Source organism: Myotis daubentonii, chromosome 4 (genome assembly GCF_963259705.1).
Source record: "Myotis daubentonii chromosome 4, mMyoDau2.1, whole genome shotgun sequence".
In the NCBI taxonomy this organism is placed as follows: Eukaryota; Metazoa; Chordata; class Mammalia; order Chiroptera; family Vespertilionidae; genus Myotis; species Myotis daubentonii.
The window spans coordinates 106,227,328-106,371,506 of record NC_081843.1 but is presented as its reverse complement, the minus strand read 5'-3'; the positions used below and the strand labels follow the sequence as shown (position 1 = coordinate 106,371,506).

At 39.3% G+C, this 144,179-nt stretch overlaps 1 protein-coding gene across 1 annotated transcript; it reads right to left on the bottom strand.

The window, feature by feature from the left end:
• Nucleotides 1–42,576: 42,576 nt before the first annotated feature.
• FGF10 (fibroblast growth factor 10) lies at nt 42,577–121,473 on the bottom strand. Its single transcript, XM_059694811.1, has 3 exons — nt 119,941–121,473; nt 48,812–48,915; nt 42,577–44,589 (listed from the first exon to the last, which is right to left on the bottom strand). The coding sequence occupies exons 1-3, from the start codon at nt 120,314–120,316 to the stop codon at nt 44,392–44,394; spliced, it is 678 nt and encodes a 225-aa protein (XP_059550794.1). The 5' UTR covers nt 120,317–121,473; the 3' UTR covers nt 42,577–44,391.
• Nucleotides 121,474–144,179: the final 22,706 nt, after the last annotated feature.

Below are 144,179 nucleotides of genomic sequence, written 5' to 3'. Positions count from 1 at the left end.
GGCAACTACTCTCTGATTTTCATTTGAGAAATCATCGTTCTCTCAGCCTCATTCCATGACTGTAGGTGGAATTACTTTCTCCACGTGGAGCCATGGGTGGGTACATGACCCAGATGTGCCCATCAAAACATGCTATTCCTCTGACCACAGAATTGATTACCAAACCAGGTTAATGGTAATCAATACTGGGACTTCTGTTGGAAGCATTGATTTTTTTACTGGTGTTGCTAAGGTGTAGGAAGGTATTCTTGCAAGGGGAAAAACTACCTGACAGTGAGGGTAATACTATCCAGAGGAAAGTGTAGCTGTATGTAGAAGAACACTTGCTGATAATAGTGTTTGAGTACCTGCATCCAACTATGCCTGAAGATAACTATCCTGTTCTTTTTAGTCACAAATACTTTTATTTATTTATTACTTTACTTTGAATTGAATTTCTGTCATTAAGATAGAAATAATTCTTCTCTGCATTATATTAAAAAAGCACTAGTGTGTAATATCATATAAATAATATGCCAGTATAATATTCATGATGCTTATTTGTGAACTAGTGAAAAACTTTATGCAGTCTGTAATGTGTGGATGCTGTGACACTTTATAAAGTATGTGATTATCTAATTGCTATGCTGTGCACCTGAAACCAATCCTATCTAATAATAGACAAACATGGTAATTGACCGTATCTTTGCTATGCCTCCCATTGGCTAATCAGTGCGATATGCAAATTAACTGCCAACAAAGATGGCGGCTAATTTGCATAGTGCAGGCAGATCCTGCTGCACTGCCCCGCCTGGGGCTGGTGGCCGTGCAATCCCCAGATGCTGGCCACCCCAGCGCGAGATCCTGGCCTGCCATGTGCGGGGTGGGGCGGGCAGGGCGGGCAGCAGCGCGATCCCGAGCCGCCACCCACCCCAAGACAGGGAGAGGCTGGCAGCCCGCCCCCCCCCACATGGGGGTAGGAGCCCCCGCTGCAGGCGGCTCCTCAGAAGTGACACTGGATCTGTGAGCCCCAGGTGCATAGCCAGGAGACCCGAGCCTGCCTCCTCGAGCATCAGGCTTATGCTTATTGGAACTAGGCACAAATACATTAGAGAAGTTATTTTAAAACAAACAACAAAGAAGAAAATAGGTGTCGACCCCAGAACTATGTCCCCACAGGGAGTGGGTGACAGGGAAGAGGAGCGCAGGGCTGACACGCTGCAGGCGTGAGGACGAACACGGAGCTGAGGGAAGCGGCTGGTGCAAAGGCCCGGCTGTCTGACTCCATTTACCTGAAATGCCAAGAGCAGGAAGCGCAGGGGCACAGGAAGCGACCAGTGCTTTCCAGGGGGGTTTGAGGGGCTGGGGCCTAAGGGAAAAATGATTTTAGAGGAAGCGCAGCAGCTTGCGGGTGCAGGAGGCCTGGCTCCCAGGTCCAAAATCAGAAAAACAGCTCAGAAAGGAAACCTGAAGAAAGCCCCGGAAGTACCCAAAGGAAAGAAAGGTCGGGCTTCTCCACGGAAGAGCGAAAGGGCACAGGACACAGCAAGGTGGGCGGCTCCTTTCACTAAAAGGAGCGTCAGGAAAGCGGGGAGCACAGGGGAGGGCGGGAGACTCTGCTGTGAGGTGCCCCTGGCGGGGGGTGGGGGGGTGGGGGGTGGGGGGATGGGGGGGTCTGAGGAAGTGGAGGCCCAGGGCCAGGGCGGCTCCTCAGGAAGAAACACGCCCCCCCCCCCCCCCACATCGGCCAGAGGCGGACAGAGACCAGGAGTGACCGGCAAGTCCGGGACGAAAAGTGAAGGAGGACAGGGGGGCACCGGGCAGCAGCTGTGCGTGCCGTTTCCGGGAGGGAGACAGAACCGCGCCGGGGTCTCGTCTCCCGGGGGCACTCCAGCACCGCGAGCTTAGACTCGGACAACACAAGCAAGCACCCGAGGCTTTAAGGCCTCACTGGGTGCTTGAGCTATTCTTTTTAAAAAATATTTTTAACACATTTCAATTTCAAGAAGTAAAAACAAAACCAAGAAAGGAAAACTACGTTTTCGGGGCCTGAACATCCACAGGGTTCTCAGCGTGATGCCAAGCCGCTGCCCGCCCCAGCGAGGGATACGGGCCTGCCCTGTGCTGGGCAATGGGCGGGGCGGGTGGCAGCATGATCTGAGCAGCTGCCCGACCCAGCGTGGGATCCGGGCCTGACATCTGCGACAGGGGAGACAGGGCAGACACTGTGGGATTGGGCATGCCATCTGCCACCAGGGGAGCAGGCCTAAGCCAGCAGGTGGTTATGTCCAAGGGGTCCCAGACTGTGAGAGGGCACAGGTTGGGCGGAGAGACACCCCCCCCTCCATGCCAGTGCACACATTTTTGTGCACGGGGCTTCTAGTACCAAATAATATTGAATATTAACTATAATTGAAAAAAATAGGAGAAACTAAGATGGCGGCATAGATAAACACCGGGAAATTGCCGCCTCCCAGAACAATTGAAAAACACCTCAAAGGACAGAGCAGACATCATCCAGAACCACACGAATGCTGGCTGAGTGTAAATTCTACAACTAGAAGGAAAGAAAAGCACTCTGAGAGCCAGAGGAGCTGCGGAGGTGAAGTGCAGAGGTACGGCGGCTCGCGCGCGTGTGCGCGCGCGGATAGGGGGTGGCACCTGAGGACGCGGCTGTCTTTTTGAATCACAAGCTCCCGACTGCTCTGAACTCCGGTTCCGGGAAGTCTCTGGGGACCCAGGACTCATACGGGGAGAAGCTGCACTGTCAGGCAGCGGGTGAACTTGAGGGCGGCTTTCCCTCAGAGGTGCTTGCAGTAATTATCAGGTCACTGAGACGCGGGACTCCTTAGGGCTGGGCGGAGAATCAGCCATAGCGGCTTGCTCCGCCCTTTGATTCCCTGAGACCGTGCCCCACCCAGGCTGCAGCAGAGGCTTTTGCATGTGAATGTACCTAACTGCAGCGGAGCCAGGCAGACCCGGAACTTCCAAGAGAAGGCCCAAGGCCCCGCAGCGGCTTGCATTGCTTCACAGCTGAGCCTCTTCGTGGCTCCTGCTGTGTGGCCTCAGGCAGAGGCTGAATTAACACCTCCTTAGATCCAGGAGCCACTGAACCCAGTGGTCAGAGGGGGACCATCCAGATTGCAACCCCTCAGATCCATAAGGGACACACTCAGGGAGCAGACTCAGTGAGCACCAAAGCCCCACTGAAGCAAGTCTTGCCCCAGAAGGGTGTCTTCAGCACAGAAGTTCTCCCACTTCAGACACAGCTGATTCTCACAGCCAATTGGCCTGGAAGTCAATTCCTCCCAGTGATCCTACAACAACCAAGGCACCAAGAGTGCACCAAGAGTGTCCACCTCAGGTAACTGGGGAGGCTGAGCCACTGGGCCCTACAGGACACCTGGCGCGCAGGGCCACTCTATCAACACAGGGAAGCAGCCAAAATGCGGAGACAAAGAAACAGGTCACAAATGGCAGAAATGGAGGAAAGCAAACGACTGGATATAGAGTTCAAGGCCACGTTTATAAGGTTTTTCAAGAATTTTATGGAAACCGCCGATAAATTTAATGAATCCCTCAATAAGTATAGTGAGACCATGGAGGACATGAAAAAGGACCAACTAGAAATTAAGCATACACTGACTGAAATAAAGAATAATTTACAGAGATCCAACAGCAGACAAGAGGATCCCAAGAATCAAGTCAAAGATTTGAAATTCAAAGAAACAAAAAATACCCAACCGAAAAAGAAAAAAGAAAAGAGATTCCAAAAATATGAAGATAGTATAAGGAACCTCTGGGACAACTTCAAGCGTACCAACATCAGAATTATAGGGGTACCAGAAGGAGAGAGAGGGCAAGATATTGAAAACCTTTTTGAAGAAATAATGACAGAAAACTTCCCCTACCTGGTGAAAGAAATGGACTTACAAGTCCAGGAAGCGCAGAGAACCCCAAACAAAAGGTATCCAAGGAGGACCACACCAAGACACATCATAATTAAAATGCCAAGAGCAAAAGATAAAGAGAGAATCTTAAAAGCAGCAAGAGAAAGACAGTCAGTTACCTACAAGGGAGTACCCATACGACTGTCAGCTGATTTCTCAACAGAAACCATGCAGGCCAGAAGAAAGTGGCAAGAAATATTCAAAGTGATGAATAGCAAGAACCTGCAACCAAGATTACTTTATCCAGCAAAGCTATCATTCAGAATAGAAGGTCAGATAAAGAGCTTCACGGATAAGAAAAAGCTAAAGGAGTTCATTACCACCAAACCAGCATTATATGAAATGCTGAAAGGTATTCTTTAAGAAGAGGAAGAAGAAAAAGGAACTCTTACCATTTGCCACAGCATGGATGGAACTGGAGAGCGGATAAATACCACAGGATCTCACTCATTTGTGGAATATAATGAACAACATAAACTGATGAACAAGGACTGATCCAGAGACGGAGAGGCATTGATTGGACTGTCGGGCCTTGGAGGGAAGGTAGGGGAGGGGAGGGGTAAGGGAGAAAGATCAACCAAAGAACTTTTATGCAAGCATATAGGCCTAACCAATGGACACGGACAACGGGGGGGTGAGGGCATGAGCTGGGGGGGGGGGGGCGGGGGAGGGGGTAGAGGGTAACGTGGGGACAAGGACACATATGTAATATCTTAATCAATAAAAATATGTTAAAAAAAATAAAAAATATATTGTCAAAAATGTGGTGACACTGAGATTGTTTGGATGACAGGATATCATTTATGTGAAGAGTTAAGCCTAGTGGAAAGCAAGCTGTGTTCAGTAATTGGCGGTAAGCTGGCTTACTGACTGCCTGAGCCTTCCTGGAATAGTTTCTTGAGGATGGGGCCAGTGTCACATATACTGCTGGTACCCAGCTGCAAGAGGATCTGAACTGAGTCTTACCTTCATGTACTGGTATATAAGTTTCTTCTGGGACATCTTTTTCTTCTATGCAGCCTCCTCTTCTGGTTTAGGAACCATCTGATGAGTTTCAGTAGGATCCTCTCCATGTGGGAGGGAGAGCACATGTGTGAGCTAATCAGCCCATGAGCTCTGTAAGCTCTGCACTCACCTTGGGGGCTGTGTTCACCTGAATGTGCTCAGTGACCACAGACACCTCAGTGACCACAGCGTCACTCTCTGCATCTTTACACATGTGTAGCAAGTAATCAGCACTCTTTTTGGGCCACTTACCCTGCTGTCCAGCCCCGCTCTGTGGCCTGGGCATGCCTACCAGCTCCACCATGGTAATGACAGAATGGCACCCATTGCTTCTGTAATATGACATCCTTCAGATACTTGGTGGCTTTTCGAATATGCATACCCTTGATGGCCTGGGCAGTTTCTCCAGTGTTCTTAAAGTGAACACCAAGATTTGAGTCTCTTGATTTGCATGATTTTGTGGAGTTTTCTGGGTCACGTGAATAGCGAACCACTTTCAGAGGTCACCTCAGGCTGCTTACAGGAAGTGTTCATTACTGTTGCTGCCAGAAATCACACACCCTTTCATGGGGGAATTCTTCACACAAGATCTGTTGACTGTAGGAGCAACTGGGTCCTGGGAATTTGGCTCTTTACTTCTTACACATTAAGATGCAGAGACAAAGAAGCATCGGACAAACTGTCAAACTACAGTTGGAAGGCAGGGGAGAGTTGGGGTGGGGGTAAGAGATCAACCGAAGGACTTGTATGCATGCATATAAGCATAACCAATAGACACAGACACTGAGGGGGGCGGGGGTGGTGAGGGCATGTGCCAGGGAGTAGGGGAGACTGGGGGGAGGCCAATGGGGGAAAAAAGAGACATATGTACTACTATTTGTAATACTTTAAACAATAGAAAAAGATGCTATAGAATTCAGCTGAAAAAGCATGTTTCTCTCCTCCTGGAGACTTTGTTGAAAGGATTTCTGCTGCACTTGCATGGGAGATTGAAATTAAAGGAAATCTAACATACATCAAGGGGCCGTTTCCCCTGCAGGGTAATAAAGGTCACGTAAAGAACCATGTTAAACATATGCTTGTCTTTCTCATAAAATGCTTGGTCTTTTTGTGTGAGGGATATTCTAGAGCAGGTGGGCCTGGTCTTTATCCACTGTCCCAACAACTGTCTTATTTTAGAGAAAAGGCAGGAGTTTCGGGTAGAGACATAAAATGTCTGATATTAACATGGTCTTTATATTTGCTTTTTGAGCTTCGTTATGGTTGATGCTGTCTTATTTTTTCCATTATAAACCCCTTCTTCTCAAGGGGCTGTAACTCCCCCAATAAAAAGAATGGCTTCAGGCAAACACTTGCTCTCAGCTTAGGAGGACTTTTGTTTTTCCAGGTTTGAAAATGAAAATCTATTAAATTCTTTTTAAATTATAGGAGTGTTAAAGTGAAAAAAAAAAAAAGCCCCAGAAATGACTGCTTTCATATAAGTTGCTTACTGTTTCGGCTCAGAATTTTTTTTTTTTTAATGGCGATTTTGCAGGTTCCCTCTGATTAACAGCCTCCCTTTTATGACCTGAGATAATTCAGTAATGTCCATCTGTGCTGTATCCGTTGTCCTTCAGAGAGGCTTGCTAGAGGTGGTTTGGGGAGCAGTGTGGACTGGGTCATTTCTATCTCCTGGATAGTTTCTCCCAAAACAAAGCATTTCATGGTCAGCTTCCCTCAGTGAAACACTGCAGTGAGCTGCCATCCCATGGGCAATGGGCTGATGGACCATGTCACCTTGAAGGTGGTGGTATGCAGGAAACAACCATAAAATGTCCCTTCCTATCTTTCTGTCATGGACTCTTGGGTTGTGGGCCAAAGATAAGTTCAGACTGGAGATGAGACTCCCTAGAAGCCTGAGCTATACCATCGCATGAGTTGGAGACTCTGGTACATCCCAGCCACAGTGGTTCTAGGATTCAGTTGTGGCTGGGATGACATTTATAGCTGACTAACCCCTACACTAACTACGCAAAAGGCCACAATTATTTAGAAACATATACATTTCAACTTTTTTTCTTTGGAGCAGCAATTTCAAACCATAATTGTCTAATTCCATCTGCTGTCATGTATGCATCCTCCTTGCAACCGAAAGTAATTATCTCTGGGTGCGTGAACCTAGCATTTGGGTTAGGAGTGCCGTACCCGACTCTGGAAGTGCTGAAACCACAACACGAGAAGGAACTGCACAATAGCAGTGTGGGTTGTAGGCATAAACACCGAGATGGGAACGGAAACATGAGTTGGTGGTTGCAAGCAAGGTCTGTTAAAACTTTGCTACCTTTGATAGAAGTCCATTAATCCTCATTTAATTTTACCAACTGTCTCAAAGAACAGCTCAGAGTTTACTATCTTCAAAGTGAGGCCTAGGTTATAGAAGAAAGAGGAGGTAAATTTTTTGGTTCTTGGAAAATCAGCACCTTTGTTTTTTATTGTAGATCCTTCCTCCAAATACCCAAAGTCTTGGGATGCTAGCAAAAAGTCAGTCTGACATTAAGTCATCTGATCTCAACCTGCCTTTGCCACAAGCTCATTTGGGAAACTTAACTGTGGCAGCGAGGTTGCCATCTCTTTAATTGCCATTTTGATGTTTGTTTTTCCCTCTTTTTAAAACATCGTCCTTGAGACAGTTTTTATATCTTGAACACTTCCTTCTTATCTCTGTACAGACCTCTAAAACCTGCCTAATAATGAAGATCACACCTGACAATAAATTCTCCGAGAATAGATATCTTAAAAGATCAAAGAAAATAGGGATTGAGATTTGTAAGTGATGTTATTTTAAACAAAAATGAGTGAAACTGACATCCTGTGACATTATTGAGTGCCATGATATTTTGTAATTTAGGAACTAGAGAAATATTAAGATCTTCAGATCAAAAGATGAGGGATAGAAACCTTAGAGAAGTAAAGTTTACTATCTTATAAATGTATGAAATAATTCTCTCACTATGAGTTATGACCAGAGTCAATATAATTGCAATGAAAAGACTCTCACTTTAAATTTTTAACGTGTACATTATAGGTGCTATAACTTCTTTTTTAAAAATATTTTTATTGATTTTTAGAGAGAGAGGAAGGTAGAGAGAGAAGCATCGATGTGAGAGCAGAATACCCATCAGCTGCCTCCTGCTTGCCAACTAACAGGGATCGAGTCCACAACCTGGGCATGTGCCCTGACCAGGAATCAAATCAGCAAACTTTTGGTGCAGGAGATGATACCCAGCCAACTGAGCCACCTGGCCAGGGCACAGGTGCTATAACTTCTTATTGTGCAAAAATTTCCAGCCCTGGTTATGAATAAAAATCACTCATGGGACTTTAAAAACATGCAGTTCTCAGGGCCTCATTCTGGACTGACTGAACCCTCTGGATTAGGACTCTTGATTCCGTGTTTTAAAAAGAACAATTGATGCCAGTGGTGTCATCTGGGAGCTTGTTAGAAATGCGGAATCTCAGGCTCTACCCTCAACCTACTATGTCAGAATCCTTAGTTTAATAGGAGTCCCTGTTGTTTCTATTAATTTCCAGAAGCACAGCCTCTGGGAGGCAAACCCCAGCCTGGATTCAGGGTACTTGTATGCCACGGCTCTGTCACTTACTGGCCTCTACAAGTCATTTATCCTCTGTGAGTGTTTCTCTAGATAACGGAACAGATACAATTGCGTCTAGCCAACTTATTCCAGGACTGTTGTAAGGATATGAAAAGGAATATGGAAAATATGTGGAAATACTTCAAAAGAGTAAAACTGCACTGTTTATACAAACTGATACTCAAATGTGGTCAGTAGAACCGCAGATTTGTAGAACTACTTGGCTCTTCAATTTATTCCACCTCTATATTTTGAGCCACATCCTTATTTCTGCATGGTTACCCCCAATGATATTTGTTTAGCCTCCTACTAAACATGCCCAAAGGTAGCACTACTTTTTTTTCTCCTCATAATTTTGAAGGCACAGGAAATACAAATAAATGGATAGCTCAATTAGTCTCCATCGAGTGCCTGGAAATATGCTATATATACACACATAACTCTGAATCCAGAACTTTGCAAATTTGGAATTTTAGTAAGGCCACCTGGGCCTCGTGAGTCCCACGGTCTCTCTTGTCATGGATAATGAATGTTTGATTCGTGGTTTCTTGATTAATGGCTCACTCTCTTGTGGTAAGTTGCTCTGTGCCATTAGGTGAATTTGTATAGAGCTCTGTCATTTGTGTCTAGGGAAATAAAACAGAAGAGCAAATCTTTAGAACGTGCCTGGGCCCTGGTCTTCAAACCCCTTAGCTCAGTTTGTGACATCAGATGCTATTAGGAGCCTCCTGGGGATAGCGCCACACTCTATCCCCAGCCCCAACCCTACCTGCGAACCTCCTCCCATCTCTGCCCCAGACACCCATCTTGTACAATATCCTTTTGAATGAGGCTTCACACTCCCACAGTACAAGCCTGGATTTCTCTTTAACTTCACTCCCCACTTCTGACTCCTGAGACACCGATAGCCTCAGGACCATCCCTGACTCTTCTGTGCTGTTTCTGTGAGGATGAGAGCATCTATCCACATGTCCTTAGTGTTCTGCAATGTATTTTTGGTATGTGCTATGCTGGGTGCAAATGTGAATAGAGCTCTTTTTGCGTTTTTTTTCCGCTCTTGATGTTCATTTTTTTTTTTTTTTTTTGCATTTTTCCCCACCTGGAGCTGTGCCCTACATTCATTGCTCCATGTGACTATTCTCTCTGCTGCTGTTCTCCCAGTTTTCTGCTCATTCTCTTCGAAGTCTATTTCCATTCTACCGGGGTCAGTTCCCATCTTTTGCACTTATACTCACTGTGTTTCTCTGCAATCTAATGTCTGTCTTTAATATAAGGCGGTGCATTTCCTGGCCATCTGTCACTAAGGGCAGACCTTAGGCTGGTAAAGTATTCGACCTCACTGTTGTCATGTGTGGGACATTATTGAATTCTGTCAAGGACATTTTCATTCTGCAGGTATAAAGTGTCCTAGAAGGCAACCAGAAAGTCAGTCCAGAAGAAGCAAAACCAATCTAGCTCCATAATATTCCCTTTGAACATTTCTTGTCAAAAAGGAAGTGGAACCAATGAGTCAGTCACCCAGAAGGACTTTGAGAAACTGCAAAAAAAGCTTTTTGTTAATCCTCACCCGAGGATATTTTTCCATTGATTTTTAGAGGGAGAAGAAGGGAGGGGAGAAACAAAGAAAGAGAAACATCAATGTCAGAGAGGCACATTGGTTGCCTCCCGCATGTGCCCGGACCGGGGATCCAGCCTGCAACCCAGGTACATGCCCTTGACCGAAATTAAACCCGAGGCCCAATGCTCTATCCACTGAGCCAAACCAACTAGGACAAAAATGAGTTTTGTTTATACCTCCTTGTGGTCTCTATTACATGCAAGGTACATGTATGGTATTTCCAGCAGAGGTTTCATTTATACATGTACAAATTCAGATTATGGTTTACGTATCTTACTTTTTAGTTACGTAGCCACAGACTGATGGCAAAGAGTGGTATCAGTTTACAATTCCAATGGTAACAACTTATTATTTATATCATTTTGAATTAGTTTCTGTTTGCAAAATTGCATGAGGCCCTTTTTATACCTATTATTCTGTGTCTTCTCAGTGTCTAGAGGGAGTAGGGATTCCAAGCAATGATCATCAGTATCAATTATTAAAAGATGGGAGAGAAATAACATTAAATGGATAAAAGGTGGGTGGATGTCTTAGAATCCCACATAGTTTTAGTCCCTTGCCTTTGGCCTTCATTTCAAAGTGTTAATATTAAAAATCTGCCAGCTAGCCCTGCTATGAAACCCTTACTGGCTATGACCTTGCAGTCCATCTTTCGTGTGTACGAAGATTCTTTCTGCCATTGGATTTTTTCTTCTCGGCTGGACTGGATTGTTGCAGTTCCTCTGAATAATCTCTGCTCGCTGTATCCACAACATCCCACCCTGAATAGACATAACTTGTGCAACCATAGAATATTGTGGAAGGGATGACATGTGACTTCTGCAGGTAGGTGATAAAAGCTGCGGGGCTTCCTTTTGCTTTCTAATATTACTTACTCTGGGGAAGGCAGCTGCCATGTGATGGGACACCCCAGAGGCCCCATGGAAAAGCCTAAGGACCAGTGAGGACGGACTAGTCTTGCCAATACAGATGAGAGTGAGCAATCCTGAAAACCCAGCCAAATGCTCCAAGGGCTGCAGCCACCTGATGTCTTGCCTGCAACCTCACGAGAGGAGCTGAGCCAGAACTCTCAGCGAAGCCACCCCTGGATTCCTGACCCACAGAAACTGGGTGATACCAATGTATGTTGTTTCAAGCAGCCGCATTTTGGAGTCATTCATTATACAGCAACGCAAAATGAATGCATTGGCACTGTGCCATCCGTGGGAAGACCTCTGATCCAAATGATGTTAAACAAACACAAATCCCAAATCAAACTGCTGACAAATTAGGATTATTCGTGTCCAGTTTATTTATACTTTCATGTGTCTCAAAGAAAATCACTTTTCCTTCATTTTATATTTGAAGAGAATTTAAGTTAAAAATACAAAATGATAATGCCATAACATTGAATAGAGAAAACATTTGAAGTCATAGTGAGATTTATTTGAGGTCTTTAAATAATAACATAAATACTTATTTTATCTCTAAATAACTAGAAATTAGTAATCTCTGTTGAGGTTGGCAGTTTTTGAGGTCTGTTAAAGAAACTAGAGTAACATGATTAAGTATCACTTGCCAATATTTTCCAGTTCTGTGTAAAGTTAACTGAACATATAAAACATATTTTCTTATGCTGTTGAATTTTATTGTCTTGGGTCTGTAGTAAATCTAAGGCTGCTATGCTTAAGGGTATAATTTTGTGCAGGAAGCCACAATAAAGTCTGGGAATAATTGCCACAAAGACCAAGATTAAAAGATAAAGTTAGCAAAAATCTTCTGACATTTCTATCAAAGTCTGTTCTCTTGAAGAAAAATTCCAATTATTTCTTCAATGATGAAGTAGATATTAGAGAAAATGCTATCGTTTTTATTTTATCGTTTGTGTAGCCAAGCAACTTTTCTACCTCTATAGTTGTTTTTACTTTAGGTTAAAAAAAAGTGGTCATCTTATGAACCAAGCTACTTATTTTTAAAATTAAGTAGCCACATCTACAAAAGAGAAAAACTTTTAAACTTCAGTTTTCTTTAGCTTTAAACATCTCTATCATGTCCCCCCTTTCTCCCTGGCCCTCTCATGAAATCAATCACCCTGAATATCCTCACCCATTTTTCTTGATGGCATTATGGAAGGTAAAATAAATGAGCCAATCAGCGTGTTGCTATTATTATGGGAAGATTCTGGTAGTTCCCTGGGGTGCCCGACAGTGGCCCTGAGGCAGTTGGGGATGGTTTATATAATCTGAGACCTCCCTAAATTGAGGTCCACAGGGTCCAAAGACAGCATATAAAGCTCCTACAAGAGTTCCTAGATCTTTGTGCATTTTATTTTGGAATGCTAAAGTTAGAGTAACAAATTTTGTAATATACCTGAGAAGAGTCTGTAATTATCAACTATAACTCAGCTGTGCTGGAGAATTTTGAGGAAATATGCCAGGCTCTCTGCCCCACCTGTATCTTTAACCCCGTGTTACCACCCTCCACCCTACCCACCCCCAGTCACAACAGGGAATGTATTCTTCCCATACTCTTGCAGAGAGCTTTCTGCTCACACCCAGTGAGCCCTGTCCTAGCACAGTTCTTTAGAACACTATCGCTAGTTTTATCTGGGGGGTTTTTAGAGAGATCCCAGGGAAGTAAGACCCAAAGACAGGCTGATGTGGCTAATTCCTTGTCAAAAAAACCCTCCTCTGATTATGCAAAAGCATGTTCATGTGAGAGAAATAGAGGTGAAGAGAGTCTGATTTCACAATAAAAACAAACATCATTCTTTAACCCAATATTTATTGGGCATGTGCAGACATGCAGCTCATGTCACATGCAGAGAATTCATTCAAGACTCACTGTAAGGAAACATTTCAACTCCTTGAACTAATACAGACCGAAACGGTAAATAAAAGTGCAGAATATGAAAGCATTTTGGGGGGGGGGTTTATTTTTTCAAAGGTGCCCTCAGCCTTAATTATGAAATTATTACTAGAATAATATCATGCTGTTAATATGCAAAATCAGTGACAAAGCTCCAAATCATTGGGAGGCTTTGCTCCATGTCGTTTCTATTTCAACACATGAGTTCATAGTTATTTGAGTACAACTGCAACTAACTACAATTTGGTCAACATCTTGAAAATGCACGTTTCTTGTTCTGTCTTTGTGCAGAACAACATTGATGTTGAATAGAGAAAACAGCAAACAGTAACTTCAGCTGGTTGACATCCAAAGCTCTATTTTCCACAGACACATAAAATTAGTCGAGAGTAGCCAACCTTCTGGCCTGTGCTGCAGCCTGGGTGTGCTCTGTCTGCTTCTGTTTCTCCAGCCCGTCTGTAAACCAGGTGCACAAAACATCGCAAGGAAGTGAAGTCTGGTTGCTGGTAATTAATGGAGTTATTTGGTGAATGAAAGTCAAAGCACTAGTAATATATTCTGCTGGAAAGTGTTAGAAAAGTTTTCCTAAAGCTAGAGTGGGACCTTACAAAGGAAAGCCTCTAATCTCCGCGAACTTGTATATTCTTACACTCATTAAAATTCAATGTCTAATCATCAACCCTTGCTTAGAGAGGAGGGGAGGGAAATAAGATTTTTTATGGGGTGGATAAAATGTTCCCTATAAAGCCAATAAGGCAACACTACTCATTATGATGAACTGTGAAAATAACGGCTCACTAAACATCTTACTGTGCGCAAGGGCTACATTTAAAGCTGTGTCACATCTCTCCTCTCAAGATGTATGCCCCCTGAATAAACTTGGTCCATGATAGGTGCTAAATCTAGACTTTATGTTCTTCCATATTTGAAATTATTTTCTCTAGATATAATCATGATTTGAATCATATTTAATGATGGAGTGACTACTAGAGAAAATGGAAAGAACTATTGGAAGTAAGTAACAGATAATCTTAAGATTTATGCTTTAATAGCCAAACTGGTTTGGCTCAGTGGATAGAGCGTTGGCCTGCAGACTGAAAGGTCCCAGGTTCGATTCCAGTTAAGGGCATGTACCTTGGTTGTGGGCACATCCCCAGTAGGACGTGTGCAGGAGGCAGCTGGTTGATGTTTCTCTCTCATCAATGTTTCTAACTCTCTATCCCTCTCCCTTCCTCTCTGTAAAAAATCAATAAAATATATTTAAAAAAAGATTTATGCTTAATAACCATGAATAATTTTTCTTTCATGAAAAGGGGGCTATGCTACAAACTAATGAGAATTTTTGGAAGGTTTACATAGTATTTGTTCATGTAAAAACTCTAAGCCTCTTGTATAATAAATGTGTCAAGAAAAATTGAGGGATGATGATTTCATTAATGCAAGAAAGTTAACCTATTTGCATCCAAAGTCAAATTGCTAAATCCTGTACAGTAAAAGCCTAATATGCTAAGTATCCAGTCATCTGGTCATCTGTCTAACCAATCAAAGTGTAATATGCTAATGATATGCTAAGGTCGCTCAACCGCTCACTATGATGTTCACTGACTACCAGGGGGAAGGCAGTCGACTGGTTGACCAGTCGCTATGACATGCACTGACCACCAGGGGGCAGATGCTGCAATCAGTAGGTTAGCTTGCTGCTGGGGTACAGCCTATCGGGGCTGTTGGAGACTGGCCAGACATGCCCTGGAGCCCTCTCACAGTCCCTGCCTGGCTGGCCAACCTTCCGTATCCCTCCCAAGCCCCAATCGTGCACTGGTGGGGTCCCTTGGCCTGGCCTGTGCCCTCTCATAATCAGGGACCCCTTGGGGGATGTTGGAGAGCCGGTTTCAGCCCGATCCCGCAGGCCAGGCTGAGGGCCCCCACTGGTACATGAATTTGTGCATTGGGCCTCTAGTAGGTAATAAAAGCAGAAGCAAAGAAAAGCAAAACAATGAAAAACTTTTTTTTTTTTTTTTTTTTTTACCTATTAGAAAACTGGCATTCTTTTCTATGTGTTAAAAATGGAGTTAAAGTGACAGTGTTGAATAGAAATTATTTAATCAGTTAACAAGTACCTATCAATAACTACTAGAAGATCTAGTGTGATTTGTGACAGAATCATCTGGGCAGTTTGTAAACTCAGATGCTAGAGGCACCAGAGTTATCTTGCTAACCCAGCTCGAGGTTCATTGTTCTCGGGGAGTTATCTTAAAGAAGTGAAATACCTAAGTTGTTCTGGAGATGGGGAGGGGATTTCTATATAGTTTAGGAGACTAGACCTTTGCACAGAAAATAAAAACAACAAGTAATTGATCACAATTTATAATTCTCCAGCCATAAAAGATACCTCTTTTTTTTTTTTTTTTTTTTTTTTTGCATTGGTGAAGTAAGTAGCTGATTAAAATTCATTCAATAAGAGATGATATATCTCTTAAGTAGAACAGTGATGCTTAATTTTTTCTTGGTGGTCAGCCCCTTTAGAATTTGATGAATATTTGAAACTTTAGTAAAAAGAATATATTTTAATTTATCATGTTATGTAATTAAAAAATAAGACCCAAACCATGTACCTTCAAATTATGATACACTAGAGGCCTGGTCACGAAAATTTGTGCACTTGGGGAGGGAGGGTCCGTCAGCTGGCCTGCCCCCTCTCACAGTCCAGGAGCCCTCAGGGGATGTCCTACTGACGGCTTAGGCCCGCTCCCTCTGGCCTTCTCCCTCCAGAGGGAGGGAGCTGCAGTCTGGCCTCCCGCTGCAGGAGGAGACCAGGGCGATCAGGGGAAGGTATTGCCTCCATCACCCCACTGCTACTGCCACTGCCAGCCGATGCGGCTGCCGGTCTTCCTCAGCCCTCGCAGCCACTGCAGCTTTGTCTGGAAGGACGTCCGGAAGATGTACAGTCTATCTGGTCTAATTAGCATATTACCGTTTTATTAGTATAAATATGATATATATTTATATATATGTGATCAAAATATTTAAAATATCTACTTTTAAACATGTTTTCTCAGAGGAAGTTGAGGAACAGTTTTTTGGTTTCACTGGAATGATAATTGAAGCCAAAAAAAAAACATGGCTTAATTTTTGCTATTGTATTGGGTATAAAATGGTATTTTGTCCTGGCTGGGCAGCTCAGTTTGTTGGAGTGTTGTTCCCTACACCAAAATGTTGTGGGTTGGATTTCTGGTTAGGGCACCTACCTGGATTACAGGTTCAATCCCTGATTGGGGTACGTATGGGAGGCAACCAATTAATGTTTCTCTCTCACATTGGTGTTTTGCTCTTTCTCTCTTTCTCAAATTAAAAAGTAAAATGCTATTTCACTGTAATATTAATTTGAATTTAAGTGATTACAACTGAGCCTGTGCATTTTTTTCTTATATTTATTCATATTTAAATTCCCTCTTCTGTGGAATACCTTTATTTTTGCTGATTTTTCTATTGGCTATCTTTTATATTATCAATTTATAATTATTATATTGATCAATTTATACTTACCAATTTTATACTTACCAATTTTTATGTATTATGGCTATACTATTCCTTTGTTAGTTTTTTACTGCAAGTAACTTGTCTCAGTTTTAGTCTGTATTTTTACTTACTGTCTTTAGATTAACAGGAATTCTTAATTCAAATGTAACCTTATTAATCAAACTACTTTGTCAGCATTTTTTTCTTGTATCTAATTTATGCAATCTTCCCTACTCAATGTTGTGAGTAGTTTATGGTTTCTTAAAGTTTTCCTTTCACATTTGTCTTTAATCTATTGGAAATTAATTTTTATAAATAGTATAAGGCCGAAGTTAAATTTTAGTTTTTCCATATGGTCTTATCATCACTGGTCTCAGAATTATCTTTTTTAAGGGCTCAACCTTTTCTCAGGGAGTTATAATCTAGTCCGGTCATTAGTCTCATTTTTCATATGTATGGATTTGTTCCTGACCTTCCTCATTCGTCAGTGTGTCTATCTTATGCCAATAGCACATTGTCTTAAATATTACAACTTTACAGCAAACATTACTATTTGTGGTGGCATCGTGCCATCTTTTTATCCTTCATCAAGCTTTGACTATCCTTTGTTCTTCTACTTAAACTTAGAATCAACTTATAAAACACTATTTCAACTTAGATTTAAATGAAATAAACCCAAAAGTCAATTGAGTTAGTGACATTTTTGAAACATTAAGCATTTCTATTCAAAAAAGTGGTTGTCACATAACATTACTGGTGTCAGTTGTGCTGGTTTTTCATAAAATTGTTGACTTTAGATTATGTTTAGTGAAGTGGAATTGATTTCGATATTTAAAAAATTATGCCAAACATTCAAAAAAGAAATATCAGTTCTACACAAACTCTTCCACACAAAAGATACACTTCTTGATTCATTTTAGGAAGTCAGAGTTGCCCTTTTAACAAAATGAGACAAAGACATTATAAGAAAACATAACCATAGGCTAATATTTTTCATGAACATAGATACAAAAATCCCTAACAAAAATTAAAATCAACAATTAAAAAAATATGACACCAAGATTGAGTGGGATTTATCTAGATATGGTAAGGCTGGTTTAATATTCAAAGCCAATGCAATCAGTATCTCAGTCTAAAGAAAATCCACATGATCATGTTTATTCAGAAGAAGATTTGACAAAATTCAACATCAATTCATGATAAAACTCTTGATAAACTAGAAAAAATGGTTACTTTTTCTCAACCCAATAAGGAGATATAAAAAAATAATACTTAATTGTGAAAGACTGAATTCTTCTCCTTAAGATTGGGAAATAGGAATGTATATACACTCTAAACATCACTAGTAGTCCAACATCATCATAATGGTCCTAACGACTCAGTAAGACAAGTAAGTAAGTAAAAGTAAGTGATTAAAAGTGTGTAAAGTAAGTATAAAAAAGCCAAAAAAGTAAAAGTAAATAAGCAAGTAAATAAATACCATACAAAATGGAGAGAAAGAGAGAAAACCCTCTATTCAGAGAAGATATGATTGTCTATGAAAACTCTACAAAGTTTACAAAAAAAATATTACAACTAAAAAGTGAGTTTAGCAAGGTCACAGAATACAAGGTCAGCATACAAAAATCAGATGTATTGGTATGTAATGAACAATTTGATATTGAACTGAAACCTAGAAAAAAGTTTAATGATTGGTCCCTCATTAATTTAGTAAACTTAATTTATTTTTTTCCCATTTAGTATGTCATTAAAACATCTGGACAGGATTTGACTGGGATTTTTGAAGCCCTTCAAAGGAAATAATATTTTCATTGGGTTGGATTCACTCATGGCTCAACATCTTTCACATTTCTGATAATGGGATAAAAACTCAGCACTTACTGACAAGAACTGTTATTTGCAACAATAGATCTGCATCACGGTGTGTCATCACCCCAAAATATAAACTTAATAAATTATAAAGAAGAGATAGAAATTGAAAGATTGCCTGTGAAAGGTGTCAGTTGAAAAGACCTTTAGATCTTTTGGAACCCAACATGTCACTATGCATTTCATTAAAAATGTCTTTATGAATTGCTTACAGGATGAACCTATTACTAGAAAATAACTTGCAAGTAAGGCATGGATGTGGTCTGGATACGGTCAGTTTTGTTTACTTTTAATTTAAACGTTAGTTTTTTTTCAAACCACTGACTTTAAACGTGGTGGGTTCCTATCTCTTTAATTCAGATTTTTCAGCCTATGTTTTACAAGGTGCATTGTACAGTATGGCATTGCTATGTTCATAAGCTGCCAAGGTGTTTACCCCAAGGTGCCTTGATGATAGATACACCATTATATGTGTCTCCACTAGAGCTAGAAGGCATTCAAAATTTTTTCTTGACCACATGTCCTCAAGGGCCTCAAAAGAGGAAATAATTATTTTCAGGCCACCACAATGACCTAAGTAAAAACATCTGGTATTTCTACACCCTCTATTCTAGTAGAAAGTTAGCCACACTAAAAGCTACCCTCTTGCTGGTTAAATAATTATTTTAGGGGGCCTTTATATATTCCATAATGCTATGATTTTATTTCTTCAAATATGTCCCTCTATATTATTTTATTAATTTGTTCACTCATTCTTCAAATATATGAGAACTTAGTATGTGTCAGATACTGAACCAAGATACATAAGTAATTGTGCAGGGAGCAAAGTGAAACAAGATTCCATAGAATTAGTTCTAAGAACTGGTCAACCCCCCAAAAAATGAACTCTTCAAATCAGGGGCAATGAATATAGTTCCCTATATTTACAAATACGGTTACCTTTCTATTCTGCTGTCTGGGAGAGAATCTATCTAAAAGATAGTTGTCACATGGCCAAAGACTATAGCTGTTCTGTGACATTGAATTCCATGGCCAATTTCATTTCCTACTACTTTGTTTCAGAGAAGAATGACAAATTAAATATATAAAACATTTAAACTATGAAATGCTGCCCGAAAGATGAAAGGATATGTAACCTCCTGCTGCTCTGTCAAAATAACTTTGAAATGCACTGGAGCTGGAAGAAAGTGAGAATGACCTTGAAGCTTTGCTGTCAGATTATTTTCACACTATGGAAGGGTAGCAGCAGCTCAGGAACAGGGCCAGGATGAACTCAGTAAGTGAAGTCTGAGAGCTTTATGTCAGCAGTGGTTAGTATTCACGTCCTTGAATTCTGTGTACCCGAAGGAAAAACAAGGTCAAAAAGCCCAGAACCATTCTGTGGGAAGCTTGGATTGTTCAAAACCAGTTTATTGCTTTGGTGGCTAATTCTTTGTAAGCAAAATCTCATGTTTTTCCAGCCACAGTAGACACACCATTCTTCAGAGGAGTACCCTTTCTGTATTATAATATTAATAATGAGGAGTGAATAGTTACCACAAATGTGGAGAGGACAAAACTCAAAACAAACATATTCCTTTTATATGAAGGATGCTGTTGGAAAAAGAATCTTTATGAAATCGGAGACAAGACTTAGTGCACATAAGAGGCATCTATTACTTTTTACAAGGTTGTTTTTAACTCACAATTTGAGTTTGGGGGTCTAGTTAGCAGAGCGCATTATTAAAACCTACAATGGTACAATTGGTAGTCTCAATTCAGACAAAATCAATATAAAGATATGTAAGTCTTGATCGGATTTTGCAGATTAAGTATTTGAATGATCTAGCAGATTTAAGGGGAAAAGTATCACCTTGATATTATTTCTTTGGTGAAGGCTCTTCTGTGGCTGCCGGGGAAGTATTTAAACAACCAGAAGTCTTGTGATAGCTATGGGAATACATCCCTGTTGGGTTAATTGCATCTTCAGTAAAAAACCTATTTGAATCAGCTTGAGTTATGCCTTAGATCTCCCTTAACACAAGAGCAATTCTGAATTTCTTAAAACATAGAATATGAGGTCACTATATCAAATTGTAAGGTTTCATTGATCATGGGAAGAAACTTTAGAATGTAAACGGTATCTTACTAAAGAGTATCTAAGCCTGGCCGGTGTGGCTCAGTGGTTGAACGTGGACCTATGACCCAAGAGATCATGGTGTGATTCCCGATCAGGGCAGATGCCTGTGTTGTGGGCTTGATCCCCAGTAGGGGGTGTGCAGGAGGCAGCCTATCAATGATTCTCTCTCATCATTGATGTTTCTCTCTCTCCCTCCCTCTTCCTCTCTGAAATTAATGAAAAAAAATATTTTTAAAAAAGAGTATCTAAGCTCTAAGTAATTTTGGATTTCTTTTACCTCATGCCAGAGGGTATGCCAGGTGATAAGAAGAGGAGGGATAGTAAAGAGATTGATGTAAGAGGCAGCTCAACATGGGGTAATCAGTACAATGAAACTTGGATTTCAGAGGTACAAGTTGTAGTAGAGTGTAGTCAGCACAATGAAGTGTGGCCCCCAGAATACAAGTTCTTGCTGTGCTGCGTCCTGCTTGTACCTGCTTGTAGCATTTATTTTTCAATGTGGCAATTATATCTCAAGCATCCTGGATTGTGAGGTCCTTGAATGAACCATGTCTCATTCATATTTATATTCTCAGCACCTTATCACGTACCTGGTGATAATGGAATTCAAATATATTAAATAGAAGTAAGAAATAATTGTGCATAGGAAAACCAGGAATGAAAATATATCCAAAATAAGCATGTCAAAAGCTAAGCATTAGTGGTAGCATTACAGTAGCATTAGTGTTGGTAGGAAGAGAATCAGAAATAGTTTTCAAATGTGATAAAGGATTTAGAAGCCAGAGGAGTACAGCTGAGGAGAGTTGTTTATCAATCACTAAAAATGTGCACGAGTTCTCAGTTCACAGCTCTGTGACATTCTAGAATGTGTTTGGCTGTTTGGACTTTAGGTCAAATGAACTTTCTGTCACTCACATGCTGTCACATTCACAAGCAAGGTCATAGTCAGGACAGTCCACACCTCAGTTTATTGCTACTGTGTACCAGGCACTGTCCTAGGCCCTGAGGATTGAGCTCACTAAGACAGCGAAGGTCCCTATGGCCATGTCATGTTCTAGTTGCTAACGTTAGACTGAGACCTGATTCATGTTTAGTTTTGTTTCACCTGCATCAGTCTCATCGCCATTCCTTCTCTTTCCAGCCAGACCAATAATGCCACGAAAATAGAAGATTGTCATATACTCTTTCCACGGCATTAACCCTTGCTAGGAACAAATGTCTAAAGAGCAAAACAAAACAGTTCTCAATTTGCTGTTCCAAGTCTTGTGACTCCTCTTTTGTGTCACTTGGATAGATCATTTTCAGGAAATTGAAATGGATTACTTAGGCATATTCCTAAGTAGGAATGGTTAGAGAAACTCGTAAGAGAGGAGTGGTTAATAAGCAGACAAATGTACTTTGTGTCAAGTCTGCTGTAGGTGCTCAATTGACACCTGGCCCTAAATAGTGGGTCGTCTTTCTTATTGGTCATAGGTAGGCTGTACTGTATTAACCTCTTATCACTATTTTCACTAGTGAATAGAATCGATCCAGTGAAATTACAAAATCTTCCATCTAATTATTCTACAAGCTATTGAGATGCAGCTAAATTCTTTCTTTTCCTGGAGTTTATAGGTCCAAGTTTTGATGCAATATCTTGTAGTTGAGAGATTTTAAAATTCATTTGACAGGTTACTTGTCAATGGTAAGAGAATTATTCACTACAAACATAAGAACAAAAACACAAAATTATTTGATAACCACCAAAGTTATTTGGTAACTTGAAACAAAATAGTCATAAAATTCTTTCACAAGGTTGAAAAACACCAGCATAATAAAATAATGAAAAATCCAAGTAATTAAATTACTCCGATGGAAATTATAATAATATGTAACATGCAGAGAATTAGGTTTTACCCAGCCGATAGGATTTCTTTCTTATGGGAGTGTGTGTGTGTATAAGTTGTGTGTAAACTACTGTAATTTACAGACACACATACCAGTATAAAGGATGATCAAACCATGAAGTAACAAAATGCTTTTTCTAAAAAGATGTATTGACATAATTAATATAAAAAAGCACATAGAATATTGTTTCTTCTTCAACATTTATATCCATATTACCAAATAGTAAATAAAATAATTAACTAATTCTGTATCTAGCTTTAATTGGTAGTATTCAATAATTTGGGGTGAAATACAACACATTAAACACTTTAAAGACCTGAGTTCTGTTTCAGGATGCTGGAATAAGACTAAAAAGATTACTTCACTAGATTAAACATAAGGACGATATCAAGTGGACTAGTATTTCGAAAAGAGGGTATGAGGGTGGTCAATTTGAAGAAGTCATCAATGCCCCACATCAGCACCTCACATTAGGTACTCAGGGCAAAGGAGAGCTTTGACCCTCATCTCTGTTTCTTTTTGCCCCTTTACTCATGGGGTGATCCACTGTGTTTTCAAAATATCTATGTTATTCCCCCTGGAAGAAGCTCTTGGCAGTGAGGGTGAACCTTGGCGTTACTGGAACAGAATTAAAACCCTACTTACAACTCATTTCATGGAATGACTAGTGTCTTAGAGAGGGCAACACCAGTAATTACTCAAAGTAATAGAATGGCAATGAAATACCAAGAGGTTTTGCAGCCTCCCTTATACCCTAGGGGAAGCATTTGAATGTCAGGAATAGGAGGATGGAAATGAAACACATTTCTGCCTCTGGTGTGCAGCACTGATCTTTCTTTTATGCTCAGGAAAATGCTTAGAGAATAAAGTTGAAAAAAATATACACACAACACTTTCAAAATGGAATATTTTCTAATATTAAACTCTATGGATGAAGATGCATAATAATGTCTAAAATGTGGAAATGATATACTATTTCAAGGGGAAGCAAATGAAAACCAAATCAATATGTAAAGGGCTAAGAATCACTCACACTCCGCGTTTTATGGAGGGAAGGGCTAACCCAGAAAAAGCACTGTGGCCTCAGAGGGGGAAGTTTTGTTTGCATGTAAAGGGTGATATGATCATGCCTGAATAAATAAAACTATTAGACTTAGTGTCAGCATGATTCCATTGACTTGGTTCTTTTATTTATTTTTCTAGAAGTTGCTATTTTTTACTACTTTCATTAAAATGGTTAATTAAACACATTTCCTTCTTTATTTAAAGTGCATATATTAAGTACGGCAGAAAAACACAAATGGGATTAATTCAAATAGTAAACATATATTTATGAAAATAGTATTCCTAAAAATATATATAAAATTTGTAGTGGAAAGAGCATAACTGTTCCCAAATGTTAAAAGTGTAAAGAACAAACAGAAGATTCTAATGACTGAACCATTAAGTTTATTTTAAAATATGTCTTTAAAGTATGGGTTATTTTGACTCTGTGGATAGTGTTAAACATATGAAGATTATTTGAAAAGTGTAAATTCAAAATAATGGCTTTTTACATGCTTTTTATGTGTCCAGAGTAATGAGGAAAAGTGATGAGGTAGAATATGATTGTGTAAAAACAGGAAGGAGGAAGTAATTGCAAGGGTCTACCACAGTAGTTTAGTGTCAGTATTGGAAAAATAAGTTTTGATTTCTAGAATCTAAGGAAATCATGAACCCATACCTTGGTCAGTGGGCCAACGGTCTAACCACTGAGAAAACCGGCCAGGGCTAGTGCCGGGAGCCGGTCCATCCTTGCTGTTTCAAGGGACCTGGCATATATGGCATACAGTTCTTAATATGTTTGCTCACCTTCTTGGCGCTGTGTTTTAACCAAGGTCACCTCTCCGAGAAAGGTTGAATCCCCAGGTAGGGATTTTCCCCTGAAGTTAGGGAGGGAATAAAACCCCTCAACTAAGTGCCAGGCGGGTAATTAATCACTTTCACTATGAACAATCATGCTTAAGCTACATAATCTTTACTCCCTGGAATTAAGATAAGAAACACCCTAACCTTTGTAATAGAGATTGATAGGATTGAATCAACTGGTATAAATACAGATGTAACCAGACAGAGAGAGACAGAACTCATGAGACAGAATTCAGAAGACAGCAAGACTCAGAACTCAGGAGACAGAATTCAGAAGACAGAACCTACACGGAGCCTAGAGACAGAAGAACTTCGCTGGAGAGAGCATGCCGGAGGATCCTGGACAGGGACTGGCCTCGGAGCTTGGAGACAAAGCCTGGCGAGAGAGCATGGCAGGGGATCCAGGACTGAACCTGACTGCGGAGATTGGCAGGAGAGCCTGACTAGAATCTGGTGACTGAACCTGACTGGAGAACCTGGACAGAACCTCTCTGGAGATCCTAAGCAGAACCTCTCTGGAGATCCAGACCAGAACTTGGCTGGAGATCCAGGCTAGAGATCCTGGCTAGGCTGCTGATCAACTGAACGCTGTCTCCGTGTCATTCCTTCTTCGCCGACTCCGTCCACACCTTTGGGGAACCCCTGGACCCGCTGGGGCAGGACCCCGGCATCTGGCGCCCGAACAGGGTTCCCCTAGGTAAGCGCCCCGCACTCGGGACGGATAGGACTCCACCGTAGGAAGAGGGTGGATAGTCTTCGCCGACTCCGTCCACACCTTTGGGAACCCCTGGAACAGGATTCCCATAGGTAAGCCTCCCCCCCATTGAGAACCCCACACTCGGGACGGATAGGACTCCACCAGGGTACTGCAGACCCCCCTATAGAGGATAAGTAGGATAAGAAGGTGGATAGTACAGAACTTAGATTGAGAAGATGTGCCATACTGAGTCTAAAGAAATAAGACTCTGTATTGATCTTTTAAACACATATGCTTGCTAGCAGAGGAATTAATGTTACTCCCAGTCAGACAGAACGTTTTATACAAGAAGTGTGTCCATGCTTTTCTGAGGAAGGAAAGGTAAATGTAATGGCATGGGAGAAGGTAGGCCCAAGGAGCCTTATCCTTAACCCCACTGCAGCCTTTCTACCCTGGGAAAGTGCAGGATTGGCAAGCTCTCCCTGGGATGATAGATCAGGACTCAGGTAATAGCGGAAAGTGCCAATCCTACTCTTAAAATGGATATAAGAGAGCATTTGAGGTTTTTCTTTTTAATGCTTGCTTTTAAAAAATAAAAAAAGGGGGAATTTGCCGGGAGCCGGTCCATCCTTGCTGTTTCAAGGGACCTGGCATATATGGCATACAGTTCTTAATATGTTTGCTCACCTTCTTGGCGCTGTGTTTTAACCAAGGTCACCTCTCCGAGAAAGGTTGAATCCCCAGGTAGGGATTTTCCCCTGAAGTTAGGGAGGGAATAAAACCCCTCAACTAAGTGCCAGGCGGGTAATTAATCACTTTCACTATGAACAATCATGCTTAAGCTACATAATCTTTACTCCCTGGAATTAAGATAAGAAACACCCTAACCTTTGTAATAGAGATTGATAGGATTGAATCAACTGGTATAAATACAGATGTAACCAGACAGAGAGAGACAGAACTCATGAGACAGAATTCAGAAGACAGCAAGACTCAGAACTCAGGAGACAGAATTCAGAAGACAGAACCTACACGGAGCCTAGAGACAGAAGAACTTCGCTGGAGAGAGCATGCCGGAGGATCCTGGAGAGGGACTGGCCTCAGAGCCTAGAGACAGAGCCTAGCGGGAGAACATGGCAAGGGATCCTGGACTGAACCTGACTACAGAGATTGGCAGGAGAACCTGACTGGAACCTGGACACTGAACCTGACTGGAGAGCCTGGACAGAACCTGGCTGGAGAACCTAGCGAGGGAACATGGCTACAGAACCTCGCTGGAAATCAGAAGCAGAACCTCTCTGGAGATCCAGACCAGAACTTGGCTGGAGACCCTGACAAGCGAACCCGGCTATGATGATCACCTGAACGCTGCCTCTGCGTCATTCCTTCTTCGCCGACTCCGTCCACGCCTTTGGGGACCCCTGGACCCGCTGGGGCTGGACCCTGGCAGGCTAGTTTTCAAAATTCTTGGTACTCTAAGAAAAATAGTAGGCTTTTGCTGTAACACTGCAAGTTAATAGAATTCACATAATGCTGTTTGAGTATTCGTTTATTTATTAATTTAAGAAACAGTATTGAGGACAGACTTTGAGCCAAAAATAACCTATACACTTATGAAATGCTCATCTTTATTAATAATTAAGAAAGTGAAGATTAAAAATAACTACCACTTAATCCATCAAGCTGCTAAAAATATTTAAATTCTGAAAAGACAGAATATTGGTGAGGGTTGTAATGGGCTCACCATGGGAGGGGAATTATTACCATCACTGTGGAAACCATTTCACACCACCTTGTAAAGTAGTACATGCACACAATCTAGAAATCCTATTCCTAAGTGTGTGTGCATACCGGAAGATGTATTTATAGCAGCAGGGACCAGAAAGGAAAAATAAAGAAACAAGACCTCTAGATCCCTTAACACTAGGATAAATAAATAAGCAGTGATAGTTTTATAAAACTACTAGAGGCCCAGTGCACAAAATTTGTGCACTCGGCAGGGGATCCCTCAGCCTGGCCAGCCTGCACCCTCTCACAGTCCAGGAGTTCTCAGGGATGTCTAACTACTGGCTTAGGCCCACTCCCCACAACTTGCTGGCTGGCCTGAGCAGGAAGCAGGCCTAAGCCATCAGTTGGACATCCTTAGCGCTGCTGCCGAGATGGGAGAGGCTCGTACCACCGCTGTTGTGCTTACCAGCCATGAGCCCAGCTTTTGGCTGAGTGGCACTCCTTCTGTGGGAGTGCACTGACCACCATTGGGCAGCTCCTGCGTTGAGTGTCTGCCCTCTGGTGGTCAGTGCACATCATAGCTACCAGTTGTTCTGCTGTTTAGCCAATTTGCATATTAGCCTTTTATTATATAGCATATGACAATGAATATAAATGAACTGCAACTGATTTATCAATATGGATGAGTCTCAAACCCAAACTTGGGGAAAAAGTAAGAGAAAGTACATAGAATTTGAGTTAATTTATATAATTAAAATTTCTTCACAATCGATAGAAACATATCCCTTCCTCTCTACTACCCCTCATTGAGGACAACCACAGCACTAGATCCTAGTGGTCTTTTACTTTGATGGAAAGAAAAAAGAAGATTCCAACTGAATGAGTATAAATGTGAGGACAATTGTCCAGAATTTAGTCTATAAACAACAGTCATTTCCCAACAGGATATTCTTTTTCTTCAACTCAATTTCTCCTTCCCCCACTTTGTACATCATAGACTTTAAATAAAACTGTAAAATTATATTTAGGCTATAATTTGAACACAGGGGAAGAAATAGTCACATGAAAAGAGAGTGAGGGTAGAACAACAGAAAAATGAAAGCAATAGGCTGTGGAATTATGAATTTCATTTTTTCTGAACTTTTTTTGTTACTACTTTGAAGCGAGGCTGCCTGAGGTCTCATCCCTTCTATTACTTACTTTCTCAGGGCCTCTGTTTTATCATCTCCAAAATGAGTGGGTTGACCTAGTTGATATCTAAGATCCCTCTCAATGTGAACACTGTATAAGGTGTATGTGTCTGAAAAATTTAGGGGTCAAATCAGCTTTTCATTATAAAGAAATATTAGGTTTTCTTCTCAGAGTTCAGTTGATTTTTCATTTATTGAACTTTCCCCATAAACCAAGAGCTTTTCTGGGAGCCTTACTGGTATTGTTCAAATCTTTATAACAATCTTTAAGAAAAGAATTTTAGTCCCTATATTATCATAAGTAAACTAACATTAAATTCAGCTAATAAATGACTGAGCCAGGGTTTGAATGCAGGTATGAGGGACCTCCAAGTCCACATCCTCTCCAATATACTGAGATTGTGAGGCTAGTGCTTTAATAGGCCTGTGAAATAGAGTATGGAAAAAGTATATTGTGTTGCTTTACCTTGGGTTTTGGTGGGGAATGGTGCAAAAATGAGGCTAGAAATTATAACGATTTTCTTCATTGTCGAGTATGCTTTTATATTACTGGAAGGAATGGAAGATTTTTCTTTCTCAAACTTGTCTGGTAAATTTGGGGTTAGGCTCACCTGCATAACAAGTAACGTAAAATCTTTTCTACAGGTGTTACTTTTTTATTTTCCTAAATCTTTAAACAAAACCTATTGTATATGTGTGTGTACATGAACACATATATTTATTCTTGAATATGTGATTCTACATAGGTGGCAACAAATCTGTTGTATATTTCATGCTCAATTAGAAAGAAATTTTACAAGATTTCCATGTATTATGGAAAGATCAGCATCTGTCCCCCATTTAATTAGGTCCATCCTGATTATGTTAAATGTGTTCTGGCTGCTGTTAAGAAAATTCTCTAAATATACATGAAGGGAAACCTGGTTAAAAATGATTTGTCAGCACGAAACAGGAGAGCTATAAACAAAGACACTCTGAGAGTCGCTTAAACCTGAATGCTTAGACTGGTTAAACAGTTCTCCTTCCTTCTTCTCTCATGACTAATTCACACTAAAATGCAAATGCAACTTGGAACCAATCTTTGTGGAGGCTTCAGGAGTTGGGTTAATTTTTCCTTCCTATTACTTTCACTTTGGAACACCTTTGGGCTTCTGGGATCTGGCTGAAGCCGGGAAGGGAAATGCCAAAATACTACGGGGAAAGCATATTCTTGGGGTAATGTAGGCCTGACCCGTGGAAGCCAACCCTTGCTATCAATTTTATGTTAAAAAGACTCAGTCTGTAAGATTTCCAGTGGGTTGAACAGATATAAGAGTTGCAGATAATAAAAAAACCAAAACAGGAGGGCATTGTCGGAGGCTTCGTTGGGACGAGGGAGAGAGTTTAAGCTTTGGATCCTGAAATTGGGGTTCTATCCTTTGTTTTGCTATTAATTTTGTGATTGTTTTTAAGTTTTTTCTCAGAATTTTTCTGTTTAAAAATGCACCGCAGTAAGATCTCCACAAGCCCAATGAGTAGGGCTATCCAGGCATTCGAAGGCTGTGCAAATTCTTTTTTTCATTCAAGTATTTATTCACTCAACAAATATTGGCTGCCAACTACATGTCAGGAGCTAGTCTACTAAATTCTGGGGATGTAACAGTGTAGAAAAAATATCTATTCTTATGGACCTTAAATTTCAGTGGTGATAAATCAATATATAATGTTAGATATTATTATGTCAAGCCAAATAGTAAGGAAAGACCTTTCTGAAAAGTGACTTTTAAGCAGAGGACTTCTGGAAGTGGGTGGGTGATGCCCTGGGGAAAGAGTCCCACATAGCAGGACCAGCCAGTACAGAAGTGCCGAGGGGCCCTCATGCTTGTGTGTTGGATAAGCAGTGAAAGCCAAGAGCTGGAGGAGACTGAGCATGGAAGGCAATAGTAAGAGATGTTCTCACAGTATTAGCAAGAAAGAGATTCAGTTTCCAAGTCTAGGGTGCACGCTTATACTCCAATATGGATGAAATAGTAACCAGCACATTCATTGAAATGGCTGCTGTTCTGTCATGATTTAGAAGTACAACTAGGCTCTGCTCTTTAAGTTTAGGGTTCCAGAGTCTTTCCCTCATCAAATTTGTCAGGACAGTTGGCAGGGTTGTAATTAAAAGGGAGGGAACCTGAATATACCAGCAGAGGCAGAGAGCTTGTTTAAACAAGAGAAGGCGACAGTTGGAAAAAATGATTTCCCCTGATGAGGCTATGCACACTGAACAGTCCAATCAAAGCCCCCAAATGGTGCTCCCAATGTCCCTCCCCTCCTCTTGCCTTCCTTTCCCTCTCCTCTTCCTTCCAAAAGTTACATGTGCTATCGTTTCATTACATAACATTTTGGAAAATAGCAAAAATATGGAAATAGAGAACAGATTAGTTGTTGGTGATAAGCAGGGGTTGGGGATGGGACGGAAGTGGGTGTGGCTATGAAAGGACAATACAGAGATGCTTGTGACAAAGCCAGTGTTCCCTATGTTGATTCTATTAATCCCAATACCCTGGTTCGGATATTGTACTATAGTTTTGCAAGATGTTACCATCGGAGGAAATTAGGTGAAGATATACAGGATCTCACTGTTTGTTTATTTTCACAACTGCATGTGGATCATGAGCATCTCAAAATAAAAGTTTAATTGACAAGTTTAGAAAGGAATAACCATGGTGGTGCTAGAGGACAACTTGAGACAACTGAGCTTCCTCACTCACACTGCACTTCCCCTGGGTCTTTCTGTTAAGGCAACCTTGGCAATGAATATTCCATGGCATCTGTATCCCTTCCTGGAGTAAAGCACATTTATTCCATGGTGCAATAAAGTGACATGATTAATACTTTTAATTCATTGGTATTCTAGACAAGCAAGCTCTGATGTAGCCAGTTGAGAGCAGAAAAACCACCCAAATAAACCAAAATGATTTTTATAGGAACAAGACGAAGTGATCGGAAAACTCATATACAATTAGAATAGGGCCAGGAAGCGTCTTGGAACATTTTTTGGTGGAAGAAGGAATTACGTAGATTGTTCTCTTTTTTCTCTCTCTCTGCCAAGAGACAGCAGTACACAAGATTTTCCATTTTAACAAATCTTCTCTAACACTTAGTGCCACCAGGATTTCCGACTTTTCTTATTTTGATGGTCTCTTATTGGTCTATTTCCTTAGAACTGGCAGGAGTTCTGCGTACTAATCTTTCTTAGTGATGTGTGCTGCAAATATCATTTCCCAATCTGAACTTTACATGGAATAGCTTCTGCATGTAAGATTTTGGCTTTTTGAAAATTTTGTTAAAAGTTGGTCCAAAGCATCTGGCATTCTAAACTTTTCATCATTAAAACTGTGTTGTGGCTTTAGGAATAGGTAAAAGTTTTAACAGAGGAAACTAAGTAATCAAGTAATAGACCCACACTCATGTTTGAATTTGAATTATGAGTACAACGTCTGTAGGTTTCAGTTTGCCTGGGACTATTCCTGCTCATGCCTATTGTCTGAGTGTAATTATTAGTAACTAGAGGCCCGATGCATGAAATTCGTGCAAGAGTAGGCCTTCCTTCCCCCCACTGCTGGCACTGGCTTCCCTCCAGCACCGGCTTCCCTATGGCACCCGTCAGGCACCCGGGACCCGAGCTTTGCTTGCAGCCCCAGCTTTGTCTGGAAGGACATCTGGTCTAATTAGCATATTATGCTTTTATTATTATAGATGCCCCTTTCAATTTCAAATGCTTGTTGATTTGGATGAAAAAATAAATACAATCGTCCTATATACATGACAGAGGGGGACCTAGAAGTAAAGAGGGATGCCATTGGCTATCCCAGAAGTAAAAGGAATCCATTTTATCCATGTCCTACACTGTAACAAAAATCAATTTCACAGGAGTTGAAAATGTAAATATGAAAGAAATCTTTAGGACTTTTAGAAATAATTATAAGAAAATCTTTACATTATGATGGGGAACAATGTATTTAAAATAACAAGAAAACACAAATCATATTAAATTTTTTTCATTTGGAGACTCTTTGAAGAGCATTTGACAATATTTGGGAAAGTTCAAAGATGCTCATCTCTAGTTACACCATGAAAAGGCCTTTGACCTTCTACACAAGGGGATTCTACAATACATTTATTGCTTCTGTAGTTATGTAAATTTAGAAACAGCCTATATGTGCATCAGTTTGAGGATGGATAAATAAAATTGTGCCATTTTCGTAAAAGAGAATGTCACAGAGCAACTAAAACAAATGCATGGATTATGAAAAGCTATGGGCTGCTCTGCAAGAAACGGGCATGCCTCAGCACTTGATTGTCCTGATGCCTAACCTGTATTGGGGACCGGAAGCAACTGGGGACAGAACGGTTTTCTTTAGGTAAATGTGGCACACATGGGTACATTTTATCTTCCTATTTGTTTAGTCTGTATCAGAACATGTCATGTGACAAACATACCAGATTCAGCGGAAGGGGAGTAAAAATCTGTGGAAGAAATATCAATGACTTACGATATGCAGATGATACCACTTGACTTGACAGAAATGACTTCGATGAAAGTGAAAGAAAATGCCAAAGCGGGACTGCATTTGAACATTGAGAAGTTAAACATCATGACCACAGAAGAAATACACAACCTTAACATAGACAATGAAGACACTGAAAGTGTTAAAGGTTTCCTTGGTTCAGTCGTCAGTTCAGATGGAGACTTCAGCCAAGATATGCAGGGAAGCTGAGCCTTGGAGGGGCAGCAGTGGAACATTTAGCAAAGCTGTGTCATTAGAGAGCAAGGCTAAGGTCATCCACACCCTCCTATTCCCACTGCTAAGTATGGAGGTGAAAGCTGACCAGGGAAGAAGGCTGGTGGAATTTTGATTCTTTGGGAGTATGGTGTTGGAGGAGAGTTTTACAGGTACTCTGAACCACTGGAAAAATGAACAGGTAGGCCCTGCAGCAAATTAAGCCTGCGTCATTGCTGGAGGCAAATATGACAAAACTGAAGCTGTCTTACTTGGCCACTTCATGAGAAGTCAGGGTTCTTCAGAAAAGACAATACTTCTGGGAAAAACAGACGGCAGCAGGAAAATACCAAATATGAGATGGACCTACTCCATTTAAAAAAAGGCGAGCAGGACTGTGAGAACACAGTGGTATGGACTTCACTCATTTAGAGGGTCTCCAGGAGTCAGAGCTGACTCAATGGCACATAGCACACACACCAAATAAAACTTGCACAAAACCATGGAGGCATATTGACTAGGTGACCTGTTTTCCTGCATTTTATCAGTGAGGCTGCTGAAGACAAATGCACATTTCAACGTGATTATTTTTGTGAAAGTGAAAAAAGAGGAACACTACACACTTTCATATTTTAAGATTCACTAGCATACTCAGAATTTAAAAAAGCTATCTGCTTATCATATATTGTATGTTAGCTGCCTTGTGATATCTTAAATACAATGATGAATGAGGTCTTTGAAAAAAAACCTAGGATACATTTTAGAACTTATAACATTCCCCAAATGTTATCCTAGGTAAAAAAAACAAAAAAAAACACAAAAAAAACTATACTAGTTCATAGAATATAGAGCTTCCATTAAAAAAATTGTGCATATAGTGTGAATTAAATATGTATACTTTTAAGTTGTCTTGTGTGAAACTATTAGTTGTACATGTTGATTACACCTAAGACTTAGGTTTTTAAAAGATACATTTTTATTGATTTCAGAGAGGGAGAGAGAGATAGAAACATCAATGATGAGAGAGAATCCTTGATTGGCTGCCTCCTGCATGCCCCACACAGGGAATTGAATCCACAACCTGGACATGTGCCTTGACTGGGAATTGAACTGTGACCTCCTGGTTCATAGGTCAATGCTCAACCACTGAGCCACACCAGCCCGACCTAAGACTTGTTTTCACCTAAGTTTATTTTTACATCAAAGCTTTATAATCCCTATCTCTATTTCTGACTGGGTTATTGAAATATTTCCTCTGATCTATTTCACTAACATTTACCCTTGCCTCATGGATGTCTGGGCACCTATCTCCATGGCCTTGAAGGGTGTTTCTGTTTTTCATCTTTGGTTTAAGTACTGGCTACACTGTCACAGTGTTGAAAGTGGATATCAAGAGGGTAAAGGGACATCTGCCCTGAAACAAATCATTTGCTCCCTGAAATTGGCAATTTGATGTTGATGTGGAGGAACCATCCAGAGTCTAAGATTCCGGGATCTGGTCAGGACCAGTGTCTAAGGGGAAGGGGAGTGGTATCATTGTGCTTTGGTCTTCCCAATGTTGCCTTTTTTATTCAGAGCTGAACATGTGTCTCATAAGTCCCATTTCTTTTCTTTTTGTCTCTTCTCATGTGTCACAGATGGCAAAGTAGTTCATGGGAGGGTGTTAGGCAGAGATGGTGGTGATGAAGCTTTTAGGAAACTAATTAAGGACCTATTTCCCTCTATTCCTATTTTAATGAGAACTTGGATTTTATTGTTGATACTATGAGTTGTCCCCTTGAGACCTATTTGAATAATTTCCTAAAAACTGTGTTTCCTGGAATAATCATGCTTCGCGTTTTATTCTGTATTTCTGTGCTCATCAGAATATAAACTTAAACTGGCAAATACCACATGCCAAATAACGATACGGGTGCCCTTTGACTTGTGAGAAGTGCTGTACCTCATTTTGTGACTGGCTGCTGCTATGTGGTAATTGTTCGGGAAACATCTGCTTACTGTCACATACTTTAGTATCCCATCTCATTGCGTGACATTTTGTTCTGTGACATTTAGTTCCCACTTGGGACTTGGAATTGGAAACCTAAAATTAAGTTCCATTTCCAACATAATAATAGGGAATTGTCCTGGATATTGATGTTTGAGGTTCCCAGTAATGGAATTTCAACAGAGCACTTTGGGAAAAAAAATAACAGCAAATTATTATCAGTGATTTTCTTTATAAAATACAAATACTTAGGTCCCAGAAACTGTTTGGAGGAACTACTTTGGGAGTTTCTTAGTTTTGAGAATATTATTCTTTAGTTTTTGGACTCATGGGAAATTGAAATGAACTCTCTTCCAGCGAAGTTTGCATACCTACCCATCTCTCATTTACCATTCAGACTGACTTTTTTTTCCTCCTAAGGAAACATTTAGGAATGTTCCTTTTGAAATGTCTGAGTATACTCTTCTAACCTTTAGGTGATCCACAACCGAACTGTCTGCACAGGTTCTTTCTGTTCATTCCTTCATAAAATAAAAAGAGAATGATTTTAGACAATTGCTATGGTGCCTCTGCCTCGTTTTGGCACTTGGCTTAGTGCCCGTTGCCTTTGGTTCATATCCTGGAACTAGACTGGTGAACCCATTCTCACTCTCCCGTGCTGTTGGCACTCTCCAAGCTGGTCCTAAGCATTTCCCTCATCAGTCTGTTCCAGGAAGTATTGTGTGTCCTAAGCTTCTCCATGGACTTATTAAACTCACATGCTGTTTAAGCAAAAACTGGGGCAACCATCATTCAGAAGAAGGGGTAGCTGGTTTGCTATGGTTCTGCCAAATTGTCTCCACCCTGAAAACAAGCAAACAGCACATATGAGGTGTCTTAGATCTAGTTCCAGAGGAAACAGCCTGTGATAGAGAATTGCGTCGGGGAAGTTTACGGGAGCGAGCTCCTGGGACACCTGTGAGGGGTGGCAGAAGCAGGGTTAAGCAGAGGGAGAAAAGTGGATCTGAGATGAAGTCACAACAAATATCTCAGCTGATCCCACAGGGGATGACCCCACTGGATTATCCCATTTGTGCAAAGGGGCAAGGCTGTTATACCTGACACTGAGCTGTCATTGGATGTGGATTCCATAGCAGGAGAGAACGGGGCAGGCAACTTGCCTTCAACACCTGGGGAATGAGTGCCTGGGTTCTGAAAAAGTGATCCGGGCCATGGTCCACCCATTTCTAGGCAGTATTCTAAAAGCTGAATTGCTTTCTTGGAAGCAAAGATGTAGGCACACTTCCCCCCATTTTTCAATATGTTTGTAAAAGGATTAAGGACTCAATAGAAGGGGGCCACACAGTGAAGAATGTGCAAGCTATCTTTGCCCATTTGTCATGCCCTCTATTTCCTGTGGGTTGGACAGTTACCACATCCACGTTTTATGAAAAATGAGGCTTTGCATTAGTTGGTAAAAAAACAAAAGCTGAATAAATGGACAAACCACTGCTATACTGAGACACACACAACTTTGCCAGGAATGCTCATGCTCATAGTGTGTGTCCCTCCCTTTCAAGGAGCTATTGTACACACCAGCCCACAGACACTGCCACCTCCATATCTGCAGCAAGAAAGCAGTGTCCATGCTGCGGTGCTTTTCACATGATCTCTGCTTCCGTTGCCTGATGCCTCAGAAAGCTCTCCCATCTCCCGGAAGAGGGGGGGGCACGGGGGGAGGAGGAGGTTCAGAAACCAAGTCCCTCCTGTTGAGTTGACCCAAAGCCCAGAACCCACAGTGCTGAGCAGTATGAATTTATATGCAGTGATGCTCTAGTCAATGGTCAGAGAAAGTTTTTTGGAGAAGAAAGAAATTATACATAAATTAAACCTGAAATCTGTATAATAAAGTCATCTTGAGTGAATGTAGGGATATTGAAGGTGACTCAGTCATTATTTTATCACATTAAGACCTTTTAAATATTCACAATTGACCAAAAAGAGGGAAGAAATGAGTTATATACAAAACAGTTAAAAAACATGATAACATTCAATCTTTACTACTGCCCAAGTGTTAGGCATATTCAAAGTTTTTGGTCATTCATTTTAATTTTAAATGAGGTAACTTTTCCAAAAGTTTATACTGCTAGACATGGCAGAGCCAGGATTAAAAATGATCTGTCTTGTAGAAAAATATATTCATCTAGAGGCCCGGTGCACGAAATCCATGAATGGGTAGGGTCCCTAGGTCTGGTCGGTGATCAGGGCTGATTGGGGCCTTCTGGCTGTCAGCCGGGGCCTTCCTTCCAGCTGCCAGTCAGGGCCTCCCTTCCCTGGCTGCTGGTTGCTGCCTGGGGCCTTCCTTCATTCTGCACCACCCCCTGGTGGTTAGTGCACATCATAGCAAGTGATTGGTCTCCTGGTCAAATTCCTGCGGGCACAATTTGCATATTAGGCTTTTATATATATAGATTCTTTCAAGAAAAGTATCCATAAAGAGAAATGTGTCATTAAAATAAAATACTGTTGTTATCTGTAGAGTTACATTTCTGAAAAATTGAAAAATATTGGGCTATGCATGGTGTAGTTCTATTTTTTTTGGTAGAGTGCGAAGAGTGATTCTGGGATTGGGAGACCTGCATTCATTACCTGGCAAAGAGGTAATGGGAAAGAAAATGGACCTCAATTTTATCATTCATAAAATTAGGATATAAAATTAGAATGATAGAGCTAACATTTTAGATAATTTAATGCATTTGATATGAGACAAATCTTAAACAAGGTTTCTGGTGACAGAACTATGTTATGTCCCAGAACCAACCTGAGATATGTTGAAGGCTGAATGCTTCTGTGGTTACATACAGCATTGATTTAGCAGGGGGTTCCCCCGGAAGAATGTTGTTTTGTTGAAGTCCTGCCGACTCCTTGCTTATTTTATTTTTTATTGATTTCAGAGAGGAAGAGAGAGGGAGAGAGAGTTAGAAATATCAATGATGAGAGACTCATTGATCAGCTGCCTCCTGCATGCCCCCTACTGGGGATTCAGCCCACAATCCAATCATTTGGCCGGATCTAGAATTGAACTGTGACTTCCTGGTTCATGGGAGGAAGCTCAACCATTGAGCCATGCCAGCTTGGCAACTCCTTGATTGTTTAACTATCTGGTGTAGAAAAGAAGATGGAAGCTGATATGGTAACAAATGGGGAATCCTGGATCTTATTTGCTTTACTGGTAAATGACCAGAGAAGGAATAAACAAAGTAAGACAGAATGTTTGGCAAATATGTCTGTTTACAAAAGAACTGTATAATAAAAAAAATGGATTTACTAAAGTTTTGGGAGAAGGGGATCCTTATTCACCTGTCTTGTGGTTTTACATGGTAGGATCATAGGAATTCAGTAATGTATTTGGGTTCAAAAGTTGATTCTGCAATTATACTGGGAAATGAAGACTAAAAGATGGGAGTTATATTATAAGTCCACGTGAGTCCAGTTACCTCTCTCTCCTGTAAACTGCCACGAATGACAGGGGTCAGGACTGCAACCCACAACAGGCCCTATGTTTGAATATTGTATTTAATTTTTTTCCCAATAGTAGGAATGAATAACTTAAATGATCAGAAATCATGAATTTTATCACTATGGAATATTTATATATATGGAGAGAAACATGATAAAAAAAAACATAGCCAGGAGACTGTAACAATAATTCTAGGTACCCAATATTAATTAATTGCCTCCAACAGTCTCTGCCTACATTACTATGGAGTCTTTTATTCATTTGAAGTAGCTCAATTAGGTATTGGTCTAAATAAAATCTATCTTTTCCTTGTGCGTTTAACGAGGAAATAACTTTCACATAACTAGTTAATATCACCTGGAGTTAAAAGTGAGGAGAAAGAGAAACTGTTGCAGTTGAAATATGCTGATTTTACTATTTCTTAGGAGATCTTGGAGGATGGAATGCAGAATTCTCCTGGGGAAGATAAGGAGGATTGGTTGCCAATACTGACTTAAAAATACTATTTAAAAAACGACACATACTAGTTTCTTTTTTCCTTCTTGAAACTAAAAAGTATACTATTTAGCTTCTTTTTCCCTGCATTGTAAAACCACACTTTATATCCAATATTCAATTTATCAGGAAAACAAATAAGATATTGTTTCCTTGTATGTGATGCCATTTTTCAGTGTGTTTCTCTTTTGTTTTTTTCTTAGTAGGAAAGATCCTCCCAGACATATTTTCTTGTATCATTTATTTTTATATGGCTTAAATACCATTGATGTCAGAGCATATTGATCACTTCACTGAAAAAAAAAGGCTATTGAAAAGTCTAGTGTTTAAATGCCAGATGTTAAAATATTTTTAATGTTGAATTGAATTGATAAATGACCCCTAACCCGAATGCTTCTTCTAACCGTAAGAAGCAGTCTTTTTTGATTGCTAGCACCTCATAAAACATGGATTTTCATTTACTCTCCTTGGAAGGCCTCTGAGAATATTTGCATTGTCAGCAGCTAAAATTGACCACAGAAATGATAACGAAATAATTTAGAAAATTGTGCGATCATTTAGGCACTGAAGACGTGTGCAAGGTAATTAAAACCAAACTTCAGGACGGTGAGTTTGACTGCAGTTGGCGATTCTGCAGCTGGGGTCACCTCTGGAGTTGTACGAAGGCATATGTTCAATTACAGTTGTAATGAGGAACACGGGATGGATTGATTCTTCATTTGCTGTGCTTATCTCCAGAGGATGCAATAGCCTATATTAAAACAGGAACATAGATTCTTTTGTGGAGGATAATAAAATATGCAAGATAATCCACACCACGTGAATAGATGGTTGGCATATGGCTTTTCTCTTTGGGTCTAGAACTGTTGTCCTTAGCTGCTGTCAAGGAAAAGACAAATGGGAATGTTCACTATTAGCCACTTAGGAATGAGATCAATGCCTCTGATCTCCTGAGTTTGCTCATGATTATTCCATGTTAACAAATACATATTGTTCACAAAGGTGTTCTTAGTGGATACGCACTTATAAGGGCATCTTTGTGTTTTGTTATTTTCTAAATCAGCAAAGGAAAAGAAAAATGCACATTATGAAGTTTTTCGTTGCCTCATCCATTGTACACAAGACATAGTAAGAGATATAAAGGAGGCTTTTTCACTTTATTTCTTTTTTATTTTACAATGAAAAAAACAAACAGCATTTCATTTTTAGATTTTATTCTACATGTTGATATACTTGAAAATACTAGTACATACTCTTGGATAAACTTAAAGAAAGACTTATTACGTCATGTTGTGATATAGGCTAATATTTGGTAGGAGGACCACCTTTTGATTTCATGAAAACTTGCGTTCATCTCAATGATCATTCTCTAAAGTTTGCAGAATTACACTGAGCCTGGCTATAGTCAGGGCTCTACTCTTGACTTTAAAATAAAACAAAATAAGACAAGACAAATACAATCTTTCCCTTTTAAAAAATGCAATATAGAATAAGATCTTGAAATCTCTGATTTGAATAAATAGGTGAAGGCTAATTAGAATTAGTGAAAAAATGCGCGATTAGAAGATGCATGTTTAAGTCAGTAGTCTCATTTAAATAGATGTAGCTAAGAACCATTTTTGCTTTTGCCCTGCCCAGCACTGCCCTTTGGTGCACTGCTTTTCCTTAGTTCCTGTCATGTGGGGTGCAAAATCCATACCTCAGCAACTCTGGTCATGTGACTGAAACTTGGTCCATCACAATGCCTGCATCCCTTGTCATACAGATGACTCTAGAGCAGCGGTTCTCAACCTGTGGGTCGCGACCCCTTTGGCAGTCGAATGACCCTTTCACAGGGGTCGCCTAAGACCATCCTGCATATCAGATATTTACATTACAATTCATAACAGTAGCAACTTTACAGTTATGAAGTAGCAACAAAAATAATTTTATGGTTGGGTCACAACATGAGGAACTGTATTTAAAGGGCCAGAAGGTTGAGAACCACTGCTCTAGAGGTTGGTATATTGTTTAGACTTGGCCGATACAAGTCATACCTAGGCTGTTTCCATTGTAGGATCTTGAGAAGGAGGTCTTCGGTTTTGGAGTTGGAAGTAAATTGGATGCAAGGAATAGCTGAGAACATAAAGCCAGTCAGAGATCAGAAGACATGCGAGCCACAGGGAGCTGATCGTAGCTGCTTCCTGTCCAGTGCTGGTGGAACACAGAGCTGCCCTTTCTTTCCAGTATTCCTCCCAAACATCCCTCTTTTTTCTTACTGCTTAGTTTAAGTTGCAAAAGTCCTATCTAGTGAAACAGACAGGAATTCTTAATAAATGTAATATTTGCATGTAATTGGGCTACTTCTACTGGGTATCTTCCCTTAAATATGTCATGGCTTCCTACAGGCATCTTTATTTACAAAAAGTTTGGACTTCATTGACAAAGAAAAGATGAAATTTACTTTTGTGAATAGGCCTAAACCCTGAATTAACAACATCAAAATTATTAGATCTGTGCAGCATGAATGTTTATCCGTTTAAATAGTGTCTGTAACCTTGCTTGGGCCCGGGATCCAAGTTATTATGTTGAATTCTTTTCTCTCTCTACTTTTCAAATCAAGTTCATGGGCCTACTCTATGCCCTTGAAATCAGATTTTGCAGCCTCTTGGCTTTTCTCCAAAAGTCTCATTGTTTCACAAGCCATCCTTATTTTCAATTCATCCTTCCCGGTCCACTGTGTAAATAGGTGGACCTGCGTACTCAGGAGAAGTCGAACGCATTTGGTTGTTATTAGAGGAAGGATAGCTGACTCACACATGTAAAGCATTAAAGAAATCTTACAAATGTTTGAGTGATGTTTTTTCTGTTGTTGTTGTTGTTGGAGGCTGTGGGGCATTTAACCGCTTCCTGCCAGGCACACTCAGGCTTCTCTCTGCATTACCAGGTATCATTTTAGGCTAATAAAATAAACAAGGACACTATTTTAATTTTCTTTTCCCAGCATTTTTATTAGTTTACTTAAATGAAACATGCTATACACTGTGCAGCCTTTCGGAAGGTGGGAGAAGGGGGGATTCTGTATTGTCACAAGGAGTCTCCCCAGGGCCAGCACTCCGATGGACACGCATTTGTGGCTGATGTACCTTGACATTGTGGTGAGGTGTGAAGGGGAGCACGATTCCCATAGAGGCAGAGCTCCTGAAATAATGATGCTTTTTAAAATATATAAAAAATTCAGGGCTGGACCTGCTTTTCCTTCAGTAGCACAATCCAGCTGCAAAGGGGCCAGTATTCCGTCTCCATATCGAGCAAACATGCCATTTTTAAATGCAGGAGAGTCTCATTTCTCCTTATCTGACTTTCCGTGCTCGTGTGTGTGTGTGTGTGTGTGTGTGTGTGTGTGTGTGTGTATTTTGGGAGGAGAGGTAAGGGAGATGTTTTCTATTTTTGGCTTCTGCCAGCTTTGATACATTTTGCTGGAAGCTGTTTTAGTGTTTTGAGTACTATAATGATGACTGCTTACACGGTCTCCTTGGTAATCTAAACGGCTGTGTGAAACACGAATCCAGTTTGTGCCCTATTTGCTCTGACCGTGGTCATCTAATACTGTATTTGTCTCATCAAACGTTTAATTTGGGTTGTGGGTGGTCCATCTTCATATGTCAGGTGCAATTATTATTTTAAAATAAAAGAACCAAGATAATCTAGTTCTGATAGGAGTGCATTACACTGCAGCTTGCAGACTCAGTTACCAATTAAATGTTAACATATAGATTCCAACCACAAAGATTAAACATTTTTTTAGTATCTCATTTGTTAAAAAGCAAGTTGGAAGGCAGGTACCATGAAAGGCAGTGTTAGCCATAAGCCTATTCACTGTCTCGAATGCATTTCTTTTGAAATACCAACTTTTTAAAAAAAAATGAGAAAAAATGAGATCTTTTATAGGATTACTTTATGGGAAAGTTTCTTAATAAAGCTAATTGTTAAATAACAGATTAACTGGAAGTGCTGGTTAAACATTGACACAATTAAGGTATAAGAAAAAGTCACAAAACACCAGCCTTTCTAGAAGTTAAACTTTAGTAAAGAGACACATTTAGTGAGTCTTTTTCTTGTACCAAAATACCATGTCCAAACAATAAAGTAAACAGGCCTTTTTAAAACAAGAAGTATGAAGGTAAAATTGCAGCATCAATATACTCTTATATATATATATCACTTGAAATAGTTAGAACAAATAGTCTTTTTCTACATTTTTAAAATCACTACAGACACTGCAAATAAGGCTTAAGTATTTATTTAGTGGAGTACAATGTGTGTTGACCGGTACACTCTTATGTCCTGTTTTCTATACCTGCTCTAACAGAATGAATTTCGATATGGTTACATTATGGAACCTTCCAAAGCTCTTTGAATTTACAGAAAAGATGTTTTATTTGGTTTTGTAGAGACTAGATCATACAGCTTGAACAGGTTGTTCAGCATATGGTTACACATATACCAGGATATCTTTGCTCAGATTAAGCCCCTGGGAGAGTTGCACTTCGTACCAAATATCTCGAGAGTTCCTTTGAGGGATATGCACAAGGGGGACTTATAAAGGGTACTTACATACGAAGACAGCCTCGTCATCATCTACCACTGCTACAGGTGGCAGACAATTGTTAGTAAAAAATGAGGCTAGGCTACTAAGGTGTATTTAACAACCAATTTTCCTTCTTTTATATATTCCTGGAGACCCATGGATGTATTGGAAGGGACACATTTAGCCTTCTGGTCTGTTTCTTAGGAAAGAAAGCCTTAGCAGTGATACATGTTTTTAAATGATGGCAGACATCTGTCACTCAAGCCATGCCCCCAGCACTGTCATGTGGGAGGTTGACAGTTCTCATTGCAGAAGTGCAGACTATGTCAACGGATCGCCCCTGGGCACTCACAATGTCATCTCCTACTCTTGAAGTGTTTGCCAAGTTCTGAAATCACTTTGTCGTGAACATGCCTGTGGTGTGCTGAAGAAAAAGCAAAGGCCAGTCAGAGGGCAGCTGCTGAGGACACTCTTTAAAACCCCGAAAGATATTTAACATCCTATTAAATAAATAACTTAGAAGGAAATAGAAAGGGATGAAGGCAGAATGCACAAGCATACCATACTATTTGCTTTGTTAGAACAGTTTTACACTAACATGTGTACATCTTTTAATCCTATCCAATGCTCCACGATGCCACACCCAAAGCTCCTTTGGTTGTGCACAGAACATGACCCAAGTGCTTTCCAGTAAATGCTTGCGTGTCTTACTGCTCATTGAATCACTCGGCTGGAATGAGCAACGAAAGTCTTTGACGTGAGTTCATATTCCATAAATAACTTTTCTGAAGATCATTCAACAGATTGTTCCATGTCCTTTAAGTTCTATCTCAGAGGTTAAAAAAACAAACAAAAACAAACATAAACAAAAACTTAACCAAGAAACCCAGCCACAATGTTGTTCATATAGGAGTAACTTCTATTCCATTTGCTCCACCTCTATCTGGATTATAAGGCATGACACAGAACTAATGAAAGGAACATCAGACATCAGCAGTGTGTACAAAAGTCTTTAAAGACTTCCTTTCTTTCAAGCAAGCAGATGCCTGCCATGCGTCTTTGAGCTACTGTGTTCGTGAAGAATACCCACTATTCCTGGCCAAAGAGCCTTTGGTTCCACGGCACCCACAAGCCCTGGCTGCTTCTATGAGTGCACCACCATTGGGAGGAAATGAGCGGAGGTGTTTTTCCTTCGAGTTTTCTGTCCTCTCCTGGGAGCTCCTTTTCCATTCAAGGCCACGTACATCTGTCTCCCATTGTGCTGCCAGTTGAAGGATGCATAGGTGTTGTATCCATTTTCCTCTATCCTCTCCTTCAGCTTACAGTCATTGTTAAATTCTTTCTGCAAAGTAAAAACCAAAATCTTTTATTCTTATGTTAATGATACTTGGTTCCATTGGGCTGGAGCCAGCTGTAGAATTCCAGTTCTAGGGTTTGTGTGCTGTTGACATTTGTATGCAAGGTGTGCACTTAATAACACAAATTCAACAGCAGAGGGTAAAACTAATAACTCATAACTAAAAGCAGATTCTATGTGTGAAGACAGGTTATTTACTTTAATTGATCATCATAGACTCATACTGAGGCCCTTTTACAAAGCTGGCATGCCTTGAATATGATCTGGTTTAAGTACCAAGAATGATGATCATGAAATAAACATTCCACTAACAATATTTGTGATGAGTCAATGATCAAAAATAGTGTTATCCCCTCCACCCCCCAGAGTAATGACTAGGGTGCCTCATGGGTAAAATTGAATTATAAGAAAAAGGTAGGTTTTTCAAGTGTTTAAACTTTACCTATAAATCCACAATAAACACACCGACATTGATGAGAAAGCAGATTAATATTTCTAGATAACCATGTGGCTGGGAGAGAAATGAGTGTTTTTCTCTCTTCTAAACACCAGATTTCTCACTTCTGTAAAATTATTTACAATTGTCCATAATTTGGAATTTTGATAGGTTTTATTCTGAGATCTAGGAATCATGGAAAAGTAGGAGGGGGAAGGCCTTTCTTTGTGAATTACCATATCAAAGAAATTATAAATATGGTGACTAGCACTGGCAATGTTGTATAACCCTGAAGACTTTGATCTTGGGAAATTCCACTCTATAGCTATAGTGCTTTGGCTTTGTTTCAAGTGACCATGTGTTTTTAGGGGGATCTTTTGGGACAAGGATTGATGTCTTATTCATTCCATAAATCCAGGATCTCACTCTGGAGTTAATAATGAAGGGGAGGTGCCTCACTAATTTCTAGACTCTGGCTTCAAAAATGTCCTTCTTTCCTTATACCCAAACTAACACAGTCAAGAAGTTAACACTTGGGACTTTTGCTCTTCTAATTCTAACATTCTCCATCCAAACCAATGGCATTGTAGGCATCTCTCAGTTGACGGGTCTACTGGTCAGTTCAGATTGTTTCTCTCACCTCAGTACTTTTTGAAATTTCTACTTAATTTATAATTCTTGAACATGCGAATATTTAAATATCCAGGTTTATGTGGGCTAGATTGTAATTGTGATCATTAGCAGAATCATCATAAACAGGTATAGTTTATGTTAATGTGATTAGTTTAAGCTTTGTTACCTGGAATTAATTTATCCTATGTGATTCTCTTCTATAAAGTAATATTTAAATGTGGTTTTCAAAGCAGATATGACTTTTTACATGAATAATTACATTCATTTCATTAAATAGGGTGCAGTTTAGACACTGGGAGGATAGAGAAAATTTTAGATAATTTTATATTTGAAACAGAGTTGTATAGAAAAGTGGTTATTTCCCCCCCCCCCCGAAAAAATTTATACAACAATGCTTCTTAAAGTGAGGTACACCTGTAGCAGACCCCTCATCTCAGGCTTTTAAAAAATATTTAGGCCATAGCTCACATGCTGTATCAGAGTCTCCACAGGAGGCCCTAGGAATCTATTGTTTATAGCATTTAGGTACATCGTAAGTGTTAACGTGTTTTGTTTTGTTTTTTAATCTAGGCTAGAGCAAGATCTCAAAGTAGAGTCTTAGTTTAGGAAAAGGTTTTGAATTTCTTTAGGACACCAGGTACATTTCTTTGGTCCTTACATCAGGCCTTTTGAAGGCTTCTTCTGTTTAAATTCAGTTTTATAATTTATTTTCTTAATTCTGTCAATCAAGAGAAAACTAATAACACAATAGATGCATTGTTCAAAAAATGAATAATGAAAACATAAGAGGTATACATTTTCCCACAAGGAAATGGAGGAAACGATGCAAAAGAAGAGAATATGGAGCTGTATTAATCAATGATTCTGGATGCCTAACTGATATTTTTAAGAAAGCTTATAAAATGAAATAAAAATGAAGACAGGAAATTATAAGGGTTGTCTCCTGACATACAGAATTATATTCGGTGTGTGCTCACGAATTTTGATGGCATACCCTTTAGATGCAAAGTTCCCAGACCGGTCCATCCTGAACAGGACATCCAATTTGAGGAGATTTTTCATTTAATTTAAACAAATCATCATTTTTCACTCTTCCTAATGATAATGCCAAATCACAAGATGAGGCACTATGGTTAGAGAATGGGTTTCTCTTTGCAACTGGCTGGAAGTGGAGGGCCTAGATTGTAATGAGCCGAGCTCACTGGAGAGGTAGTTAGGTTTACGCATTACACAGCTCAGTGGACTGCATGGTTCTAAGTGCTGAGGAAATAGTGGAGAACAAAGCAGACTCTGACCTCTTAAAGTTCACAATCTACTAGGAGAAGACAGTCAACAAAAAACACATTAATGTGCCTGGCTGGTGTGGCTCAGTGGTTGAGCATTGACCTATGAACCAAGAAGTCATGGCTCAATTCCCAGGCGGGCCACATGCCTGGGTTGCGGGCTCAATCCCCAGTGTGGGGCATGTAGGAGGCAGCCAATCAATGATTCTCTCTCATCAACTGGTATTTCTCTCTTTCTCTCCCTCTCCCTCTCCCTTTCTCTCTGAAATCAATAAAAATATATTAAAAATACATTAATGAGAGAAATATATGATAAGAGCCATAGCAGGTCACTAAAAAAGGGTGCTGTGATAGAAAGCACGGGACACCTATTTCAGATGGAGATAGAATGAATGAATTCATAGACCTCAGAGCTCAGAAAGAAACATAGGCACAGCACATGAGCTGTGTCGGGATAGAAAAAAATGTGGGGCAATGAGAGACAAAGTATTTAATACTTCTATGACATAGTTAATTTGAGAGTTACTCATTTCTCCTTGATGTCACCTTTTTAAAGAAGAATACTTTATCAATTAAAAATTATTTCAATCTTTTATTGCAATTACAGTATTTTACATTTTCTCCCTCAATCTAAACTCGTATTAGCTGGCTTTACTTAAAAGCATTGGTTTTGTCTGAGTGTGCGTATCAGTAGCTCTTTAAAGAATATACATACACTTGGTCCTCTCACCCAGTAAACCTGGTAATAGTAGATTTAGGAGAGACCTGGGCATATTCATTGAAAAGAAAAAGAAAAAATGCCTCAAAGATGAATATGTTGTGAACCTCTAAATAGAGTCACTTTCTAAAATACTCTATTATTCTTCTAGGCTCATTAGTAGAGCAACATATACTGGAAATTTTCAACTAAAATTTCTCTGACTCCCCCCGCCCCAGCCAAAGGTACCGACCCAACGTATGTCTGACTCTCCAGTTATAAGTGGACCTGATAGGAATGAAATACAAGGCTGTTCTATACCCAGACCAATTATGGAATCAAGTTCCAATGATTCTCAAATTGTGGTTCCCAAACCAGTAGCAGCAGGAACACCCAGGACCTTGTTAGAAGGGCAAATTCTTAGATCCTGCCTAGATGGACTAAATCAGAAAATCTGGGAGTGTGTTTTCATAAGCCCAGTGATTTGAACACATGCTCAAGTTTGAGAGCTACTGGCACTCCCATCCTGATGTTCATCAACAAAAGAAGTTTATGTGCACATTTTAAAGTGATATTTCCTGATTCTGGCTATGGAACACAGGGGTGTATGTAACCAAAGCTCCGGCTGGATACCAGCTCCTTAGTGGGGTTAATCACTATTGTCTGGGTAGATAAAATTCTGGAGTTGATTGCATGGCACACAAAACGATACATTTTTTTATATGTCTCCCAATTTCAGATTTTAACAGAATACAGAACACCCAAGTCTCTGTTTCATCTTCAGCTCTAACACAGACACATTATATGGTTTTCTACTCAAGATTTTTGTTTTCAGTGATCCTTTCTAAGATGTCTGCAGTGCCCATGCCAGTTTGACCAGATGCTTCCGTGAGAGTCTGACTGGTGAGCAATCCAGAACATTGACTGACGGACGCCAGCATCAGCCTGTGTGGTAGGCTAATGGGTGAACAACAGAGGAGATTATAGAGTTGGAAGAGCTACCCTGCCAGCACTTGAAACTGTGCTGAGCAGCCCACTGTGGCTCTATTTACTAGCAATGGAACGATAACAAAGCTATTCAATGTCTTCGGGAAACAGTCCAAAACTGTGGTAGTAATTTACTGCAGTGAATTTTGAAAATGAAAGCAGAATACTTACTGAGCCATAGAGTTTACCCCTCTTGTTCATGGCTAAATAATAGTTGCTGTTAATGGCTTTGACTGCAACAACTCCGATTTCAACTGAAGTTATCTTCAGGATACCTGAAACATACAATTACAAAAGGCTACACTTAAAGGAGTCACATAAATTCAGTTGAGAGGAAGAAAAATGAGAAGAAAGGACTGAGTTTATTTTTGATGGTTCTAAAACAAAAATATATTTTTTTAATACTTGAAAATAAAATGCCAGCTTCTTTCAATGTGCCTGAAAACCCAGAAGCTGTATAAAAGCAGGTAGTAGTTCTTTAAAAGAATTCCCCTGTATTTTACTCTGAGAATATGGGGAAATATTGTTTCAATTAAAATGCTTCCTTTGCTAACTCTGCATTTTCAACCCCATAAATATTGAAACAACTCTACTCATCTTAGTCTAGATTTCACAAAAACTTATCAGAGCGCACATCTGTATTATGGTATTAAATTAAATCTGTAGCATATGTCAGTAATATGTCAGATTTGCCTCAATCTGTAAAAACAGTGGTAAACTATTTCTTCTTTGTAGGACACTTAGATAAACTAAATCTTTTGCCTACATTTAACTGATAAATTGATTTTCGGCAAATGTGTTGACATTTTGAGGTACAGAGTGACTAACCCCACACCCACATTATCTTTAACATAGCAGGATCACTACTCTGGTTTGGAAGGAAATCCATCAGCATTTTTAAAAGTTTTCTTTATTTTTCTGGAAAGAATGGAAAATTTAAGTTTTCAGCTGTTGTTTTTTTATTATTTGTTTTTGTTTTGTCTTGTTTTGTTTTCTGGAAAGAATGAAAAACTAAGGGAATTAGTAACTGATAGGCAAGAGACCTTATCCCCAAATACACAAGTTTTGATTGGTGCATCTAGATACTTTTCTCTGAAAAGTTTCTAGGTAATGAGAGAAAAGGCATTTGATATTCTACTCAAAATGCCCACCTATTTTAGGTTAAGTAGGCCTTGGGTACTCACTGCTTACTTCTTATTTTATGACTCTTGGGAAAGCTTTCTCAGGGCAGGAAGCTGCACTGTGATGATCAAACGCCTCTGGACCCAGAGTGACTGGGTCTGAATCCCAGCTTCGCATTTACTGGTCAATGACTGTAGCAGACGTCACTGAACTGCCTGGCATCTCAATTTCATTTGTAAAATGGGCAACATAAGAGCAGCTCCCTCATATGCTTGTTGTGAGGATTAAATCAGAGATACATATTAAATAATTAAAACTTGCTTAGAGCTTAGTGACTTCTTAATTATTATTAGAGGGAAGTTTTCCTCGAAGAGTTCCAGATTTTGGAACTTCTTCCTGAACAGAACCCTCAAATTCCTACTGACTTAGCCCATACAATCTGGAAGTTGATCATATGTTATTATTCATCACGTATTACCTAGCATAAGATACACCATCCTGAATGTCATTGATACACTGTGTATTTATACTCTTCCCAATGGGAAAGAGTGGCTTGTTTTCAAGACATGAATGGCTCCCTTTCTTTCACAAGTTGATAAGCCATGTGGAAGTCAATAGACATGCTTGCATTCCCCCAGGCAAAGTTGGCATAACCAGAGAGACTTGTGCCAGAACTACATGCCAGGGACCATTCTGTCCACGTATCCTGAAGGAAGCCTCCGGCCTGACACAGCATTCTCTCATTAATAGAGTAAGATCGATTTTTATTGACAAACTCAAACTAAGGAAAGATGATGAAAGGTGAAGGAGACTTTTAACATCTATTTTCTTTACACTGGTAGTTCCCTTCAAGGTATGAACCCCCACACACACATTCATTTACATATTGTAAGACATACTTTTTTTGCAGTTTATTTCTTTAGTTCTCATAACAATCCTGTAAGGAGGTATTGCTATTTTGAGTTGCAGATGAAAAAAATGGAGGATATTGAGGTTATATGACTCACATGTAAGGTCATTAAACAACACAGGCCAGGAATGATGTATTCAACATTTGAACCTTGGCTTTTAGAATATCTTGCTCAGAATCTCTGACTATTTTGCCTCTACATCATATCTCCCCACTCTTTCCTGTTTCAGGAATCCTGTTGGAAAACCATCTGACAAAATGACTCATCAAGATAATAGTGTTTAACAGGAATACCACAGAGGACAATGTCTGATTTTAAGAAAAAGAAATCTAATGGACTTTATGTCATAAGCAGGAAGATATGGAGCAAGGCACATGCTAGGAATCTTGGGCAAAATATTTAGGCTGCTATTTACTTTGCCTGTTCAAGAGGCAAGTAAACACTGCCAGTAAATTGCAAGGTGTTCCCTATGTATGTATGATTTTGTAACTGGAAACTGTTAGAATGAAAAAGAATGAAGTATGATTTTAGCAAAAACTTTTTAAGGTGAATGAGAAGTAGTGGGATTAAACTGTAGTAACAGACTAAGTTGGGAAGAGGAAACCTGCTGTGATATAAATATTATTAAATCCTTGACTGATTATTTCTGAGAGTGTATTGCACATGGTAGAGCATATTTAGCTTGGAACTCTGTGGGTTTCATTCTGCTTGGCACAAAATAGGAACTCAATATTCAAGAAATTCATCAATCAATTCACCTCTTATCCCACTCTATGACTAGTTAAAGCTCGCCTGGAAAGGTCTATATACTTCAAAATAGAAAGAGGGAAGACGTAGGTGATGTAAGGTTCATTCAAATTCTGAAAATAATTTTTTGGATACATCATATGTTAGTAAGTCATAATTTGATAATCTTGTGGGTGATGGACAATGACTGCTTTTGTTACAAATATCTTTGAATGTGAGAGTGATTTTCTGAGAAACTCCTCAAGTCCAAAAGACTTCTCTATTTTTCATAAAGAATCTCTCCAGTGTTCTCTGTTCTTTGGTGAGCATGATCAAGTTTGCCAATACAAGTATTTTTGGAAAAGAGCACTAGAATTTTGTTTGACAATTTTTAGAGTAATAACTTATAGCTCTATATGTGTATACCTTGATGTAAACTTAAATGCCAACTGAAGGACAGCTTCCTTGGAGAAATTAAGTGAACAGCATACAGAATCACTCTGTATTTCTCACAGCTGATGTGAATCTACAGTTATCTTAAAATTAAACTTATAAAAAGCACTGTTTTGTCACTAAAAGAAACTAGGACCTGAAAACTATATCATCAATAGAAAGAAACATAAATTATATTTCCCATATATTATATTTAGATATTTTGTAAATTTAGACATTCTTATAGTGAAATTCTGTCATTTATATTAAGTTGTAACCACACCAGTTTTGCTATCTCTCAAAAGATGAATATGACAGGTGGCATTGTAAATCGGTTTAAGGGCTTTTGAACAGTTTCATACATAGGAAGACCTATGAGGAGAAGGGCACCCTTTTGGGAAATGATAAAAAGTCAAGTTATGGCTCTCCTCTTGCAAAGTCTATGTTTTATTGGGAATATAAGACAAATGCAGAGAGAATTCCAACAAAACATATGAAGTGATAGTGCGTACTTAAATGGAAGACAAGGGAGGCAAAGATGAAGGCAATTCATATTGGCTGAGGTTCCAAGGCAGACCAACTATGGGAAATGAGACCTGAACTGAGTAAGAGATAACCGAGGAAAAGGAGAAGACATAAGCAAAACATTATGGTGAACAATATGGTGTTTTCAGAAACAAAATTAGAAGTTTTATTTACCAATTAGAGTAAAAGGAATAAGGCAGGAAGTTGTAAGAAGTGAGGTTAGGAAGTTAAGTCAGACTTAAGTTATCAAGAATCTTGTATGGAATTTAGGCAAACAGGAATATTTTACCTAAAAATATATATCTTTTTAAAGAACATATTAGAAAAAGCCAACATTTAGCAAATCCCTTTTAGTAAATAATAGCAATCTGTAAAGTTTATTCTGAATTATATTTGAAATCCTAAATAGTAAAGCTTGATAATCAACATTACAAAGTGATTGTGACATCAATCAGCTCCTATTAATGAGCAAATTATACCTAATGATGCATCATCACTATAGTAATGGGGAGGATTTTGTAAACTGTTCCAAATGGAAATAACCTAATAGTTGTAATTTTCATGTAAGTCATCTTTTCTTTGAAATTGCAGGGCATGCTATGTTTTGATGAATGCTTGAGTAATAAATCTAAGGAGGTGGCCATTCACAAGTATCTTTCCTAGTTTATGATTTTCATTTCTAGGAGAGTAACATCTGACCCATTTTCTCCCCAGCAAATCATTGGACCAAGATGATTTGGGTTATTAGAATAAGCAAGCTATTGTACTGAATAGTAACTTTCTCCTTAAATATTTTTTTCATGGACACAATAGGAGAAAGTAAAAGACAAAACTTCAATAAAATGGAGAGATGGGGAAGGTAGGTGTAAACAATAAATGCAAAGTCCTATTAATCTTTTTTGATAAACAGAATATGAATAGAAGAAGGAATCCTAAAGATGATTCTGCTAACAGGTAGTAAGTACAAATGTGCAGGGTTTGTGTTGGCTCTCACTCTGAAGGGGGCAAAGACAAACAACATACAATCTTTACATTCAAGGAGTTTTAAAGCTGAGTAGGATAATGACACAAAAAACTAAAGTAATTGCAATACAAAATATATTAACTGTTATATCAGAGGGGAAAATGTGCTGTTATGGCTTAAATAGTAAAGAAGTCATCCTAAAAAAGGTGTTGGTGTTTGATGTGAGCCTTTCAGGAGTAGGATTTTAATGGGTGGGGATTTCTAAAGTTGAGGGGAATATTCTGGGCAGAGAAAAGTAAATGAGTAAAAACAGGCACAAGGAGGGAAGAGAGCTCAGCATGTGCATGAACCACAGTTGGCTTTACCACCAACTGCACTTAGTGGGGCCACTCTCCGTAAAAGTGAGGGCTCTACTTTGTTGACTAACAGTGGTGCTTTCCTGGGTGAGGAATCTACTGTTCAAAAAATCAGTTGTGAAACTTGGAAGCATCTCAATAAATGTCAGAACCTCACAAATTCAGAATCAGTCACGTCTGTTATTTTTTCTCTAAACATTTTAACTCAAAATAGATTATAATGCTACATAGCCTGATAGTTTTAGTCAATGTGCTGAAATATATCATGGTTAGTAAAATGTAACACTCAAATCCTAACATCTCTAAATTAAATCTCTCTCTCTCTCTCTCTCTCTCTCTCTCTCTCTCTCTCTCTCTCTCTTTCTCTCTCTCTCTCTCTCTCTCTCTCTCTCTGTCCTAAAACGGTTGGTTATATTCTAATATAGAAAAACCCATTGAGCTCCTTGAGCTCGTTGTCTCATTTACACTATATACCTCAGAGATTGTGTGGCCAAACCCAAGAGTATGGGGCTACATGGCTCCAAATGTGATCTTCCTTCAGAATCACTGTGGGTCTTATCACTTTGAACCACAACAATTGCAGTGGTCTTTTGTTATTTATTTAAAAACAGTGCATAGTTCATAATATGTCTTCATATATATTTACTGAATACATAAATGAATCAATGAGAGTACAGGCTGAGTACAGGAAAACTGGGTATTCATTAAATACAGGTTTTTTCTCTTGTCACTAGAATCATATTTGTAAAACCTTGAGATGCATTAATATCTCCACATCCAATTAAAATGAAACTGAAAGGAAAAGGAAATGTCAAAATGTTGTATGCGTCAAAGGAAAAGTCAATGAATTACAAAATATAAATATTTAAAATTTATTTCTAGGGAAATTCTTATAATCTGAAATTTCTTTAAAATTTCAAAATAATAGATGTATGGCTCTGCAACTATTTATTATTAGAATTGTGAGGAAAAGTTTCTCAAACATGGACCAGAAAGACCATCTAGGGTGTGAGGTCTCTAGCTAAGGCAACATTCTCAGTTAAGAAAGCACCATTTGGCCTAGCCCTAGTGGCTCAGTGGATGAGTGCTAACCTATGAATCAGGAGGTTAAGGTTCAATTCCTGGTCAGGGCACATATCGAGCTGCAGGCTTGATCCCCAATAGGGGGCGTGCAGGAGGTGGCTGATTGATGTCTCTCATCACTGATGTTTCTCTCTCCCCCTCTCCCTTCCTCTCTGAAACCAATAAAAATATATTTTTTAAAAAAAAACCCCTTTGGAGTAAATTGATTTTAATGACAGTAGTAGCACAAAAATCAAGAACTGATTCAGAGCGGCTCTCATGTGTCAAGTGCTTTCATGTCTCATTTAACAGTCACAAATGATATCAGGTAAATATTATGTTCTTAAAATGTTGACACTGAGCCTTGGAGAAGCTAAGTGAATTGGTGAACACATAGTCACTACATAGTATAGATTTGGTGTTTGGATCCAAAGCCCATTCTCTTTCCAGTACATTGCAGGCTTTGTTAACTAAACTTGAAGATGGCAATATGACAAAAGCAATGATAGAGTTTTACTTTTTTAAATACTTTTCTCCTTATTATAGCAAACACTTGATTTTTAGATTTCCAAAGTATTTTAGAGAAACATATAGTTTTGTCAGCACAAAGGAATTAACTTTTACATAGTTTAATTTTCTAGGTAACTAAAATATTATAGCTCTTAGACTTTAAATTTGAGTTCCAAGTTATTTTTAATAAAGTTCACTCATTTCTTTGTTCATATGTAGAGATGATAATCAAAATTCACTGCTTTTCTTGATGGCTCAGAGTCATTATCAAAATTAGGTCTGATGTTGTATGCATGCATATAAGCATAACCAATGAACATAAGACACTGGGGGGTAGGGGCGGCCAGGGGAATGTCAAGGGGGGTGGGAAGGAGACATATGTAATACTCTTTGTAATACTTTAAGCAATAAAACAAAATTTTAAAAAAATTAGTTCTGATGACTTTGCTATGAAAGTAGAATGCTCTCAGGAGCTGATAAATTAATACGTAATCTTGTTAGAATTGAGTCAAAATATGGGAAAATTTTGGTAATATTCTTTTCTGAATACAGGACAGGAGGTTTTTTGTAGCAACCCTAATATTTCTTTTTTTATAGGTTCTTGGATATATTCTAAGAGTGGACAGCTATGCAAATGTGATGTTAAATTCCAGGGGAAACATAAAAATATTTAGCTTTATGTCTAGCTGTATTAATTTTATCTTTCATGTCTATGATAAAACAAATGTAATTTTTCCTGTTGTAAAAAATAATAATAGATAATTTGCAAATGATTAAATAGGGTGTAAATTTGCTTCATAAATAATGGTATTGAAAAAATTAAACAACAGTTATTTTTTCAGCTGGTAGTTAATCCATTGACACCCTTGAATTTGTTAAAAACATGATTCCGCTCATGATTCTTGATAGTAAAACTCTACTTTAGATTTACGAAGTCCAATAGATTCTGGGCTTATATGATCATGGCCAGATAAATATATAGTTTTCAATATCTAAATAATTTCCATCATAATAATTAGACACATTTCAAATAACAGATGTTCTCACCTTTCTTTAATGCAACACAGAACTAAATTAAATGTAGCCTCAAAATAATCATGCGAGCTGTTGGACTCCTACCTCCCAAACACACAACATACAAAGGACCTTCCTGAACGTTGTGCTTAGACACGGGGCCAGACTTTACCTTGGCTTCCATCTGAACCATCTGTGTCCCTAAAGGTACCCCCACCCTCATGCTGAGCTCTACTTGAGAAAATTAAATGATACCAAACTGCAAGTTGTGCATTGTGGCAACCCCCCCTTGCCAAACCATAGCCAGTGATCCTCCGTTACCTCGTTCTGTAAGTTTTCATTTCCACACAGCCTCTAGTCAGTATCTTCTGTTCCACCTTTTTCAATTCCCCATAACCCTTCTTGGCTCCCTATCTATTCTTCCTTCAATTTTTTAGCCACCTCTTTCTTAGATGGAGTTGAGCTCCGTGAATACTGCAGTCTCTCTCCCTCACTGCAGTAGTCTGAACAAAATCTGCTTTGGCTCTTGAATAAGCATGTGGTGCTGGATTTGGGTTTGACAAATGTAATTGTCAAGCACAGTGGCAAATTCTAAAAACTTTTCTCAATTTGAGCTTAAAAAAGATCATGGAGATTATGGAGTAGAAAACTATCACCGAATACCTGGGTAGCATGTGCCCAGTAAAATATTCCACAAGGGGGGCATGCAAAAAGAAAAACAAGAATGGGAAGGAAAGCATGGCTGAGGGGGAACAGAACTATGGGGTAACAGAACTATGTTTGTCTTAGCTTAAGGACCCCACGCACTTTAAACCTGTATAAGATTGCCTATATGCTTGACTCAACAATTTCAAAAACTTCATCTAGATCAGGGGTCCTCAAACTTTTTAAACAGGGGGCAGTTCGTTGTCCCTCAGACCATTGGAGGGCCAGACTATAGTTTAGAAAAGAACTATGAACAAATTCCTATGCACACTGCACATATCTTATTTTGAAGTAAAAAAACAAAATGGGAACAAATACAATATTTGTATTTGCATGTGGTCTGCGGGCCGTAGTTTGAGGACCCCTGATCTAGATCTAGCTTAACTGTCTAGGAAGACTGTCAAAATGTACCTAGGTAATTTTTGTATTGCCTACATATTTCCCTGTTTCATTTCTGCCACTCTGCTGCCCCATGTCTGTTTGTCTCTCCCTCCTCCCCCCACCCCTCCTCTCTTTCTCTCTCTCTCACACACACACACACAATGAAGCAGGAAATAACCTCATGCACAGATTTTTAAGGAAACAGCAAAGCCACATTTTATGTGATGAAATTTATGGGGGAGCTTGGGTGTGAATGAGAGGAAAGTTAAGTGGTCGCTCTAATAAGCAGAACTTGTCTTGCATCTCAGCTTTGCTACTTAACTAGCAGTGTCACCTTGGTTAAGTCCCTTATACTCCTAAAGTCTTAGTTCTCACATCTCAGCTCTGCTACTTAACTAGCTGTGTCACCTTGGAAAAGTCCGTTATACTCCCAGAGTCTTCGTTTCCTTGGGCTAATTGCCTGTAGCTCACAGGATTGCACAAAATCTCAGTTGTGGATATTGAACAGGTATTTACTGTGCTGAATCAGGAACGCTGGCAAGTTAATCAGTCTTTTATACCAGTGGTTCTCAAACTTGAGCATGTTTTAGAATCATCTGGAAGGTGCCAGAGCATTTGACTTTCCAACAATTTCCCAAGCAGGGATGATTCTGCTGGTCCCAGGACCACACACTGTTCTATAAACTATGACTCAGAGATACAGCAGGCCTTTGATATAAAAAGTATTGACAGAAACATGTGCAGAGAAGCAGAGCCACAAACAGGAATAGACACAAGTAATTGTAGCAGCTTAACATCAAAGAAAATTTTGTAAAGAATGTGCAAAGAAGTACTGGGTTTTGTCCTGCTTGTTTTTGATAACGTGGGACTTTTAACCTCTGCATAATTGTGATATATGGACTTGGAATTTGTTTACAAATATACTACATTGTTGTCTATAGTCAGTTTTTCAGACTTGCAATGAGATTTTTATCAGACTCTTTATTGTCCTCTTCTTAATAAGAGTGTGGAAGTATTGGTGGAAACTTAAGTGCCTTCAACTATTCCTTGAAGTATCTTATAGACATTCCTATAGGACTAATTGTGTTGACACTCCAGGAATTACAGGTCTATAAGGCCCCCTTAATGCTATTCTCAGACCAAGAAATTGCTACAAATCAGTAGGGATTCATTTGATCACCTATCCTCTACCCAGAGTTAAAGGCATATGCTTGCTCTAGAATGGTCTCACCACCTTTAAAAGGAGGATACCAGAGTGGGCTAATCATTAATGTATGTCTGGTCTACCTTGTACTATTATAGGCTCTGACTGCCTGTTCAGCATAATGCAATAGAGCTATTTAGTTTCTCTGTTAGCCACAGTTCTTTCAGATACCCTTGACATTCATTTAGAATTGCAGATGGAAACAGGACCTGTGTTCACAGACTATCCTGATTGCTTCTATATAAGAAGATACATCTTCCCCAATATGCTAACGACCAAAATGACCTTTTACAGTCTCACCTGGTACTTCAAGTATAGAATAAATGAAGTGATTAAGTTGGCTTTATTGATATGCACAGTGGCAAATTCTAAAACTTTTCTCAATTTATAATGTAACCGTTGTCATTGATCTAACTTTAAAAGTATTAGAAACTGACAATGCAATCTATGAACAATATTCCTGTGTTGTCACTTAGTTGTTAAAGTGTGTTAAAGATTAATATCTTAGGGCATTTTTATTGCAAATGAAATGTGACTCTAGGTTCTTCAGTGTTGATCATTAGTCACTGAGCCTTGGAAGGAGATTCTACCATTCTGTATAGGAAGGAAGAGTTTTACATTCCAACCACGTGAAAATAAGAGACAGTCACTTGCAATGTAATTGCTGCTGGAAACATCTATAGAGAATTCAAACTGATGCTAGAAAGGTATTATGCTCCAGTGAAAGCCAACCAACTCCCTAAATTAGACCTACTGTGATCAGGAGACATATCAATTGTGAAAATTTCCCCCTCCTCCTTAAAAGACTAAGTCATTATAAATTATTTTGAGAAATATTCTATATGCAATCAAAACTTCTAGTCAAGTCTAATGAAGAGCACAGATTTCCAAACCTCAAAATCAACTAAAATTACTAAGTAAGAAAACCTAGTCTAGTTTATTTAGTGAGAAAAGTTCAGATCATTTAAGGCTTAAGATAAAGCTAGATTTTTAGTAAATTGTAGATTCAGAGATGAGCTTGTCGAAATCTAGAGAGTGTTTGGTACCTCTCTGATTCCTTGCTTAACAGATGACACCTGGAAACCAGGGACAGTGAGGGACTTATCCAAGTACCTCTGGAAGATTACAGCCTGGAATAAACAGTTAGTACATGTTTTTTTCTAGTCCACCATAAGGCTCCTATAAACATTTATAAACTGTTGGCAACCAGGCAAAGATTTTATATCTACTTAATGTTTCATAGGCTAATTTATCTTTTCATTACACAGAAACAATTCATCCTAGTTGAGCTCAATCACTGCATTTTACTAATTAAGGAAGAAAATTTCAAAAGCCAACATAAAGGGTTCAAGGAATTACTCCATGGTGTCTTTCACTAAATGATCATCACATCAATATAGATAATTACTTTAAAGATATTCCTATAAAATGTCTACCACATTTGCTCAAGCTCTTATGACCTTCTTTAGGGTAACCAAATATAATATAGAATATCCTTTTTCCTCAGTTTAAAGAAAAGAATAAAATGGGTCAGTAGAGCACATGTTGATGTTGGGTTTCTGGCAAGAAAAAAAACCTTACTCGATGCATTAAAGTATTCACAAATTGGGTAAGCATGAACATCCCTCAGTTGTTTCAAATGCTGAATGTATGTTAAGCCTTAAGGTGCAAGCTCCAGGCTCACGCTGAACATGTATATTGTAAATTTGTCAATCTTTCTACATAGTATGGAATCCTATATAATAAAAGGCTAATATGCAAATCGACCAAACAGTGGAACGACCAGTCACTATGATGTGCACTGACCACCAGAGGGCAGATGCTCAATGCAGGAGTTGCCCCCTGGTGGTCAGTGTGCTCCCAGAGGGGGAGATTGCTCAGCCAGAAGCTGGGCTCATGGCTGGTGAGTGCAGTGGTGGTGGCGGGAGCCTCTCCTGCCTCCATGGCAGTTGGACATCCCCTAAGGGCTCCCGGACTATGAGAGGACACAGGCCAGGCTGAGGGACACACCCCCACCAAGTGCACGAATTTTGTGCACTGGGCCTCTAGTAATATATAATCAACTTCTTAACTCTTTCAAAGATTATTTCCATAGTTACTTAGAGAGTGGGTAATTATTCTACTTGCTAAGAAATATAAATATTATCATGGGTATGTGTATTTTTTATTTAATTGTGCAAAAAACAAGTAACCCAATATATTATGGCATTTTTCTTGCAAATGAAATGTGACTCTGGGTTCTTCCAACTTAACACTGATAAGTGGCCATATACTAGTATCAAACTACATTTCTGTAACTCATGATATTGAAATAAGAAACTCTGCCTTCAGCTGAAAAAGGGAACTTTAATCAAGACACTCATGAAAATCACGGTCCCCTGAACTGAAGACTGCCCTCCTTTGGCCATACACCAAGGCAGAAGTGATCCTTTATGCTTAAAGTCCATGGAAAGGCCCTGTCATTGCCATAACACACAGCTGGCAAAGAAAACAGACCTCTTAGGTTGACACTGGAAGAAAGAAGCATCACATTCACTTCTAATCACTAGTAAACCACACAGCCAGTATTTTGCAGAGTACATTGGAGGGGAGACTTTCATAGAAATCAATTTAAAGTTTTTTGCTGGCACTTAAACATTATATTTTGAGACAGTACAAAAGCAAATATTAAAACTCAGTATAAGAGTCAAACATTCTAGCATAGGCAACATGGGAAAGGCAACAGAGGGCTAGGAAGAGATTTTCTTAGATACTATTTACCTTAACCACATGTGGGTGAAAGGAAGGTACTATTCCTTCTTTAATGAAAAGCAGCTACAGATTGATATTAGATCCAACATATATCCTTTATTGTTCTTTGTAGTTATGCATGGAAAATGGAATGCTATCTGTGTTTTAACTCTCAGCAAACATTTTTGTTGTTTCATTAATTCTTGAGTTGATAAGCTATCTTTAAATAAATTACTAGACAAGAATTCTACCTGGCACATTATATCTGTTTTCCCATGGTAGACAAAGCCAGGAATTGTCTCAATATTACATCTTATTTAAAAACCAATGCTTAAATTGGTTTAAAATAGTAAGCTCTTGAGAAAGGGCACAAGTGCTTTAAGAGAAAACATCTATCTGATCCAATTTTGAAAGTGAAAACTGATGGATAAGGGAACATTATACGTAGATGATGGTCTAAAATAATCACTTAGTGTTAGGAACAATTTGAAAGCTTTAGAAAGCGCTCAGAGACAAATAAGTGGAGATTATATATATATATATATATATATATATATATATATATATATATATATATATATATATATGCTTTAGATAAACGTTATTTCATACTAGTTGTGGTTCAAGTCTTAGAAACCTGTTCTGAATAAAGCATGATGAAAGCTTAGAATTTAAGAGTAGAAAGTAGATTGCAACTACTATGTACTTGAGTTCTCATGAATATAAGATATTTCTGATTACAAGAAAAAGAGAAAAAAGGAGACCAAAAAATAAAAGTTAACAAGGAAGAAACACTGAGAGAAATAAAATTACTGGACTTATTTGATTTTGCGTAACTCGCATTAAAACACACATTCAAACCATGCTAATTACAAATATCTCATTTTAATCAATTCATTTTTTTCAAAAAATTGTTAAAACCTTTAAAATTTTGGGAAAAAAGGAACAATATTCAAAGAAAAATTATCTTAAACTACTTTGTAGTATATACCTTAGTGGATAAAACTCTACTTAAAGTTTGAAGAAATGTTTCCATTGACATCTATTTGTCAAAATCTGAAAGCATTTCTCCCAGAAGAAATAGTCTTGTAATATAATTTAATTAATATAATCAGTTGAAAGAAGAACCTGAAATGACTTGCTCAATTCTGATTAGTTTGTAAAGTATTGTCAAATAATTAAGTTCACCTGAAGTAAAATGACTCATGTATAATAATTTATGATGATTAAAATTTTGGTGCATCAAAATGGGACAAGGGAAAACAGAAGCTAGAAAGGACCATAAATATTTAAAAATAATTTATCAAATTGCCATCAAAATAGCAAAAACACCACCCCAAGTAAAATCTCCTTCAGTTACCATTTATCTCTCCCTTACACACAATACAATACACAGATGAAATCTATATAATTTTTATTAACCAATGTTACCCCAATAAATTAAATTAAAAATGGAAAAGACAATTCTTAGTAAAGTGGTTGGCTTTTTAGCAAGTCAAGTTAATAAATTAATGGAAATATCTATAAAGAAGAATGAGCAACAATCAAAAGTTTCACTTAATTGCTAGTTCAAATGTTTCCTCCTCTACTACTGATTCTAGAAGGTCAGAAAAAACTGCGATTGCAATATAATTTAATTAGTACAAACACTGAAGTATTTCAGTGTAGATTATTCTTGGGTAAGATTCAAAGTAAACCCTGTTAATTTGTTTTCATATAAGGATCTTTATAAATGAAGTCCAAATAGATGTCAAATTTAGTATCCCAATATAATTTTAGAAAGGAATATACTTGAAGTTTCCATATTTTACAAAAACAGGCTCAGAAACCAGGATCCATAATACAGCATACAATTCATAGTCATTGTTATTAAACAGATACAGAAACATGCATATCTGTCTTATACAAACAAATTGGTTAGAAAAACAATTTTAAAAATTAAAACCCTAATAAAACATAAATAAATAAATATGGAAAGCCTTTAAAATGCTTAAAAAGTTTGATTAAACTATGGCAGACTATGGGAATGGAACTTAGAAATAGGACTCTATTCAGAAAGTTTTACTTATGGATAGGTTACTATGTAGCTGAATTTATTTCTTTATACATTGATATAAGATCTAGCTATATTTCCATGTCAAGGAAAAATGCTTAGTATGCAGATTCTGATTCTTTCAAGTCTGATTTTTGATTATTTGGCAGAAGTGAGAACTATGGTGACGACAGAGAAGAGAATTGGGCTGGAGGTGGGAAGAGACTCAACTTGCCCCTAGTTTATTTAAAGCATGAATCTTCTATTTCTCCATGTGGACCACATTTGTGCTACCAGTACCTAGCCATAGCAGGTACCCAATATAAAATCATGGAATAATAATAATTAGTTTATCTGAAAGTAATATGCAAAGTTCCTTTTTCAACTTTGGCAAACTTAGTTTCCTCTGGAGAGAGGAAAGGGAAGCTCATCTCCATTGGCAGATATTCCCTCTGTATCTGAATGTGCCAACTCTATCCAGGATGCTCAGTGGAGTAACATCAGAAGCCAAGGAATACAGAGGAACATACCACTCTCACCCCGCCCCCCCTCCGCCCCCACGCGCCCCTGTGCCCCAGTTGGCACTCCATCCTCAGCATGATCTCACCTTATTTTGTGTATTCAACTCAAAGTAATGAACATGTACCCTGAAGACCTGTTACTAATATAACCCTGTGAAAATCACATTATATGAAAGTCACCCAAGGAGCATAGAAAGAGTCACTGTGACTTGCATGTTATAGGAAGAGAAAGGGTACAATGGAGTCCCATGCCTAAATCAGGAACTATTCTGCTCAGTCTTTTCCTATGAAAGTCCACTTGCTTCAACCACAGCAAAATTCAAGGGCAACTTTGGTCCCCTTCCTTACCTAGGCAGGCAGTCATAAGAACCTGTTTTACAAGGTTAAAAAAAAGTCCCCTAACCACAAAGTCTGGTATCTCAGTCCACGGATGTTCTTTGCTGCGGAAACTTGGTCAAGGATGCTGAGGTCATGCGGTCTGTTGCAAATGTCCAAATAGAAACAATTGCTTGTTGACTCTAAACCCTGATGGGTCTTTTCATCTTGAGTGCTTAACAGCTTTGTGACATGATGGGAGATCCTATCTTTATTCCTGCAGCCAAGAAACAGCCTTGTCATTCCTCTTTGCTTTCTCAGTCAACACTTTGAGTCCGGAGCAGATGACAAAGTCTTTTCTTTATGTTGAGACTTAAAAGCTACTGGGAAGAGTACAGCCATTTCACATTCTGCCTCTTTCATCATCATCAGCTCTTCTTTTTATTGTTTCTCTAACCTGCCAGTTGACAAAAACAGCCGCTAATAATTATGTTTGAGGTACGAGGAGGCTATGTGATCTAATTGCACAGACTTGTGCCACATGTCTTATCCAGTTACACCAACTAGATTTCCAAAGAGAGCTTCAGAGGCATTTTCTTAGCTGTCCTCACACCCAAAACTTCAAGGGCTGTGCACACTATACTGCTCAATGGCTAGACTTGCAAATTGTTTCCACTTTGTTTTCCTTTCACCTTCATTCAACCCCTCCAAAAATTCTGGCATCCCTGTAGAGCAAGAATTGTACTACTCATTGGAATCTGATAGTTTTCTTTTTTCGGTTGCCCTTGCTAGCTAACTACTGTGTAAGGCAAGCACACTGGAAAGGCAGAGATATTCTTGACTTTTAAAATGAAACAATATATTGACACACTAACTCGTTTGGTAGACAAAAGTTTCTGGCAAAGTTATTATAGGCATATATATAATTATATATATATATTAGAGGCCCAATGCATGAAATTCATGCAAGGGGCTCGGCCCTTGCAGCTCTGGCTTCGTCTGGAAGGTCAACTGGAAGGACATCCGGAAGGTCGTTCAGCTGTCTGGGGTAATTAGCATATCACACTTTTATTTTATTATATATATATTCAGTTATTTTCTTTGCAAGATATTTTCTCAGGTACTGTTCATTTCACGTATTCCTTACCATAACCTGACAATCTCACACATGTTAGTAAATACTTTTAAAAAGTCCAAGAATGAGAAAGCCATATAAGGAAAATTATTCCAAATAGACTCCAATCCAGAATAACTTGCCATATTTGAAGAATTGATATTACTGTTAGCAAATAAGTACACCTCATTGACTTCTATTGATTTTAACCATTCTGTTTTTTGGCGACATGTGTTGAATACGATTTCTTCTCAACTGGCTGATATATTTGGATCAGAGGCTCTTGACATCATTGCCTTCTCCATCAATACCTTCACTTTAAACCAGCACTCATATCCACATGACACTTAAATAAAGATATCAGAAAATGGGCATGTGCTGTTTCCGAAATATTTGCTTTGACATTTAGGGTTCAGACCTTCTAAGTATTTCTGGCAAAATCACCCGCTAGTCTCCAACGAAAAACAGCTGTTTTAGGCGGCAAAATCTCATGAAGCTAAAGCACCCAGCCCTTAAGAATGAGTAATTGGCAAGAATATCTTATTCCAATGCATCTTTAGTCTCTACTGAATCTGAACAGACAACTGAATTTGCACCAAATTCTTCTTCTTAAGATAGGTAGCCCGGCTTCCTAAAGACACATGGCGTTTCAGAGCCTTCGTGTCCCTGGGGGTTCTGCCCTTACAAAGCTTGTCTAGGATGAGCCACATTAATGGCAGGGTCCTCTTGTCATTCTAAAGCTGTCCTTTTACTAGTATATTTATAAGATCACCCTCATGAGCTAAATATTTTGCATGTATTCTTGCTACTTCAATATACATATCTGATACTTATTCAGAAACGAAATTCTTTCATCCTTTAGTGAGTAGCTTTTCAGCATTCTGAAAAGTATTGAATTTTCAAAAGAAAGTTGGCTCAAAGAACATGATAAACAAAGTGCAAGGACACAGTGGTAGTTGATACTTTTCTTTCTCGACATATGGCTTATGTTACAACCGAGCAGGTCCCAGCTTTTATCTCTGGGAGCTGTGAGGTTGACTGTGTATGGGGTCTCATTGCCTAATTAACCCTTCCTTAAAGTTCTACCAGGTAAGTCTAACACGGATAGGAAGTTGGTTTCTGTTAGCTGTTCCACCTTTCACCCTGCCACACATCTGGGAAATATTCGTTTTAAAATCAGGTCCAAGCCTTTTGGCATTAACTACCTCAAAACATTAAGATATCACCAGCAATTTGCCTCTGCTTCAGAAAATTAAAAGCATATTTGAGATATAAACATGAGTATGCCACTAATATTACTGGCAATAATTGAGAACTGTTCTTTTATTATAATGGGGGGGAAAGGATGTTATCAGATGAAATAGGTAGAGTAAGTCCAAATGGTAATATTACTCTTTCAAAATAGCTGCATATACATTTTTATGTGAATGCTAAAAATTAAAGTTTATTAAATGCTACTGTTTTTACTTATGGTTGTTGTACTGTTGTTATGGTAGAGAAAACATATACCCTATATAAATAGTATATAATCCAGTCTATCCTTTGGGAAAATAAAATAAATTGCTTAAATTATAGATTATGATTACTAGCTCAATTCATCAGACATCATCTAGATTTTTTTTTGCTAAGATTATTGTCTATTTAGTTTAACATAGAAAAAAATACGTAGATCTTTTACTTCAGACTCTAATCCAACCTCAGTGACTGTCTTTTGCATTTATATGCTTCTTAATTAAAAGTGAGCTTGTGAGTAACTCACTATAAACAGTTATGGCTGGTAAAATTATGACAATTGGTTATGACATCATCTATACACTGTAGCTAATAAGTAAGCCATATAAGGAAAATTATTCCAAATAGACTCCAATCCAGAATAACTTGCCATATTTGAAGAACTGGTGAGATGGGAGAATGGGAAGTGACTCTGATGAATGTATTTGGGAGTTAGGTTTAAATTTCTTTGTCAAGGTAGAAATTAAGCAAGATTAGCTATTCCTTAAAACAATACACACTTATTTTAGGAGCATCTTTGTTGCTGGGGTCACTCCACAAAGAATTGTCTTCACTACATTTTTCATCTTGAAGCTTTACTCAATGACTGGGCTTGGTCTAAGAAACTACTTACATTATATCCATCAGCATCCAAATGCTTGCCTACTGATTTTATATAAGTTTAATGTTTATTAAATAATTACATTGGTAAGTAAGAGAAAGAAAAAAGGAATAGGAAATTGAAAATATGGCCATTTGTGCCTTAGTTGGAGATTTAGCAATTTTTCTCATGTGATTTTCACGTTCAGTTCAGTGTTTTCTAAAAAAAAAACATTGACATTTAAAACATTCTTTAAAAGGTCATTTTGAAGACATGTGAGCAAGTTGTATTGATGGTGTTGCATGTGCAATTAGGGTTCCTTTCTCTGAAAAGCCTCCCTAGTTTCTTAGATAAATGAGGATCCACCAACTCAGTTTTCATCACCTTCCGTGTCTTTGGATCTGTGACCCAGTGTTGTTGATCCCATTTTGCATGCAAAAAACATAAGGAATTGAGAATTAAAAGCAGTCAATAGCCAAGCTATTGTAATGCACAAATCAAAGACCACCAAGAGCACAAATCATGCTAAAAGGAATGTGAAACTGTGCCATGGATGCTATGGTTACTCAATACTTAGTGATTGGTTGATAGTTACATGTGCATACTTTTGGACTCAAGCTAGAGACTTCTAGGCTGTGTTCTGATGGTAGTGCAGCTGAATAAAAATGACTGAAAAAAGAAAATGGCAAATGCCTCTGTTTCTATGCCCTGCCTCTTAATAAACAACATCTAATAGTATTAAACCCACCAGGCATGTAAAGCACAAGTATGAACACCCTTTTACCAAGGAGTACTACAGAGATATGGTTAGCATCTTATTAACATCTCTTTTTACTCTTGGTAGGGAATCCAGCTCCGGCTTGGCAAATTGTGAGCTGTATGAATTTGGGAGAGCCCGTTAACCTCTCAGAATCTCCTTCCTCATTTGTAAAATAAGGAGGTTGCCCCAGAGGTGATTATCAAAGTCTTTTCCCACTTTACAATTCTCTGATCTATGAACAAGAGCCAACATTACAATTTAGGATTTGGCACCTGCTTTTATATTATGCTGGTGCCATGGAACGGCTTATTTCATTAATCTCACGTGTTGCCTTTCTCTATGTAACCTGGTTTGACTTTGTTGCTTTCCCTTTAAAGGAACTCAGCATGCTATCCCTTTGGCATCTGCGGGTGGCTCCTAAAAGAACTTTTTATCATTCTTGAAATAGATGGCGATGCCTAGTGATGCACATGTCCTACTGCCCTCTAGTGGGTGAACCCATTTCTTCCCTAGAGATGGTTAAGATAGAGCTTCTCAGGCTTCATACAATCACCCCAGATGGGGGTCTCAGCTTCTGAACTGCAAATTCCCGAGTGGTTTCAATGCTGCTAGTCTTGGGACCACACTTGGAAAAGCAAGAGTTGAAGTAATGTGTTCTTTGGTACATATTTGGTTCAAGTAAGAAAGGAAACATATTCAGCATGTGCTAAGCAATGTTTCTAGTTAGTAGAAGTTGAGGAAGAAATAGGAGGCGAAGGAAGGGCAGGAGGACAGGAAGGAGGAGGAATAGAAAGAAAAAGAGGAGGAGGAGGAGGAAATCAATCCAACAGATTAAAAGGGTTCATGAGGCAAAGCCACATTGTCATGATCATTGCCATCTCTAGAAAGTGTCTAAGTCTAGGCCTACTATGACATTATTTGCATTTGGGCTTATATAGTGTCCTTATTATATTTTATTAAAATTTAATTAACAGAGAGACCTATAAAAAATTAGAACTAGTTGAACCTAAGTCAGGATTAAAATCACTCTAGACAGAAAATATTCACCTTATTTGTATAATTTATTATAGAAATAAGCTGTGTTGGAACAATGAGTACATATGGGCAGATGCACTGAACTCTTGCATAATTGGATTTTAGCAGTGTGCTTTGTGTTTAGCAGGGAAAACACACACAACCTAACCAAGGAATACAAAAGTAATGTTTGTCATGAGTGCATTTCACAGAGAGGAAGAAAGGAAATGAATATATAAACATGATACAGTGTAGGGGATTAACAATAGTTCTAGTTTATGGGGTATCACTGTGCTAAGTACATGGTGGTTATTACCGTGATGGCCCCATTATGTACATCAGGAAGGTGAAACTGAAAGAGCTCAGAGTCATGGTCCAAACTCTTACATGACATGTTACATGTGCAGGCTCTTCGTCACTAGATTATGTTGCATGTCATTGTTTTTCAAAATGTTAACTCTAGTTGACTAACAGACCAATGGGGTGCTTTCTCTCTGTGGGATTTGATTTTCATGTTGTTAAAAGCTGCCTGTGTAGTAGAGTGGAAGAAGATGATGCAAAGGCTGCCAGTTGGAATAAGAAATGATGTGTGTCTGGATGCTACTATCTCTGCATTTGTATTCTTGTATTCTATGTGTGGGGAGTATGACCACAGGAAGAAGGAGGAGCTGGTGGGAGAGAAGGCAGAGCTTTCTGTGTTTTAGATCTGGTTTCCTTCACCGGAGCTTTCCTTCTCTTACATTAACTCCACTGGGCCCCGTTCTCTTCCTTTCCAGAAAGAAATGGTCACAAGCTGAGAAAGGGGGTTCTTAGTTCTCCTGCTCCCACACCTGGGAATGGCCGCCCCTTCCTTACAGTAGTGGTACATGCTATTCCCAATTCGTCTTCCCAGTGTTCTGCTTTATTGAGCAGTGGTTGTCTTTGTGATGCCCCAAATTATTGTTCCGTGTGAGGGTAAAAATGCTCTATTTCTATGTCCTTACCTTTAGCTTTTCCACCTTCTTCCTTTTTACCCTATTCTCCCTGTGCCCTAGGGTGAGATCCATTTGAAAAATATTGCTTCTTCGAGTCCTTTCTTTAAGTGTGTTTGGAATATTTCTAGGCCTCTTCCACAAAGATTTATCAAAACCCAATACCAATGTAAGGTTTCTTCAAATTCACTAAAAAGAAATGCCTGCCACCTTGTCATCCCTGCTAAGAGGAATATGGTCACTTCACCCCCACAAAAAACTTACCAACAAGAGTGGCTTTGGAGGTCTTATAAAGACTTTAAATAATTTAGAGATACAGAATGGGTGAACACAACGGCTAAATGAATTACCTTGCTTTATACAACTGGTGGTTTGCCTACGTTTTTCCAATTCTGGCTTGTAATATTGGTTCCACTAGCCCTAGAAAAATGATGCTATGCAAGTAGCTTCTATGAGATGGCCATGAGGAGAACAAGAGAGCTGGTGCCTGAAATTGCTCATCCTGCTGGACAATAAATACACTGGTCCTAAACAAACCCAGGAAAGCTCCGTGGAAAGTGATCATAAATACTGGGGGTGAGGGAACCCACAACTGAACTTAAGAAAAATCTTTACAGCCCAGAAAAACTTTCTCTGTCTCTCTTTCTTAATCATTCTCACTTGAACATTTCCTCCTATTGATGCTCTAGGATTTTTAAAGCTATAATGTTGGTTTAATTTGATCTTTCACCTAGCGCCCAATTCAAACTTTAACTGCAACATAAAGTGTGGTGGATAACAGTACACATAAATTAAAATTCTGAATAGTTTGTCATCAGTTATAAGGACTTAACCTTGCAGGTGGGAGTCCTTGGAGCACAAAATAACCATGATCATTTACAACAGTGGTCCCTCACCCAGAGACACTCACGGATCTTAATGAGGAGAAGAAATGTCCTGCCCACCCTCCCTTAAGCAAGTGCTATTAGATTGGAGGAGTCTCCAGATTTCTTTCTCTTTTTTTTATTGGATTCTTTCATCAAATCAACAATCAACTGCAAGTGGATGAAAACATTACCCATAGGAAACAACACCAAAATATAATCAGAAGTAAAACTATAGGGAAATAAACTAGTCTCAGGGTATGAGAAATCAAAATACAAGGACCTACTCTCAAAGTGAAAATCTAAGTTTGAATATAAAAATAATGTTTGTATATCAAAATAGATAATAGATAAACGTAAAGAAAAGATTTTAAAAGAAAGCATTTTATACTACAAGTTTGACAAGATAACTAACCCCAATCCATTAAGAGTTCAAATAAATCAATGAAAAAAGAAAAAAGCTAAACAACAGAAAATTGGGCAAAGGAGAAGAATATAATTCAAGAGAAGACACACAAGTTTTAATCATACAAAATATTTAACCCTTTAATTCAAGCATGTCAAACTCGCGGCTGGTGGGCTGTATGCCTTGGCCGTGATTTTGACCTGCTTGCTTTAATTAGTAAAGGAAATCCAAATTAAAATAGAAAAACATTTTGCTTCTCAAATTAGGTAAGATGAAAAGAACCAATAAAAACCAATGTTGGAGTGGGTTTGGTAAATTGCTGATAGACTTGAAAATTGTAACATTTTTAAAGCAAGTAAGCAATTTGCTTGAATAGCCTTAAAAACTTTTATATCCTTTAACCCAATAATTTCACCTTTAGAAATCTATGCCAAAGAAATAGAGATGCCAAAAACAAATTTATGCGTTAAAAAGCATGTAGAAATCATAATATATAATACTGACAAATTGAAAACAATCTCAATGTCCAACTGAAAGTATGTTTTAAGTAAATAATTACTGAACATATTATTGAATATATAATCATTATATTTCCACTAGCAGTCATAGAAAATGTTAGAAAAATGTTCGAAATAACATTATTTAATGTTTTGAGGAATTGCTAATAATGTAAGCTTGAAATATGATACTGGATCATATGATATAGTATATATCAGAAAGGAGAAAGGTAATCTAAAATAACTGATTATTTCTGAGTGATGGCTTTCTTGGTAGATTTTTTTTCTTTTTCTTTATAAACTTCTATATTTTCTACAATGAGTATTTAGAACTTTTTTTTCTGAGTACAAAACAGATTTTGAGAAGAGATGACTTAATAACCAGAGTTGAGGGAAAATGGAAATTCTGAAGGTCTGCGTAGATCTCCCAGAGCCCCCTCAGTCCCAGGAGCTCCGTGGGGCCATTTGGAGGTGACAAACGCCACGTCTCCACAGGAAGAAGGGGCACAGATACCATGCAGATTGACAAAAGCATCTGTCCAGGGCGTTTAGCTCCCTAAGGCTTTGATGTGTTTAAAGGATCAGCAAAGCCTTCCCCTGGCCTTCCCTCGCTGCAGTACAAGTTCAAAGAAGCATTTATTTTGAAGAGGCTAAATTGCAACAAAAGCCTCTCCCCAGCTTTGGATTATAATGGGAAGTTTATCCATAACTTGACTTATCAGAAATGCCCGAACAGCTGAGTTAAAGCGCTCTTTAATTTCATTAGCCATTTGTGACTGATGTGCTCTGTTTCAAGTATCAAAGACAGCAGAGACATTTTGTTGTTTTTCAGCAAGAAATGTAAGAAGATAACAGAGAGAATTAATGTAGAAAGGCAAACTATATTTAGATTTGAGATCACCTAGCCGGCTACTTAATAATGAATTCAAAGCATGGTTCGAATGTCCGAATGTGGATATATGTTCATGGAAAGTCAAATCCGGGACTCTAATTTCCTGTTCATTTAGGACCCAGTATACTTAATTTTTAAAGGCCCCTTTCCTTTGGTTATTTTCTTTTCTAAAAGTGATAAAAGCAAACAATGAATATGATTTAAAGAGGGTATTTTCTAAGAATTTCCAAAATATCTAATCTGTCTCAAAAAACAGAGATTGAAATCCAAGCACACAGAATATGTTGAAAACGTATTCATTTTTATTTGAAGCCTGTACATCTTCGATTCTAAATGTTGTGAAGTGATGAATAGAATAGTTAAATCATTTTAGAATTTAACAAGACGAGTAAGTATAAATTAATTCACCCCTCAACATTGTTACACATATTAAAATTTAATGGGTGTTTAATTTTTTTTCTTGCTTCTGCCACTTTAATATCTGTGGGACTCTAGGACTTCGAAGACTTAACTTTTCTTTTTTTTTTTAAATTTTGTTTTATTGCTTAAAGTATTACGAAGAGTATTATATATGTCTCCTCGTTTTTCCCCCCTTGACCTTCCCCCGGCCTCCCCTGCCCCCCAGTGTCTTGTGTCCATTGGTTATGCTTATATGCATGCATACAAGTCCTTCGGTTGATCTCTCCCCCCGTCCCCCCCGCCCCCCCCCCCGCCTCCCCGGCCTTCCCGCTGCAGTTTGACAGTCTGTTCAATGCTGCTCTGCCTCTGTATCTATTTTTGTTCATCAGTTTATAATAGTCTTTATTATCCCTAAATGAGTGAGATCATGTGGTATTTTTCTTTCATTGACTGGTTTATTTCACTTTTAAATATACAAATAATAATACTGAAAGAAACGTGGGACCGAGGAAAATAAAACACAAAGTAAAAATAATTCATATAAGGCCTCCTAGAAGAGAAATTATCCTTCTTTATACAAATGGGCTATATTCCTTCCTAACAGGAGAATTTTCCTTTCTGTGTATTTGCTAATGATCTAAAATGCAGTGATAACCTCCTATCAACACTCTAGATGTGAAACAGCAACCTATTAGGCCCATGCTGAGAAATTGCCACTTATTTATTTTTCCCACTTTGAAATTCTTTGAATGGTGCTCTCTTATCTTAAAGGTTTCCCCTGGCCATTTGACCCCTATCTTTAACATCTTGCTTTCTGCTCTTTGCTCTTCATCTCCTCACCTTCTCCCTTTTGACTGAATCCCACCTCCCCCTCACACCCCCTTCCAGTCTCCTGGTTATCTTGAACAAAGGACTACACTGCAGGCCATCTGCCCCATTCTTTTCATTTTCCTATCAAAGCCCATCTCTTGCCTCTGAAGACCTAGGTCTCCATTCTTACACACCTCTTTAAAAAAGATGCTACCTTGTTCATTTCCTGTAACTTTTTAAGTTTCTCCATTATTTGGTTAATAGGACAGAACATGGTAAGGAATCAGAATTTGTGGGAGTGAAGAATTCTGGAATGCAGTCATATCTTTTCCTCACTCACCAACTGCCACTGCTGGGGAGTGAGCATGAATTTTCCCACTTCACACATATCTACCGCTTTGGACAGGGAAGGGAGGAGTGGCAATAAAAAAGAGACGGGTATATACAACATGACAGTAGCAGATGAGACCACAACAGTGGGAGCAGGGCCAAAGCAGGAGCGAGGAAGGTGGGATGAGAGTGACTGGAAGAACAGGAATGACATTCCTTGGGTTGGCTTCTTTCCCAATCCCTTCAAGAACTGCCTGAGAGTTACCAACTTGAATAAAAGTCATAAACCTTTGAAATCTAGCCTGGTACCCATAAAGTGCCCACCTGGTTAGCTTCCTGATGCCCCCCTTTAACTCTAAAATAAACACTCAGTAGTGACCCAATATCAAAATATTTTGAGATGTAACAAATGTTTGAAAGTTTAGGAACATGGCCTCTTGAGGCATTAAGACAAGTGTTACTCCCAGGAAAGTTAAATGTTTCTTTATCATGATGGCTACAGGCATTATCTTTTGTCAATGAGATAATTTTACTTTTCATTATTCTGGCAATATTGATAAATAATTGCTGGCCTGTAGCATTTACTTTATGAGTGAAGAGTGTCAACAGATGAGAACTTCTGAAAGAAAAAGCCTTTTGAGAATTTAGGCTCCAATAGAATAGCTGTTTTTGATACACCGCTAGTCATCTTTCTAGGATTTAGAATATATCATTTTGGGTAAATTCAGAAAGACAGAGAAAAGAGAATTAGGATTTTATGCGATCTCCTTTACTAGCTCCCCTCACTGTGTCTCCCCCGCCCCCAAATGTGGAAGTAAAAGATACAATCAGCCAAGGAAGGAAAAAAAATCAATTTTCCTATATAAATCCTAGGAATTGACATGAGACACATCCCACATTAAGCATGGATTTATATGAGCATCTAAAAAATGCTGTCCATCTAATGAAAGCAAAATTTGTTCTAAAAATTTTTTCCCTTATTCTTATTTTTAGCACCTCTGGAGTCTGTCTGATCACTAGGTTCCAGAGCAAAAGTTTGCACATGAGGTCTTGGTGAAATAAATGGCAATTCATGTGTGTCAGTCTAAGAAATATTATCCTACATGTTTTTATAATAGAAATTGCTTTTCTATTTATAGTCTGCAGACTCATTTAACATGTCTTCTTGGAAATTTGATATATGTAATGAATAGTGGGCTAAATAAAGTGGGTTAGATTTAGCTTTGAAGGAATTATTAGAAAGAAGCAAGAATTTAAAATAAAACTACATACTATATTAGGTCGTGGATCTGATTTGCTCAGTACAGTGAAAGACCAACATAGTATGGTTGATTATTTTACATATTTAGATAGATGATAGATGATAGATAGATGATAGATAGATGATAGATAGATGATAGATGGATGGATAGATAGATAGATAGATGATAGATAAAAAAGGCTTGGGCTATTCCCACACTCACCACCCCATCTTTAGAAAATAAGTACATAAAGCTTAGAGTTTACAAGTAGGTGAATTACTTTGAAACTCAGGACATTTGCCCCCCCCCCCAAAAAAATCTGTAAATGTCTACATTACTGGCCACCCCTGTCATAAGAAAATCATCTTGGGAGAGACTTCACACCATTATTTGAAGACCTAAATCAACTAGGGAACTACCAGGGTTGCTCAACAATGCTATTTTAGGGCCTAAATGTAAGGATAGAGAAACATTCCTGAAAATAACCTAAAGCGACAGGGGAGAAATCATGAGACAGTGGATTGATCATAGAATTTGAAATCAGATAGACCTGAACCCAGGTCTGCCTTTTATTATGTTGGGTGATAGCAAACAACCCTATTTCATAAGGGTTATATAAGGAATAAATTATTTTATGCCTGGGAAGTATTCAACAAATAAGAGCTATTCTACTTTCTATACTCAAACTAATCCAATATTTCTATAGCACTTGGTGATGATGGAGGCAGAGCCAGGAAGGCAGTATTGTCCTTCTAGTATACGCCTTAAAAACTAGGTCTATACCCTTAATAATGCCACTGTGCCTTTAATATGTGTGAATTCAATCCTATTTGGAAGTTAGTGAATTTATATTTTCAGTCCGTGCCACCTGTCTCTGTATATGCCTTAATTATTTGTCTCCTGTATAAAATTATATCATTTTAGTCTCAAATTTGATCTTCCCAAGCATCGCAGACAAAGCCAGGCTGCTTGTCAAGTAGTGCATGCGCATCATTTACTGCAGGACACGGGCGAGCAGCAGCCGCACTCTGGCATCTAGGCCTTACCCTTCATCCAGCCCCAGAGCCTCACTGGACACTGTGTCAGGCACATTCTCTGAGGGAGCAAAACACTTATGAAAAGTTAATAAAGGTTAGATATAGATGCCACAAATCTATCATATATGTTGCTAAATAAATAGTATGAACGACAAGTTCAATAGGCGTTCAAGGCAAAATGATTTGGGATTAGGAAAGTTACAAAGGGTTTTATGGAAAAAGCAGAATACACTATTCAAAGCACTTACTGACTGCTGGCTTTAGGGCAGGCGCCTAGTAAAATGCAGGCGGGAGGAGGGAGCCGAGGGACCTTCACAGAAAAGGAGATGAAGACACTGTGAAATGCGTTATAATCTTGCCCGCAGTGAAGTTCATCTATATTTTCAAAAGGCCAATTGCAGACTTTGAGATATTTTAATGATTTAGATCAGGGGCTGTTTCTCCTTAGAGAAGGAAGGCTGCAAACCTAAAGATGTCACTTTTTCCTCTGTGAGCAAGCAGACAGGTCAGGGCAAGGCTGTGATTAGGGAACCAGAGCGGTGGACAGATCTGGATGCAATAACAGGGACCAGCAGACAAGCCAAGAGGACACGATTTCTATCGGAAATCTTGGCAGGGAGCAAACAAAGGAACACCCATGGAGAACATGAGACAGGTGAGGTGGAGAACACGGGAAAAGAATCAGCTCCAAGGCTGAGGCAGGCTTCCCCTCCCAGCCCCGCTCCCTCAGTGCAGTCCGTTGTCAGGGTCTAGTTCTGAGGCTTACCCACGCTTTACCCCTGCATGGGGATAAATTAATGAAAGATGCACTCTTAGCTAAGTAGCATTTGGAGTAGTTGTACTTCTCACTACGCTGCTATAAAACTGCAAGATGTATTTGAAAAATTTAAAAAGATTAAGTGAATGTTTTTTGCTTTCCAAATTTAAAACAAACAAAATAGTCCCGGGATGTAAAGGGAATATAGTCAATAATACTGTAATAACTATGTGTGGTGCCAGGTGGGTACTGAAAATATCAGGGGGAACAGATTGTAAAGTGTACGATTGTCTAACCACTACGCATACACCTGAAACCAATACAAAATAACATTGAGTGTAAACTGTAACTGAAAAAATTTTTAAATAAAAAAGAACACAGTAAAAATGTGAGATTTAAGCTGTTATAATTTGAGCAAATGTTAAATATGGTGGTTTTTCTTAACCAAATTTAGGGTTTTACTTACTTTTTACTAACTCCCTGACCCACTTCTACTTCTAGTTACAAATATTTTGTATTTTCAATACTTAGAATTGAGGGAGTACAAATTTTCCTTCAAGATAATTTTCTGTTTCCTTCAAGAAACATTTGCTAATAATAACAGTAAGTTTCAACATTGTTCTGATTTTATGGTATGCACTGGGTCAGTGGTTTCTAGGGGTCAGTAAAGGAAAGGAAGTTTTTGGACTTTCAAAGGATTCCATTTGAAAAATAACATTTTGAATTTGGATGAAAGTACTTGTATACTCCTACTAACTTCCCTCATCCAGCTACGGTAGTGCAGACAATTATCTGTCGGCTTCCTTCTTTGCCTGTTGTGTATGGACCTCCAATCTGTGGCCTTGGATGCCTGAAGGATTTCAGGTGTTGTGATCAATGGTTACATTACACACAGGCTATAACCCAGGACGCATCATATCTCATGCACATATATTACTTTTCAAATACATGTGGATTTTTTTAATGATAAAATGATACCTTTTTTATTGTTTTATTTGCTTAAAGTATTACAAAGGGCATTACATATGTGTCCTTCCCCCTCCCACGGCCTCCCCTACCTCCCAGTGTCTTATGTCCATTGGTTATGCTTATATGCATGCATACAAGTCCTTCGGTTGATCTCTTACCCCCCTCCCTCCTGCCCCCCAACCCTCCCTGGCCTTCCCGCTGCAGTTTGACAATCAGTTTGAGGCAGCTCTGCCTCTGTATCTATTATTGTTCATAAGTTTATAATGGTCTTTATTATCCATGAATGAGTGAGATTATGTGGTATTTTTCCTTCATCGACTGGCTTATTTCACTTAGCATTCACACTAGTATTTTTTTCTCATATGTAAGTATAACAATTCCATGTGTGAGTCTGCAAACTATCTTAACTTTAAACATGGTCTCCAAAAGGTTGGGAATTACTGATATATATATATATATATATATATATATATATATATATATATATATATATATATAGTTTAATTGAAAAATAAGGAATGATAGACTGAAGAAATGAGAATAATTGAAGATACATTGGGGAAAAATAAGTAAAATAACACTGAAGATTGTATTGTCTGAAAGCCGATAAGAGAGCCCAGCAAATAGTAGGTACTCAAATATTTTGGGGGAAAAATGGCAAATGAATAAATGGGTGAGTTCATCCTTTCTGCTTCTTGCTGAAGTTAGGCTAGTGTCATAATATCTCTGGTTCAGACTATTAATCACCATGTCCTCTCTAGACTCCCTTCAGAAGCTTGAAGGAATGCTCGCTATGATGATTCGCCCATGACCTTCCTCCACTTGTTGAGGATCACTCCTTTGTCTTCCGGGTTTCTTTTTGTACACCTTTTCCGCCATATTCTTATTTTGATTGCTACATGAATATATTGTACTTGGTTTCAGGGACTGTGAATTACTTTGTACAGAGCAAAAGATCTAGCTGTACCACTTAGTAAGTGTTCCATCAATAATTTTTAAAAAATATATTTTCATTGATTTCAGAGAGGAATGGAGAGGGAGAGAGAGACATAGAAACATCAATGATGAAAGAGATTCATTGATCAGCTGCCTCCTGCATGCCCCTACTGGGGATTGAGCCCACAACCTGGTCATGTGCCCTGACCAGGAATCAAAGCATGACCTACTGGTTCATAGGTCGATGCTCAACTACTGAGCCATGCCGGCAGGGCCATCAATAATTTTTAATCAAACCTGGCTCGCATCCTTATCACAGGGTTCCATTGTACCAGAATGGGACCTTGGGCTCTGGCTCAAGGCTTTTATTGTTCCTATAGAAAAACAATTTTCTTTTTTTTCCCCTTCATTTTTCTTATATGGAACAATTATTTTTAGTGTCTGTGTAAGATGATTTTATTTATGTTGGGGCCATGATATATTTTTATTGAATTAAATATAGGAGTTTTCCATACAACCTTTCTGCAGTTGTCATTTTTCTTAAGACTGTCATAATTTGCTCTAACATGCAAACAGAACCTGTCTGAGTGAAAATATTTTACAAATGTGAGGATGGTTAACAGAAGATCCCAAGGATTCTACCGCCTTCTAGCTGTATCATGGATGAAGTGGTTGATAGGGCATTGCTAGACTGCAGTATTTCTTTGAGGAAGTGTCCTATTTTGAAGAGTTGTGCATTTAAATGTGGGCCAGCAGTGAGTTATTAAAAATGTAATTTTCTTTTATGAAACCAAGAGTAGGGTGGCAATAGTAGGATGAAATATGCTGTAAGTATTAAACAAAGCTAACAGTAATAAAATGTACCAATGGAATAGTCCTGCCAAAACTGTAGAAGAACTAGGAACAGTGAAAAGGAGGCTGTCTTGGTCTGGTCGGGCTACTATATCAAATACCAAAGACGAGGTGGCTTATAAGCAGCAGAAATGTATTGCTCACAGTTCTGGAGGCTGGAAGTTTGGGGTCATGGTCGGGTGAGAACCCTCTTCTGAGTCACAGACTTCTTTGTGTCCTCACCTGTGGAAGGGGCCAGGGAGCTCTGTGGAGTCACTTTTATAAGGGCACTAATCCCTTTCATGAGGGTGCCAGCCTCATGATCTAGTCACCTTCCATAGGTCCCACCTTCTAATACCATTACCTTTGGGTGTCAGGATTTCAACATGTGAATTTGGAGGGGACCCAAATATTTAGATCATAGCAGGCACTTAACATGGGATCTAGATTTTATAACCACCTGACAGTAATGATGCATTTTGTGTGTGCCCTATCCTCTGCGTTGTAAAGAAAATTCAACACAAATTTCTGTCACTGCTATCTGAGATACAGTAGAAGTTGCCATTCTTCCCATTATCTCTGGAGGTTTTGAGGAATTTGCCTCCTGCATGCCCCTCAGATTTAGTGAATATAAATACAGAATGTTCAATTAAATTTGAATGTCAAATAAACAATGAATAGCTTTTATTTTTGGTGTATAAATATGCCATGCCATATTTTGGACACATTTATACTAAAAATCATTTGTTATTCATCTCAAATCCATGTTTATCTTGGAGTCCTGTATTTTATCTGGCAACCTTATTTGGGGAGATTCTGGGAGGTAGTGAGTTATGCATCTCTTCATCATCTCTGGATATAAATTCTTGCTTGCACCAAACCCTCCATCTTATATGTTCACTAAAATATGTCTCACTTTTCATTAATCTGTTCTTCTTGTGGAAAATACTGGTTGCATTGTGAAATAGGGCTTCTTTTCTGTAATGTATATATATATATATATATATATATATATATATATATATATATATATATATATATATTAGAGGCCCGGTGCACGAAATTTGTGCAGGTATGTGTGTGTGTCCCTTAGCCCAGCCTGTACCCTTTCCAATCTTGGACCCCTTGAGGGATGTCCGACTGCCCGTTTAGGCCCGATCCCAGCCTAAATGGGCAGTCGGACATCCCTCTCACAATTTAGGACTGCTGGCTTCCAACCGCTCACCTGCCTGCCTGATTGCCCCTAACCGCTTCTGCCTGCCAGCCTGATCAATGCCAAACTGCCCCCCTGTCAGCCTGATTGCCCTTGACTTTCCTCTCCTGCCATCCTGGTCACCCCTAACTGCCCTCCCCTGCAGGCCTGATGTGCCCCTAACTGTCCTCCCCTGAAGGCCTGGTCCCCCCCAACTTCCCTCCCCTGCTGACCGGGTCACCCCTAACTGCCTTCCCCTGCCAGCCTGGTCACCCCCAACTGCCCTCCCCTGCTAGCCTGGTTACGCCTAACTGCCCTCCTCTGTGGCCTGGTCGCCCATAACTGCCTTCCCCTGCAGTCCTGGTCCCCTCCCACTGTCCTCCCCTGCAGGCCTGGTCGCCCTCAACTGCCCTCCTCTGCTGGCCTGGTCACCCTAACTGCCCTCCCCTGCCAGCTTGGTCACCCCTAACTGCCCTCCCCTGCAGTCCTGGTCGCCCCCAACTGCCCTACCCTGCTGGCCATCTTGTGTCCACATGGGGTAGCCATCTTGTGTGTTGGAGTGATGGTCAATTTGCATATTACTGCCTTATTATATAGGATATATATCTACACTAATAAAAGAGAAACATGCAAATTTACCATCACTCCATCACCCTGCCACTCTGCTAGACCCACCAGCCAATCAGAGTGACTATGCAAATTAACCCAACAAAGATGGCAGTTAATTTGCATACAGAGAGAGAGAGAGAGAGAGAGAGATCAATGGGTTGCCTCTCTCATGGGCCCAGACCTGGGATCGAACCTGCCACCTGGACATGTGCCCTGACTGGGAATTGGACCCACTACCTTTTGGTGCATGGGATAATGCTCCAACCAACCCAACCACACTTGCCAGGGCTCAAAATCTATTTATTTTTTAATTTAAGTATAGTTAGTATTCAATTAATATTAGTTTCAGGTGTACAGTATAGTAATTTGACATTTTTATACCTTACAATGTGATCAACCCACTAATTTTAGTAATCATTTGCTACTGTGTAAATTTTTCACATTATCACTATATTCCCCTTTCCCTTTTCACCTCATCCCTTCTGGTAACCATCCCTTTGGTCTCTGTTTCTATGAGTTTGTCTTGTTTGTTTGTTTTAGATTCTACATATAATTGAAACCAGATGATGTTTGTCTTTCTCTGTCTGATTTATTTCACTTAGCATAATACCCTTAAGGTCCATCCATGTTGTTGCAAATGCAAGATTTCATTCTTTTTATTGCTGTGAAATATTTCATATATATATATATATATATATATATATATATATATATGTATATATATATATATATGTATATAATCTTTATCCATTCATCTATTGATGGACATATATACAGATGGCCAACAGACACATGAAAATATGCTTAACATCACTAATCATCAGGGAAATGAAAATCAAAACCACAATGAGATATCACCTCACACCAGTCAGAATGGCTATTATATAAAAAAAGTCAACAAATAGTAAATGTTGGCGAGGATGTGGGGAAAATGGAACCCATGTGTACAGCTGGTGGGACTGAAAACTGATACCGCCACTATGGAAAACAATAAGGAGATTCCTCAAAAAAATAAAATATATATATATATATATATATATATATATATATATATATATCATCCAGCAATTCCACTTCTGGGTATTTATCCAAAGAACAAGAAAACACTAATTCAAAAAGATATGCATCCCCATGATCACTGCAGCATTATTTACAACAGCCAAAGTATGGAAGCAACCTAGGTGTCCGCTATTATATTCTTGGTGCTTAGAGGCTATGCTTGCTCTAATACAGGACATGCACTTTGATGTATCCCATTTGATATGGTCTGATTTGTTTTTAAAGATAAGTGTTTTTCCAAATATTTAGAGACAGAAAGAGCTCTGAGGTTTTGAGAAATATAAGTAAAACAGTTAGATTTTCACACATAACTGCATGTGCTTGAGCAGGGAGACATGCTACAATATGTGCTTTCCTTCTGAAAGCCAGAAGTACGAGATGTCCAGGCCATGTCATTGTTGGAATCTTATCTTCTCAAGGAAGGAAGGAAGGAAGGAAGGAAGGAGGGAGGGAGGGAGAGAGGGAGGAAGGAAAGCTTCCAGGTTACCAATGACTCAGTTTCTATACTAACATTTCTATGGATATTTCACTACTACTGCATTGAACCATGCACATTCCACTCTATTATAGATAAGATTTAAAGTGTGATTTTTCCAATAACTAAGTGCTATGTTTTAATTTGAATTCGATGGTAAATTCAGAAACTAGTGGGTGTTTGTAGAATAAATCAATTATTCTATTGTTAGTGATTGCATCTCAAGCTAAGACAGGCCAACCATTAACTAGAATTTTAATCCATGAAAGAGAAGTACATCTGGGGATGCAATGGCATGGGCCGGTGACTGTCATTCAGCACTGGCCACAGGAGGACTGATGAACAAAGATAACACCAGGCCTAACAGATTCTCCCGAGCAGCAGGGTGTGGGCTTGAGGGCCTTTTCTGAAACCTTCCATGCACAAGTGCAGAGCGCACTGAATCTACTGTCGGAACTCAAAGGTTCTGTAAAGAGCTGCTTGTATACACAATGCAAAACCTGCCACAGAGGGAACTCGGGCCTGACCCTTTGTGGGTCCCCCCGCCCAAAGCAACGCCAATGCAGAGGTGGCATGACCCTACTTGGGCCAGGGGACAAACCAGGCTCTTGTATTTTGGGAATAAAATCTCAACCCAGCATTTCAGAAACTCTGCTTGACTCAGTCTAAAGCCAAGGTATTTTAAGTCCCACCCCTGTGTTAATTGAGATTACTAGGAGTACATGATTCAGACATTACGTTGGGAACCTTCTAGGTTCTGTAATTACGGGAACCAGGGCAAGTTGATCTCTCTGTGAGTAATTACGGGAACCAGGGCAAGTTGATCTCTCTGTGACTCTTCTTTTCTCATCAGTTAAATAGGCATGTTAATAGTACTTAACGAGGATTTTCATGAAGTTTAAGTGAGTTAATGTGTAGTATGTGCTCAATAAATGCTCATAGAGTTGTTTTGTTACTATTAAAAAATAAACTTTCAAGCTTCTTAATAGTATGTCCTATATTTGTCATAAGAATGGATAAGAGATACTTTCTTAGCAAAAAATGTTTTGAAATTAAAATTGCCTTAATATGACATAGTGCAATATGTCGGTAGAATGAAATCATATAGCTTCAGTGTCCTCATCGTTCTTATGGAGATAATACTACTCATTTCATAGAGATCTTATGATGATTATGAATTAAATTATGCTATTTACTGCTTGTCTGGTCTGTACTGTCTTTTTGTTAATATTAGTTTCCATGTCTGCAACTCATCCTCCCTCTTCAGTAGCCACAAAAGAATCCAATGTCAAGAACCATTTTTATTGACCAGATGAGCCTTCTATTTTTGTCAGTTTTTCTTTGTTTTCTTGTTGAGAACTATATGCTTCATTCTGTGTGTTTTATTGTTTCTACAGTTCAGTAAGCTTAGAGATAAATGCTATGCTTAGTAGCAAACTGTAGCATAGTTTCTAATAAAAATTATTGTAATTAAGCCCTTATTACATAATCCCTATTATTATTTCCTTATTTTAGTGGTTTCGTTTTGCATTTGTATTTTATTTCAAATTGTCTCAAATGCTTTAGTAGTTTTGTAGAAATAAGGAAAAGAAATTCAGAGGCTATTATCCACATATCACAATGAGTTTCTTAGATATCTTCTAAATTGGAAGATACTGTTCGTAAAATTGAATGTATCTGAAATTTTTTTTCAGCAAAGGAAGCTGGGAAATCACGACATTTTTACAGTCCCTTCCTAGCTTTATGATTAAGTGAGCCATCTACTAAGTCATCATTGCAAAGAAGAGCTCAGTAATTTTTCATGAAGAAGAGGCTCTACTTTATTTGCTAGAATGCAACTTAGCTTGAAAGAGCACTTCTAATCTATCCAGCTGGATCAGATGGTTCTATTTCTGAAATAAAATGAAATTACAACAAATATACTTATTTCATAAATATTTTGCAGATGTTTTCTTCTATTTTTGTCTCTTATACTGACAGCAATAGAACCAGGTAATAAAGCAAAGCATAAAGTAAGATGGTGAATGACAAGCTATAATTCTCTGGAATTCTTTTCCTACTTTAGGTGAATTAGAGTAGGTTGGTTCTACCTTACCTTTTGAAAGTTATAAAGTTCCCTTTTCTTAGGAGAATACAAAGAAATAGACCGCTTAACAAAGAACATAACAGATAAGGACACATTTGTAATACCTTAACTAATAAAGAATTTTAAAAAAAAGAACATAACAGATTCTTAAATTGAATCTCTAGTAACATTTAAATCTCCCTTTCAAGTAAAACTCTTAAAGATAAATTAAAGTGTGGGTGACAAGTTAAATGTCTATGTTCTCAGTTCTTTCTAAAATATTTTTGCCTGGTATATATGTTGCCTTAATATTATAATTATTAGCATTCCTCAGATCAGCTAAGTAGGAGTTACATTTTTAACTAGAAGTGCTGATTAAATATAAATATAACCCCTATTATATTATATTTAATCTATCTTTCCCTACCTCACATTAAAGGGCAAATTACATTGGATTTTTAAAGTCAGATAATCAATTTACTCTTAAATCTAATTGCATCTGAGGACCTTAAGAGCCCTCAAATACTGTTTATTGTCATGGGGGAGCCATAAACATTGCCTATTGAATATATCTAATATTTCCATCCTGTTAAGAAGGTGTCTAAACAGACCCCCAGCTCCATATAAATGTTAAAATCTCTGAGAGTGGTAGTATGTTCTGTGGCAGCCCCAGGTCCGGTATAGGACTTTGTTCCATTAGAAAAGTTATAATGCAGCTCCCGTTTTAATACTAAATCTGCGACGGATCAAACCCAAGGGCTACTGGTTCAGCTACTGCCCGCTCTGAATCACACTATCTCCTCTCCAAAACACATGTAACATATTAACAATCTGATAATTAGTGCACATTCCTTCCTGCTCCTTAAAACCTCATTCCCAGATGTGGCTTCGGTCGGATCTTGGTTTTATTAGCTTTCATGATTCACTACCGTTGTAATACCAGTTCCCTTTCCCATTCATTAGGCTTTCTATCTGGCCAGGCAGAGAGGATGTAAACCTAGGTCTCAAAAAGGCAGGAACTTCATCTTCCTTGCATGTAGCCAGTCTCCGAGTTATGTGTCCAGATAGTGCAGCACTATGGCCTCGATGGCATAAGGAAAACAGGACTTACAAGCACATGTAGTTCACTTGCACATAGGGTTGAAAAAATGGGTGGGAAAGAGGATGATTGAATCAGGAAGCATAGCCATTGTCGCCTGGACTCGGATGTATATGGCCCCAACCTAATGTTACAGATAATCTTCCAAAAGGGGCTATTTATGGAAAAGTCAAAGTGTTTTCCCTTTCTACTTGGGATAATAATGTCTTTGTGTAGACATGATGAAAGTTTGAACAGAAAGAGAAAACCATGTGTAAGGATCTTATATGAATAGACATCGGGGGAGAGGAAGCTTGTTGAGAACGCGAAAGTGTGGTTAAAGCCTGCTCTCCATATTTACAATCTACCTGGAAAACGGTACCATTTACTGAGGAAGTAGAGGACTAACAAGCATCTCTGATTGCTGAACTCAAAACAAAGCGTGACTAATTAGGTGTCTGTGTACAACGGTATCATGAAAACAAGGAGAATCCAGTGGTCCATATTTTTCTGAAATACTTGAGCAACACTAAAGTAATAACAGTAACTACAACTTAACATAAAAGACTTCTTATTTATGACTCCGCATGGATATTTTGGGAGTAGGGTGCATTTATATTTAAAGCATCATGATTCAGTTTTTCTAATCTGTGTTTTGTAAGTAGAATAAATTGAGATAAATTATCTTAAGTGGTACTTTGGGCCAACTATTCAAAACACATCATCCCCTTTCCCAAGAGGCTTGAACCACTAATGCTTTAACAAGGGAATGCTGATCATACAACTCTCAGTGTCAGGAAAGGGTGGGAGGTGAAGTTGTTACAATTTCCCCTAGGAAATCAATGATGGGAATCTAAGGATTGAATTTCAGTTCCTTCCTAAACTTTCACCAGCTCCATTCCAGCTCAGAGTCCCTAGGTCAGCCAATAGGGACAATAAAGAATATTCTTTGCCAACTTAGTTTTAACAAATTTGAGAATCAAAATCAATTAGATGATGACCATTAACAATTCAGTTGAGATTGGCCAACTTTTTTTCCACTGAAAGGGAGTGGTTCCCAAGGGCAATATCTGGAAAAGGAATCTCCCCTCTAATATCAACAAAAAGTTGGGTACGTTTCAGTTTATCGAAAAGTCAACTCTCTTTGTCCTCTTTGGGGAAGAGAATTAGACCCAAATTCAACTTAGATTTAAGTCTAAAATAGCTAATTTTATTAGCTGATCTACCTAACACTTTATTACACAATGCATTCAATGTTGTAAACATGATTTTTGGCAATCTCTTACTTTAGTTCAGGAACTGAGTTGGAAAACACTGGACAACATTTGGATAATGGCAATCTCATCTTGTCTCTTTGGAGAGTAATAATGTAAACAAAACGAGCTCTTTACTGGCAGCCAAATGCAGCGGAGTTTGTGTCTGTTCCTTCTCTAATATCTATGTCCCAGGGATATTTTTCTCAAGGCAGACGTGTTCCATGTCTTTATTCAGTGTAAGAATCTTATGTGGTACTATCAACTGTTCTCAGTCAAACTCTTCTTGTGAAAAGCATTTCTCAAGAAAATCATTAATTTCTCTGCTATTTCTAAAAGCAATTCAAAAATTCTCTGATGCTTTAATGGAGGGAGTGTCCATGGAAAGGTGTCCGAGATGGTTTTAGTTGTTAGGAGGGCAAGAGAGCCTTATCAGACTGATGCAATATCACTCAACTGCTACTCTGAAGAAGCAAGAATGAGGTGAGAGAGAAAAGAATTACACACTTCAGACTAACCAGGTGACCTTATAACCCTTTCCCCGCAATATACTTGACTTTCAGAAATCTAATGTTTCACTTCTTCCTGCTCCAACTGCCAAAACGTTTAGAAAAATAAATTGTTACAAAAAAATATGCATGAGTAGGTGAGGGATGCCATTTAGATCACTAACACTACCTGTAATTTCCTAAGATTTTATTGAGAAACATTCTAAGTAGTTATATAAATGTCTAACTACTATGATATACACCTGAAACTAATATAATATTGAATGTCAACTGCAATTGAAAAATTTAAAAAAATCAAGAAAAAAAAATCATTCCAATGCAATTTGGAAACATGATGAGTTATTTTGGCTTGGCACCAACAAAACTCCAGCTGAAGAAACTGGATGTTAGACCTGAAAGGGGCCAAAGAGGTAATTTACCTCAACATCCTCATTTTACAGCTGAGGGAACCTGAACCCAAAAGATCGCGTAATCGCACCATCATATAGCTCGCCAGTGCTGGGGTAGGGCAGAAACTTAGACCCTCTTGTAATATGTGTGTGTTCCTTTTTCTCATTAGTTTAGTTTGGGGTATAAAATTTGATCTGTATGTAAATGACTAACAGTGAACTTGGTATCAGAGAAAAAAGGATGCAATTGAGAATCTCCAGTTGAAATTTTGTTGAACACTTACCAGGAGACACGTATGAAGTCCTTTAACCACCTAACAGCTCTATGGATGAGATGCTATTAGTATCTATTTTACTGAGAAATAAAAAGCACCAGAGGTTCAGTAACCTGCCTGAGGTCTCTCTTACCCTGTTAAATGGCAAGCCATTTCAGGATTTAATGATAAAGATGACAATGTGGGGCAACATGCTCCTGTTTTCTCAACTTGTTGGTGAATATAGGTTTGTCTTTATGGCTAACTGCAGTGCCTTTTCACTTACAGGATTATCAGGCCCCTCAAGCTTTCTAATCATTCTGCCATGGAAGTACTGAGGAAGCCAGTAGGAATTATACATTTCCCTTTCCTTCAGAACTTGTATATCTACTAAATTATATGATGACATGAGAGAGCCCTTGTGAGGGAAAGTGGAGCTGGTGTATTTCAGAGGCAGAACGACTTCAAAGTCAGGAGACTTCACAGAAGGCAAAGGTGTTCCCAGGTCAGCTTAGCCCAGGGGCGGGCAAACTTTTTGACTCGAGGGCCACCATGGGTTCTTAAACTGGACCGGAGGGCCGGAACAAAAGCATGGATGGAGTGTTTGTGTGAACTAATACAAATTCAAAGTAAACATCATTCCATAAAAGGGTACGGTCTGTTTTTTTTAGTTTTATTCGGACCGTAGTTTGCCCACGGCTGGTTAGACTATTGGGCCCCCAGTGTGTGTTTCCACCCTTCTTTTGTTTGAGACTGAAAGGGTGTTTGAGATCAGAGCATTGTGACTTTTTGAGAATCGGGGGGCCTCTACATGGCAGAAACTTCAAGGGATGTGGCACCCCATCCTCAAGGGAGACGATCTTGAACCTGTGCTTGTTGGGTAACTTCTGTATAAAGCTTCTGCAGGTTAGAATGATTCCCAGCATGACACATGTCCTCTCAAGTTCTGAGTAAACCCTGGGAATGCAGGAGACTGCTGTCCTGGAGCACATAAACTTAAAATAAGAACTGTTCTGTTTGGTAAAGAATCTATATCCAATGTTTTCATTTTCTTGGCTCTTAATTATTCGGCTTACTAAGCAGATGTTTGACGACGCACACATTCAGCAAACGGAAGGGCTGAGTCAGAAGCTCTAAAAAACAAAAGGACTGTATAGAGCACAGGCAGCTAGATGCTTTCTCACTCTCCTAATAAAGGGCTCCCTCCCCCAGATTGTTTATGTAGTGTGCACAGAGTGTCAACAGATGTGGATCGGACTGGAAACCTTCAGACGTGATTAACCTCAGTAGCCTCATAATGCAGTCCCACCTATGTTCCACAGCCCAGCCTGCACCCCAGAAGACTCTCACAGCTAACTCACACCAGGATTGCAACATTTCATGACGAATCTGTGATTAAAGCCAGACATATAGACATAAGGAACCATGTGTTGCATATTATCTCCACACATCAGTGTGAATGGTACATGCTCTACCCATGACAACACTAAAAGTGAGTACATTGTATCTTAAATTGATATATCTATTTTGAAAGCCAAGAAAGAAAAAATAATGGAAATCATAGAATTGATAGGATTAGCCAACCAAAATAGAAGATTGCAGAATGATATTCTCCAAGAGAGACGCTCTTATTTTGTGGTGCAATATAGACAGCTCCAAACCTCCAAACTTCAGGGTGCACGATGGATCAGGCCTTTCAGCAGTCCATTATGTGCAGCCTTATACCCCAATGAAAGCCTCCTAACAAGTTGCAAAGTCTTGTAAAGTTGGGGTACCACCGTGCACTTCCCTTGAACCATCCATAGTGCCTTACAGTGTGCTTATATCTAGTTTATGTTCTAGTGAAGTTTTGAGGGTTTTCTTGATGCTATTAGGAAGGTTCTGAACCTACACATTTTCACATTTGGGATTTTTCAAGGAAAAATGATACCGACACACATTGGAAAGATAGTATTGCAAAAATTATATGTGTATTCAAAAGCACTAACATGGTTCTGGATCTCCTAAGGCACATAATCCTTAATTATTCTACCTACCATTTGTCTGTACAGCTTTCCAGGGAAATAACTTTCCAAGTTATGGGGGAGGAGGGAAGTTGGAATTATTTAAATGTCTTTTGGGCCAATTCTACAGACTGAACCAGAGGGGAGAGTGTCAATAGGGATCAATACAACAGCATTGGCATATGGCCCCTTGGAGCCCAAGGTAGCTTGAGTGGCTAGGTAATGGCAGTCTAATTTGGCTGGACTAGAAAACCTGAGTCCATCTTGAAAATATGTGATTGATGTTTAGCCCTGTGATTGTTCAGCAAATTACCTCTTCTTGAACTGAATTATCTTCTTGAAATATCTGTATCCTTTTATGAACACTGGAAGTTGCTCTTTCAGATCATTTCAATCCTCACAGTCCTGAAAACCACAAAAAGTTTTGCAGCTACCAGTGTTCATGCAATGTTTGGGTTCACAATGACATACTGTAACTTCATGAGACACATTTCTCAAGACACATTTGGAGAATTTTGAAGTCTAAATGCTATAATTTATTATTCCACTATCTATATATATAAAAGCCTAAGTGACTGAAGGACTGAACAACTGGTTGACCGGTCGCTATGATGTGCATTGACCACCAGGGGACAGATGCTCAACGCATAGGATTGGGCTCCCTCCTGTCTGGATCAGGCCTGCGGGGAATCGGGCTGAAACCGGCTATCCGACATCCCCTCAAGGGTCCCAGATTGTGAGAGGGTGCAGGCCAGGCTGAGGGACCCCACCGGTGCACAGGCCTCTAGTAAAACGATGTTATCTTAACCACATAAGAATTGTCTTTAACCACAGATTTCATTTTATTGTTTAAAACATACTCTTATCAAGAAAAGTAGTTTTGAAGTGTAAGACATTTAATGTGTTAGTTGAACTTTCTGACTCAGCTTAACATTTGAGATTTTCTGATGGCTTTTGATATGCCCCCTTAGCTTTCCCTGCTATTCGCCACTCTCCCTTCTCAGAGGCAATCATTCATTCTGCCACACTCATTCGGTCCTTGATCCCTGACCATACTGGCCATATTTCTAGTCCATGGCTACTACCTTGAATTCCATGCAATCCTAGCCACTTCTCTAATTTGCATAATTCCTTCAAAGAGCATCTCTTGAGGGTCTACCTCCATGCCTGCCTCTGTATTGATTTTGTAGTCAATAGTTAGGAATTTTTATAGATCCATATCATTATACTATCAACTTTTCTCCTAAGTGAGATTGCAAATCTTTTAAGCTTGGGGCTGGAACCCTACACCTCTTTATGCCATGCCTACAGGTACTTAAATAAATGTTCGCAACACATTATAATCATTATCACTACCAATAAAAGTAGCAAGACACCATTCCCTCCCCAATTGGCTGATTTCAAAGATATTAAGGGCATGGCTTTATCTAGAAAATACTCTGTCTTAATTATATTTTAAGATTTGAATCTTCTCAGGAGGCCTGCTGCTGATGAAAACATGGATGAATTCCTATTTTTTCTAACTTAGACTTCTAATATTTTTCTGAATAAATATCCTAGTTATCTCATTGACCCAATATAAAACTCAAACCAAAGTGCCCTGAAATGTCTATGTTAAAAGGTACTCCATGTACTTATAAGCGATAATAAAAAATTTTAAGTGGAAAGGGTCGCCCTGCAACTCTTTGTCAAGATTATCCTTCAGTGTTGAAACCTTGACTGGAATGATGACAATCACAGCGTTTGCTGGTTCAGCTAAAAAGGCTGCTGCTGTCCCACAGAAGCTCTCTGGGTCATTTTAGCTTGTACTTTATTGCTCTCTGTGTTCAAAAAATTTTTATGTTGGGGAAATAACAGCTGAGATTTTTCAGACACTCATGAGAGACTTCTATTTTAATGCTGAGGCATTTGAAGGCCACTCAAGAGGTCCACCCATCCCTCTCCTCCCCGAGGGCAATGTCATAGATTTGAGAATTCTGACAGTCTTCAAGAACTACTGGGTGCATGGAGACGACCCACAGTGTTAATTAGCAGAGCAAAGCTGGGCGCATCACTCTCAAAACCCAATGGAGAGTAAGAGTTCCACTCCAGATGAATGATCATCAAATAAGAATTTGGAAGGGGTCAGAGCATCTGGAATTATCTCTCCAGATAACAGCTCCATTTAGGAGCTGAGCCAAGGGGGAGAGAGAAGCCTGTCTTGCAGGATCTGGCAAGACTTAGGAACTTTGGGCTTCTACAGATTTTGTGCCTCACAAACTCATTATTACGTTGCACTTAATAAATCTGCATTTGATATTTTCTGTAAGTTTACTTGAAATTGTTCACTGATTTTGGTTTGTCTGCTCAGCACTTTTGTAGTTTCCATTTCTTAAGTACCTGGACACCATTTTTCATTCCTTTTATCTGCATTTGCAAACAAGTCTCTCCCTCTCTCTCTCTCAGAAACACACACACACACACACACACACACACACACACACACACACACACGAAGTCACCCCCTCCCACTCTCACAGTTGCTCCCTTTACTAGAAAGGTGATCTGTTTTTGTTTTGTCCAAAATCTTGTGACTTTTGCCTTCTGCTTCCATACTCTCTAAAACCGCTTACTATACCTGATGACACATATAGAAGAGGGACAACATTCTGTAAGGATTCGATTCAGGAAGACCTAGCTTGGCATCATGACTCTGCTACTCACCGTCTTTATAAACTTTGACAAAATATTCCTTAATTCTTCTTAAAAATGGAAAAAAATATCACCTGCTGCATAATATTTTTGACAGAATTAACCAAATCCTATGTAAAGCTTTTGTAGCACAGTGTTGAACACAGCAGCTATTTTTCTATTTCCTTGAATTTGACAGCATGAACATATTCACAGTAGCTGGTCCTTTAAGCATTTTGTCATTTCTCTATCCTATGTAGACATATCATGGAGAATCAATGGGTGCTACATGCTAGGGTAGTGATTTTCAACCTTTTTATCTCACGGCACACAGACTAATTACTAAAATTCTGTGGCACATCAAAAATATAATTTTTGCTGATATGACAAAAAATTGGGATAATTTTGATTGCTTTACAAAAAATAGTAGTAATAGTAATTACCTGCCCCTTTAGCTCCGAAGTGACTTTTTAAAAAATCAGGTGCCTATTCTTATATATAAGGATTTCAGATGCAACCTTATTATGTCATGTTACCAATAAGATACAATTTTATTATATACAATTATTACAAAATTATTATATTTATGGTTAGAGAAGGCCATTCACACCAGATGGCTACTGTGTTGGCTGACATCATTTTTTAAAAAATTTAACAATCTAAGGGAAAAGAGGTCAGTGCCCTTAATAATAGTCAGGTATTGCATGTTTTAAAAATTCTTTAGCATAGGTTGAATATCACTGTGCTGGAGAATTAATACTAAGTAAAGTATCTTTTGCTTACCCAAATAATTATAAGGACTTGTTTCAGTCCGATCTGCCCTTAGATGTGTTACTCTCCCTCTATCCACAATGTCCCTAGTCTCTCAGAGATATTCTATATATTCTGTTCTCCTCTGCTGAAGTCTTTCCCTGGAGAAACCTGAAGTGACATTAGTCATCTCTGAGTGTGCCTGCCCCAAACTCTTCCCTCTTCCCCCACTGCTCTGCTTTGCTATTCTATATGATCATGTGCGTAGGTGTCTAGCTCTGGTTATAGACTATGAGTTCCATGTGTGAGACAGCAGTGACTAATATTGCTGTCCCCCAAATATTTCAGAGGGTCTGCTATGTAGTGGGTTCTCAATAAATATCTGTTAAATAATGAACACATTTCTGAATAAGTATGCTCTCTAACTTTTTCAGTCTTCTACAATAATATCAACTTTCCTGGAGCTCATTCTAGGTAAAAACAACTGATGAATATAATTTACCCAAAATTACATGTTATAAAAGTTTTGTTTCACTTGCTCGGATCTCTAAATGTCCATTGTTTCATGCACTATTAATAATTTTCAATGTGAAATGCAAAAGATAATGGCCTTTCAAGTGAAAACATGTATTAATATAACTGATGAATCTCAATTAAGCATAATTTTCTTTTAATTTCTAATTGTGAATGTCATCAGGAAACTTAGATAAATAGAAGTAATAAGATGGGTACTTAATCTTTCATAAGGAAATAAAATTACTACTTGCAGTGACCCAGCAAGATTCAGCCATTAGGTATTTGTAAAATCAATAGCAATTTTTAAAAATACAGATTGGAAGGCATTTCTAATAAAACTTGACTGCTATAAATTGTCCTATGAGAATTTGAACTGATCAAGTTCCCCACAAATTATATACCCAACAATTACCAAAAAAGTTAAGTGATAGAAAAGTGAAAATAGAATGTGAAGGATTTATCCACTTTAAATGTGACTTTGTAATAAGGTCATTGATGTTATCTTTCTTCATTGATTAATGAGACCCTCTTTGTAATATGAAGATAGTAATTTGGGGCAACCTGGTATTTGTTTTATATCATTAAGAAACTTATTATTAACATAGATCCTAGAAGGTAGAGTGTTACTGTCTACATATCCACTTGAAATCACTCATAATCTTGTAAACAGATTGGTCTATTGGTAATCTTAATTCTTTTTGTTCTCATAAATTATCTTCTTGTTTTCCACAGATATATTTTTCCTTCTTGATTTGTCTCTCCAGCTCTTTAATATGCTGACAACTATACAAGTTAAGACAGCCTGGGCTCAGAAGGTTATGAGGCAACAAGTTAGCAAATGGTAATAAGGACAACTTCCTAATATTTGAGTTACATTGTAGAATTCACTATATTAGTATATTTCAGAAGCTCACAGTTTCAAATACTGAAAAAAGAAAGACTACCGGCTCAGACTATGACTATAGACTTGGCTTTAGGTGGCTAAGAGACTTCCAAACTCATTTAAGTTACATTTTCTGCACTTGTAATTTAAACTTGGAATTAAAATCCAATTAACGTTTCTTATTGTGATTCCTCCTACATTTAGGGAATTTCATAATACCTAACTAATTTAATATACTTATTCTCCAGATATGATCAGATCATCAATCTGATAGTCCATGGCCTGTGACAATAAATTGGTTGTTGTTGTCACAACTGGGAAAGGGGTGTTATTGGCATCTAGTGGCATCTAGACCAGAGATACTACTAACCATTCCACAATTCTCAGGGCAGTCTCCCACAAGAAAGAATTATCCTTGTCCCAAAATGTCAGTAATTCTGTGGCTGATCCAGGAGCAATGTAGTAATGCAGCAGAATATTATTAATTAGAAATCAGAGGAAAGGATTCTAGTTTAAGTACAATATCATTAGTGTTTTCACAAATGTAATGAAGATATTACAACCTACCCTGCCTAATTGAAAGAGCTGTTGTAAAATCAAATAGGATCATGTATGTAAAAGTATCCTGTAAACCAAATAAAATATCCAAATGAATTCCATCATAATATGAATCCTTTTGATTCAAGGAAATTAAGGTAGAACTATAGCAACATAATCTCTGTGGATGGTTTTCTGTAGATGGTTTTAATGTGGAAAATATGAAGTTGTAGGATACAAAATCAACCTACAAGATCAGTTGTGTTTCTATATATTAACAACCATCTGAAAAAGAAAACAATCCTATTAACAATAGCGTCAAAACAAGTAAAATGCTTAGAATAAATTTAATGAAGAAGATGTACACTGAAGTCTATACAACATTAATGAAATAAGACAGAAATAAGTGAAAAATGTAAAGATTTTAAGTAGGTTATTTGGGCTCATTTTTCATGAGGATAATCTAATACAAAATGAGCTAACATTAGATAACCAAAGGATTAAGTAAAAAAAAAATTAAATATTCTTATATCTGGATATTATATTCGAACACTAGAATTGATTATTGAGTACTATAGATTCTCCAATTATGATCATTATTGTCTATTACCAGTGTGGGTGTGAGATATTACAAGTGACAAAGAATGTGGTTTGTGGGGAAAGAGTGGAGGTGATTTAAGTGACTTTCGAAAGCCCCTTCCATACCTACAACCTCCACACAGATTTTATGCCCCAAGATTAGCTGTCAACAGGCTCTGGCAGGTTGTCTTGTAGGGTTGCAGATCTTGCCACATTCGGGAGCTCTTCAATCAGTCATCTCATTGTGGTTTCTTTATGGCCCTGTCTTGACGATCAGTTCAGTTTTCAAATAATTTGCCAAGGGAAAATCTTTCTTCTTGTTCTTGTCTTCCTTTCTTCATAAATCCTGTTTCTCTAATGCTTCTTAAAAATACATTTAGAAGGAAACTCAAAACCCCCTTCTTGCTCCATAAAATTTCTACTGCTCTAAGCCATGTCTAACATACATATCCAGTATGCTTGCAATGAAAAACCCCCTCCCCTCCCAAAATGTCCTAACTCTCCGATTTTCACTCTCATGCCACTAAGCCTTGATTCAGACATCTGTTCACAGGAAAAGTCTGTTTCATCCTAGGAAGTTTTCATCTTAGGCCTAGGTTCCTTCCTCTGTCACTAAGGTATTTGGTAGGAAGAGCTACCTCACTACCCGTGGCAGTGAGCTTCAGCAGGGAGAACCAAAAGCAGACAAAGCTGTTGCAAAGGAAAACTACACAAGGTTAGAAGGGGAAAACTCACTACAAACAGAATTAGCCCAACTTGTGTGTATTGGGCAAATAAGTCGGGGAATATTTGACTCTTCAAAATACAAAAATAAATGTCAACATGAGAAATGCTAAAAATAGGGAATAATTTATCACAATTGGACAATTTCTGGGTGCATAGAATAAAGAATTATTTTTTCTTCAGCCTATTGATATTATATCAATAATCTTTGATTTGATCCTTTTGAAACGTGCTGTTATGATCATATGTCCACATTTTAGCCAATCCACTCACTGTAAAAGTTCACCCTCATACCTCTCTATCAATTACTTCCTATTTTGTATTATTTTTTCTCTTCCCCTAATGTAAGCCAATTAGAATAATGAGGGCAAAAGGTTATACACACACACACACACACACACACACACACACACACACACACACACATACATACATCTGGTCCCTCCATTTAACATCCTGTTTTATCTTTTATGCTTTGTTGGAAATAATGGTGAAAGGTGGGCAGGGATACCTCCTTGTTTATATTTTCAAAGTAAATAAAAAAGCCTACATTTTGTACATATGTGACATCTGAAATAGCTCAGACATGCAACATTAAGGAAATCATTGTTTCTTAGCTTCATGTTTAATTGTCAGAGCAGGACAGGAGGTGAAGAAAGAAGGCAGGACTTGCATGGGCTGACACTGTTTAAGGGACTGGGCCGGAGCAGGTATGGCTTTCATTATATGTAAGTGAATTAGTCTGTTTCCTTTAAACAGGAGAGATTAACAAGCCACCATGGGCCTGCTGTGGGATTCTGACACTTTTAGTGGCTTGTGACATATGATTTGTGAGTATCAATTTGCCTTCAAAAGTATAAAGCAAATCTACTATTAGCATGAGGTATGCCAAAAGTTGATTCTAGGTTAGTTTGGTTGAAATTCATTAGGAAAGACATTTGCTAAGATGAGATACATCTTTCATTTGATTAGATATTTTGGATCATTGTTAGGTTCTCCTTTGGGCTTAAAAATGGCTACATGTAGATGTGGGAGTTTACTATGAATGACTTTAATACTTCAGGTCTTGAATTTAGGTACTATGGGGACATTAAATAAAAAAAGATCAGCAATTCTAAGTAAACTCTTTTAAAACTTTGCTTTCTTGGTGAAAGAGTATGTCTTTGGTCAGTTTGGTATCCCGAACTGCAAGAAAACAGAATAAATATTTTCTCCTCATGTGTGATTAGGTCAAAAGTATCATCTTTGATATTAAATAAATGACAGTTTTAAGCTGAAAAATACTGATGTGAAACTTTATCTTAAAATATGTCCAGTTTTTCATTCTTTAAAGAGGTTACTACTGGAAAAGCACATATATTTTTATGTATTTGTTTGTTGTTTGTTGTTGTTGTTGTTGTTGTTTTGTCATTGGGAGTATCAAGACAAAAGTGATCAGGAGACAGATTTTTATAGCTTCAAATACAAATTTGTAAAGGGCAAGAAGTGATGATCTTTGGTCTTTATGTAGGAAAAGTTGAGTGAAGAAAGCATAGCATACTAAATAAGGCTCCTCCAGCTATAACATTCAATTTGCTGATGTACCATAGTGCCCAGTTTGCCTCTGACTAGAGGATTTCAAATTAGACCTGTTGTATATTTTACCTTCCTGAAGGGCACAGTGTTATAGTGATTGGGTGCATGGGCCCTGAAGCCACTTGGTTCTAATCCTAGCTCTGCCACTTAGTAATGGAAGACTTCAGTTAAGTTACTCTATCTCTTAGTGGCTTCAGATGTTCCCGTCTATAAACTGGAATGACACTAGTATTCACACACTAAGGTTGTTTGAAGATTAAATAAGTACACGTGTGAAGTGTTTAGAACTAACTAAGCATGCAATACCATTAGCTGTTATTAGGATTTTATCCCATTCTAAAAATGACACTGAAACAGTATCTAAAACCATGGAGCTAGATATCAATAGTTGAGACTCTTCACCCAGTTTAAATCAATCATTCAATTGCCTAAAACAAACCATGTTATATTGTTTTTAAAAATAAAATAAACTTTACTTGTTTATTCAATGGATTCTGTCAATATCCAAAATGATAAACAATGGCACACAAAGAACCCATATGTCGTTTAAAACTGAACTCCCTCAAAACATGTTTCATGATCAACTGAGAAAAACAAGGATCTGTTATGTAGTTAATCTAAAAGATTGTAGGAATATTTACTAAATGTTTCAATATGAAATTAGAGTGGATTTAATAATATAACTTTCCAAGTTCTAATTTTTCTTCTTCTAGTATCAGTTCTACTGCATTACAGAATGTCACTGTTACTGGTTGAAAACTTTGTTAATTCAGTTAAAGGGCCAGTCTCTAAATAAGGACATGGAATGGTAGGAGAGTCTAGAACAGCATTCTTTTATTCTGTAATCATTGTCACCAAAAGGAAAAATAATATGACAATTGATGGATGGCATTTTTCTGGTGAACAAAATCAGTAGTGTTCAATTTCAGGTTTCTTAATAGTTGAAATAATTTGATGTATTCTTTGGAGCACAAAGCATTAGGGCAAAATGCCTCTGGCCAAACGCCTTGTATAGCACAACAGGATATAACAAATAATTTCAAACCCCGTGAAGTCTTCTTGGATTGTGAAATACCCTATCACTCCACATTAGGTTGGCCAGTACACTAACCATGTCAGACTAATAAATTGCAGGCAATGGCAGTGCTTACATACTGCTAAGCTCAGCTGAACAGAGTCTGATTAATCTTATTAAATGACTTTGAAGCCTTCTGTACAAAGAAGAAATACATGTATAAAACACACAGAGAAAAAAAGATGCACCAGAGAGTGTGCTAAGTGTTTTCAATCTTTATTAACATTTCCTGATCCATATTCCCTGTGACTTTGCAGGAGACATTCCCTGAGTTACATGGGCTGAGGTGTCCTTTGTAGGCATAAAGAAATGTCACTGCCTGGCCGGTGTGGCTCAGTGGTTGACCATCAACCTATAAACCAGAAGTTCACAGTTCAATTCTTGGTCAGGGCACATGCAGGCTCATCCCCTGTGTGGGACATGCAGGAGGCAGCTGATCAATGATTCTCTCTCATCATTGATGTTTCTATCTCTTTCTCTCCTTCACCCTTCCTCTCTGAAATCAATATATATGAGTGTGTGTGTGTGTGTGTGTGTGTGTGTGTGTAAACAACAAAGTAAAGGAATGTCACTGACACCAGAAGGGGCCTCTAATTTGCATATTCATGGTACACCGCAGGTGGACATGGTCACAGCTTTACTGTAAGGCTGGTCCCAATACCTGACAAAAGGGTCATTTACAGGAACTGAAACAAAAAATAATTTCCACAACTGAAAGCAAGAATTCCTCACACTAAAGGGGAATGTCTCTCAGTAACAGATAGGACATTAAAGAACTGCTTGAGTTCAAAAGACTGTTCCCAAGGAAACTCGAGAATCTCATCAATATTCCCTTTTCTGCGTTTGCAGCTTTGGAAACCATGCCACAAACTCGAGTGCTCACTTGGAGGGCCAGGTTCCTGCCAACACTCTTGGGATTAGAGGCGTTTATACACAAATTCCTGTGGCTTTAAAAAAAAAAAAAAGTAGGGAGGAGCCCTAAGTCTCTACAAGTTTGTTTACACCATTGTCATTCAGCGCAGCATCCCAGCCCTTCCTGGTAAACAGCAGTGGAAGTGCACTGGACATGGTGACCAACGGCCAGCTTTCGGGGGGACCCCCTCTTCCAGCCCCTCTCCCCAGATTTAGCATATTTACAATAGTGACTTGAAGACTGACCTAATCTCAGATGTATTGGAAAACCTCCCACCAACCAAGGAGTATTTAAATATTAGCATGTGTTTTAACTTTCAAAATGACTTCCTCTTTATAAAATATCTGGCAGTTTCTCCTTTGCCAGAATATGTGAAAAATGGCAAATCTGCAAACATGGACTGTAAGAAAGTCATTCTGCCAAATTCTTCAGAGTATCTGGAGCTCAAAACACCTTTGGCCTTTCATCCCCTCACATCCACACTTAGCTTAGTGACAGCCTTAATTTTATTATTTCTTAGAAGTTTGTTGAGATTAAGAAATGCTTAGAGTGGTTATTAAAGTTCAGATTTCTGTGCATGCACCTCTTACCCACCCTGGGCAGTATTTCTGAATAGGACTCTTATCATTTGTATTTTGGGCAACCACCCTAGTTATTCTGATCATGGGGTCCATAGGCCCAAATCTGAGAAATACTTCACATTGGGTGTTGTCAGCTCTTTCAAATCTGGCCTCTTTCTCCATTTGCTTCAAGCCCCTTTTCCTTCTTTCTTTCTTTTTTTAAATATATTTTATTGATTTTTTTGCAGAGAGGAAGGTAGAGGGACAGAGAGTCAGAAACATCAATGAGAGAGAGATCCATTCAGCTGCCTCCTGCACACCTCCCACTGGGGATGTGCCCGCAACCAAGGTACATGCCCTTGACCGGAATTGAACCCGGGACCCTTCAGTCCGCAGGCCGACCTTTTATCCACTGAGCCAAACCGGTCAGGGCAAGCCCCTTTTCTAAGTACTTGTTAGAGGAAGCTTATTTTTATTAAGAGAAATGGGTAGGGGCTGGATCTCAAATAGAATGTCTTGGTAGCCATTCTATTGCTAGGAAAGTTTCAAAAGCCTCCTGTAGATATGCATGGACCTAAGCTATTTGCCTGGTCTCAGAGCACAGAAGTAGAAATCTTTGCATGACACCAGGTCTGGTGGATTGATCCGTAGCTCTAGCTTGCTCACTGTGCTCCACCTAATCCCAGGTCAACCTTTTAACCTCATCCCTTGCAGCAAAGCACTATTCCTGATCTCACCCACTTTCCCAGTATCACCACCATTACTTCTCTTCTCAAATTACCATGCCCAGCATTCCATTAACAATGAATGTTAAAGAGAAAGAGTGAGCTCATAGCACTAAATGAGGAGATGCTACTGCCAGCCTCAGCTCGGACAGTGCCCCATTACTAAGACAATGCAAAACATTCACCTACTGTCTACAACTTCATAGCCCTGTTGGTGCGAGAAACTAATTTTCTGTAAGAGGAAATGCCAGTTTTAGAATCATGCTTTTTTTCCCCCAGGGTTTAAAATTCAAGTGATATAAATAGCCATGATAATAAATTTTGAGCGAGTTGCACTATTATGGAAACATTTTTAGATGCGAGAAGCTGAACCGTAGGATGCTATGTGAATTTTATCCATAGTGAAAGGGATAGATGATACAGGGTTTCAAGGAAAGCAACAAATGCCCACCACCTTCAACATATTTAAACACTGAAATACTTCAAAGAGGGCACTCACATTTTAGTTATACTATTACCCACTTATTAAATTGAGCTTCTATCACCCTTAACTATAGAGAATCCTCTTTAGGTTGGAAAGGTTCTTATGGGTTTAGCACGCAACTTCACGGGAATGGCTCTTGGACCAATGAGGAGAAAGAGAACAACTCCCCCAATCCAGATTGAATTTATGACCCAATGAAAAAACAGACCACCTATCTAGCCAGGTTCTGCATAAACAAAGTCATTGCTTTGTTCTTGTAGTGCCCAGCAGTCAAGGTACTATGTGCAAATGCACAGTGCTTTCAAACAATGTTTTACAGGCAGTCATTTAAACTTAAAATGTAGACCAAACTAAAATGTGAAGTTCTATTATGAGCCTGATACTCTGCTAGATATCTCGACATAAATTATTCTAATCTTCATTCATCAGATGAAGACTCAGAAGCACAGAGAGCTCTCAATCACACCATTCATAAGAGATGGGTAAAGTGTTTGAACTTTATCCCTGCTTCATGCTTTCTATATAAGATACTGTTTTGGCAGATTATCCTTAATTTGGACCACATAAAGCTGTCATGCATTATGGTATTAGTTTCCTATGGCTGCTGTAACAAATGACCCCAAAGTTGGTGGATTAAAACAACAGAAATTTATTCTTTCATGTCCTAGAAGCCAGAAGTCCACTGGACTGAAATAAAGATGTCAGGGTCTGAGGGGAGAAATCAGTCCTTGCCTCTTGGAACACATTCCTTGACTCAGGAGTCTTCTTCTGTCCTCAAAACCAACAATATAACATCTTCAAATCCCTCTCTTTGCTTCAATCATCAAATTACCCTCTGTTTCCTGTGTGTATGTCTAGACTTCCACTACCTCTATCTTATAAAGACATTTGTGGTGGTATTTGGGGCTCATTTGTATAATCTAGGATACTCTCTTTATCTCAAAATCTTTAATTTAATCCCAAATGGAAAACTTAACTACATAATGTTTTATATGCATAAATTTACTATAGAACACTCACAGGTTCCAGGGTTTAGACCTGATATCTTTGGATATCTATTATTCATCATACTATGGTCTGTCTTCTGGACCCCCAAATTCACATCCATCCCATATTAAAATACATTCACCCCATCCCAAAAAGTTACCACACATTACAGCATGCACTCCAGTCCAAAATCTCATTTAAATAGCATCAGTTCAAAAATCCCAAATCTCATCATCTAAATAATCTACATCAGGTATGGGTGAGACTCTGGCTAAGAATCATCTGGAGGTAAAACTTTTCTGTTCTGGATCTGTAAAACTATAAAATAAGGTATCTGTTATAAAACACAATGGTAGGATAGGCACAGTACAATAATCACAGACATTCCCATCACAAGAAAGGGGAAAATGGAAGGAAGAAAAGCCTCACCCGTCTCAACAAATTTCAAAATCCAGCAGGACAAATTCAATTATGTTTCAAGGCCTGGTAACGGCCTGATGTGGTCCTATTCTCTGCCTCTGCACTTGTGGTTCTGCCCTCTGGGCCCAAGGCTCTGCAGTCACCATGATCCTTCCTTTTGCTTGAAAGCTCCATGTGTCTGCAGCTGAAGAGTTTTACCAGCCTATTTGCTGTCTATAGAATTTTGGGAGTCTGGCATCTTTCTTTCATTTTGTCCTAACTCTGCCTTTTTCAGTCTGAGCCATCAGTGTTTCTACTGATATAACGTTCTAAAGAAGCTTGTGGATCTCCTGTGTATATCACAGGCCTTCATGTCAGTAGACAAGAGGGTCCTCCTGAGATCTTTCTTGGATAATCTCTATTCCTAGCCTTTGTTGAGATGTCAGGGGGAACCCATCTGTCACATGCCTAATCTCTGCAGCACTAGCATAAGGCCATGCAGCCACATGCCTGGCCTTTTCTTTAGAGCTCTTTCCTAATAGTGATTCTCCTACTGTGCCTCTTTGGTAATCTGGATAGCCTGAGAATTTCCCAAATGATCCGGTGCTGGTTCTATTTTGTTTAACACTTCTTTCTCCACTTTACCTCTTTCCTCTCAAATTTTACTCTAAGCAACTAGAAGAAATTAGGCTTCATCATCCATCAAATCTCATCAGCTAAATTTCCAAGTTCATCACTTCCAAGTTCTGTTTTCCACACAACCATAAGACACAGTTCAGCTGCATGTCTGCCACACTGTGACAGGGATTGCCTTTCTTCTAGTTTCCAATAACATGCTCTCTATTCCCTCTCATCAGAAGCATGTTTAATATTCACATTTCTGCCAACATTCTGTTTATGATGCTGTATCTATTCTCTAAGAGGAAATAGGCTTTCTCTCCTGTGTTCTTCACTTCCTTCCGATCCCTCAGCAGAGTGCCTACAATGTCCTTATTCCTACCGGAAGTCTGGTGAAGGCAATCTAGGCCTTTTCTATCATGTGCCTCAAAATTCTTCCAGCCTCTGCCCATTGTCCAATTCCAAAGCCACTTCCACATTTTTAGGTATTTGTTACAGCAGCACCCCACTTTGAGTATCACAGTCTATATTAGTTCCCTTTGGCTGCTATAACAAATTACCACAAAGTTGGTATCTTAAAGTAACAGAAATTTATTCTCCCACAGAAGCCTATTATCAGTTTCACTGGATCCAAATCAAGGAGACAATAGGGCCAAGTTCCTTCCATTGTTTCTCTCCTCTGCCAGCTTCTAGAGCCCCATTCCATGGCTCATGGCTCCTGCATCTGTCTTAAAAGCCACAGCATTGCATCAATAAATCTCTCTTGCTCTGCTTCCCTCATCAAATCCCTGTCTGCCTTCTTTGTTTAGTTAGTCTTTCTCTGTATCTTATATAACAAGAACAAGTGATAGCATTCAGGGCCTACCTGGATAACTCAGTATAACCTCCTCATCTCAAGACCCTGAATTTGATCCCATCTAGAAAAAATGGATCATATAAAGTAACATTTACAGGCTCCAGGGATTAGGACCTGATATCAGCATACTATATTCATTATCTCCTAGTAGGTGTACTCCTGGAATCTTGTCCTTAATCTAGAAAATGAGTATATTGAACTTAATCTAGAAAATGAGTATATTGAACTCATTTCCTAGATTAAGTCTGTGAGGGTCGGATAAAGACCTGCCTAGGATCGCACAGCAAATGTTTCAACACAGCGAACAGTGAACCATATCCCTTTACTCCCACTCTTTGCAGCTCATTATTCTTCTTCTCTAAACGAATTACCAAGAATCGCTCATTTCTTAATTGTTACCAAATTACCCCAGAACCCAAATATAACTCTGAAACCATAAATAACTATCTCACAGCCAGCATCAATTTTAAAAAGGAGTCGAGTCCTCATTTATCTCCATGAACAGAGCCAATAGTAACCTTAGGCAAGTTAAAGAAACATGGGAAGCAATCCATTTCAAGGATTACACAATATTTCCATTCACCAGAGTGTATGAAATGAAGCACTTCACGTTCACTTGAGTAATGACGGCCCTAACTCATTTTCTAAGTTCTCAGAATTGTGGAACTTAGAACTGAATGGAGGTTGTAAGACATACTTAACTTCAGTCATACTTTTTCAGGTAGGTAGTGTATTTAATCACACTTTCCAGGTGAAAAAACTGAAGATAGTCTAGATGACCTGGGTCAAGGACATGCACTTATAAAGAACAACGTGCTGGATAAATACATAAAGAGGAGGCATTATATGCCAGACACTGTATTGAAGGCTTGTATGCAAAGATCAATGTGGTAAATCCAGTCTTCACCCTTAACAAGCTTTCTGTGTGTAAGGAAACTGCACTGGGAAATTAATCAAATGTGAGAATATGTTAACATATTAGATGCAGGTGTTGGGGAGCACAGGTCTTGTGGGACAGTAGAGTGGTCAGGAAGGCTTTCTAGAGATGACATCTAAGTGACACCTGAAAGGAAGGAGTACTGGGGACGATGAGGGCAGGAACGTCACTCCAGCCAGATCTAGTCGTGTGGCAAAGGCCACACACGAACGAGAGGCACGTCCTGGAGCTAAAATCAACTCAGTGTGTCTGTAATGGGGAGTGTCATAGACATGAGGTGGCAGGGGGTCGGTAGGGAACAAATCATATGGGCCTTACATCACAGGCAAAAAAATGTAGCTGTTATTCTGAAGACTTTGGGAAGACATTCAAGTATTTAATAGGAAACCAGCCTGTGTAGATTTGTGCCTTATGCAGACCAGACTGGCTGAGACTAGGGTGAATCTGTAATGGGATATTTTGAGAGGGAATAGGGGGCTGTTAATAATATGCTAGAACAAGAGGTGCACACTGAGACTGTCCCAGGCACACCAGGACAGAGGGTATGCCAGCTAAGACTGCCCTGGGTGGGAATCCTGACTCACTCACGCTGACTATAGGTATATACCTGCAGTTGGCACCAGAACTGGTAGACTCAATTTTCTCATCCACATACAGTATGGTGGTAACAATGATTATTTTGCCCATTTCACATATTTTTTTTCGGACAACCAACTGATGAAACCTTAAAGTGCTTTATAAACTATAAAATAGAGTAAGGCGCTAGAACATCAATTTTCTGTCTAAATGTTTTGTTTAGCCCTTGACTTAGATATCTGTTCAGCAAATGGTATAATTACAAACAACACAGTAGTCATGGCCTAAATCAGTAAACAGAGCTAACACGTCTGTGCTCTTAACATGTGCCAGGCCCCACATGGGACTCTACATTTATAGTCTCATGTGCAAATTTACAACCCGCCCCTTCCAAGAGTGATTGAGCGGGGGAGGTAATACTGTCCTCACTTAACAGGTGCCGAGACCAGGGCTCAGGGAAGAGTTTGTCCAAAGCCACACAGTGTTAGAACCCAGCTTCTACGTCGAGAAGTTTGTCTCCAAAGCTCTAGGTGTGAACAGGGGACACAGTTGCATAGCAGGCTGTCTGTATCCTGCTCCTACTCTTTTAAAAACATAAGTCCTTAAGTCTACTCTTTTGCAAGATGAAGAGCTGTAGTGGACTTTGTTTCTTTTTCTACTCACCTAAACCAAGTAAATCTGAGACGCCTTAGAACAAGAATGACAAGAAAAAGCACAAATCAGGAGCAGGTCACTGAAGCCTCTGTAGTTCCCTTTGGGGGCCGGCTGTGCAGGGCCAGACCTCTCCCCAGTGAGGTGTGTGTGTGTGTGTGTGTGTGTGTGTGTGTGTGTGTGTGTAACTTCTGCAGTAGGAACTCTTTTACATTTTAAATTTATGACCATTTAGCAAATCAGGGATGCTAAAGATGATAGTATATCAGAGCTATTTTTCAAGCTTCACATATACAATGAGTTTTTTGTTGTTGTTGTTGTTTTTTGCCAATCAAAGTACAATTTGAATATATTTAGGTTACATCAATTGTCTTGCATTTCATATCCTTTTCAAATATTCCTCTGCTTTCTCTTTTTATTTTTTTACTAGGGGCCCGGTGCACGAAATTCGTGCACTGGGTGTGTGTGGGGGGGGGAGTGTCCCTCAGCCCAGCCTGCCCCCTCTCACATACTGGGAGCCCTCAGGCGTTGACCCCCATCACCCTCCAATCGCAGGATCGGCCCCTTGCCCAGGCCTGCCGCCTCTGGCCTACGTGTCCTGCCCGGGGACCTGCAGTGGCAGCGGGGGGGGGGGGGGGTGCCGCAATTGCGCGGGCTCCGCCCCTGCCCCTGCAGGACGCCTCTGGCTGAGGCGTCCGGCCCGGGCAGTGGGGACCCACAGCTGCAGCAGCCCCACGATCGTGGGCTTCGCTTTAGGCCCAGGCAAGGGACCCCTAGCTCCCGGGACTGCCAGCTTCGACCATGCCCAGCTCCCATCGCTGGCTCCACCCCTACTTCCTGCTATCACTGGCCAGGGTGGAAAAGGCGCCTGATTCTCCAATCATGGCTGGGGGGCAGGGCAAAGGCGGCCCCAGGGCCGCCTTTGCCCTGCCCCCCAGCTCTTAGCTCCCCCCTGGGTTTCCAATCACTGTCAGTGGCAGGGGGCTTCTTCCTGCTTTCCCTTTCGCCTCCCTGCATTGTGCCTACATATGCAAATTAACCGCCATCTTGTTGGCAGTTAACTGCCAATCTTAGTTGGCAGTTAATTTGCATATAGCCCTGATTAGCCAATGAAAAGGGTAGCTCGTACGCCAATTACCATTTTTCTCTTTTATTAGTGTTGATTCTTTACTTCAAACAGCAAAATAAATAAACAAGGCTGATTTTAAGTGCTAACCGTGTTCATGTAATATTTTAGCCCCCACCCCCAAATCAAGTTGTCAAACCTACAGTGTTTTACATGATTGGCTCCCATGTGACAGCACCTGCCAGTGTACTTTGCTTTTTACTTCGTAAGCTACCCCCGGGTTGGGAAATTCTGCTCCATCCGGTGGCCTGCCTGCTGTTTCCTGAAAACGTCACTGAAGCTTCTGTGCTTTCTGAAAGGATATTCTGTCTCCTCACTTCTTATCAGAGTCTACGTCTCCTGAAGCCCCTTATCCTCAGCGTGACCCTCCTCCCGTCGTCTCTTCTCCCTCCCTGCAGGCTGCTGTCTTCTGCCCTGCTTCTCTGGCCTTTAGTGTAAATGCCTCTATCATCTCCCAGCTCCCTGGGAAGTTCTCCTGTCTCCATCTCTGGTTTGCAAACTCTTGGAGGGCCTGGGCTGGAAGGAGAAATAAGACCCTTAACTGCCGCATTTACTGAAAGCGGAGCAACTGTGATAATCCTGCTTCAAAACCATATTGTAACTTGGAATATTAGATTTCTTCTGCAATATTTTAAAATGGAATCACTTTTCCTTTTATGCGATAATCTGTCATCTCCCAACCTCCACAGTTACCTGCTTTGCGCTTATTTTTGTTGTTCCTTTCTTTTGTTCTCTTTTATCGCTGTGTCCTTGAACACATTTGTATCTTCTTTATTTCCAGCTCTTCACTCTCTCCTCAGGTGACTTTCACTATTCAAACATCTTCTACCAGCCTCTTAATGAACCAGACTTCTCTTTCCTCAGAACTTCAGAATGTTATAAACACTGCAATTCCAAATCTTCAATAACTTCAGAAGCTCTAATAGTTCCCTTTCTAAAAAAGGCCAGGTGTGCGCCTCATTCCTGCCACTTTCTTCAATCCCAATATGTGTAATCCCCGCTTCAAGTCACGCAGTTGCTTTTCTGGTGCTTTCCTTTAGTAGTTACTTTTTTTATAGCAGCCGCTTCATGGGGGCTTATTATGCGCCGGGCACCATTAAGCTATTACACGCATTAACTCGACTCCTTCGAACTTTCCCCCAAGCCCCAGGCTCAGTCTGCCTCTTCTGTACCTTTGGGGGCGACATCAAACTGGCCCCATGCAGTTCCCACCTCCCATCTCCCCCTTCCAAAGGTTTCTCTAGCCGTGCGGTTTGGAGCAGTTCCCAATTGTTTTCTTAGGGAACCCTACCTGTTTCTCCATAGCATTTATCCCCAATTCCCATCATGCATCTTTTTGTGTACTTGCTGATTTTTGACACTGTAGGAAAGCTCTGTGGGGGCAAAGGCAGCATTGCTTTCAGCACTGCATGTAAGTGTCACGGTATCTGGCACGAAGCAGGCACTCAGTACATTTCTGGTGAATGAATGAGTGGCCTTACTCAATCTTTTCCACGGAGGAAAGGGGTAGGTACCATGAATATCCTTGTCTTACCAATGACACTTTGCCCACATACTACACAATCGTCTGGCAGTTTGGAGCCTCAGATGCACCCACTTTTGTGTCTTCAAAGCTCCCTTTCAACCCCTGTCCAGTCTTGTGATCCCTTTTGATGAAAGTCCACACTGCAGCTCCTCCACCCGCCCACCTCTGGCAGGCGCTGGGACTTCACTGTCCTCACTCCGAAATCCCGCGCCTGGGATTACTCCAGCGGGATTCCTTTTAGATCACAGGCTCTCATTTCAGTTCATTTAACAGCCACGCACACGCCAGGGCTTGGGTTATATTTCCCTCACACCTTTCTTGTCATGTCAGCCCCGGTGCAGTGCTACTCATTAGCTTGAGTTCTTTCCTGGGAGTTCAAAACCCTTGTCTTCATCACTCCCGCCCAGCCTCTCCTCCTCCTCCTCCACAGACTGTCTAGATGCTCCAGGCCTCTTCTGCTCTGCCTCTGGCTCCCAACATTCTAATAACATGCCCTTCCCCATCTCTCTTGCTTCAACTCTAAAGCACTTCAGTAGATTTGTTCATCAAGTTTTTACACTGTAATCTGACTAACATCCCTAGCACTTTTTTCCCATATTTGTGGAATCTTATCCTTCCACAGAGGTATCCCCAAAGGCCCTAAAAACCTGATTTACTACAATGGCAATGGCTATTACTAATAACGTTGTAAACAAATTCACTAGAGATCACAAATAGTATGTAACTTAACATCCATGTGTTACCATTTTCTCCTTGTCTCAGAATACTATTTTTTCTTTGAATAATTCTATCAATAAACCAAAGCTATTGATAGCTATTGATAGTTTTATATAATTTGAAACCAAGGGTAGAAAGAAGCTTGGCTTTTAATTATTATCACAGTAACAACCAATGTAACATATGTAAATAGTCAGCTTCTACATATAATACAAATAATTCAGCAGTGCCAGGAGTTCTTCCTTGAAAGATGTGAACACAGGTAGGTGATTAATTCAAATTCTAACTGCTGTCGGTGTCTTGATACCTTTCTAATAAAGATATGTACATTTCTGTATTGGGTCAGCCCCTAGTGTCCATGCATGTATCTTTTCAACTTTTCTCCTTTTAGCAGGGTTATACAAGAGAAGCTTTATAATCTACATGAGATTCTGGAAGTTGGAAAGACCTCCAAATTAGCATTCATCTTCTGTGAAATACATGATGACTAAAATAGAAGAGGAGTAACTGTCTGATTTCCTAAACCATCTTCACTTTCTCTCTCTTATAGGAGTCTAGGCAAAGGCAAAAAGATAAGGACATTGACCAAGTAGCTGGCAAGTGTTGCCTGTACTAAAACAACTTGAAAGAAAGTGGACCTGCAGGGAGAGTTATTGGGAAGGAAATAGTTAACCTGGAGGAAAAATGCAGAGTGATGACTTAGTAACCAGCCAGCCAGCATCCATTCTCAGAAGGTGCTTGCTGTGGGTTGTGGACTTCACTAGATGGCAATGCTGGTTGTAAGACATTGGCCTGTGTGCTGGGAGAAGGGAGAAGTCACAAAGATTCAAAATGAACAGAAGCTCCTGTTCAAGTCTATTGAACTTACATTGCTGAAGACTGTTAGGCTTGAATATTAACTATGTTGGACGCTACACATCCAAACACGGCTAGGCCACTGGCTCTCACTGTAACATGGGATGCTAAGCAATGATAATGATAACTTTTCCTGGCCTCAATGGGTTTAGAAGCCAGGAAAAATAGGGGTGTGGGGAGAAAAGGCGAAGAAAAAGAATGGAGTGGTGAAGGGGCGATAAAGTGTCAGGAATTCAGGATGCCTTGGAGGCAGGGTTGTCACAGATGGTCGATATTTCAGAAGTAAAACTGCCTCAAGACAGAAGTATCAGTCAGAAGTTGATGGGTCTTGAATATGTCAAGTTATCCTCAAACAAGGCAATGCCTCAAAAAAGTTTAAGGGTGGCCCTGGCTGGTGTGGCTCAGTTGGTTAGAGCTTTGTCCTGTGCACGGAAGCATCACGGGTTTGATTCCCTGTCAGCACACATACCCAGGTTGTGGGTTCATCTCTGGTCTGGGGCTCATATGGGAGGCAACTGATGGATGTTTCTCACATTGATGTTTCTCTCTCTCTCTCTCTCTCTCTCTCTCTCTCTCTCTCTCTCTCTTTCTCTCTCATCAATGAAAACATATCCTTGGTTGAGGATTAAAGATAAATAAATAAAAACACATTAAAAACGTTAAGGATGAACTAATATGGATGTTTTTCAGTGAAGCATGTAAACTCAAGGTCCTTGAGTGAAAATAATGATTATAGAAAATACCGTTTTAAAAATGTTCTTAATTTTGTAGGGTTAACTATTACTATTTAGATCTAAGTTGCAGTTAAACCAGACTGTTCATCATTAAGTAGTTTAGTTGTTAGGTTTTTTTTTTGTTGAGGATTACTTGAAGTTGGGGATATACGACTTAATACTTTACCTCCTCTATTCGGATGAACTAAATGATTCATTAATATCTCCATGTCATTACTCATTGTAGGAAGCATGCCAGACATTCAAAAATTCCTCATTAATGATAACACACATACTGACAGATTAGATATAGGTGAAGTTGGACAGATTTAGGGTGAAGAATTATTAGGCGAGCTATAAAACGAGGCCATGCTCTAGAGCTGGCACTATGGATCTATCAGATGGTAATTGGATGCACGTGTGAGCAGCAGTAAAAAGTCACTGTCCAGTTGTCCACCTTACATGGGAATCTACTCTGTGTGTCGTCTTTGATTTATTGTTCCAATTAGAACACAATGTTCAAAGAAAGAACACAACTGACCTGATTTAAAAGCCAGGGAGCCTTGAAGACCATTATTTTGTGGGTAACCTGGCTCCCTTTTAGATATCTTGAAATTTTCTATTTGTGTAAAATCCGTACTAATTAAATACTTGGTTTGAAACGGATTCTGTAAAGCATCAACATTTTGTATTCGTTAATTCAGTACCAGAGTGTTGGAGGTGGCTTCCTAAGATGTAGCTATATTTTCTTTCATGAATATTAAAGGCACATTTCTAGGTCATTCCTTGTTATACTGACTGACAGACAGGGGTAAAAGTAACAGGCAGTGAAAAAAAAAAAGAGTGCCAATTATGAAAAGTAAACAGTTTTAATCTGCAAGCCCAAGTAACAAACACTATTGGTCAAAAGGCAAACGCAAACAACCTTAAATCATTGCAATATACCATGAAAATGATGGTACTTCTGCAGAAAGGACTTGAGACAAAATGAGGCTCATTACTTTTTCTAGACAAATAAAGCTGTATTCAAATTATATAAACATGAATCTCATGCACCATCGTGCTGGAAAATTAAAAGAGAACTTTAATTTCTGGGCGGGGAATGCTAATATTTTACTGACTTACATTAAGCAAACATCAACTATTAATGCTGACAAATGTTGGAGAAGTAATACTAAAAACGTCATCTGAATTACTCTTCATTACAAAGTTCACAGAATTAATGTTAAGGGAGATTAAAATCACTTTGAACTAATACACATGCATTAATCTTCCTTCTGAAGCATAATAAAGAAATATCATTTGTACTACAATTTTGGATAAGCATATAGACGTTTAAGGCTTAGGAAAGATATAGATAGTCATAGGCAGCTCATAAATGTGAGGAACATTAGCTCCATTTCAAATGAGCTGTCAACTTTTCCCCCAACATTTTGGCTTGTGGAAAGTCGGACTTTTGGATAACAAATGAGGTTTGCCGCTGAACATTAAGGTAATTGTGCAGGAATTTAAAGTGCTCATTCATGTTCTACTATAAGTTCATTAAACACTAAAAAGAATGATCTGGAATAAGACTCTTTGCTCTAAACTGGGTAGTAAAGATGTATAAGAAATACACATACAATGGGTTTCCTTTGTTCTATAAGACATGATTCTGTTAAATTCTGTGCTTAAACATCATTTTGAAAAACCTGTTGGAAAGAGTGGTCCATGCGTTTGGGTAATAGATTATGCCAGACCTAGGAATTGGTGTCTCCGAATTCTCATCCTCCAACTCTGGCATGTGATTTCTGCTGTTTTCTTGTGTTTGCTTTTTTTTTCCTTCCTGGTAGATGGTTATAAATCAGGTTTATGAAGAGGAAACTCTCTGTAATTGTGTATTTTTAATGGATTTATGATAAAGCCATCAAAGTGGAGGGTCCATATGGTAGGAATGCAGTAAAGGTAACAGGACCAGTGTCACGTAAACATTAAATACAGTGCCTTCCACCTTCATAAATCCTGGGTGCTGTGATTAAATGCTCCTGGTTATAAATCATGCAGCCAAACTCTAGAAACAACCACATCTTAAATAAGACACCGGTGGAAGCCTTAAGTTGAATACTGGCTTTCTTCCCAGGAAACTGTTGTATTATTTTTAGGATATAATATTTGAGTCCCTATTTTCCTCAACAATTATCTTCTCACTTTATTGAACTTCCTATAATAAGCTCCCATCTTGATTAAAAAGTAATTATACAAGCCTTTAATCCTAGACAGTAATCTTTCATTTTTATGTGGTAAAGTGCCTTTTTGATTTGCACACTCATTTAAAAGCTTTTTCTATCTACCTATTATCTATCTATCTATCTATCTATCTATCTATCTATCTATCATCTATTTATCGGTCTATCTATCTTCAGGACTCTTAAGATTTCCTCACTTTAGAGCAGTGGTTCTCAACCTTCCTAATGCCGTGACCCTTTAATACAGTTCCTCATGTTGTGGTGACCCCCAACCATAACGAAAATCATTTTCGTTGCTACTTCATAACTGTAATTTTGCTACTGTTATGAATCGTAATGTAAATATCTGATATGCAGGATGTATTTTCATTGTTACAAATTGAACATAATTAAAGCATAGTGATTAATCACAAAAACAATATGTAATTATATATGTGTTTTCCGATTGTCTTAGGCGACCCCTGTGAAAGGGTTGTTTGACCCCTAAAGGGTCACGACCCACAGGTTGGCGACCCACAGGTTGAGAACCGATGCTTTAGGGTCATATACCCAACGTTTCTGCAACAGCCCAATTTTATACTGGTATTTACAATCAAATTATTTTATTACACATGGAAGCAATTAAACATTTGGCCCTCAGCTGTAAACAATTACTACATACAATGACATTCATGGAGTTTTCTTAAGTAGCCATGTATTTCTAATGCCCTCTGTTGAAATGAGTGAGATTGATGTATGTGTATTTTGTGTACCCAGAAGCAATTATATTCCCAAACATAGTATCAAAAAAGGCATTTCACCTGGAGGATGCCCTAACAGAGTCTGATACCAGGGAGCCACCTGCAGTGATGCCTTTGATGTAGTTCATTTCTGTTCCACCATCATTTTACTACCGTTCCTATTTCACTCTGGAGAACCGTAGGTATTCATAGCAATTACGTTTTTGGGTAATTTGTTTTTTAGGGTTTGGGGTGTCTAATTCTAATATATTGTTATCAGTGTTTTTAGTAGCAGAGAGGTAGAAAAAACAAGGAGGGATATAACCCAATAGATTTGAATCCCAGCTCTGCCAATTTCAAGTTGACGACCTTGGGTAATTTACTTTTATTCAGGCTTAGTTTTCATATTCAAAAAATGTGTGTAGTTATATTTAAATCATAGGACTATTATGAGTGTTAAATGATATATAGACTTAAAGAAATAGGGCACATACTACACAGTCACTGCATACGGATTTTTCTATTGTATCCCATACTCCTTTTCTGGAAGGGCTCATATTCCATTTTGAGAATATCCATCATTCACTGTCTCATATCTAGGGTTCATTTTCTTTACACTAGACTCCCCTTTTCTGCAAGTGACAACCATGGGAGCAGGCCACAGCTGTTTTATTTATGTCCAGAAATAAGTCCACCAGTCCCAGTTGCAAGGGTACCTAACAGCTGTATCCAGCCTTTCCAGGAGGCCAGAACTGGAGCCGAGTGGTAATGTTTCAAGGGCAAAGCTCTAGATGTAAAGACTGATAAAACAAACCTAAATGAGCCTGAGCATGTCTAGTGACAGATACACCACAGCTATTCTAAATTATTCAAGCTTTCTCAGACTTCTAACAGGAGAAACATAATTCATCTCTGCTCTCCTTCATTCTGCTATCCTAAGTGGCCAAAAAGAAAAGAAAATACCCCCCTCCCCCCAATTATAATTATCACCCAAATTGAGAAGAATTTCTTTAGCACATGTAATATTTTTAGAACCATCTAATTTCTGGGATCCAGCTTTGGAGGTAGAAGCTAAAATTGATTTTGCAATGCTTAAGGGTGATTTCCTTACTTCCCTTTTGTTAGCAATTTGCTGGCAACAAGCCAGTAAAACGGTTGTTTAATTATCCAGGACATCACAAACATGTAACCTCTTAGATAAGCTGTTACTGTATTTTAGCAGCCTTAACATTAGGGTCAAAAGTAACAAAGAAAATTAAGCTTCAAATAAGCAAACCTCAAAAGAACAGCTTTGTGTGTTGAGAATAATTAATAACTTGCTTAGGAAAATGTTACTGAAATGTGGTTTTTGGACAAGGAACTGACACTCTTCAGAGGTTAGATACCCTAATATTTAACAGGCTACCATTTGCTGGGCTGGCTGGCTGGTTACCCTGTAGGCATTGCAAAAGTTTGTTCACATATAATTATGCAACATTTAGTCAATATCTTAATGATACCATGTAGTTCAGCTGAATCAGTCCAGCTGGGATTTGTAGCAGCATTCTGATTACCTGGCCACATGTGAAATTAAGGCTTTCCCAACCGCTACTTTTCAAGTGCTATGTCTTCATACAGATGTTCTTGGAAAGCCTAAATTATTTATGGCTTTATTTAACAGTAAGACCCGCCCCCCCCCCCCTTTCATTTTCAACCGCTGATTAAGACTGCATTATGATATAGGATGCTTTAATTTTCACAAGGGCTATGAGTATACTTTATCATTTGGAAGAGATATTAATATATTTGGACAGTTAGAATAAAACATTTCCACACTGTTTCTATGCAATGAAGTTGTATACTTTTCTCTTTGTAGATAATTCTTTACTATAAAAATATAATTCAACCTGTACTCTGGAAATCATTTTACTAAACCACTAATCACACAGTGATCATTATTTCAGAAAATAGTCATTTAAGTTGCATAACTAAGCTAGTGTGGATTGGTCCTTACATCACATCATAAAGACACTTAAAATATAGCAATAGCAAAATCAAGTTAGTGTCAAAAGAAGAAGAAGGAGGAGGAGGAGTCGGGGGGGGGGGGAGGAGGAGGAGGAGGAGGAGAAAGTTTGCTCAAGGGCAGCACTCTAAAATTGTCTGATATTTCTTTGAGTTATCTTCCTGAAGTAAAAATATGAAGAGGAATTTCAGGCAATGAATATTATTTATTTTAACTTCTCAGCTCACTCCTCAGTAACTGTTTGGACCACTTCTTCCCCCTGGTCCTACCTAGATGACAGCACAACTATTGTTTTAGAAGTCAACAAAGGAATTAAATTTTCATCAACTAAAACATGTATATATAGTTTCTAGTTAATTCAGGTAACAATTGAAAAAAAAATCTATCATAAGTGTCATTATTCCACCTGCTCTCTATAAATCAGAATGAAAAAATATATAGGCAATGGGCTTTTAGGATATTTAGTATTAAACATAAAATGGAACACTTAAGAATCCTTCTACAAATATCATTACTTATAAACATATTGCTAATTTTAGTAAATGGAAGCAGCAGCTGAGGAGGAATAGAAGTTAATGTTGAATGTTGTGAGTCCCCAAACAAGAAAACTAAGTCTTCATTCTTGTCAATCTTTGTTTAAAAAGAAAATGCTAAGTTCTGGTTACCTATCTTTCCCCATTCCTACCAGATACTTTCTGGGCCAAGGAATCTTGAAATGTATGACCCATGAATTTAAGTTAGCTGGCAAATAATGTTTCAAATTCCCAAACAACGGACACAAAAAGGTCCCTTTAAAAAGGTGACTTGAGAGTACCATTGAGATAATGCTAAATGGTCATTAAAGATGTTCAGACGTCTTTGTCTACGATCTTCAGTGTGCCATTACATAGCCTAAGGATCCTTTCAGAAGGCCATCAATAGAGGATGAGTAAGTCTCACCACTTGATAGTCACTAGGAAAGGAAGCCAACAGAGTAATCTGCTTTGCTGGACTGACTCAAGAAGAGACACAATATCCACTCTCCTCTTCTCCTTCTCCCGCCCCCTCCCAGCCCACACCCCTGCAAGAAAGAAAGAACAAGAGCTAAGGGAGGAAAGAAAGAAAGGGGGGGGCGAAGGGAAAGAAATCCAGACATCCAGGGCATAACGTGCGCTGAGGAGGAAAACCTCATCCTAGCTAGGGGATAAACGACAGCCATGGAAACAGACTTATGACTTTTACTTTGAAAATAGAAGGATGACAATGGAATTTGTGTGAGGTCTGTGCGAATCCGGCCCCAGATGTTCGCAGCGCTGTAGTCGTCGGGCTCTGCAATATGAGAGGTTTCAGCAGAAACAGGACAACAGGACACCACAAAGCAGCGCATATGCGATTGACAATGCAGACGTGAGCATCATGTTACCCGGAGAGAAGGCAGGCCCGGGACTAATAGCGGTAGTGCCGGAAAAGCCAACTTCATGGACTGCAATCACTCAAGGCAACATGGGCGACACCCCCGCCCCCCCCCCCCAAAAAAAAAATCAAAGCCAGAAAAATGCTATCGCTCCTATCTAGAGAGGTGGTGGGGTAACGGGATGGGGGTGGGAGAAGGGGAATGGACTTTTCTTTCTTAAATAAAGTTTCCATAAAACCCGGATAATTGACAGCAGCTAATTCTTTTCAGCTTGAGGAAACTGTCCCAAAACTCCTCATAAGATTGCCAGCGAAAAGAAACACAGTGTTTACTTGAGCCATTTCCAGCAGGGAGGGGAAGGGGACCTGGGGGTGAGGTAGGGCAGGGCGATGGAGACAGAGGGGAGCATCGGTGCGCAGCAACAACTCCCGGGTGTCCACCCGGTGAGGAGCCCAGAGACAGGGCGTGTAGGGTGACCAGGCGTGGGGGTGTGTGTGGAGGGATCCCCGCGGGGAGGGGTGAGGCAGCACAATGTATACACGGGCGGGGGGGGGGTGTGATTTAGTGTGAAAGTATCCCACTTAATCATTTTACAGGGGTTGGGGACGTAAATATTTAGCTGGCCACATCTGGAACAGATTTCCCCCCGCGGGTGGGGGTGGGTGACGGAGGGAGACAGCGCGCCTGGTTACTTACTGTAGGGGCAGTTCTCCTTCTTGGTCCCGCTGACCTTCCCGTTCTTCTCGATCTTGAGAAAGTACTTGGTGAAGGAGAAGAGCTTTCTCCAGCGGACATCGCCTTGGAGGTGGTTGTAGCTCCGCACATGCCTCCCCGCACTGGGAGGAGAGGAGAAGGAGGAGGACGAGGAGGAGGAGGAGGAGGAGGAAGAGGAGGAGAAGGAGGAGGACGAAGAAGACGAGTTGGTGGCCTCTGGTGGCACCATGTCCTGCCCAAGGGCTTGGCAGGTGGCGGGGACGGAAGACACCAGGAAGAGCAGCAAGAAGCAGCAGCAGCAGCAGCCGGGCAGGTGGGGCGAGGCGGAGGCACCATGTGTCAGTTCCCATTTCCACATTGTACTGGAACTCGCGGCGCTGGGAAGGGGCTTATCAGAAGGAACATGCTGGAAGGGTGAGACCCGGTGCGAGGCAGGGAGACAGCTGGAGGTGACGGCCGCCGCTTAGCTGCCTCCTCCGGGAGCGGATCTGGCCAGAACTGAATGCACCACCATCCATAACTCCTCGCAAGGGCCGCCGCCTCTCCTCGCCCCCGTCCCGGTCCCCTCGGGCTCCGCCGCCGCCGTGCGCCCCTGCCGTCCCCGGGGGAAGGGTGGCCGTGGGTGGCCGCAGTAGCGCGGGTGCTCTTGGTCCCCAGCGACCTTCACTCCCCCAGGAGTTACTTTGTTCTCCTCTTCACTCCTTGCTTCACCATGTTAGATGGGGAAAAAAAAAACAGTCTAAAAAAAACAGATGACAGCCGGTGAACAAAACCCACGGGGCCGGGGGGAGGCTGGGGAGAGCCTGCGCGCCCGCCCGGGGACGCGCCCTCGGGCCCCTGTCCGCCGAGCCCAGCCCCTAGACGGCAGCACCGCGCGCGCCTCCGGGTGTCAGCGCTGGGGGCCGGCGCCCGCTCGCCTCGCCGCCGGTGCTTCTCCCTCTCGCTTTCTCTTTTTGGCGGCGCCGGTGGATGGGAAGCCCGCAGAAAGTCGCTTCTTGTTCGGGGGGACGGCGGTGGTGTTTTGTTGAGCCCCGTGGCCCTCCCCCCTCCTCTGCAGAGCCGGCTTGTAAACAGGTTGAAGCCGAGTCGAAATGTCAGGGATTCTGAGCCAGAGGGGGGCTCTGCCTCTGCTGGTCAAACCTCATTTGCAGGGTGGAGAGGCAGGGGGAGGGGGTCAAGCGGCGGTGGGACATCTGAAACCCCGGGCTGCTGGGAACGCCAGCGAGAGGGCGGAGGGAGGGGGCCGAGAGTGGGGAGCCGGGCCGCGAGGGGCAGGGAGCAGCTGCCTCCGCGGGCTGGGGGTCTGGGGGGCGGCGGGTCCTCTCCCCGAGCCTGGCCGTGCAGCCTCCGCCCGCTGCGCTTCCAGCCCCAGCGAATTGCAGCGAAGGCGCCGCTGCGCTCCCTGCGCGGGCCACCAGCCCGGCCGTGTCCTCCCTCGGGCTTTCCCAATGTTGCTGCCTCCCAGCCTGAACCAGTCCCTCCGGGGAGCCCCTTTCTCACTTGTTTTCCAGCCTAGGATTTTTTTTTCCCTCCCTTTTGGCAGCGAAGTACTTGAGAGCCACCTGGAGCCTGGTGCTTGGCTGACTTTTTCCCTCCCCCTCTGGCTCCCAGGAGGAGGGAGGGCTGGGGGAGAAAGAAGATGCTGAGGACAAACCCTCCGGACCAGCAGCGGGTTGTAAACGGGTCGGTCGCAGCGAGCAGGGAAAAGGGAGACCTAATGAGCTTCCTGTCCTCCTCTCTGCCAGCGTCCAAGGAGGTCTCCGCGTTAATGAAGCTCTGATTTCTCCCTTCCGTTGGCGAAGTAAAGAGTTCACACATTGGCCCTCTCCGCCTTTTAAGCTCAGGGAGATTTATCGTCACCCTTCAAAGCCTCCTCTCTGGGCGCAAATGAAATCGGGGACCCCAGTGACGGACCTGTAATTGCTGAATCCCGCTTACACTTCAAAGCAAACGCACTTTATGGAGATGGCGCAGGTTTAACCACACAAGTTGGCCACGACTCCGCTGTGCTCTTTTCCATGCAATTTCCTCCGCACTTTGCCATAAAGGGGCGTTTTCTTGTCTCTTCAAGTTTAAAGGGCTCTGTTTTACAATGTAACTGCACGACCAGTCTCTGTCTTTCTCACACCCACCACCCCACAACTCCCTCATCGCTAACAGAAACTTGCACGAAACCCAGGGAAACGTCCTAACCAAGTCCTCAGTTGGCAAGTCTTGGACAAGAATTCAGAGTCACAAAAAGAAATACTGTGATCCTCTGTCCCAGTCAGTAAGAGACAGTTCCTACGGGATCACAGCTTTAAGGATTACTTTAAAGTATGGACGGTATGCCTGGAAGGAGTGGCTAAAGACGTATTGGTAGCATATATTCCTATTCTGTAAAGCAGTTGAACATTTGTATCAGGTTGAAACATATGAAATTGCCAATTTTTTACGGGTTTTCACGCCCCCCCCCAAAAAAACTGGCAACTTCATATGGTCCCACCTAATATTTAAACTGCTATTCTTGGAAGAAGAGTAACTTCAAGCTGAACTTGAGAGTCTGACCTCTACTACTATGATTTAGAGGGAACTAGTCAGAAGAGCTTGTGTTTGTACAAATGAGCCTGAATCCCTATAAGGTGGAGTTGGCCTCAGTCTTCATTGTGAATAGAAGATGCAGAGAAGTTAAAAATCTTGCTTCTGAGATGGGCATCGGGAATGATTGCCAATTATGTTGTTTAGCGACCTGAAAAGGGACTTTACACGCATGCCCTTATATTTCCCTGCGCACTCAGAGCCTTTGAAAGAGCACCACTGAATGCCAGAATCAAAGATGCTAATTGCATTATTTATAGCCCATTGCAATGCACATTCAGAAGATTTTGACAATATGGTGAGCACCACACGTTAATTTTTAAAATTTAATATAATTAGCTCTGATTTCAGTAGCTTTTAATTGAGGGGTTAGGCAAATAAAGAGCGTACGTCAAACAAATTTTGTTCTTTCAGGACAGCACGGATATTTAAAAATGAACTCAGTGCTCATTTCAATTCTCTAGTTCACAGTTTTGTACTTGGGCTGACAAATGCCTGAGAGAAAGGGTGGTGTTTCGAAGGGACTGGAGTCTCAGCCCAATTGTTCCACAGAATCTAAATGTTTGAATTGACAACTAATTAAAACTTCATGTTTTCTAAAAAATGATGTTTGATGAAACCATACAATAAAAATTCTGTCGTGAAAAGTTAAAAAACACAAGAAGTTATTATTCTGAGGTTTCTCTACACTGGGCATCAACATTATTGATGCCACTTGAGATCTCTTTTTTTATTTTATTTATTTACAAGAAACACCCCCCCCCCCATCCCAAAGGGAGTCCCCCCTCTCTCTCCCCCGCCCCCTCTCTTCCCCTACCAATTTCTGCACCAGTGGAAGAAGCTATTCAGATCTTTAAGGTAGAGCTTTCCTTATTTTATTCTGTCTGAAATGGGGAAACACACGCCCTCAAAACTTCCATATTAAAAGCTGTTTCCAGCAGGTGCGCTATTTAAAACTTCTAGAGCCCTTTCTCCGCCTTTCTGTGCAGCGCGATGACAGGAAGGGCATTTACAAAACAGCCCAAAGGAAAAGCTGACATAGCTTTTTAGATTATATCTCATTCTTCTTTTTCTTTTCTGTACAGCCTTTCTTTCCTAGCGCAGCCGAATCCCTAAATACTCCGCTGCCGGCATTGTTAGGTCACCTCTTGGGTTAGCTAGAGAAAGCCTGAGAAAAGTCCGGCAGGAGAGATGCTCTATTTAACGGAATTCAATCTCTCCCAATAGATTTGAATCACTAACATAAATGTATGAATGTAGATTATATCTCTGTAATGAGGCCTGAATCATTCTCAGTTACTTCAAAGGGCTGAAACCCTACCTTCCTTTTTTCGCAGCAATAATCAGCTCTTAATGGGTTCCTTTATTAATTGTTTCTCTGCAGCGATTGAAAAGGACAGTACAAGCTTCAGATGAGAGTGGGACCTACTCATGCTAAAAGGCTGTTTTTCTCTTTTTCCCCCCAACCTCTGGAAGGCCTGCTTGATTTCTATGCCCTAAACAGATTCGGTAATATTAAGCTACATCTTGATGTGGGGGGCAACTAGATGTGGCCTTTTGTTCAGTGTGATTCCTTGAGAAATGACTGCGGCTTTTAAAAGTGAGGCCACGGCACCAGCCATTGAAGAGTCTTAAAATGTGGCTGTGGAACCTCAGACAAGCCGTTTGCATTGCTACTTGCAGACCCTGCGGTAGCGACTCTGTTGGAGCCGTTTATGTTTTAAGTCTGTATGTCCTGGATTCTTTCTGCTCCCGGGCGCTATCTGTGGCTCAGTGACAGACGCGTGTCCAGTTATGTGTGATGTTATTGGCAGTGTCAGTAAACTGCTTCAAATAATAACCAAGTCAGGTCAAAAGCCGGCCAGGCTGCTCTACGACGAAGACATGTGCAGGCCTCATTGGTGAAACATGCAGTGCAGCCCTAACAGGGATGTGAGTGAGTGGGCAGCTCAGGATCCCTCTGGGATGTGGAAGATGCCAGTTTTAAGGCATCTCTGGGGCTTGTGGTCTTCCCAGGATGCAACTGGAGATGATGCTTAGAGCCAGTGACATTGGGGGTAAATAAAATAGTGATAGCTTATTATTTTTTTAGTTAGGCATTTCTAGTGAAAGGACAAGAGGTCTTACCTCACAGAGAGTAAGTAGTGCAATATTTCAAAGCCATGGGAGTATTCGAAATAACTAAATTCATCTCATTCATTTTAGAGATGAATGAACTGAACTGATGCCCTCATCAGTCAGTGTTAGAATGAGTTTAAAGCTCAGGTGCTGGGCTCAAGGCTGTTGTCCTGAATTTTTTAAGCACCTGTTTTGCTGTTCTATTTCCTCTCTCCACCCTGCCTGCTCCTCTTCTCATTATCACTGACCACTCATCACCTCAACATATCTTAGATGCTGGGGTAGAAGTGATAGAAAGGTTAGAAGGTTTTACTTATAGAGAAAAAAACAACAACAATATATCTTTGCTGCAATAAATTAACAGAGAAAAGTAATACAACAATTTAGTATTGAATTATTAAGTATTAGCTGATTAGCTAAATACATAGTGACGCATATTTGGTAAAGACACATATTTTATCAAAGCTTGTGAAATGGAAACAATTAGAAAGCAAGACATAGCACACATTTTCAGAATATTCAAGGATTTTTTTCTATATAATGTCAATTTGTAAGTTCTCCTCCAGAAAATGTATGACATCTTCTAGAAAAGTAGATTTATAATTTGATTCTACTTTTTGTATTTGCATATTAAATTTCCATAAGGTAGGATGATATTTCAAAGAACAGATATAGGCTTATATGTTATTTTGCAAATTTTAAAATTATCCACTCATCACTGATGCACACTTGGGCTGTTTCTGCATCTTAGCTATTATAAATAACTCTGCTATGGACATGGGGGTGCATACTTTTTTTTTTATTGGTATTTCGGGTTTCTTAGGATATATTCTCAGAAGTAGGATTACTGGGTAAATGCCAGTTCCATTTTTAATGTTTTAAGAAGACTCCATACTATTGTCCACAGTGGCTGCACCAGTCTGCATTCCCACCAGCAGTGTACTAGGGCTAAGCTAAATTTTGTATTTCCTAGCCTTCAGACAGACTTAATGGTCTTTTTCAGAAGGCCACGATGGTGACAAAGATCGTTGGATGGAAAAAAGGACTCTGTGTAAGAATGTTTAAATCATATACTAAATCACCAAAAATTCCTGGAAGCTGAACTCTGCGTCTTGGCACCAAACACAAACATATTTCCACCAAGCTGCTGTTCGTCTCCTCCCAGCGGATGGTAAACAGAACCTTCTGACAAAGCTGAGAAGTTTCCGCAGAGATCTCTTTGTTTTCTGTGCTCTCTGCAGGGCACAGCCCTCTGGGTTCCTTAGTCCTGTGTTCTAGATCAAAATGTTTAACATCCTGATATCAGTCGCAATATTTATGTGTGTGCTTTACCTGGCAGGCCATAATTTTTTCTTTAAACTTGCAGTGTCTTACAGCAACAGGCATTGAGAGTGTGTTCCTTTCTTTGTCCATTCACTTAATTGATTTGTATTCAACTAATGTTTAGTGACACCTGGGATGTGCCAGGTAGGCATCATGCATGGTGCATAATTTTACCAATAAATATGACAGAGCAACGTACCTTGTAATGAGCATGAATGAATGAATTGAATGAATGTTTATTCAATCATTCATCATTATTAATGAGGAACTTAACAGGACTATCTGAGGACTCAGAAAGCACATGGAGAGATGTGGGAGGAGAAAGGAGAGACCCTGAGACTTCTTTCTGGTTTTCCTAGGCTGTCCAAAAGGACCTGAAGGAAACTGCAACTTCTGTCCTCTGGCTTCCTGATGGTCCAAGACCCGGTCTTTCTGTTTTGTGTCCCTGGCACAATCCCTCTCCTTTCCAGTCTGGGCATTCGTGCTGGCCCTTTCTACCAACTCAACCAGCCTTGCTCTTCTTTCATTTGGCTCTCAGAGTACTGGATGCATCTTTTATGCTTTCCAGCTTATTAATTTAATCAGTTCCCAGTGAGTTCCCTAATCCATCTGCTGTCCTATGTGCCTCTTATTAAAACATACATGTGATCAAATATAATTTGACCTGATACACATTGTCCCATTTGACAAAATGTGCCTCTGTTAGATAGACTTTGGCAAAGAAGATTTATTGACTTTGTGTTACTGTTAACAGAAATATGATCGTGTTGGGAGAAGGCAGTATTTGTGGTGCTGGTTTTTCTTGGATTGGTCCCCAGATCCACTTTCCGCCCTTCCCTGCTCTGCTCTGTGCTGCCATCTCTGCATCACCAGTGTCCCCTGGGCAGATGACTTGCAGTTGTGTTGGTCCGTGGGAAAATGGGAGCTTCAGGGGATCAGAGCGCAGGAGGAGAGAGAACTCTGGGTATTTCTTCCTCCTCTTTGCTTTAGCGTCCCTATTCTGCTAGTGGCTGTCCCTCTCCTGATCAACACTGGAGTCCCTGCAATAATGTTCTTCCCCTTGCCCCTTAAGCTCAAGGGGAGGTAACAGTTACTCTCTCTGGCTGATCAGCTGTCATCATCTCTCCCTCACTTGTTCCTTTCACCTGCCTGCACCTCTATAACTGGTGATTTTGTTTGAACCTCTTCACCTGAATCAATCGGGGTACATTCTGTGTCTTAGGACACCAACTACCATACACACCTCCCGCAGTAAGTAACCAGTGCATATTAATATGGGCTTTGTGCATATGCAAGCTGACAGGGGAGTGTAATTTCATACAACGTGCTTGCGAAGCATGGAGTGCTTGCTCGATGTGCTATGTCCTTTGAGCTGTACGAAAGGTAATGATACACGGCACTTGTCCTCGAAAACATGTAATCTAGTATTGAGTTTTGATTGATTCTTGATTCTTTTTGTATTTAGTGAATTATTTTGAGGTCCAAAATCAAAGCAAAGCATTTTGACTGCTAAATATTCAATGAAATACTTTTACCTAAATAACTTTCAGAAAAGAAGTTAGGAAGTCAAAATTATGTTCATAACTGACACATTTGTAGAAAGCTGTATTAAAAACTCTGTAATAAAATTAGCTTTCCCCTTTCCACTTTACTATGAAAAGTTTAAATGTTTCCTAATATAAATTTTTACTAATCTTTAAAATCAGTAATTTTTTGTGAGTAAATTTGTTATATCAACCTTTGTTTATAGTTTAGTTTAAAAAGGAGGAGGGAAGTTAATAGTATTATTTCCTGGCCTACTTTGTTTTTATAAAGAGAATTCTTTTTTTTTAAAATATATTTTTATTGATTTTTTACAGAGAGGAAGGGAGAGAGATAGAGAGTTAGAAACATCGATGAGAGAGAAACATCGATCAGCTGCCTCTTGCACACCTCCCACTGGGGATGTGCCCGCAACCCAGGTACATGCCCTTGACCGGAATCGAACCTGGGACCTTTCAGTCCACAGGCCGACGCTCTATCCACTGAGCCAAACCTGTTTTGGCGAGAATTCTTTATAAATGGAGATGCAGACAGACTTGACTTTTACAGTAAGGCGTACTAGCTGGGTATAGTACCAAACGGCTAAGATGAAATATAGATCCAGATCATTTTGTGGGTTGATGGTTGTCCAGACAATTCCACAAAGTTTACAGACAAATAACTTACAGAAATCAATCCAGCCTGGAATTCCTGTAGCTCTTTTATCCTCTCACCTGGTCACCCTAAACAATGATAACATGTTGTAATAGAATTGAACTTCCTTAGTCCTGCTGCCCTTACTTTACAGGTGGAAATTTAAAAGAATAAACTTTTAAAAAAGAAGAAGGGATTTTAAAAAGGCTGGGTGACAGGGCTAGTAGAGATGAGTTACATTGTGTGCAGTCAACCAGGAAATCATGGGAATGTCAGCCTCCACAGACCTGAAGGGTGTCATCTACTGGTAGAAACAACAGCGTCCCTTCTGAGTCTGTGGGACCGGGAGGGAGAAAGAGAACATTTCAGAATATGTAGGGTCGTTAGCAGGTTAGAATCTCAGGGTTTATTTCCACATGTGCCACAATGTCCTCGAGGTTGAGAATGTATTCGGCTCTCCCTAAATTAGGAGAGCATCTCAGTAAATCACGTGGATTCTCGCCGAGGGATAAGGAGACTGCTCTCAGGATAACAGCTCAAAAATCATTTCACAATTAATTTCCGCTCAGGAATCAATAATGGCTCCTTCGTGTCTGTGCCATTCTGGCTTTCATCTTCCTATTTCAGTGATCAGTGAAGGTTTGGATATTTTGGTTTAATATATTTAAATTTTATTGGCAGAGGAAGAAAGGACTTAGAAATATTTCATTGACTAACTTGTGAGGAAGAAATACTGTTTTGCTTTTAACCAAAGTCATGTTAATTTGTGGGCAAATAAGGGCACATTCTTCCTACTTTATAACACAAGACAGCAATGTTTTCTGGATTTGTTTATTTACCTGATTTTTTTTTACTGTTTTATTTATATTTCCTAAAAATAGACAAATATATATGAGAAATATTTAAATTTGAAACTTAATTGTGGGAAACCACCTTACTCCTTTCATTCCTGTCATTACACACAGATACACACAAATGCATGCACACACACCTTCAAGCATCTCTTGTTAGACATCTAGTCTCACTTTGAATTATTGAAAAGTAAAGCCTGTCTGATCATTTGCTGAAAAATATTTTCAATTGACTGAAAAATATTTTTTTAACTTTAAATAAAGTATTGAGAAGATGGGTAATAGTTAAGTTGACCAATTTTCACTATTTTTTCCACTTTTATTAAGAAAAAATTGCCATTCATCACTCTATAAGTTTAAGGTCTGTAGCATGATGGTTTGACTTACATATTTTTGAAATGGTTACCATAATAGGTTTAGTTAACATCCATTATCTTACATAGATACAATAAAAAGAAAAAAAATTGTTTTTATGAGACCTCTTATGTTCTGCTCTCTTAACAACATTCCTATGCCTCATCTAGCAGTGTTAATGTGTTAGCTGTGTTAACATCATATATATTATACCCCCAGTACTCATATTTCTTATAACCCTAAGTTTGTATCTTTTCACAAACTTCCTCCAAATACATATACAACTTTTGCACTAGTTCAATATTTACTTGCAACAGATTTATATTATTGATATGAATTAGTGCTAGACGCTGTCTAGTTTAGAAGTCAACTTATAGATACAGAAATAACTCTAGTAAAAAATTACTTTGTAGAGCGGGAAGCACAGTCCATTGTCACGGGAAGGTAACTATGGATATCTGACCTACCCAAGAAATGTAAGTGTTACAAGAATAGATGTGTGAATCCTTTGTCATCAACAGACAAAGTAGGGGAGTAGTGACTTTAGATTTAAGTGGTGAAGTCCAGGGAAGTGAAGTAACCTGACCACACAGCAGAGCTAGGACTTACTCTCATCTTCTGACACGATGCTGTGGCTAGAGCAGTGCTGAGTACTTAGAACTTCAGCAAAGCCAGCTGGCAGAGTCTGAGGGTGTCTGTGCTGGAAGGATCTAAGGGCTAAAGACAGTGGTACACTTCAGCGATAGATTTTTATAGTTTTCTCTTCCAGGTGCATGATTTAATTATTTCTTCTGGAAAGTTCTGGGTTTTGAATGTATACTCAGATGAAAGCATGTCCTTGGCTTCTTCATTCCTTTCCTAACTGCAGACATTTGTTCTGAAAAATTGTCTTCTGCTTGATTATGGATACGGGGAAGGGGAAGGGGCCTTCCCAACTGGCGGGGGGTGGGGAGGGGGGTGGGCTGTGCTCTATGTCATTACTCCTCTCCTGCTTTCCCTACTGGTGGAGACCTGAGTCCCAAGCTCCTTTTGTCCCAAAATGAAAAATAATAATTTGCTTATTTTGCTTAGAAACTGAAGGCTGGATGGCTGCACATAGGTTCTACATAATTAGTGAGGGAAAACCTTTTCAAGCGACTTGAGGGTGTTCCCAGGAAGCCTCTGGCACTTTCTTGGGTGAGGATTCTTCACACAGGATCCCAGTCCGCCCACTACAGACCTGAGGAATGAGGCCAAATCACTTAAAAAACAAAAAAAAAATCCCTACTCATTGCTTAAGAGTTAGCATTCAGGTAACCAGCTGCTGCCATCTTCAGCCCTGTTTCTGCATGTTGAGTTCGTTAGTTGAGTTTCTGTTAATGCACTTTTAAATTAGGTAAAGATTTAAATGAGAACAAGCACAGCGAGCCCAAGGACGGCCTCTTCCATTATCAAAGACCAAAATAAAATTGTCAGGAGGTTTTAAAAAAATTATAGCCAGCATGGTCAGGAGGAAAAAGTGACTGGTGTATCTTTGGGTAAATATGCAGGGAAATGAGATATAGACAGCTAGAAAGTCACATATCTAATAAAGGTAGGAACTCAGATTCTCTGAAAAATAAAGCAACATCCAGATTTAGCAATATAAAGTGTAATTAGTTTGGGTACTTAGGAACATTTTATTGATAAACACTACCCTTTTAGGCCTACTGAAAACACACAGGGTCGTATCCACGAGACAGCGGATGAATGTTTTAGGAAGAAATTAATCACGGTATAAAGTGCTGGGAGCCAGTTTCATTTACATCATGTTTTTGGTTTTAAAAATACTTGTTTCTGTCATTTGGAGGGAACCCTTCTTTCCTGTTTGAATTCTCTTTATTGCCAAGTGCGTTTCCCAAAGCCGCCACGGAGTGACTGCCAGGGAACATGGGACGTTTGTGGCCCACTCCACGCTGGTGGAGGGGAGGGGAAGCTCTACCTTCCAACGTCCACGAGGAAAGGGTAGAAGCTGGAGGTACCTACAGTTGGGAGGGGATGAGGGGAAGGTAAGATATTTTGTTACACAGGCTGCTTCCAAATAGGACCCAGGGACGCTGGGCAAGGAGAGCCGCTCCACTGGCAGGAAAATGGAGGGACGCTATTCAGGCCCCTGTCTTTCATCACAGCAGCTGCAAGACTCACGGCCTGGACCCAAACACTCTCCTCCTTGGTGGAGAGAAGCTGAGGCACTGTTCTCAATCCTGGGTGTGAGTTTCCTGCGGAAGGGGCTGAAAGTTTGGGGAGGAGCTTGGCAGAGAGAACGGTGGCCCCCTTGGGCACAGATGGCACTTAACACTGAAAGCCTGGTCTTACCACCTTAATTATTTTATGGAGTAATTGTGGAATCATGGAACTGAAAGGTCCGTCTCATACTGAACTCTCTTCTCACTGAACCAAACATAATATACCATTGTCTTTGCCAGCGATTGGTTTTAGGACGGACATGTGACACCGTTCTGGCCTAGGCAATGCCTCTAGCAACCTGCTGATAAATTGAAGGCAGCTATTGTCATGTGTAGGTGTGGTCCCTGGAACTGTGGTACAGCTCCTGGTTACAGAGGGAGGAGCAAACTACAGTGAGCAGCCAGATGGGATGGCTAAAACTTCGATGAAAATCCACTGGCTTTCTGAGCTGAAACACCCAAACACAGAGTGATGACCTTGAGCACTGGAAGGTGAGGAGCAATGCTGTAAATTGAAGAGCTGGAGAATGGGAGACCCAAATTCTCCATATAAGCTTTAGCTCTTAAAATTAGAAATGACCTGCTCTTGGGCCCAGGAATTCCACTTTTCAGAATTTATGCTATAAAATAAGTCAGTGGCATATAAGGACATAGGTACCCAATTTTTATAGGGTAGCATTATTTATACTTGACAAGAAAAAAAATCATCTTTTATGATCACCATTCACAGGGAAATCATTTAATACATTTTGGGTTTTCCATATTATTGAATATTTCCTCTTATTTGAAAATGAGTTAATGTTTATAAATTTATCATTTATCTGGAAGGATGGCTGTGTAACATATTTTTAAGTGGGCAAAAAGAAAGATAAAAAGTACTGTGTATACTGTTACCATTTTAATAAACAAAGGAAACCATGCATGCATGTCATATCTATATATCTATATATCTATATATCTATATATCTATATATCTATATATCTATATATCTATATATCTATATATCTATATATCTATATATCTATATATCTAATCTATCTCTATCTCTATCTCTATCTCTATCTCTATCTCTATCTCTATCTCTATCTCTATCTCTATCTCTATCTATCTATATAACAGCCAAGTGACCGGAACGACTGGAATGACCAGAATGACCGGAATGACTGGTTGCTATGATGTACACTGTGGCTGGCCACCAGGCCCAATTGGGGGTGGGGCCGGCCAGCCAACTTCCCATGGCCTCTCCCTCGGCCATGCAAAAATTCATGCACTGGGCCTCTAGTGTTTATATAAATGTGGGTAAGGATGTTAAGAATAAATAACTTTATTTATTTTTTTAAATTAAATCTTTATTGTTCAGATTATTACATTAGTTACTCTTTTTTTCCCACCATAACTCCCCTCCACCCAGTTCCCACCCCACCCTCCGCCCTCACTCCCCACCCACTGTCCTCATCCATAGGTGCACGATTATTGTCCAATCTCTTCCCTCACCCCACACCCCTTCCCACCCTCCCCGCCAAGAATAGTCCATTCCCTTTCTATGTCCCTGATTCTATTACAATCACCAGTTCATACTGTTCATCAGATTATTTATTCCCTTGATTTTTAGATTCACTTGTTAATAGATGCGTATTTGTTGTTCATAATTTGTATCTTTACCTTTTTCTTCTTCTTCCTCTTCTTAAAGGATACCTTTCAGCATTTCATATAATACTGGTTTGGTGGTGATGAACTCCTTTAGCTTTTTCTTATCTGTGAAACTCTTTATCTGGCCTTCACTTCTGAATGATAGTTTTGCTGGATAAAGTATTCTTGGTTGTAGGTTCTTGGTATTCATCACTTTGAATATTTCTTGCCACTCCCTTCTGGCCTGCAAAGTTTCTGTTGAGAAATCAGCTGACAGTCGTATGGGTACTCCCTTGTAGGTAACTGATTTTCTTTCTCTTGCTGCTTTTAGGATTCTCTCTTTGTCTTTTGCTCTTGGCATTTTAATTATGATGTGTCTTGGTGTGGTCCTCTTTGGATTCCTTTTGTTTGGGGTTCTCTGCACTTCCTGGACTTGTAAGTCTATTTCTTTGACCAGGTAGGGGAAGTTTTCTGTCATTATTTCTTCAAATAGGTTTTCAATACCTTGCTCTCTCTCTTCTTCTGGCACCCCTATAATTCAGATGTTGGTATGCTTGAAGCTGTCCCAGAGGCTCCTTACACTATCTTCGTATTTTTGGATTCTTTTTTCATTTTGCTTTTCCGGTTGGGTGTTTTTTGTTTCTTCGTATTTCAAATCTTTGACTTGATTCTTGCGATCCTCTGGTCTGCTGTTGGGAGTCTGTATAATGTTCTTTATTTCAGTCAGTGTATGCTTAATTTCTAGTTGGTCCTTTATCACAACATCGAGGGTCTCATTAGATTACTTGAGGATCTCACTACATTTATCGGCGGTCTCATCAGTCTTTTCGAGGGCCTTATTAAGTTTATCGGCGGCTTCTAGCAGTTCATTAAAGACCTTAAAAGTGTGATTTTGAACTCTATATCCAGCAGTTTGCTTTCCTCCAATTCTGTCGTTTGAGTCCTGTTTCTTTGTCTCGGCATTTTTTATGCTTCGCTGGGTCGATAGAGTTCCTTTCTGTGCTAAGTGTCCCAATTACCTGAGGTAGACCCTCTTGGTGAACCCCCTTGTGGGCTTTGTGCACAGTCTTGTTGTAATTAAGCCTTGATTGTTCTAGTTATCACTGTGAGGAATTGACCTCCAGGCCAATTGGCTGTGAGAATCAGCTGTGTCTGCAGTGGGAGAACTTCTGTGCTGGAGACACCCCTCTGGGGCTAGACTTGCTTCAATGGGGCTTTGGTGCTCACTGAGTCTTCCCCGAGTGTGTCTTTTATGGTTCCACAGAGCTGCAAACTGGATGGTCCCACTCTGACCTCTGGGCTTCCTGGCTCCTGGATCTCTAGGGAGGTGCTAATCTAGTCTTTGCCTGAGGCTATCCAGCAAAAGTCTCCCTGCAGGGCTTCGGCAGAGCGGGTCCCATGGGATCAACAGGGTGGGGTTAGCAATTATGGCTGCTCTCAGTCTTGCCCTCAGATGCTCTGCTTCTCAGTGTCCCAGTAATTGCTGCAAGCCCCACGAAGAGAAAGCTGCCCTAGGGTTCTGAGCGATGCCAGACAGTCCCGTCTGGGTCCCTAGAGACTCTCCCGGAGCTGGAGCTCAGAGTCTGAGACTCCCTCCTGATTGAAAACAACAACCACTCCCTCAGCCGCCAGCCTGCCCCGCATGCACCTCTGCACTTAGTATTTTACTTCAGCACTGCGCCTCCTCTGAGTCTCGGTATGTTTTACTCTTTCCTTCTAGTTGTAGAATTTCCACTCAGCCAGCCTTCCTGTGGTTCTGGATGATGTCCATTCCGTCTTTTAGTTGTATTTTTGAAGTGGTTGTTCGAGGCAGCAAACTCCAGTGTTTACCTATGCCGCCATCTTGGGTTTTTTTTCAAGAATAAATAACTTTAATGTTGGTGACTTGAGGGAGTAGAAATAGAGGAGAATTAGTGGGAGATTACAATTTTGTTTTCTATCTTTTACAGCTTCAGTTGTGATAAAGAAACATTGCTTTTCCATATAAAATATCTTACCTAATAATAGACAAACATGTAAATTAACCATACCCCTGCTACACTCACCAGCCAATCAGGAGAGTATGCAAATTAACCCAACAAAGGTGGCGGTTAATTTGCATACATAGGGGTGAAGTGGTGGAGTGAAGACTGAAGGCAAGACTGAAGGCTCCGTCTGGAGCCATGAAGACTGAAGGCTCCGTCCGGAGCTGCGAAGGCCTGGGTCCCAGGTGCCGGAAGAAAACTGGAGCAGGCAACCAGGGGAAGGGAAGGCCTATTGCATGAATCTCTTCATGCAACGGGCCTCTAGTTTAATCATATTACAATGTAAAAATATTTTAATTAAATAAAGTTTACAGACACATAAACTAAAATCACCTGTCATGCCACCACCGTTATCAGTTTCTGTCAGAGTCCCTCGGATGCTCCTGGCTCTTCACTGGGCCCTGACCTGAGGTTTGTTGCTCTTTTGATTTCAATAGCCTGTACCCATGACTGTTCAAAGGTGGGACTACATTCACTTGCCTGTGAAGAGAGATAGAAGTGCCTGGTGTTTGTTCAGGGTGACCCTTAGCTAGTGTTGGTCTGGGGCAGTGCAGGGCTGTGAAGGTAGCTGTCTTGCCCTGGGAAGGTCTAATCCAAGGTATAGCTTGTGCTCCAGAGATACCTACTACTCTCCTCCCCTCAAGATCAATTTATCCAGATTTCTGGAGGAGGGTCCTGGGCATGTGTAGCTATTTGTTCTCACTCATGCAGTGACTATAATGTGCAGCCAGTCTTGAGAACCACACATCTAGACTAAAAGTTGTGCCATGGCAGACATTGCACTAAAGCCAGACTCTTAACCTGTCTTGCTGGGTTAATTCTGTGTTTATTTAAAAAAATAATTTTAATTTGAATGTTTTAGAACAGGAATTGATTTTGCAGTTCACTGCAGGTCCTGCTCCTTTCTGTTACCTTACTCCTGGCTGCTTTGCAAATGAACATTACCTTCCGTGTCTCTGATGGCTTTTGACTTTATGATTCCTGAATTCTAAACCATAAAGTATTATCATCAAATATATATTATGAATCGAGGTAGAGGGATGGAGAATAAGGTTGTGAAGATTGGGAGTGCATGTGACAGTAGCAGTTCTTTCAAATCTCAAAAAACAGTGAACATAGATGTATTTTGATGGGGAAAATCATAGAGTCTCAGGTTAATAGAAGAATCAAATAAAAAATGAAGATACTTAAACTAGTTATGATACTTAAGAATTAAATTAGCTTTTAGTCACAATATATTTCACTAAATGCTCCAGTAACAATGTTCAGAAAACTTTGGTAATTGTTTGATTTGGGCAATGATGTCATTGACATTTTATTGCTGAAGTTTTTTTTTGTTGTTGTTTTTTTTTTTAATAGTAGCTCTTGACTTTAAGTATCTTCTTTTGTTGGGATGATAGAACTATAAAAGAAGTAAAATCCATCTCTAGTTTCAGTCCATGAACTTTAAAAGAAGTAATTCCAGAAAAAGAATTTTTTAAAAATCAAGTTCTTTGTGCATAATCCAGACTGCATTAGACAATCATCACAGATGTTTTCTAGGCTTATGTTGGTCAGCAATAAAATTTATTATAGATAGCTGGTATGTGACCTATTTTTGAGCTCTTCTTTTCATCTCATGAGCAATCTATTGTTATTGTCATTATGCTGTTTTTCATGGTAGACTGCTTCTATGAGGTAGAACAGTATTATGCCTTTCCCAGTTAGATATATCAGTTGAAATGTGCTAAAATATAAGGAATTGCAAGATAATTTAAAGTAACTATTTAGCATACTTAAATGGCTGTCTTAAAGATTTTGGTTTTCTGATGATGATGATGGAGAAAGTGCTGAATGTCCCAAAACAGAATTGTGTCAGCTATTCGTTTACGTAAGTTAAATCTGATGGAATTGTATTGCAATAAAGAATGTGTTACCTCTATTATCTAATTGAAATACATTTTCATTAGAAATGTGTGGTTTTAAATCACTCTTCTTAATGTTTAAAATGACTTAGAGGTGACATTGATAAAATGGCTTAAAGAAAAAGTTATAAAATCTGGGTAGTTACAAATGTCACAGCTTCTTCATTAGACAAGTATTTGACATTTTGGTAATAAAATTTATCCAAAATCCTTTAAAAATTCAAAGCTGAGTTAATTTGCAGGATTAGCCTAACATTGTTCACAGAAGTGTGAGTCATATGTAATTTCCCTGAGTCAGGTTGAAACTTGCCATTAATAACATTTACCCACAGCATACTGCCTTGTATCGATAAAGCAACAAATAATATTTTAATGATAGTTTATAGTGGATATAGTTAGTGACTTGGCCATTATTTTTGATGCTATGAGAAGAGTTTCTCAAATTTTAGAAACCTGTTTTGACACCAAGTTCAAAAATTCCCCCTTCTATAATGCATTACATCTATTGGTTATTTCCCATTTTAATCCATGGGAAAGAGCCAAATAGAATATTCCCTTTTTGGGAAAACTTAAATTGTCCTGGAATTCGGTGGGCTCAGAGCAGCCAAGCCAAATCAATGGCCAGACCTTTGGTCTGGTTTGCTAATCGTATCAAATACAAGTTGTGGCTATAATACTTGATATGAGCTTCCTTCCTAGATTTAATGTTGGCAGAAATCCTATCTGTTGTATTTCACTTCAAACTAGAAGAACATGGGAATTCATGGACAATTCATTTGATGCCTCTGTTCAGAAGTCGATATAGAATGAGCCTTCACAATTCTGAAGCATTTTGCTTGGTTCTTCATTAAATTGAAAATTGTTTGCTCTTATAACGAGTGCCTTCCTTCCATGCTTGAATATCTCATAAGCATTCCCAGAAAGTTCTGGATCTTCACTATTGCGTTGGCCCTGACAGCTGTAATAACCTTTTCAAAACAAAGGAAATAAATAATTCATAAACTGGAAAATAGGCCCCTGAATAATTGAGTTAATAATTTATATTTGAATAGATATTAGGAATCAACAGAGCACATTTCATTTTAAGTTCTCATTATGGTACATAGATGTTAATGTCTATTATATGACTCAGAGAGTAAGTCACAGTTATTTAAATTTAGGAGTACAACCTTTCCAAGAAAAGATGTTTCCCCCCTACTAAGATTCTTCTGAAAGTTTGGCTCTAAAACTACTTGGGTATTTGTCTATTTAGTCATGATGCATATTGATTAACAAAATCTATGAATCTTTAGTAAGATTAAAATGGATAATTGAACCATCATGATATGGTATCCTCTGTCTAACAGTATTTAAAATGTATGCAATATGTTTGGGATTAAGAACAAGATTCAAAAATGCAGTTATATATTCTATTTTCCTTTAAGCTGCAAATTATTTTAAACGTGTATAAATGAAAACCGACCATTAAAATTCAAATTAATACATCTTTTAATCACATTGCACATTGTTACTAATTGGCTCAAAGAACTTCATTTACATAATGTAACTCTGCATCAGTTGTCCCTTTTCATCAAGTGGAATACTTCCAGAAGAAAAAAAAAAGTCATTTGAAGAGCAAAAAACTCTAATGTCATTCAATAGAGGGTATTTGAAAGAGTACCACAGGCAATTTTCTACCATTCCGTCATTCCTCACCAGAGATCAAAACTTTCCAAGAGCAAGGTGTTCCCAATTATAAGATGATGTGCTAGGATATAAAGAAATAAGGTTGGTATATACTTCTTCATTTCTAGATTTTGCCTTAAATCTTTATTATCTTATTATTACTTTTATTATTATTTTCAAGCTCTAATAAACAATCATATTACTAATTTATTGAGCTAGGATGAATGAGAAGAATCTCATGACTGATCATCAGAATGTCCTTTAAAAGCTTCTCTGAAAATATAATGTCTGTTTTCTCCCATAAAATTTTCATTCACTTTTCTGGGAGTCAGGTAGAGAACATCTGTATTTTTTAAATTCTGCACAGCCAAAGTTGAGAGTTGCGGGATTAGAGTATCTGGGGTGTGGATAATTTTAAAAATGGAAGATGTAGTGTTAGATATTTTTATAAAAATGAAATTTTGTTAGCATTGAAAAATATTTTTTTAGGGTCAATTACATATGCTTACATATTCATTGCAAGAGATAATGCTATGTGAAACAGATTAAAGGGTAAGTGAATTAAGTGAGGTTGACCCATTGAGAGTGACTCCCACTCCTGGACTTCAGGAGGAAGCAGGGAGGGGATTGGACACTGGAACATGATTGGAACATGATCTCATCAGAAAGCTGTGTTGCTCTAGCAAGAGGGCCCAATAAAAGTAGTCTTAAACCTTTAGTCACTATGCCAGGTGAATCAGGAGGGCAATTTTGGCAACGCAGGGGAACGAGATTTTAACTTCTTACAACAACCACAGATTCCTGTGGCAGAGTTTTAACTTATTTACATTTATTAATATAACTGTTGTAAGAAAGCTTGAGAGCTAGTGTACATACAGAAAGAACATTAGCTTAGTATACAAGATATTTCAAACCATGACGTATACTGAACATGTAACTTGGGTCTGCTAATCTGGGTCTATTCAAATAATAGATGATAGGAAGTTCTGTGAAATAGCCAACATAGTACAAAACATGCTATTCTGTGTTAAACAGGTCTGTAAAAGACAGTTTGTCGGATCATTTTCCATTGATGTAATCTGATGAAAAGCAGCTGAGACAAGACATCACAATAGACTGTTTTAATACAAGAGGAAAGTTGGGGGGACCAGACAGGCAGAGTTAAACTGTGATAGTCAATGTTCAGGGGAGGGTGCTAAAGAAGCGGGTTGGTGCCAGGTGGGTAAACAATCAAGCGTAGATGGGAGACATTGCTTTTCCAGGAGACTTTTAAGCTAGACTCCTCCAGAAGGGATGACATTTCTGTTAAAACTAGCGGAGTTTATTCAGACCAAGATGCAACTTCTAATCAGACTATAAAGACAAAAGAATTTAGAATTCTGAAATGCTAACTGGAAAAATGTCTAAATGTTATTGCTGCTGGTGCTGCTGCTAATGGATAATAACATTTACTGTGTGCTGAGTGCTATTACCTATATTAAGCCCTTTATCAGGATTAATTTGCTTAGTCTTCATATAACACTGTGAGATAGGTTTGCTATTTTCTCCCTTTTATGGATAAAGAAACAGACATTATTTCACTGTTCATTCAATAAATACTAAGAAGGTATGAGGGAACAGAAAAACATAGTAATTAACAATTGAGAAGTTAATTAACAAAAATAGAAAAGAGGCTGACACTCATATTTATGTCTCATCTTGTCATAAATTTTGATTAATTCAATGAATAATTGGGTATCTACTATATACCAGGATCCATGCTAAACTCCAGCTACATAAAAAGTGGATAATTCAGATATGGTTCCTAATATTTCTAGAAGTTATGCTATTATTAGAGACACATAATTTCACAAATAATATTGTTTCACATTTGTTAATTGCTAAATTGAGATTTGAAGGATCTTAAGAGTCACCAGCCTAGGATATCAAATATTTTGCTTAATATTTAGGAAATTATCAGGTATATAGTTCCCATAGTCAGTGAATAAAATAGTTCTATTTGAGGTTTTGGCACTGTGAATCAATATTTTACTTTTAATGTAATAATCTTTTACGACTCCACAATGAAACCCAAAGTGTAAGACCATGCTTGCAACCATAGCAACAACTCATCCGTAATGACCTCTAAGTAGAGAAGGACAAAGTACAGGAAACATTTAAAAGCTGTTTTAGGGTTTATCCCAAAACACACCCATGTACACTCACGATAGTATACATCATAACATCTCTTAGGGTCTGGCAAGGTTTAAAAAAAACCCTGTGTTTTTAAAGAGGTTTGCCTTCATCCCCTTTAATTCTTTTTAAGTTTTGTTTATTTTTAAGACATGTATTTAATACATATCTTTTAATTTATATCCATCAACAATCTTGGAAGAAAATTCATTTCTTCCTTTAATATTTTACATACATTTGCCCTTGGGTTTTTTTTTCCCCCTAAGTGTAGACTTGCTGGATAAAATATAAGATGCTCAATTAAATTTGAATTTCAGATAAAAAATAATTTATCTTTATTACTATAAGAAGTTCCTTTTTATTTGTTAAATTTGGCAAACTTAAAGGAGCTTTCATGAGCTATCTTTCCACTACTGCTTGTCAATTCATTCACTTTTTACCCATGTATTCAAATAACATTTACCAAGTACCAATTATATGCTAAGTATTACACTAGGCACATTGGAGTATATCTGTTAACAAATAGAGCTTCTGCTCTCATAAGGCACATATTCTTATGAAAGGAAAGACAAAGGGGAGAATTCGTAATACTGAACACTTTGAGAAGTTAGGGGATATGGATCATTTCTAAAATATTCTCATTTTCCCACACAGAACAAAATATCTCTGATTACAAAACCTACTTGGAATATACTATAGTTGAAGGCCCCGTTACAATTTGTAATTCATTTTATCACTAATAAACTTGAAATATCTATTTTTACATTTTATCAAGCAATTCATTAACCAGTTTATTTTATTCTTCAGATAATTGATGCCTGAAAAAAGTAGAATAAACTCTTCTATTAACCAATTGGGTTTTATGTGAAGGAATTACTCTCCTTTTCCTCACTCAATTTTGTCATTACTGTTAAATACAGATGAAATGAGTGATGTCTCTTGAAATATTCAAGCATATGCTAGTTGATGTCCTGAATGAAGTTACAGAGATGATTAGAGCAGGTGGCTGGAATGGCCTATAAGCTTCCTTTCAATCATGAGGTGTTTTTTTGTTTTTTTTAAAATATATTTTATTGATTTTTTTACAGAGAGGAAGGGAAAGAGATAGAGAGCCAGAAACATCGATGAGAGAGAAACATCGATCAGCTGCCTCCTGCACATCCCCAACTGGGGATGTGCCCGCAACCCAGGTACATGCCCTTGACTGGAATCGAACCTGGGACCTTTCAGTCCGCAGGCCGACGCTCTATCCACTGAGCCAAACCGGTTTCGGCAAATCATGAGTTTTTGTAATCCGTAGAGAGAGACTCTTTTGTAGAAAAAACATCCGTGCACAGAATTCCCTTGGACTCAACACCAACAAACGCCGTCAGGATAGTATTAGATTAATTGCATGTTCCTTTTTAGCTTAAGTCAACATTTTCTAGCTGCTTATTCTTATCTTTGAATGAAAAATGAACATAAAAATCTAATAAAACAAAACTGAACATTAAACAGTACTCTAGCATAAATCATCTTAATTAATCCTCACAACTTTGTGACATAGATACTATTGTTACCTCCATTTTACAGAGGTAAAAGCTGAGATTTTAGAAGGTAAGCAGTTTCCCTAAATTCAAGGATTGAACAGCAGAGGTTTAATTCCGTGATTGCTATGAATCTCAGGACCTCTCATCTCTCCCAGTGAGTCTCCCTATTTAAAGGTCAGATTTTTCAAATGTTTTCCCTATACAGCTTAAATACTACACATATGTAGTTAAATACATAGATAGAAATCAGATGATATGTGTGACCATTGAACTGAAGTCTAGCATACATTTATTTCAGATGAAAATTTGGGACATCTGAAGCAAAATTGGCAAAGAGTGTCTCAGATTCATATAGTTTATACTCATTAAATTTCGCATGCTAGAATGTTCTCTGATCACACATATATACACACTAGATGCCCGTTGCAGGAAGATTCCTGCAAGAATAGGGTTTCCTGCGGCCAGAGCAAAGCAGAGAAAGGAGCGAAATCCGCCGGCCCACTTGCCTCCTTCCCGCCTCCGCCACCCTGCTTGCTTCTTGACAGCTTTGCTTCCTTCTGCAGGACTTGGCTTCCTTCTACATTGTCTTCAGTCTTCGCTCTGTGCCTCCATGTGCAAATTAACCGCCATCTTTGTTGGGTTAATTTGCATACTCATTTGATTGGCTGGTGGGTGTAGCAGAGTGACACCAATTTGCATGTTTCTTCTCTATTAGTGTAGATAAGTGCATGTCTGGGAATCCCTACATAAAGTGACCAGAGAAGTGCCAGGTGTATCCAAGACTCAGTGGCTTTATTCCACATGGTTTGTTCTACCCATCCTTTCTCAAGTGCTCAGCCTCGCTTGTACACTTGCCTCACACTACTTGGGAGCACACCTCTACTAGTTCTGGAAAATACTTGCTTTGTGTGAGCAAGAGGACTTCTGGAAAAGAGCTCTATAGTGGGAATTTGGCAGACTGGGTTCCCGCCCAGGATTTATCTGTCTATTGTCACATTTCTTCATCCTTCTGGACCTCAGGTGATCATCTGTAAAGGGAGGAGTAGCATATGAACCAGGTAACCCAGCCCTTTCTGCCAATCAGTGATTTAATTTCATACTTATCAACTCTACCTGCATGTTCTCTAAATCCTGCTTGAATACCTCTACAGACATTCCATTCTACTTAATGTGTGAGAAAAGTTTTCCCTTATTTGAATCTAAATCTTTCTCTATGTGGTTTCCAAATTTTGTCCTATTTTTATCCTTTTGAGTATCCTAGATCCAGGGTACTCATTGTCTCATAAAAAAAATAATAAAAAATAAAAAAAGAGAGAGAGAGAGAAAGGGAGAGAGAGAGAGAGAGAGATAAAAACATCAATGTCAAGAGAGAAACATTGATCAGCTGCCTCCTGCACACCCACACTGGGGATCTAGCCCACAACCCGGGCATGTGCCCTGACCAGGAATGGAATTTGAGTCCTCCTGGTTCATAGGTCAACACTCAACCATGAAGCTACGCCAGCCAGGCTCATTGTCTCATTTTTGAAGAGGGCTAATCTGTCTCTTGTACCTTTTACTTTTCTCAAATCTCAGTTCCAGCCTCAGAGCTAGAGATATTTTAACATTCCTTATGAAATGAGTATGACTCTTTTGTTCTCTTGGCCACTTGTCCCGGGTTTGGGTTACTTAGCAATGGTGCTCTTAGAGGGCAGC

Excerpts from the sequence above, each read along its gene's own strand:
- FGF10 (XM_059694811.1), bottom strand. The coding sequence starts at position 120,316 with ATGTGGAAATGGGAACTGACACATGGTGCCTCCGCCTCGCCCCACCTG. Across the intron at positions 48,916-119,940 it reads GAAGGAGAACTGCCCCTACA|GTATCCTGAAGATAACTTCA; the intron begins GTAAGTAACCAG and ends TGTATGTTTCAG. Across the intron at positions 44,590-48,811 it reads GGGGTAAACTCTATGGCTCA|AAAGAATTTAACAATGACTG; the intron begins GTAAGTATTCTG and ends TTTACTTTGCAG.